This window comes from Copadichromis virginalis, linkage group LG3 (genome assembly GCF_057382275.1).
Source record: "Copadichromis virginalis isolate Kocher_CV1m ecotype Utaka linkage group LG3, C_Virginalis_male_GT1.1, whole genome shotgun sequence".
Taxonomy (NCBI): Eukaryota; Metazoa; Chordata; class Actinopteri; order Cichliformes; family Cichlidae; genus Copadichromis; species Copadichromis virginalis.
This window is the reverse complement of record NC_140620.1, coordinates 62,300,294-62,444,472: the sequence shown is the minus strand read 5'-3', so window position 1 is coordinate 62,444,472 and position 144,179 is coordinate 62,300,294. Positions and strand designations below refer to the sequence as shown.

The 144,179-nt window shown below is 42.8% G+C and overlaps 6 protein-coding genes and 1 pseudogene across 7 annotated transcripts; 1 reads left to right on the top strand and 6 right to left on the bottom strand.

The window, feature by feature from the left end:
- Window positions 1–27,190: 27,190 nt before the first annotated feature.
- On the bottom strand, window positions 27,191–29,209 carry LOC146716514 (protein NLRC3-like). The gene is made up of 2 exons (XM_085441505.1): window positions 29,139–29,209; window positions 27,191–29,022 (listed from the first exon to the last, which is right to left on the bottom strand). The coding sequence occupies exon 2, from the start codon at window positions 28,820–28,822 to the stop codon at window positions 27,191–27,193; it is 1,632 nt and encodes a 543-aa protein (XP_085297631.1). The 5' UTR covers window positions 28,823–29,022; window positions 29,139–29,209.
- Window positions 29,210–55,654: 26,445 nt separating this feature from the next.
- Window positions 55,655–67,491, bottom strand: LOC146716513 (ribonuclease inhibitor-like). The gene is made up of 3 exons (XM_085441491.1): window positions 67,436–67,491; window positions 61,088–61,261; window positions 55,655–55,850 (listed from the first exon to the last, which is right to left on the bottom strand). The coding sequence occupies exons 1-3, from the start codon at window positions 67,489–67,491 to the stop codon at window positions 55,655–55,657; spliced, it is 426 nt and encodes a 141-aa protein (XP_085297617.1).
- A 2,014-nt stretch (window positions 67,492–69,505) lies between these two features.
- On the bottom strand, window positions 69,506–84,372 carry LOC146716512 (protein NLRC3-like). Of its 2 annotated transcripts, XM_085452547.1 has the most exons (7): window positions 84,243–84,372; window positions 84,060–84,158; window positions 83,803–83,901; window positions 82,942–83,043; window positions 74,376–74,454; window positions 73,750–73,978; window positions 71,813–73,608 (listed from the first exon to the last, which is right to left on the bottom strand). In XM_085452547.1, the coding sequence occupies exons 1-7, from the start codon at window positions 84,329–84,331 to the stop codon at window positions 71,813–71,815; spliced, it is 2,493 nt and encodes an 830-aa protein (XP_085308673.1). In that variant the 5' UTR covers window positions 84,332–84,372. The 2 variants fall into 2 exon arrangements, with proteins under 2 accessions (XP_085308671.1, XP_085308673.1); XM_085452545.1 differs by lacking the exons at window positions 74,376–74,454; window positions 82,942–83,043; window positions 83,803–83,901; window positions 84,060–84,158; window positions 84,243–84,372 and adding an exon at window positions 69,506–69,701 and having other exon boundaries at window positions 71,817–73,608; window positions 73,750–73,973.
- A 9,708-nt stretch (window positions 84,373–94,080) lies between these two features.
- Window positions 94,081–95,291, bottom strand: LOC146716511 (uncharacterized; annotated as a pseudogene).
- A 2,448-nt stretch (window positions 95,292–97,739) lies between these two features.
- LOC146716510 (neuroligin-4, X-linked-like) lies at window positions 97,740–99,470 on the top strand. The gene is made up of 2 exons (XM_085452501.1): window positions 97,740–98,016; window positions 98,322–99,470. The coding sequence occupies exons 1-2, from the start codon at window positions 97,916–97,918 to the stop codon at window positions 99,148–99,150; spliced, it is 930 nt and encodes a 309-aa protein (XP_085308627.1). The 5' UTR covers window positions 97,740–97,915; the 3' UTR covers window positions 99,151–99,470.
- Window positions 99,471–104,216: 4,746 nt separating this feature from the next.
- Window positions 104,217–106,794, bottom strand: LOC146716509 (uncharacterized). Its single transcript, XM_085452578.1, has 6 exons — window positions 106,624–106,794; window positions 106,436–106,507; window positions 106,217–106,335; window positions 106,053–106,113; window positions 105,842–105,936; window positions 104,217–105,731 (listed from the first exon to the last, which is right to left on the bottom strand). The coding sequence occupies exons 1-6, from the start codon at window positions 106,657–106,659 to the stop codon at window positions 104,276–104,278; spliced, it is 1,839 nt and encodes a 612-aa protein (XP_085308704.1). The 5' UTR covers window positions 106,660–106,794; the 3' UTR covers window positions 104,217–104,275.
- Window positions 106,795–118,692: 11,898 nt separating this feature from the next.
- On the bottom strand, window positions 118,693–120,236 carry LOC146716508 (carboxy-terminal kinesin 2-like; the record flags this gene model as incomplete). The annotated part of the gene is made up of 5 exons (XM_085441481.1): window positions 118,693–119,099; window positions 119,243–119,325; window positions 119,418–119,557; window positions 119,796–119,934; window positions 120,066–120,236. Coding segments are annotated over 5 exons (714 nt in total), but the record flags the coding sequence as incomplete, so codon positions are not given.
- Window positions 120,237–144,179: the final 23,943 nt, after the last annotated feature.

Genomic DNA, 144,179 nt, shown 5'->3' with positions numbered 1-144,179 from the left:
TTGGATTTTTATTGAAGTTGATGAAAATGTTTTTCCCTCCTAGTTTGAGTTTGGACTTTCATTCATTAGAAGAACCTTGGTGTGTCCACTCTGAGCTCTGTAGGAACCCCAACAACAAGCCCAACAATCCAGATGGACGGTTCCAGCTGTTAACTTGAGGAATTCCATCCAAACATCTGCTCTCACTAAATTCTTCCTCACCTACAGACTGTGTTCTTCACTGCTTTAAACTTGGAAACGAATGCAGTCATTGGTCTGCGTGCTGCTTTGTTCAGAGAGCTGATTGGCTGTTGACAGTGTTTGATCAGAGCGTGTCAGCCGTTACTATGGTGACCATAAAGGTCAGAAACAGGAAGTGTTTGTGTCCAATCCTGAAGCCTGTCACCATTCTCCTCTCACAGCTTCACTGAGAAGCTGCAGCTTTACAGGAAACACTGGATCTTTGTTTCATACTGACTGTGTTTAGTACAATACTGCTGACAGCACCACCCACTCACTCCATCACTCTACTGACCTCAGAGTCTCCAGTCTGTAGTCTGGACTCTGCTGAAGATCAGACAGCTGCTTCACATCTGGATGCTTCAGGTGGTTTCCTTGCAGCTCCAGCTCTCTCAGATGGGAGGGGTTGGACTTCAGTGCTGCTGCCAGATAATCACAGCTGATCTTTGACAAACCACAGAAACTCAATCTGTATAAAGAATGAAAGATGTAAGTTTATTAGACAAAGTGTGAACTTGAAATCATTCAGTGTTTCATCATCTGTTCAGAGCTGAAGAAGGTTCAGAATGTAGAAGTTTAGAAAATGGAAACTCCAAACAGCTGAAGCCAACAGGAAGCAGCTTCAAACAGGAAACTGTGCAGAGTTTCAGACTATATGTCCTGATGCAGCCAGTTGGATTTTGGAGATTTGAATCTCTGTTCTGTGACTAAGTCCTTGAATCATTTCTTCCAGTTGGTCCAACAAGACAGACTAAGTGTTGGACATGTGTTGTGGCTCCATTAGGGGAGCTTCTAAATGTGATGTGATGGCCCCTCTGGGTCTGTCAGGTCACAGGACTGAAGAGAGCTCAAACTGGGCACACAGTTGTTCCAGTCTGGACCAAAGACTCTATACTGGGACTGAGGGACTGCTTTGACTGCACCCCCTGGGACTTTTTAAAGGCTCATGTTCTCACTGAGATCATCGATTTCTACTTACATTTCTTTCTGGGAAAAATGGGGATTACTTTGGAAACAGGAAGTATTTTCCCCAATAAGCAGCCCTGGATTAGTAAATCACTCCAACATGTTCTCAGGCAGAAGAAGCTGTCTTGTTATGAGGGAGAGAAGAAAAAGATTGAGGCACAGAAACTTGTTGAAAGAGAGATAAAGCAGCTAAAATCAGGTGTCAAAGTAAAGCAGAGGATGAGCTGAATAAAGGACACTCAAGGCTGGCTTGGAAAGGAATGAAGTCCATGGTGGGGATGCAGAACAAGGAGCAAAGATGAATGTGATGCTGAATCAGCAGAAGACTTGGACTCATTTGATTCCAGCTTTGATATCATTGATTTCAATGAAGAGCTTTGTGATTGTAGCAAAGGGCTGGTAGCTCTGAGAGTCCCACTGATGAGGTGTTTGTGTGGAAATCTCTTAGTGGGACCAAAGAGAGAAAAAGCCCTGGTCCTGATGCTGTGGGAGGGAAATGATTGAAGTGTGCTGTGAGGAACTGACTGGGAGATTTTCACACATTTTCCAGTCCTCCTTGGAACAACAGGAAGTTCCCAGCATATGGAAACAAAGGTTAAGTGTCCTATGGCACTCAGTGATGATGGTGCTGTGGCCCCACCACCTCCACCTCTTTGTAAAGGAACTAACTGTAATCTGAAGCTTCAAATGGAACTAAGACTTCCTCCACTAGGTGGCAGTGTCTGATGAGAAAGTGTTAGTGGAGCTGGCCTGGAGTCAGAAACAGGAAGATGCAGGATTTGGGCTGAAATGGGGAAAAGTGGTTCGCACTAGTGCCTTAAAGCAAGAAGGTTGTAGGTTGAAGCTTGTTGGCCTTTCTGTGGAGGTTGGATGTTCTCCCACAGTCCAATGAAATGCTGCTTAGGTTCATTGGTGCTTCTAAATTGGCAATAGTGTGGATGTGAGAGAGTGCTTCTCTGTCTCTCTCTGTTGGCCCTGTGATGGACTGCTCACCTGTGCAGGTGGACCACGCCTCTTGCCCTATGACAGCTAGGGCACAGGCTGCAGCCCTGTGAGCCTAAGCTGAATAAACAGTTAGCAAAAATGATCCATAGATGGCCTGAAATCCCCCAGTTAGCAGTTTGGTAGATAGCTATGACATGCTAATCCCATCCAGCAGCTGTATTCTACCTGTAAGCTGATCCCTGCTGAGCCAAAGCACTTTTTCATATACAAATTACAACCTTTAATAGAAACCTATTGGTCAGCATCTTATTAGCCTGCTGTTAGCTTCATTCCACAGAAAACTGAGAGAAACTAACAGAGTTGATAAAGAATAAAGAGAAATGTGCTGATTTAAAGCCTTTGAAGTGCTTCAGATGATCTCTGTCCACTTCTGTCCACTCATTCATTCATGTAAGCTTTCTAATGCAGCTTTGATCTTCACAGTCTGCTTCATGAAACTCATTCTAACCCTGAATGTCAGAGTGTTCCTCCTTCTCTTTCCCATCATTCATGCTGGCAGTGGAGGAGATTTGGATGTTGGACTGTGTTTTGGATGATGTGTGTATGTTTGTGTTGGACTGCTGTCTGTAAAGCAAACGCACATTTTGCTTTGGATTTCAGTGTCAGACAGACTTTAAGGTGGAATGAAGAGTTGGAGAGTTTCACAGTGAATTATCCAGTGGAGGATTTTTCTTCTTCTTTGAAGGTTTGAAATGTGAACATTGTTCTGCTGCAGTCAATGGACTAAACCAGAGAAGAAGAAAACAGACTTTACCATGAAGATCCTCAGTGTGGATCAGTATAATATCAGCCTGATGTCTGCAGTTTAGTGTCAGCACAACTTTCACATCATATTCATCTCAGCACAACTAAAACATGCTGACTGACCCCAGAGTTTCAAGTCCACATCCTGGACTCTCCAGGAAACCACACAGATGCTTCACTCCTGAATCCTGCAGCTTTTTGTTCCAGCTCAGGTCCAGCTGTCTCAGATGGGAGGGGTTGGACTTCAGTGCTGCTGCCAGATAATCACAGCTGATCTCTGACAAACCACAGTTGATCAATCTGTATAAAGAATGAAAGATGTAAGTTTATTAGACAAAGTGTGAGCTTGAAATCATTCAGTGTTTCATCATCTGTTCAGAGCTGAAGAAGGTTCAGAATGTAGAAGTTTAGAAAATGGAAACTCCAAACAGCTGACAGAGTTCATACGCCTTTGTCAGGGTCAAATTCAAGCAAGACCATGTGAAAATTAAAACACATCATCCTAGGTGAACTTAAACACCTTTGTTCCCCTTTTGTTAAGACATAGAAAAGTACACCACACAAAAATACTGCAAAAGGAAACGGTCGCCTTATATACATAGTGTATAAACTCAAAATGCACATTTCACTTCAAATTAAGATTAAGGCTTTGAACAGATCACATAGTTCAGTTCAACATATAAGACTTTAAGAATGCACAAGCATCTACTTAAAATCTATTTAATTTATCATCCATGATATTATTTTGTACAATTCCAATGTATTTTGTTCATCTCCCTTAAATAAACAGGCAGTCTTAAAGTATGAAATATTCATATACAAACACATATAAATGTGTGTACTGTCTCAGTGGCTGATAGTACCCCACAGGCCTCAGTGTGAGCTTGAAGACATTTATAATGTTTAAGTAGTTTAATGTGCAGGTGCTGACGATAAACACATTTTGAATGAAAGCCGGGGAACTTTGGTAGCACAGAAACAAGTGGCTATTCTTTGTGACTATATGGATCACTCACAATACCATTATTTCACACAAAGGCACCAAATTAATACTCAAAAAAGCTGCAGCAATACACACAAATATAAACAGTACTTGGTGACAACTTTGCTTTTAGCCTTTAACCCTTCTTGACTACTTTTGATGTGGCCTCTATATTTTACCTTTAAAAACAGTTTATCTTGCCAATCTGTTATTTTCTCATTTTGACCAACTGTATCAGCACAATTTATCTAAATTCAGACAAAATTTAAAATACAAGTAGAAAGTGATATTTTGACTGTAAAAACCACACACATGTTTAACGAATCATCTTCATAACTTGAAATGCAAATAGAGATTGTACACTTTTAAAAATACGCACACGTTTTGCAAACAACAAAGTTATATGGTACTATTTACCAAAAAATGCAGCCAAGGCTCAGACGTTTTTCATATAATCATTTCAAACTATTTACAGAACAATCAGGTGTCAAACAATAGTTTGTGTCACTCTAACACATATGAGAACAGCACAGGGATAAACCTGCAGGTCTGACAGCAGGTGTGTCACTCAGCGTTTACACTGCAATCTGCCTTTGTTGGCTTTAAGGCAGCAACTGTGACGATCACTAGTAGAACTGACACACAAAACAAAACAACAGCTACACACTAAATACACAAGACAACAAACTAACTTGAGACCAAACACGGTAAACGTCACAAATCTCTCACGTATCAAAACTCTCTCTCTCTTTCGCTCACTCGCTCTCTCTTGCCGGTCACTCCTAAAACTTCCCCCTTTTGCTAAACAACCAAATGTCATGTTTCCATATCATTTTTGATTGGTCGACATGGTACATTTTCCCACCTATAGGGCTTTGGAGCGTGATGTCACGGGAGATGGGCCATGCCCCCTTCCGCCATGACAGTAGGCCAGCCAAAGGATACCATTTCAGCTATGGATCGTACGTGTTGTGTTGTCGGTTGCAACGTTAGATCACACGATCGTGAAGGCAAGAAGCTGGATAACGGGCTCTCTTTTCATCGTTTTCCATCCTGGAGGCAACGTGAGGGATCCCATGTATCCGATATTACTAAACAAAGACGTCAGGCTTGGATTGCAGCGGTGAGACGAGCGGATATCGAGTTCTCTGCAATCCCCAGCTTTTTGTTGGTTTGCTCACGGCATTTTCTTTCCGGTGAGTTCTAAATTAATTCATATCACTCTTGAAAGGCTTTTAGTGTTATTTTCAACGTGCTGAGGTCATAGATAATGAGATAAAACATGCTAATGTGTGATGCTGCAGAACCACATCATGTCGACTGAGTAGCTTATGATTTGGCATTATTGCAGGCAAACCAGCATATGAAATGGATGTAACAAATCCAGACTGGGCACCAACACTGCACATGGGGCATGACGACATACCTGTATCAGACTCGGACCGGCACTCAAGGCGTACGCAACGGAAGCGAAAAAGAGCACCCATCGGAGGTAAACAACCCCCCCCCCTCTAAAAACATACTAAATTGCTATCACTGTACACTAATCCGCACATAACTTCCAGATGAATCACACACCTGTCATTGGAATATTGGTGTACATTTACCTTATGTCTAATTTTATCTTACAGGCTTTCGTTATGCAGCTGCAGAGTCTGAAGGTGTGCCCCGTGCAGAAGTGATTGATGAAGATCTGACAGAAGACCAACAGCAAAATCACAATGTCATGGAGGCAGTGGACAGCAGTTGTGTTGGACAAGTGGAGGTTGAGGTACCAGCTGCAAATGTGGATATACTGAAGAAATGTAAACCTTTTAAAATGATGACAGATTACAAACTCTCAGCTGTGTCTGTAATCAAACCTCTGTAACTTTGCTTCACTTCAGCAGCATCAGCTCATGTTCACATGTTGATTCATGGTTTGCTTCAGTTTTTGATGGACTGCAGAATATTTTGAAGGTTATCTGCTATAAAAAGCCAGAACAGGAAAATCTGCTTCATGTGTTTCTGTTTGATCCTCAGTGACTTTGACACAAAGGCCTCTGCTGTGATGATCACACCTCTGATCAAGTCTCACAGTGTCAGCTTTGTTTTTATACATATGGATATGTGCTGATAAATGATCAGAGTTATAATATTTCCCACTGTCTGCTGTGTGCCGTGACCTTTGACCTGCTAAAGACAGTCAGCTGTGGATTATTCATTGTTGTGTCTGATACTTAGAACTGTGAGGAAGAACACTACACAGTTAATCAGGGTCCCCTCTCTCTGAATCAGGAAAGGTGGGCAGGCCGCGTGTGGGCCGCGGGCCATACGTTGAGTCTCACTGTTTGAAATGTGAACATTGTTCTGCTGCAGTCAATGGACTAAACCAGAGAAGAAGAAAACAGACTTTACCATGAAGATCCTCAGTGTGGATCAGTATAATATCAGCCTGATGTCTGCAGTTTAGTGTCAGCACAACTTTCACATCATATTCATCTCAGCACAACTAAAACATGCTGACTGACCCCAGAGTTTCAAGTCCACATCCTGGACTCTCCAGGAAACCACACAGATGCTTCACTCCTGAATCCTTCAGGTTGTTTCCCCACAGGTTCAGCTCTCTCAGATGGGAGGGGTTGGACTTCAGTGCTGCTGCCAGATAATCACAGCTGATCTTTGACAAACCACAGCCCCACAATCTGTATAAAGAATGAAAGATGTAAGTTTATTAGACAAAGTGTGAGCTTGAAATCATTCAGTGTTTCATCATCTGTTCAGAGCTGAAGAAGGTTCAGAATGTAGAAGTTTAGAAAATGGAAACTCCAAACAGCTGAAGCCAACAGGAAGCAGCTTCAAACAAACACAACAAGAGAAAAAACTCTGAATGTTTCACATTAAAGTCGTACATTTCTCACAAAGCTCAATTATGTGACAGACATTTCATCCCATGTCAGTTTGGCCTCATCCTGGGCCGGATTATCCAGCACACACTCTGACCACAGGCCCAGGGGCCACGCACAGCTGGGCTCCATCCAAGAGACAGCAAACAAACCAACACAATAATAAAAAGCACCATGTGATCTTCTTACATCTTCAAGACAAACATAGTAAAAACATGAGCATATTTGTTTCCTGATAAAATGATGTGACAGGTAGAACAGAGTAAAGTGGTGGTGTTACAGCCTTTCTCCCCTCTGCTGCCGAGGCTGTTAGTCTCTCCCAAACTCAGCTACAGGACTTCCAAATGAATGAAAGCAGCAGAAGTGGCTTTACAAATGAAAGAGGAAGAGGAGAAGAAGAGGAGAGGGAGGCCACCCTGACCATCACTCCAGCTGAAAACATCACACTTCCATTAAAGTTGGTGAGGAAATGTTGAGCAGGATGAGCTGCTGGCTAATCTGGAGGCTGTAGCAGCAGCTCACAGTCACAGTGGATTTCCACTCATGAAAAAGCTCTGGCTGCTTCATTTCTCATCTCATATCAGAGACTTTAAAGCTTCACTGAAGCTGTACTGTGATGCTTCCATATTCCAGTGAGGCCTCCATAATGATTTCAGCTGTTCTGTACACACACTGTGTGCCCTGTATGGCTCAAAGTCTCTGCAGCCTGTTTTTATCTGCTATCATCAGATCTTCATCATCCTCATTCACATCCCTCACACACTCTACAGCCTCATCAGCACTGACTTCATCTTCACTGACTGATGGAGCACAACATGAAGCTGTGGAGGCTGAAACACTGTCCTGTCAAACATCTCCCCGTCACCACTCCACTTCTGTCAGCCTTTAAATGAACCCTGCTCAAGTCTGTCACTTCTGTTTGGAGCCAAAAGAGGTTAAAGATTACGCCACTACATTCTTGTCTAGAAAATATTAAAGTGTATTTGGTGACACACAAAAAAGGGTAAAAGTATAGTTTGGGTCCACACATGTCCAAACCCTGGTGTGTAGGCCTACTTAGTATTGAGAAAAGCCCACTAAAAGAACGCCCACCAGACCAAAGCAATGGTGTTGACTTGATCAGCATTAACCCCGCCCCCTGACTTTGATGGGTGAAGCTGACAAATAAAATGTATTTATGAACAGCGATGCAGGGCCAGGAGTAGCAACGTGAATTAAATAAATACATCATTAAATAATTCATTAAATGTGTCAGTAAAATAATTAAAATAGAAAACAAACCAACAAAATATGTAATTAACTAATTTGAATTGTACATAAATACTTAATGAATTATTTTAAATGAAATTAACCGATAATTCATTGTGATTTTGTTTTGTGTTTTGATGAGCTAATAATCAGCTCTCTTTTTCTCATTGTTGTTCTAAGCCGCTTATCCAAAGGTAAGGCACTACCTGTTGAATTATTTCCAAAGTGTGCCAAATTGGACATTACAAATTAAAGTCTACTCACTGAAATTACTGGGGAATGTCTGCTTTGATTTTGATGAGAATCTCATGACAGTACTGAGGATTTAATGCAGTTGGACTGCTAAAAATGATTGAATGCGGTTGGACCGCTAAAGGATTTAATACGGTTGGACCGTGGAAAGCAGTTGGACTGCTGAGTGATTTTAGTATATTAGGGAATTTGGTTATTGTTTGGGGTGGAGCCCGTATTGGTTATAAGGTTGGACCTGCTTCAGTCTTACACTTTTTTGGCTGTTTTACTGTTGTTCCAAAGTATTATAAATTATTCAAGAACGTCAGTTGGACTGATAGGAAGCGCAGTGCTCAGAGGTAACGCTTGCCAATGCCAAGGACGCTTAGGCATTGTCCTCGAAGAGGGATAGTCAGTTGGTCACTGTGGAGCTTGGGGCACTCCAGAATAACTAGGAGTTAGAGTCTCCTTACCGTTTGGAACGGTAGTCTGCGCTTTTTTGGCCAGCAGAAGTTGGACTTCGGGCGTGTAACTTTAACTTAAAACTTCGGGGTAAGTCTTGGCTGTGAAATGCCAAAAATAGAGCTTCAGGCAAAGTTTGGGTTGGTTGACGCTTTTAAATTGAGTTAGGGATTTTAGAGATGAGGCCAGAAACTGTTGGACAGATACTGGTTAATTGATCACAAAAAAGTTGGACTTTATCGGTTGGACCGTTAACTTAAATTTGTCGAAATTGTTTAGGCGCTAAAGCTGACAGATGTGACAGTGGTTGTAAATATAAGACGTCTTTGTAATATAAAATAAGAGATCTCTGTGTGAAAGGAGTCTGAGGCAGTGCTGGAGCTATTTTTAGACTGTGTGTGTGTGAGTGTGAAAATGCAAATTAGTCAGCAGTGAACTGTTTAAACCACAGTTGGTTTTACAAATACTGCTGCAAACATTGTTGAGTGTGTGTTTAAGACGCCATTTATGTTCATTAGAGGGCTATAAATAAAGTTTTGAGTTGCCGTAGTGGATGTATAGTAATTGACTGAGTTTTGATATATAAATATAGTGAGTGCACTGTATATATTTAAGACTAACATATTACTTTTAGGAGTAACCTCTCATCAGCAATAAATGCTGGTGTGTTTTATTTTTTCTATTCTATGTGTGTGCTGTGAGAATTAATAGAGGTTTCAATTGTTTTCTTTGACTTGCTCTTTCTGATTATGAAAGGCATGTCTGAAATACTCTTAGGAAAGCGTGTTGTGAGTATATTCCTCAACTCTTGTCACAGTTTAAGTGTGTGAATGCTGTGAGTAGCAGGTTTTGAGTGATTGGGTGTGATTTGTACAAAATAATAAATAATAATAACACTATGAAAGTTGATAGTAGAGTGAGTGCAGAAGTGGAAGTGTGAGAGAAAAGGCGGTGTGTGTGTGAGACGATCTGACAAACGCAAAGAATTTAGTATATTTAGAAGTGTGTGCGTGAAATAAGGGTGAATTGTTTTAGATCAAGACTTAGTAAAACAAGAGTTTTATTAGCCTGTAAAAAAAACAAAACAGGAGAGATAGAAACAGAAAATATGGTTCTGAGCAGCTGCAAGGTTGACAGGAAATGGTGTGTGTGACAGGAACTTTGCATGCCCATAAAAGGAACTGACTGTGACAAGTGAGCACACAGAGAGAGAAACATACGAGTTAAACTCCAGGCAGATGAAGCAAATGGAGGTTTTAAGAAAAGAAATGAAAAGGATATTAATTGTATGCTTTAGTGTGTCAATACAGGTGGACTTCTTTCAACCTAGAATCTTGAGTACAAAACCATTGATTAACAGAATTGGGAGGAAAACAGGCCAGATTTTGGCTTAAAATTTTACAGCTTGACCTCCCACTTGTCCCGATCCTGAGAAGAAGCTCATAGGACAGTTAATCTCCTGATGAAGACCGACAGAACATCGTGGACTTCAAGAATTAACAGCAGGCAAAAGACAGTGCAACTGAAACTACACTGACGATACCAGCAGCAGCATGGAAGAAAAGCACGTGATGGAAAATGCACGGTGAACTGCAGGCTGGTAAGAACAGTGTGACATAACTGTTTAAAGACACTGAATAGGATATTTTGCCAGGCTGGGATTTAATCTAAAAGGAAAATACTGAAAAGAGCAACGGAGAAGAAACAGAGAAGAAACAGACTGTGTTTGCTGGGGATCACAAGACAACAAAGGACACTAAGAGAAGGGCACAGGGGCCAGTGGGAAGGTGAAGCCCAGACGAGTTCGACTGCGAGAATAGAGGGTACAATTGGGTTGAAATTGAAGCCGGAACTCAGGATGGTTTAGGGATGTCCACGTCACAAACAAAGAGGTAAACAAAAAGAAGGTAAAATAAAGAGAGAAAATAACTGACAATTACATTAATGAATAGAAGACACACATACAGATATTACATAGATTTATTTTTAGGATAAAGGGGAGAGCTTATACGTAGAAATGACTTTTTATACATATTGCATTTTGTGCCTTTAAGGGAGTTGTGGCTCAATTCGTCTCTTGTGGGTCACGAGCCTTTGGCTAGCGCTATGATTAGCCAATCTACTGTGAGGATGATATGAGTTATTGAAGGATTGCACACGCTTACAGACATATAGAGTCCATAAACACACATGACAGTATTGAGTCCAGGCAAAAGGCCTCAAATTAATTTAGCGTTTAACTGAACTTGAGCTGGCCCTGTAACAAGTGACAGAAAAGAGGAACTGAATAGGAGTTTCTTGCTTTAGAGAAGGACCAAAGGAAGGAAAGCATATATTTTGGTTAAGTCTGATAAACTAGAATGAGAAGGTATTGTTACATCAAAGGAACAAGATGAAATAAAAAGGCTGTACCAAAAACAGGCTATAACATAGGAAATGTGAGTTTTAAAATGAAGTTAGTGTTAACACACAGGAGTTGTTTCAAGGCAGCGTTTAGCTGTGATAAAATGTATGCAGGAGTAATTGCTTATATGTTTAAACTTAATTGATTAAAGTGGTTGTTTTTTTTTTGGATCTTTTAGTAGAATAGGCGCTTATAATGATTTTCTTGTGAAAGGAGATTCTAGGTCAGAGTGGAGGCCTTGCAGCAGCGAGAGTTCTGTGTACAGGATGTTGATGATTAGATAAGGCAAGCGACAGGAAACGCATGCAGGGACGTGAAAGCAGCGTTTTAAGAGTTTTAAAATGATGAGTAATGTTGAAGAATATATATAAATACAAGTCAATAAGTCAAGAAGATAATTAGGATCAGGCTTTTGATTAAAGAGTCCCAAAGATGATAAGTTAGGGAGGTGCAGGAAAAGGTGTTTGGTTTGCTTTACACAAGATCTCGGCGACCACAGGGGGGTGAGGATCCTGGAGGCCCGAGGCATGATGGACCACAAGAGAGGGACTCAGAAAAAACCTAATCTTACGCATGGAGTGTTCTCGAGGGGGAGCTGGTGTTTATTACTGGACCACTTAGATGACATGAGGTTGTCTGATTTGCTGAGCCAGAGGACAGCTAGAGAGGGTCAGAGCGGGAGTGGTGACCCCGATGTCCATGATGCCATGGATGGACATGGAAGCAGCTGAGTGGGCCGAGGAGTGACCCAACACAATGTATTGTGACCTCTGGTGTTCCAGAGGTCGAGAGAGGGAGTATTGAGATTGGAGAGATATTTTGCTGCTATTGTTAAAGGCTCATGTTCTCACTTAGATCATCGATTTCTACTTACATTTCTTTCTGGGAAAAATGGGGATTACTTTGGAAACAGGAAGTATTTTCCCCAATAAGCAGCCCTGGATTAGTAAATCACTCCAACATGTTCTCAGGCAGAAGAAGCTGTCTTGTTATGAGGGAGAGAAGAAAAAGATTGAGGCACAGAAACTTGTTGAAAGAGAGATAAAGCAGCTAAAATCAGGTGTCAAAGTAAAGCAGAGGATGAGCTGAATAAAGGACACTCAAGGCTGGCTTGGAAAGGAATGAAGTCCATGGTGGGGATGCAGGACAAGGAGCAAAGATGAATGTGATGCTGAATCAGCAGAAGACTTGGACTCATTTGATTCCAGCTTTGATATCATTGATTTCAATGAAGAGCTTTGTGATTGTAGCAAAGGGCTGGTAGCTCTGAGAGTCCCACTGATGAGGTGTTTGTGTGGAAATCTCTTAGTGGGACCAAAGAGAGAAAAAGCCCTGGTCCTGATGCTGTGGGAGGGAAATGATTGAAGTGTGCTGTGAGGAACTGACTGGGAGATTTTCACACATTTTCCAGTCCTCCTTGGAACAACAGGAAGTTCCCAGCATATGGAAACAAAGGTTAAGTGTCCTATGGCACTCAGTGATGATGGTGCTGTGGCCCCACCACCTCCACCTCTTTGTAAAGGAACTAACTGTAATCTGAAGCTTCAAATGGAACTAAGACTTCCTCCACTAGGTGGCAGTGTCTGATGAGAAAGTTTTAGTGGAGCTGGCCTGGAGTCAGAAACAGGAAGATGCAGGATTTGGGCTGAAATGGGGAAAAGTGGTTCGCACTAGTGCCTTAAAGCAAGAAGGTTGTAGGTTGAAGCTTGTTGGCCTTTCTGTGGAGGTTGGATGTTCTCCCACAGTCCAATGAAATGCTGCTTAGGTTCATTGGTGCTTCTAAATTGGCTGTAGGTGTGGATGTGAGAGAGTGCTTCTCTGTCTCTCTCTGTTGGCCCTGTGATGGACTGCTCACCTGTGCAGGTGGACCACGCCTCTTGCCCTATGACAGCTAGGGCACAGGCTGCAGCCCTGTGAGCCTAAGCTGAATAAACAGTTAGCAAAAATGATCCATAGATGGCCTGAAACCCCCCAGTTAGCAGTTTGGTAGATAGCTATGACATGCTAATCCCATCCAGCAGCTGTATTCTACCTGTAAGCTGATCCCTGCTGAGCCAAAGCACTTTTTCATATACAAATTACAACCTTTAATAGAAACCTATTGGTCAGCATCTTATTAGCCTGCTGTTAGCTTCATTCCACAGAAAACTGAGAGAAACTAACAGAGTTGATAAAGAATAAAGAGAAATGTGCTGATTTAAAGCCTTTGAAGTGCTTCAGATGATCTCTGTCCACTTCTGTCCACTCATTCATTCATGTAAGCTTTCTAATGCAGCTTTGATCTTCACAGTCTGCTTCATGAAACTCATTCTAACCCTGAATGTCAGAGTGTTCCTCCTTCTCTTTCCCATCATTCATGCTGGCAGTGGAGGAGATTTGGATGTTGGACTGTGTTTTGGATGATGTGTGTATGTTTGTGTTGGACTGCTGTCTGTAAAGCAAACGCACATTTTGCTTTGGATTTCAGTGTCAGACAGACTTTAAGGTGGAATGAAGAGTTGGAGAGTTTCACAGTGAATTATCCAGTGGAGGATTTTTCTTCTTCTTTGAAGGTTTGAAATGTGAACATTGTTCTGCTGCAGTCAATGGACTAAACCAGAGAAGAAGAAAACAGACTTTACCATGAAGATCCTCAGTGTGGATCAGTATAATATCAGCCTGATGTCTGCAGTTTAGTGTCAGCACAACTTTCACATCATATTCATCTCAGCACAACTAAAACATGCTGACTGACCTCAGAGTTTCAAGTCCACATCCTGGACTCTCCAGGAAACCACACAGATGCTTCACTCCTGGATCCTGCAGCTTGTTGTTCCTGCTCAGCTCCAGCTCTCTCAGATGGGAGGGGTTGGACTTCAGTGCTGCTGCCAGATAATCACAGCTGATCTCTGACAAACCACAGTCCCTCAATCTGTATAAAGAATGAAAGATGTAAGTTTATTAGACAAAGTGTGAGCTTGAAATCATTCAGTGTTTCATCATCTGTTCAGAGCTGAAGAAGGTTCAGAATGTAGAAGTTTAGAAAATGGAAACTCCAAACAGCTGACAGAGTTCATACACCTTTGTCAGGGTCAAATTCAAGCAAGACCATGTGAAAATTAAAACACATCATCCTAGGTGAACTTAAACACCTTTGTTCCCCTTTTGTTAAGACATAGAAAAGTACACCACACAAAAATACTGCAAAAGGAAACGGTCGCCTTATATACATAGTGTATAAACTCAAAATGCACATTTCACTTCAAATTAAGATTAAGGCTTTGAACAGATCACATAGTTCAGTTCAACATATAAGACTTTAAGAATGCACAAGCATCTACTTAAAATCTATTTAATTTATCATCCATGATATTATTTTGTACAATTCCAATGTATTTTGTTCATCTCCCTTAAATAAACAGGCAGTCTTAAAGTATGAAATATTCATATACAAACACATATAAATGTGTGTACTGTCTCAGTGGCTGATAGTACCCCACAGGCCTCAGTGTGAGCTTGAAGACATTTATAATGTTTAAGTAGTTTAATGTGCAGGTGCTGACGATAAACACATTTTGAATGAAAGCCGGGGAACTTTGGTAGCACAGAAACAAGTGGCTATTCTTTGTGACTATATGGATCACTCACAATACCATTATTTCACACAAAGGCACCAAATTAATACTCAAAAAAGCTGCAGCAATACACACAAATATAAACAGTACTTGGTGACAACTTTGCTTTTAGCCTTTAACCCTTCTTGACTACTTTTGATGTGGCCTCTATATTTTACCTTTAAAAACTGTTTATCTGTTATTTTCTCATTTTGACCAACTGTATCAGCACAATTTATCTAAATTCAGACAAAATTTAAAATACAAGTAGAAAGTGATATTTTGACTGTAAAAACCACACACATGTTTAACGAATCATCTTCATAACTTGAAATGCAAATAGAGATTGTACACTTTTAAAAATACGCACACGTTTTGCAAACAACAAAGTTATATGGTACTATTTACCAAAAAATGCAGCCAAGGCTCAGACGTTTTTCATATAATCATTTCAAACTATTTACAGAACAATCAGGTGTCAAACAATAGTTTGTGTCACTCTAACACATATGAGAACAGCACAGGGATAAACCTGCAGGTCTGACAGCAGGTGTGTCACTCAGCGTTTACACTGCAATCTGCCTTTGTTGGCTTTAAGGCAGCAACTGTGACGATCACTAGTAGAACTGACACACAAAACAAAACAACAGCTACACACTAAATACACAAGACAACAAACTAACTTGAGACCAAACACGGTAAACGTCACAAATCTCTCACGTATCAAAACTCTCTCTCTCTTTCGCTCACTCGCTCTCTCTTGCCGGTCACTCCTAAAACTTCCCCCTTTTGCTAAACAACCAAATGTCATGTTTCCATATCATTTTTGATTGGTCGACATGGTACATTTTCCCACCTATAGGGCTTTGGAGCGTGATGTCACGGGAGATGGGCCATGCCCCCTTCCGCCATGACAGTAGGCCAGCCAAAGGATACCATTTCAGCTATGGATCGTACGTGTTGTGTTGTCGGTTGCAACGTTAGATCACACGATCGTGAAGGCAAGAAGCTGGATAACGGGCTCTCTTTTCATCGTTTTCCATCCTGGAGGCAACGTGAGGGATCCCATGTATCCGATATTACTAAACAAAGACGTCAGGCTTGGATTGCAGTGGTGAGACGAGGGGATATCGAGTTCTCTGCAATCCCCAGCTTTTTGTTGGTTTGCTCACGGCATTTTCTTTCCGGTGAGTTCTAAATTAATTCATATCACTCTTGAAAGGCTTTTAGTGTTATTTTCAACGTGCTGAGGTCATAGATAATGAGATAAAACATGCTAATGTGTGATGCTGCAGAACCACATCATGGCGACTGAGTAGCTTATGATTTGGCATTATTGCAGGCAAACCAGCATATGAAATGGATGTAACAAATCCAGACTGGGCACCAACACTGCACATGGGGCATGACGACATACCTGTATCAGACTCGGACCAGCACGCAAGGCGTACGCAACGGAAGCGAAAAAGAGCACCCATCGGAGGTAAACAACCCCCCCCCCCTCTAAAAACATACTAAATTGCTATCACTGTACACTAATCCGCACATAACTTCCAGATGAATCACACACCTGTCATTGGAATATTGGTGTACATTTACCTTATGTCTAATTTTATCTTACAGGCTTTCGTTATGCAGCTGCAGAGTCTGAAGGTGTGCCCCGTGCAGAAGTGATTGATGAAGATCTGACAGAAGACCAACAGCAAAATCACAATGTCATGGAGGCAGTGGACAGCAGTTGTGTTGGACAAGTGGAGGTTGAGGTACCAGCTGCAAATGTGGATATACTGAAGAAATGTAAACCTTTTAAAATGATGACAGATTACAAACTCTCAGCTGTGTCTGTAATCAAACCTCTGTAACTTTGCTTCAAACACAACAAGAGAAAAAACTCTGAATGTTTCACATTAAAGTCGTACATTTCTCACAAAGCTCAATTATGTGACAGACATTTCATCCCATGTCAGTTTGGCCTCATCCTGGGCCGGATTATCCAGCACACACTCTGACCACAGGCCCAGGGGCCACGCACAGCTGGCTCCATCCAAGAGACAGGAAACAAACCAACACAATAATAAAAAGCACCATGTGATCTTCTTACATCTTCAAGACAAACATAGTAAAAACATGAGCATATTTGTTTCCTGATAAAATGATGTGACAGGTAGAACAGAGTAAAGTGGTGGTGTTACTGTTAAGTCTAATTGTTGAATGTTGCCATTGTGTTTCTTAAATTTGTACAGTCTTAGTTTAAGCAGTAGGATCAAAGCCATTCCTTTGATCCTGACCACCTCTCCAACCACTCTGTGCTGGGGGAGGTTTTATTGTAGATACATCCTATCTGAAAGATCTGTTTCTTTTGATGTAAGCTTCCTGGGTTTATGACCCTTTGGTCAGCAGGAGGTAACACACACACACACACACACACACACACACATAACACACACACACTTACATACAGTGCCTTGTCTATGTAACCAAAGGGGGGTTGCAAGGGGAGGTGCTTTGTAAACTATTGTTTGAAGATTGTCAATAAAAGGCAGCGAGAGGAGGCCACCATTGGGGTCATTGTCGTGCTGGACACAGACGAGGCCTCCCTTGCGCAAGTAATGGATCGATCGACTGTCTTGTTTTCTTCATGATGAATAAGTCTCTAGAATTAGCGGGGTTTGTGGAAACACAGACCCAACATTTATTTGGTCCTTCGGAGCCGGAGCCTAACACATTGCATCCACCGAGGAGAGGGAGAGGACGCCACCGCAACGTCTGGGATGATTGACGTAAAGCCCTGGTGTTTTTGGCTTGCCACCAGGCCGGGAAGTTTGCTCCTGACCTCCCCTCGGGATGGATGACGATTGACGGGATCCAGAGGCTCTTCCCATGAACGTAAACAAACAGTGAGTACAGAAGGCCTTAGAGAGCGGCTACGGGCTGTGCGTTAAACGTGAGTCCGGGAGCGCGCTAGCCGCATGAGAGAGACGCAGGCTTCTCCGCCATTTGGGGCGTAGAGAGTTCTCCGCCATTTGGGGCGTGGAGATAACCTAGGTTCGGCGTCTCCGCCGTGAAGGAGTCCGGAATCTCCGCCATTTGGGGCGTTAGAGAGTGTCCGAAGGTTGAATTCTCCGCCATATGGGGCGTTTGAGAGTTTTCAACAGAGAGCGCTAGCTGTGCGTGCAGACGCAAGTGATAGGCCTATGTTGTGTGTGTGTGCGGGCCAGACGTGGTCTGCGTGAGTGTGGCTGATTGTTAATGGAGAATAAAATGTGTAAGTCTGCCTTAGAAGGAGATTTAAAATTTATGGAGAAATTTTTACCAGGCAGTACGCAGTATGTAGGTTGTTGGCGTAAGAAATGTGGATTTGAAGGGACATTAGTGGAAGTTCAGTGTAAAATGCTGGTAGAAAGAATAGCTGTAAGTGTAGCTGGTAAAACAGGTAAAGCGAAGCAGAGGAAGGAATTGCAGTTAGCAATTGCTAAGTTGTGGCTGGAGCAGGTTCAGAAGAGGAGAGAAGCAAGAATGTTAGCAGAAAGTAGAGCCAGAGAAGAGCGTGAGAGAGCAGAGGCTGAGTATGGAGAGACATTGGGAGAAGCATTGAGTCCAAGACAGACTGGGCAGGGTAGGAAACAGAAAGTAAAGTTAGTGAACACAAACGTTACAACTACATATCCATCCCTGACACAAAACAAACAAACAAACAAAAAAAACATATGGTGTTTCTGTAACAGAGTGTGAAGATGAAGAAAGTTTTTCTCCTGATCCAGTCCGTGAGTGTGTCTGACGTCATGGTGTGTGTGAAAGGTATCCAGCTGGGGCAGACGTGATTCTGCAGGTCACCTGCCCAGTGGACAAAAAGAAATAAAATAGTTGTGTGGATGAATGATAGCACGAAGAGTGTTTGGTGTTTCTAAGTCTGAAACGGCTGTAATGCTATTTTCTGTTTTGGAGAAAAGTACAGTTAAAGAAAAAAAAAACAGAGAGAGATGTGTGTTGTTTTAAGCAGTGATGAGAATAATGAAAGTGTGATGAGAGAAGAACACAAAAACATACTGAAAATGCATTAACTATACTAACCCTACATGCATTTACACATAAATGATACTCATGAAGACCAGACAGCATCTTAAGCATGAGATTCTGTTTGTCATCTTGTCCAAGTCACTAGTAAGATGAAAGTGATACATAGACTAGTGGACTGAATATTATAGGAGGACAGATGGTTGCATCATAGATGAGAGGTCTTAAATGAGTGAGCTGAGTGAGCTGATTGTGAGTTTCTGGTGTGTGAAGAAGTTTTACCATGGCACACATTTAGTTACATGAGAACTAAAACTTATTATGTGCTAAGACAACAGGGTTATGCTGTATGTTGTGTGTATGGCTGATTGGATGAATGTTTGAGATTAAACTGGCTGTTTGATTTGTCTTTTGTTATTTAAGTTGAGCCTGCCAATTGGGTTGTGACGATTTATCCCCCTGGCATGAAGAACACGTGTCATGACTTAAACAAGGCCTTTCTTTCCTTTGATTTCCTTTATTTTCTTTCTTTTATTTTGTTACTTTCATGGTGCACTGAAAGTTTTGTTTGATGATCTCTGTTTGAGCACGATCAGAATCGAAGCGTCGTCGAGAAAACTGTTGCAAAGTGAGCTTCTCCAAAATTAAAATGGGCTCAGGAGAAATCCACTTATTTGAGACAAGTTCCTGTCCAAAAGGATTCAGCGAGAAAATCCAGTCTAAATTATTTTTCTTTTTGAAATGACGTTGTTTTGCTGAGCGTGGAAACGGATGCGACGGTAATTTCCACAATTAGCAAAAGAAGGAATCACTGAGTGAATGAGTAAGAGTTTTAAAATAAATGGGAAACTGACTGACTGACAAAAGCTGACAAGACTGACTGACTTAACACCATTGTGTGAAGTCAACCCCCACCTGACAAAGGTGTGGATGTGTCTCTGTGTGTGTCTCTGTTGCAGGAGCAGAAGGAGACCACAGGAGGAAACTTGGGTCACATGACTATGTGAACTCTGAAAATTTAACCTTTTTAGTTTAAATTCTATGTCTGTGAATTTACCATGTGTGTGTCATTCACTACCTTGTGTTGCTCACAGAGATTACTGTGAGAAAGTGTGTACACACCTGCGCAGCGCTAACATTTACATTTCTCTTTACAGCAGATGGTTAATCATGTGATTTGATCATGTGGTTTACAGCAGGACACAACTTAATGATGTTTCTCTACCACAGGATTACTGAGATTTTGTATGAAGAGAACTGTAGTTACAGGCTATATGTTGATGATGAAATTACACTGTGTTTTTGAGAGAATGTTACAGGGAAGAAATGAATGCAGTGTGAGACATACTGTGATGAGACCATTGTTACTTTTTCCACAGCGAGTGTTAACTTTATGACTTTTCACAGCTCCTCTGGAATCTGGATGGCCGACACCTGACAACCGGGATGAACCTTGTGTTTGGCTAATGTTGTTTTTCTTTAAGAGTGCTTGTAAAGAATTCAGCACAGACAGACGAGTGACAATTGAACAGATGTGCAGTGGTTACAGAATAGTTACATCGGGGCCCATTATCTGACCACACTGTTGGGCTCATGGTGAGTAACAAACTTAAGGGACGTCACTGATTACAATGTGGAATGACGGTGAGATGTTAAATAATTTGGAACAAATTATGGGGAAAAGTAGGAGTTTAATGAGTTTAGAATAAACCTGCAATGATACTTGTCTCTGTGATGCTGAATACTTTATTACTCTTATGATCTATAGTTGGTTGCAAATGTGAAGTTGTTTTAATTTTAAGACTTTGTCTTCTAGGATACAGGAGCTGGGAGCTAAACAAGCTGAACATTTCAATGCTGACTAATGTTTTTACACAGGGTTACAGCTTGGAGTGAAGCTGCTCCAAGGGACAAACCTTGGAGATTGTTTTAGGGAGACTGTGCAACACTCTTGTACATGTCTCATTGGGGAGTTGACACATGGCGAAAGCCGTGTGGCGAGAGGAGTGTCATTTTTTAATTTGTAGATATCGTGAGGTGCCATGACGAGAAGGAGTGACTGAGAGGATCGTCCACAAGATGGAAGCTGAGGCCAGGAGAGAGTTTTCAGGAGGATCAGAGATCACCTTCAGCACAGAGAGCTGTGTTACTGGTCTTCCAAAGGATCGTCACGAGGAGACTTTGCACAGCAAATCTTAAATAAGATGAAAGAGTTTCGACGTTGACGTTAAGGAAGACAACTAAGCTGTTTGCGTGTCGAGGAGCCTGTGCCATCACCAGGGAAGTCTCAAATGTCCCAGGAATGGGTGGACCAAAGACCAGCTTTCCAGAGTCATTATTTTGTTTTAGGAGTTTTATTTTTCATTTTGTTAGACATGGCACAGTTGAAAGTAAAAGAAGACCACTCTAATTTGTCATGTGTTGTCATATTTTGATATATTTGATTACTTTTCATTGGTTATATTATATCGGGTAAAAATCACCCGGCATTAGTGATCGTGTTACTATTTATAGCGATAGTGTTCTAGGGTTAAATCTTCAGCAGCGTTGGAAAATGGAACCTGAGGGAGCGTGCCAAGCTCCAGAAAGTGACAGCGCAGAGGAGGTCCAGCGATGGACTTGTGGTTCTGTGAACAGCACAAATGCCAGGTGACTGTAAAATAACTAACAGCACTTTTTCCACAAGTGAAGCCAGTAACTTACTATCCTAAAAGATAAGCTCTAGTTGCTCGTGCTTTACCTCCATGCGTGAGATCAGTATGTGCAGCAGTTTAAGCTGTACAATGTTTCAATAGTTTATTTCACCTTTTGACATTGTTAGTTCCACACGAGGTAGATGTCTACTACTGCAGACTAAACTTACATTTCTGTCACCTACAAGACACTTGTCTTTAATGTTACTCTCACAACCACACATATTACCATAAAGTGGTGCACAATTCTGAATCTGTCCAACCCTTTTTGCCAACGGAGGAGGGCACTTCTCATGAGTGTAGAGAGCGCGAGGAGAAGAAGTGTAAGCTGAGGGATGACTTAATAGATGTGCCACTCGTTGAGGGAAAGGTTTGGTTTGCTGATGGTTTGAGTTTTACAACAGCAGAGGGACAGACTAGAACACGTTTTACTGTAGCAGACAGTGAGAGAGAGTTATCTATGTAGGACAACTAGCATGTTTCATATTTGCTTGAGCAGCAGAGATGCTAGCTTTAACGGAAGTGTGTAAAGCTGTAGAGAGACAATATACACTGATAGGCAGTATACATTTGCTACTGTACATTTCTTTGTAGTGCAGTGAGTGAGACGAGGTGTGACAACCTCTACAGGGAAACCTGCAGAACACACCAAACTCTTGCAAAATCTGCTGGAGGCAGTGTTATTAACCAGTAGAATTGCCGTTTGTAAATGTGCAGCACACATGTGAGGGAAAGATCCAGTTGCATTAGGGAAAGTTTTTGCAGATAAGATCACAAAAGAAGCAGCTGTAGTTAAACATGGTGTTAACCTTTTATCAGTACAGCATCAGCAGACATGCAGGCCCACTCACCTACAGCAGGAAAACAGTTGTGACTTACAGAGGGAGCAAGCTTGCAGGATGATTTTTTATCTGTGTGATAAACCAGTACTGCCTGATAATTTGTATAAGACTGCTGCTATTTTGAGCCATTGGCTTTGCCATGTCTCAAACAGGAGGGAAATGAGCAGTCGTTATACTCATTCTAGGATTATTAAATACTTTTTAAAAAAAAAAACTTTTGCAGGCAGAGAGAACTAATGGAATAGTAAAGTTAAGATTTAGGAAGACAGGCAGGACATGGTTAGACTGTATAGAATAAGTACATGAGGATTACTCCAACAGAGAATGGTCTGACTCTTTGAGATTACACATGTTAGAGCATTTAGAGTTCCAGTCTTCTGTAGTGATGATAGAAAAGCAGAAGAGAGAGCGTATTAGCAGATTAGATGCTTGAAAATGTTTAAAAGTAAAGTAGTCATGAGAACAAATGATCTGCCAGATGATTCTGTTTCTCCGCAGGAGCAGAGTCTGAAGTCTGGAGATTGGATGTTGATAAGGCCATGGAGAGGAAGTGCTGGTCCAGTCCATGGTGGGAAGGTCCATATCGGATGCTGCTGACGACGACCACAGCAGTGAAGATTGCTGGAAGGAACACTTGGATATATCAAGCGCACTGCAAGAAGGTGACACACATCCAGGCCAGCTCGGAGTAAGTGGCAGGAAGACCGGGAACAAAGGGGGGGGAAAGCCTCCAGGGCCCCTCGTCTCAATCCGGTGAAGAAACCAACTGAGCCACAGGTACTCATCAGAATGGCTGGGAATGTGCTGTGCATCTTCTTGTGCCTGTGGACCCTGAGTGGGATGACAGGGAGCGCACTGGAACAGAGCAAACCACACCCAGTACCAGCATGGGTTTTCAACAACTACTGGTGGCAGTTTAAGAACACAACCGCTCACATAAAGAATGAGACCAATGGTTATGCTTGTGATGCCACTGGCTACACATTCTTCTGGACTGTGGCCCTATAGCATCACTGAGAGCGAGGCAGTTTGTCTGGTTGCTTTAGCAACACATCCGGGAACACTGCCAACTTTTCAACTGCTCTGAACCTGAATGGAAGGTTGATTCACCAGTAGCTGGGAAGGTGAACTGCTCTGGTGAGACAGACCTGCTCGTCTGACTCAAAGAATATGACTTGCTGCAGGACATTGAACAGCTAAACGAACTGGAAACAGGCCAATTGCCTATGTGTATGAAGGACAATGGATTATCCCAAGTTGGAGATCAACCATGGAACATGGCAACATCACCTATTCTTTTTGTTTTCTGCAAGAAGGATGTAAACAGAGAAGCCTTTTGTCTACATTACATCATGAACACTTGAGGTTTCGAGCCAAGAAGTTCAAAACAGCTTGATCCAATTTCCTTTACAAAGCTTTTTCTGTGGTGACAACAGGACAGGAGAAGAGTTGTAAATGCAGATAATTCACCAGTTGACTCTAACCCCCACAGGATGCCTACAGTGAAAAGATTTGGGGGGTTGATAGGAGTCATAAAGAAGGGTGTTGACCAGGCTGCAGCTTTGAAGTTAGCTGAGAGCCATATGGACAAACAATAAAGTCAACTGATGCGTTTAAATACCTATGTCTGTATACAGTTGGATTGTAGTGACATATGATTTTTGAGAATGATGATTCTTCTTGTTTGACCTTTGACATTCAGTTGTTTACTTGAAGAAATACATAATGAATTGCACGACAGGAGTAGATCCGCCACAAGGCTGGATAGCTTGGTTACCGTCTGGTCCTTGGTGGCATCTTCTTTTGAAAAAATTAATTCCTGTTTTTGGACTGTTGATACTGATTTGCTTATGTATAGGATGTAGTTTACTGTGTATGAATGAAATCTATACTGACACTGTCTAATTGTTGAATGTTGCCATTGTGTTTCTTAAATTTGTACAGTCTTAGTTTAAGCAGTAGGATCAAAGCCATCCCTTTGATCCTGACCACCTTTCCAGCCACTCTGTGCTGGGGGAGGTTTTATTGTAGATACATCCTATCTGAAAGATCTGTTTCTTTTGATGTAAACTTACTGGGTTTATGACCCTTTGGTCAGCAGGAGGTAACACACACACACACACACACACACACACACACACACACACACACACACACACTTACATACAGTGCCTTGTCTATGTAACCAAAGGGGGGTTGCAAGGGGAGGTGCTTTGTAAACTATTGTTTGAAGATTGTCAATAAAAGGCAGCGAGAGGAGGCCACCATTGGGGTCATTGTCGTGCTGGACACAGACGAGGCCTCCCTTGCGCAAGTAATGGATCGATCGACTGTCTTGTTTTCTTCATGATGAATAAGTCTCTGGAATTAGCGGGGCTTGTGGAAACACAGACCCAACAGTTACAGCCTTTCTCCCCTCTGCTGCCGAGGCTGTTAGTCTCTCCCAAACTCAGCTACAGGACTTCCAAATGAATGAAAGCAGCAGAAGTGGCTTTACAAAGGAAAGAGGAAGAGGAGAAGAAGAGGAGAGGGAGGCCACCCTGACCATCACTCCAGCTGAAAACATCACACTTCCATTAAAGTTGGTGAGGAAATGTTGAGCAGGATGAGCTGCTGGCTAATCTGGAGGCTGTAGCAGCAGCTCACAGTCACAGTGGATTTCCACTCATGAAAAAGCTCTGGCTGCTTCATTTCTCATCTCATATCAGAGACTTTAATGCTTCACTGAAGCTGTACTGTGATGCTTCCATATCCCAGTGAGGCCTCCATAATGATTTCAGCTGTTCTGTACACACACTGTGTGCCCTGTATGGCTCAAAGTCTCTGCAGCCTGTTTTTATCTGCTATCATCAGATCTTCATCATCCTCATTCACATCCCTCACACACTCTACAGCCTCATCAGCACTGACTTCATCTTCACTGACTGATGGAGCACAACATGAACCTGTGGAGGCTGAAACACTGTCCTGTCAAACATCTCCCCGTCACCACTCCACTTCTGTCAGCCTTTAAATGAACCCTGCTCAAGTCTGTCACTTCTGTTTGGAGCCAAAAGGAAAAACTGTTGTTCAGTCGTTTGGAAAGACAACATTTCTGAAAGCACTCAAACTTCTTCACATTTGTCTTCAGACACATCCTGAACATTTAGGAACTAAAGAAAGTTTCAAACATCAAAGACATGAAATATAGAAAAACAACAACAGCCGCAGTCAGTGAACTCACCTCAGAGTCTCCAGTCGACAGTTTGGACTCTCCAGTCCAGCACACAGAAGCTTCACACCTGAATCCTGGAGGCCATCATTTCTGCTCATGTCCAGCTCTGTCAGATGGGAGGGGCTGGACTTCAGAGCTGAGGCCACAACTTCACAGTGAGACTCTGAGAGTCGACACTGAGTCAGTCTGTGATGATAGAAAATATAAAATGTGTTATTATAAAAGCAGAAAATCTGCATTATAAACACAGACTGAATGTATATGAAGACAAAACAGAGTGAGGTCATAATCTGATGAATCTGCTCTTCACATCTGTGCTTCAGCTCCTCTTACTGTGTTTGACATGACACAACGATTGAGTCTCTCTCAGACCTGCAGACTTTTAATGAGAATCTTTGTTTGGCTTTAATCTGCAGATGAAGGAGGAAGATGGTGTCACATTTAGGCTTCCATAATGTCCACAGTCTGTCACTGAGATCTGATCCAGAGTCAGAGTGAAGACACACATTTGGACTGTTTCCTGTTTTGACTCCAGAACATTTTGAATGAGTTCAGCTCAGTGAAGAGTTCCAGCTGGAAAGATGATCTCTGTTTGCTACCTGCTGTCAGGTACGACTGTTCACGTCCACACGCAGGAAAAACCTGCTGACTGTTACCAAACGGAGCAGAAATCTCATCACTGGACAATAATGATGAATGAACTCAGAGCTGCTGATATCAGATCTGATTTCAGGGGAACTAAACACAGAAATGATTGGCTCATTTTAGCTTTCTGAGCCATTATCTGCTGGTGTGTCGCTAGTTGGCAGAAAATGATTTGTATTCCTGTTCAGGGCTTCAGTGTTTATGAGTCCAGATCCAGGTGACAGCAAGTCAAAATGATGTTACCTGTCTGTGTCCAGCAGCAGCCTGTATTCACTTTGAATATTGTTATAACCTGACATGGATCAGTTTGTCTTTGATTGGTTTGTAAATGTCACTGTTTCCATTGGACCTGAGTGACGTACAAAGACAGAGAGGGAGAGAAAGGAGAGAGAGGATGGAGACAGCAAAGAGAGAGCAAACACAAACAGGTGAGAGTGGACAGGTGACCAAGGTCAGCAACCAATCAGAGAGCTTCTGTTTGACCCACAGTCACTGATGATGACTGCACATAACCAAGCAGTGTGTTACTCTGATATCAAATATGGATCCTGCTCTTATAATAATGATCATCAGATGATATTATTGTGTTATTTTGTAGCTGAATACAATGTTTGTGTGATTATCAGTGAAAGAAGCAGTGAGGAGGATGGCGAGAGAGGACAGAGGGTGAAGTTAGAAACACTAAAAGGATTTTTCATGGATTTCATGGATGATTTGAGTGATTTCCAGCAGGACACTTAAACATGTCAGTGGACGTCCTAAAGAACATATTCACTGATATGAAACGTGTCATTGAACAGGATTAATATCAGTGGAAACATGGTGGAAACAGCTGTGACTGCATGGATGTGACACACTTCAAATCTGTTCTCCACTCTTGGATTTGGGATCCATGGAGCTGCTGCTGAGTCTGTACAATAAAGGAATGGTGTGGAAGGTTGCAGCGTACGGACACAAACACTTTGTGGTTACAATCTGATTTTATTTTCAACATTAAACTACTAACCTACACTGATCAATGATGTTAATGATCACATCTGGACTCACCCAGCCTTTCTGCAGTTCCTCACAGCTGGAATCAGTCTCTGTTGTCCCTGCTCTGATGTGTTGTACTTCTGCAGGTCCAACTCATCCAGAACCTCCTCTGACATCTGCAGCATGAAGGCCAGAGCTGAGCACTGGATCTCAGAGAGTTCCTTCTCTGATCTGTTCTCTGACTTCAGGAACTCTTGGATCTCCGGAAATAATGAGAGGTCGTTCATCTCCATCAGACAGTGGAAGATGTTGATGGTTCTGTCAGGAGAGATTTCATCACTGTTCATCTTCTTCAGGTTGTTGATGACTCTCTGGATGGTTCCTGGACTGATCTCTGTCTGACCCAGCAGACCTACTAAGAGTCTCTGGTTGGACTCCAGACAGAGGCCATGAAGGAAGCGAACAAATAGGTCCAGGTGGCCATTTTTACTCTGGAGGGATTTATACATGGCTCTGCTCAGAAATACATCAAGTGATTGGAGATGTTTGTTATCAAAAAGACTGAAAATCATCTTGGTGAAAGATTCTGATTTTAGAAACATCTTCAGCACCTCCGTCTTCCTGTTGGTGTGACAGTGGAACATGTAGACAGCAGCCAGAAACTCCTGAATGCTCAGATGAACAAAGCAGTAGACTGGTTTCTGGAAGATCACACACTCTCTTTTGAAGATCTCTGTACAAACTCCTGAGTACACCGAGGCCTCTGTCACATCCAGACCACACTGCTCCAGGTCTTCTTGGTAGAACATGATGTTTCCTTTCTCCAGATGTTCAAACGCCAGCCTCCCCAGCTTCAGAAGAACTTTCCTATCAGCCTTCGTCAGCTCCTGTGGACTCGTCTCACGTCCCTCACGGTACTTGTTCTTCTTCCTCTTTGTCTGAACCAGCAGGAAGTGTGAGTACATGTCAGTCAGGGTCTTGGGCAGCTCTCCTCTCTGCTCTGTAGTCAACATGTGCTCCAGAACTGTAGCAGTGATCCAGCAGAAGACTGGGATACTACACATGATGTGGAGGCTCCTGGATGTCTTCATGTGGGAGATGATTCTGCTGGACAGCTCTTCATCACTGAATCTCCTCCTGAAGTACTCCTCCTTCTGGGCGTCAGTGAAGCCTCGTACTTCTGTTAGCCTGTCAACACATGTAGGAGGGATCTGATTGGCTGCTGCGGGTCGGGAAGTTATCCAGACGAGAGCCAAGGGAAGCAGATTCCCCTGGATGAGGTTTGTCAGCAGCTGGCTGACTGATGACTTCTGTGTGACATCAGACAGCAGCTTCCTGTTGGTGAAATCCAATGAAAGTCTGCTTTCATCCAGGCCGTCAAAGATGAACAAAAGCTGAGAGACAGCCAGCTTCTCTGCTGTGACCTTCTGTAATGTTGGATGGAAAACATGGAGCAGCTCCAGAAGACTGTACTGCTCATCTCTGATCAGGTTCAGCTCCCTGAATGAAAGCAGAACCACCACACTGACATGTTGGTTCTCCAAGCCCTCTGCCCAGTCCAGAGTGAACTTCTGCACTGAGAAGGTTTTTCCAACACCAGCCACGCCGTTGGTCAGAACCACTCTGATGGGTCTCTGTTGGTCAGGTAAGGCTTTAAAGATGTCCTGGCACCTGATTGGAGCGTCATGGAGGGCGTCCATCTTGGAAGCTGTCTCCAGCTGCCTCACCTCATGTTGGGTATGAACCTCTTCACTCTGTCCCTCTGTGATGTAGAGCTCAGTGTAGATCCTGTTCAGGAGGGTTCTACTTCCTGTTTCATCACTTCCTTCAGTCACACGTTCACATCTCCTCCTCAGACTGATCTTATGTTCATCTAAAACCTCCTGCAGACCAACATCTGCTGAAAGAAAGAAAAACAATGAGACTAAAGAGAAAGAAAACTCTTCAATGTCTGAACAACACAAGAAGTCCAGTTTTCAGAAATGAGTCCATCAGCAGACAGATGTTCAGTCTTACTTTGTACACAGCTGCTCTGACTGGCTGTCTGCAGTCCAGCTGTGGTCCTGGATCTTTCTCCACACTGTGCAGAAGCTCTGATGGTGACACAGAAAAGTCACAGTGGAGATACTTCTGTCCACCTTTGATTAGACTCATTATAAAAAGGAAAACAAAGTTTGAACACAGTCATGTTTCCAGTTCACTGACTTACATTTATTCCATGGACACTCACTCTAACCTGAAGCACAGCTACAACCCAACATTGTTGAGGCCTCATCTCCTCCTTTCCTGACTGTAGAGGTTAAATATGCAACAACCAACAAATAAAAGAATTTGGTTCATTTCAAAGAAATTCACACGGTGACCAAGTAAAGTAACCGTAGTAAAGGAGACAACATCCCGTTGATGGTGGGATTATTTGAAAGATTTGCTTTAGTCACGTCACCAAATGCAGTTGAACCACCCGTGGATCCATGTTTGACCATTCTACCACTCTGAGCTCTGCTTTTGAATCATTTTATTATTATCATCATTCATTTATTCATTCTTTGGAGGGGGGCTATTTCCTAATGCCGCCCTAATAAGCTGATGTTCAAGGGGAAATATAACAGAAACTCTTTCAGTGTCATTCATTAATAAATTAACAGATAAACTGTGAAGAAGAAAAAAACTGAGATTTAAAGGAGAGAGTGAGAAACTTGATCATCCATCCTCATAATACATGTTTATCAGTATCTGCTGTGACCATACTGCAGTAATAACTACAAGTCTACATTTCTGTGACTGTTGATCAATCACAGCAGGAATCTGAGCTCATCTCTGCACACAGAGCAGCTTCAGCTCTGGGATAAACTGCTCGCTTCACGTCCTTCTCAGCTCACAGACACTCATCCTGATATTTTCCTTTAACATTTGATGGTATAATTCATCTGAGTTTACACTTTATCTGCATGAATACAGAAAAACAGACCCAAACACCAGAAACCATCAGTTTCACCATGTAGAATATATTGTTGTTTCCTTGCTTTTAATTCAGAGAAAAACTCTGATTTGGATTTTCTCTGTTCTCTTTGCCACAGCCCATCCCAGCAGCAGCTGAAGCAGCTGACTGTCACAACACTGAATAACACTTTAGGAGGAATTTCAGAGGTCAGTAAAGCTCCAGTTTCAACATCAGTTAATTAATCATAGTTCATCATAAATGTGAACCTGGCTGGCACACATGTTAATGTTAGCCATTTAAATATTAGCAGTTAGCTGAGGCCACAAGAAGAAGAGGCCCTAGAAGAACAATGGATGATAAGATTAGATTTTCAAGACTAGGCAGAGACGTGTTTTCCTTCACTGTCTCTTACAGAGGAGGGAGCAGATACCAGACGAGGTCACGGAGGTACGGGGAGGATTCGCAGCAGACAGCAAGACTGCCACGTCCATGCGAGAGAGCGATGGCTACGATAATCTCTGTTTTTGTCTCCCTATATAATGTTGTACAGCCCATGTGAGGGTTATCCTCTCTGTGAACCAGATGCTTGATTTCACACAGAGGTCCACCAACTGACTTTGATCAGTTATGGAACGATTTACCTCGACAGGCTCCTTCACTCGCTGCTTTTAAACCTCCTTTAAAACACACTTTTACTCCCTGACCTTTGACCCAGTGTGACATGTTGACTCACTACCTCAGACAGCTTAAAATAGTCTTTTTGTTTTTTGGTGCTGCCGAAAAGAACCGTAAAATATCTGTCCTATATACAGTTATGTTCATATATTTTTGTGCTACATCAGGAAACTCAAAAACATAGTTTGTAATATTTTAATCCTTATTTTTAAAACTGTTTTTGTCATTTTTCTTCTCCCATTGCATCAAAATCATTATTTACACTGAATAAATGAGTCAGCAGCTCTCTTACATTGTTGCTGCAGGTTCATTACTGAACCTTAGAGGTATGTCTTTGGACCGGTCACTCCTCACAGACACACAGCTGGAGGCTGCAGATCCTGCTCCATCCTCTTCCTCCATCTTCTTGATGTCAGGGTGGAGTTAGTCTGAGAGGCAAACACACACACTCAGAGGTGCTGTTGTACTGGAAGCATCACACTGACGGGTTTCTAAAGTTCTCATTGATCATTTCATGGAGTTTCTGTGGTAAACACTGTCCTGTGACGTATGTGTTATGGTGAGGGTCATGAGGGCTAACCAGCCCCACTCCTTCCTCCTCATATTTCAGCCTGAAGCACAATAACAGCCTAAACCTAACCAGGAGGCTGTAACCTCAAAGGGACTTCATGGTTAGAAATAAAGGTTTAATGAAATGAAGCAGATCATAAAGACATGAGTTCCAACTTTAAAAGAAGCATCCACACGATGACGGCACAGCAGAGGAGCACTTTCTCTAACACACTGATTCAGTTCCACTGACACAAGGACACACACAGGAAGGCACACACACACAAGCCTTTATAAGAAACAACACAATCATCTGCGCTTGACTTGTCAATCCAAGTCCTTAGCCCATGAGCCCGCGGTATCAGACCACAGATATTCCCTTACTTTGAAAAAATAAAGACAGTTTTCAGAACAGACCTGATGTTTATGCTACAGCCTGTTTACCAATATAATCAATATCAGATATCAGAGCAACAGAAACCTCGGTGATCAGGACGCTGGGACTGAGAACAGGAAGTGGCTCAAACGTCACAGTTTCATAACGTCACCCTGAACTCCACTCACGGAGTTTCTGTCGCCATTGTAGTTTTTAAAGTCCCGTGATAAAGGCGGGTCTTTCTGTGAATCCGCACGCTCATTGGCTAATAACTTGAGATTGACACATCGTTATCCAATGAGCGTGCGGGAACTTCCGACATAAAGTTGTTTCCTTTGAAAAACCAAAGTCTGATTATTTTTGCCTCCACTGACGGAGCCTGTTGTTCCCGCCACAGAGACACAGTAATGTCAGAGCGGTGTTAACACTCACCCTGCCTCAGCACAGCTCTCACTCTCCTCCTGCTCTCTCACACTAAACGGAGGCTCAGCTAAACTCACTTCCTCTCTACTTACAGGAAACCAGCGCTCAGAGGAGCCGACCAGCCTCACATTTCACCCACAGACACGAACAGCGTGGAATTATTTTATGTCATAAGAAGAAACACATTCATGTTAACACTCACCTGCCTCAGCTCCACCTTCCTCCTCCTGCTGCTCTGAACGGAGGCTCAATACTTTCACTTTCACTGCTGCTCCCTAAACACAGAGGATGCTGGGACTTGTAGTTGTTTCCTTGCTGTGCCGTCTTCCTCTTTGTTTGTTTGTGTTTGTGTTCAAGATATTTCGATCATGTAAACATAGGGTTGCCAACTCCATGAGAAATAAATAAGGGACACCTCGTGGCCAGGGCCGGGCGACCCAGTTGTCTTCACCCTTCCCAGTGTGGTGAATTTTTTAGCTCTTTTTTTGTGTGTGAAATTATTTTTTAACCATTTGACTTGAATTTGATTTAAGCAGATGCATATTCTTTGTGATATGAACACATGAAAATCATTTAGCCATTTATTTTTAGCTCAAAATGACAACATTAACACAGTAAAACAGGTCTCTTTCTTAAACAGAAGCCTGTCATGCTTAACTTTTGAGAATAAAAGTAAATCTTTCTTTAAAAGAACTCTGTCGTGCTTAATTTAAAATTATATAAATTAATAGAAAACAATAGAAAGAAAAATATTCTTGTAACAGTGCACATTTAGTGCATTTACTGCAATTGGCTTCAGTTGAGGTATTATTTCAGCTTTTCTAAAGCTAATCAGCTGCTCCTGTTTGTAAACCCGCTTGTTCCCATGATTACGCATCATAACTCATCATCATTATTCATCTATGTATTACTTTTATGTATTAGTCATCTATTTGTTGTAATCATCTATCCTTGCAGTTGTTTATTACACAAAATAAATTATATTATCACACTTCTGGCCACATAGCGCTGATATTCACTGCACATGCCCATATTAACCTTAACCAGAGGGTTTAAAAAAACAAACCAGTGTCTACATACCATATCTGCTTCTGCCGTGGCCTGGTGGACAAAAACTTGGTTATGGGTTCCCTGAGCTTTCACGCCCCTCATGTTCTTCATGTGCCCACCACTAGAAGCATGCCTATGGAAAAAGTGCGCCGGCACACAGTGCAGTGCGCTTTAAAGGTGTTATCGTGCACTTTTCCAGCCAGGCGTTTTCCTTTTCCCATTCCTCCCTGTACTTTTTTTATTTCTCTGAGGGGAACAAACATTGCTCGCTCGTGAGCGTGTCACCACAGCCGCTCACACTGCTCATGCACAAATACGTAAACGTTGGTGAAAAAGACGGAGCAGACCTTCCTAAAGGCCGTTATAACCTTGCACTGCCAGTGGTGAGCTGCACCAGCTGTGGCCTAATGTGGTCCCCCTCAGTTAAGGACTTCCAGGGTGGTGGATATTGGCCTGGCACCTTAAATTTCTGCACCCTGTTTTCAATGGATGTCTTTCAGTCTTTCTATGACATTAAGAAGCTGCAGCAGGGATGTCACTTAAGGCCTTTGTCAAAGTGCTGGATGAACGAACAGCCCATTTTGGAAGGGTGAGTTTCTAAATTTGTCAAGTTTAAGGAAATTGTGCAAATCAATGTTTATGATGACTGTCCGTGAATATTCTGTTGTTTGTCCTCTACTTAAAAGACTGGCCGAATATCAGCTGATGCCTTCAGTAAAAGTTTCTTGGAGTGGAGTGCTGTAAAGTGTGAGGTGGACAGGATGTGCAAGGAGCCATGCTTTAGCTGCCCTGCCTGCACTCCAGACATGCTCGCCGTCTCAGTTGATGGAAACTGCAAGCTTTATCGCTTTCAATCAAATGCAAGGTACGTTATGCATTGTGTACATAAATCAAATATGGATTTGTACAAAAATTGTATTTTGATGTTTCTTTTCAAACAACTGTCACTGTGTTCGTTCAGCACTTCAGAGCAGGGGAACTTTGAAGGTGTCTTCATTAAAGAAGATGAGGAAGTTGCTGAGTTTGTGAAATACATCCAGAGACACACAAATGATGTAAGATACACATATATATCAGCGCTGTCAGCGTTAATCTTGTTAAAATGACGTTAACGCCATAACCATATACACATACGTGTGTGTGTGTGGATACATATTTGGATGGGTGGATATTTACTTTGTTTTTCTCTTGGTGTTGTCGTATTTACTTGACTTTATCTTAATGCACACTTCATTTTGTCACCATGTGTATTTAAAAAAATAAAAACATGGTTTTTATGAGGTGTTGTGTGAACGTGACTTAAGGCTAATTCAGCTAATTCTTTTGCATTTGTGTTAAAAAAGTTTGTCCCTGATAGGGCGTAATCACGTCGTGTCTTTGAGTGTGTAGGTCCCAGGGAAAGGGTTGTGTGGATCTTCATCTTGGACTGCAGCAAAGGAGTCGACCAAAAAGTCCACTGGGAAGTTGGATGAAGAGGGCATGGAAATAGCTGTTTGTTTGCTGTTAGTCCTCCTAGCTGCATTGAACATGTTTCGAGGGGAGATCTTTGCTTACCCCCTTTTTCTCCAGAGGAAGTTGGCAGCTAGCGTCCCAGGACATATTATGTTCCTTTGCTCCGATGTGGCCTGTAAATATTTCCCATATTTAACCAACGTGGCTCAGCAGCGCCCTGAGCTGAGGAACCTCTTGTCAATGCGTCCTTTTGGCTACGTTCACACTGCAGGCGAAAGCGCACCAAATCCGACTTTTTTGACCCTATGCGACCCATATCCGATCATGGTGTGACAGTGTGAACGGCACAAATCCGATATTTTCAAACCCAATTTGGGTCACTTTCGTATGTGGTACTGAATCCGATACATATCCGATGTTTCAGAAAGCGACTGCTGTGTGAACGGTCATGTCGCATTAAATCCGTCTTTTACGTCACTGACACAAGACAGACACCAATTATCAGCGCCGGAGAAGCGCCCGTTAAGACATCGCAAACGCTTCCTGGCCATCCGGTGAAACTGCTGGGAAGACAGCGTTGGAGAAACGTGAACATTTTATTTGTACTGTATAATCTGCAGATTCTGACAGAAATCTGCAGCTATCCTTTGAAGCACCGCTCCTCTCTAAAACAGCAATAAGGATAATTATTAGGTTATTTACATTATTATGTAAATAACAAAATAACTTAAAGCAAAAATTGGGAAACGTAAAGTCCGAAGTCTTCATATTAAGGGCCATCAGTCAAACAATATTGTTGCTCTGGGTCTAAACAGAGCGCGTTGTGTGTGACATCTTCTTTTGTGCATGCGGGCCGCTTTGAGCGTTCACACTAGAGCGCGTTTGCTGTCGCATTTTATTTGTAGTGTGAACGAGCAGATAAAAAAATCGGATTTGATCAAAAAATCGGAATTGAGCATTAAGACCTGCAGTGTGAACGTAGCCTTTCTCTCCGTCATGCATGCAAAAGCTCACACTTGGATGTGCGAGGTATACTGCAGCTTGTAGTCTTGGATACGTTTAAGACATTTTGTTATAAGGTTGAATGAATTCAGCAGTCATGTATTGTGACCTCCTTTCTATAGATCAAATGGGGAGGTGCGTTTCAGGATGGGGCCGGTTCTACAGTTGGAGAAGAGGTGGAACAAGTAAACAGTTTCCTGTCTAGGGCGGCCATCACAACGAAGTACATGTCTAAAGCAGGTGTGTGTCTGTGTGTGAGATTCCACTCAGTCTCCTGCTCATTCATTCTTATTTGTATACTAACTGAAATGCAGGGCGAACAGACATGCTGAGCCTCCTGGCTTTGGGCTGGAACAAAAGGAAAGTGGAACAACTGGGCCGCACTTTGAGCCAGAGATATCTAAAGGTCATTTTTTCAACACCCATTTTAATGTGTGTGGTAATGGGGGGGAAACACCAGTACTCTAAAAATGTCCATATGAATGACATTTATTAATGTATTCTTAGATCATAAGGATCCTTAGAGAACAAGTGGAGAGCCTGAATGCGAGCAGAAATGAGCTGGGTGTGGATGACGACACACTGCAGCAGTGGGCTGAAGGTGAGTCTCAATATAATGCACTCGTGTATAACAACAGGACCCACCATGGCCTCATTAAAGAACTTAGAGTTAAGATCTTTCTGACAGTGTCAACAAACAATGAAAAATAAGCTTGTAAAAGCAGAATTGATGGCAGAGTTGTTGCGTTTGATCAAATTGGATTGGACCTGGGTTGAAGTGATGTCGTACTAGTTGGTTTATAAAGCTGAACACCAACATACTTGTTATCTCATGATAATGCAGCACATGAAGGCTCCAGATGTCTTATAATGAATATCATCAAGTCAGTGATTACAGAGTCCACTGTAGTTTGGTGACTGTTACTCATCCTGTGTTCTGATTAATATTCCTCTCACTTAGAAACGGATCAAACTGATGGCAGCCTTGGAGCGTTGCAGGCACGAGTAGAGGAGCTTGTCGTCATCATCAGAGTGCGAACACAAAGTCTTTACAGACAAAATGGTGTCACAGTTTCTTTGAAACGGACCGTTTGATGCTCAGTTTGTACAGCTTGTACAGCTACTTTGTAAACAGAATAAAATCAGATCCAGGTTTGTTTAAGCTGGATGTGATTTGTTCTAGCAAACGAATTGATGAGTGTAGATTAAAATGTAAATATATGCATTATGTGAAGGTGTTCCTTTTTATGATTATTTACAGATAGCAACAAGAGGCGACACAGAATTCACAAGGTCATCTTAGATGAGAAGAAACGCTTGGCGGCTGCTGTTGACGACTACAACAAGGAAACAAGCAACAAAGCAAATCGTATCCAGTGATGCCCTCATGCAGAGCGACGTTTGGCCCTGGCAGAGCACAAGTGAACGTAAGCTCTTGATTTCTAAATATCCTTTTTAAACAAACTCCCAGTATCTGAGCAGCAGTTGAATGTTTTGTTCTTGAATCATAATATGCTGCTATGTTTTCCCATCTGATGTTGTTAAACTGCAGCTGCTGCTGACCTCCGGACAAAGAGAAAGGTCTTTGAGAAGGTGATGGCTGTGAGGCGCCTGAGAGAGGAGGAGATGATCCTTTGCAGGGAGATGCAGCATCACTGGACAGTGTTGCAAATGCGATCTGTGGTGTTGGGGACAATCTCCTCAGACTGTAAGCACATCTTTTATTTATTTATACATTTGGTGATGAATTGATTGAAAATAATAGCAGATGCTAAAGTCTTACTGGATCTTTTACCTATATTTGGGTTGCTAGCTAACACTGGCTTCTCCCTTAAAAAAAAGTTTAATTACATGATCCTAACTCCTTGTGTTTATGAGGTGAGGTTTGTTTGTTTGTTTGTTTTACTTATATTTAATAGTTTTGTTGTTTTTACAGCCTCCCTTGTTGGCATGTCGGAGGATGCACAGAAAGGACTCCATAGCCTGGTTTAAAAACAAAGTGAACTGAAAGCTGAAACGCTCAAAGTAAAGGACGTGTACAAGAGAATCCTCAGCCACCAACCACTCCTGGAAATGGACTCGGAGGAGGAGGAGGACGTTCCAGACGATGAGAGTGATTTGAGCACTTCTGATGAAGACTGATTGTGTCATCATTGATGTTATGTTTGCTAGAATAAAAAGTTAATCACATCTGTTTAATGTGATTTTTATAATGTCTGTTTTAGAAATTGCTTATCAACAGACATTTTACATGTTGAGAAGAAAAATGTAATTCCCTTGGTGCAGTTGTTTACCCTGAATCATTCTTTCCCATCTAATTTAATGACTCGTGTACATGTTCAGATACAATAACATCATTGAATTCATGGGATGCTTTCTGGGCTGCTCAAATTACCACAAAATGTAAAAGCACCAGGCAGCACACTCACAAGGACATGTTTTGTTCAGTGTTTTGTTGAAGAAATCAACAAGTACAACTGAGATGTTTGCTGTAGTGGTGTGTTTGTTAAGAAGCATGCCAGCACACTGGTGAACTGACAGTCCCAGAATGCACCTGAGCCAGTGACTCGCCCCAGAACAAATGACATTAATTATCTAGAAAGACAACCGTGATCAAAGACTAAGTAAAAGAGTAGGAAACAAAAGATAAGGAAAGGTACTGTGGGGTAGGAAAGAAAGGCCAGAGCTGTGCAAAATGACCTCCAGCAGGCCACAAATATGCACGTCTGCTCAAACGGTCAGATACTGACTCCATGAGGGTGGTATGAGGGCTCGACGTCCACAGGTGGGGGTTGTGCTTACAGCCCAACACCGTGCAGGATGTTTGGCATTTGCCAGAGAACACCAAGCTTGGCAACTTTGCCACTGGCGGCCTGTGCTCTTCACAGATGAAAGCAGGTTCACACTGAGCACGTGTGACAGAGTCTGGAGACGCCGTGGAGAACCTTCTGCTGCCTGAGTTGGCAGATGCTCTAGTCCTGGAGTCTGGGAGGAGATCCATCAGGAGACCATCTGCCACTTCATCAGGAGCATGCCCAGGTGTTGTAGTGAGGTCATACAGGCATGTGGAGGCCACACAGACTACAGAGCCTCATTTTGACGTGTTTTAAGGACATTACATCAAACCAGATGAATGATTCTGTATTGCACTGATCAAGGAACCAACCCAATAGGAGCTAAAGGCATCCTCTTCACATTACTTAACATAGTGAGTTTATACTATGTTTAATGTGCATTTTCTTCATCAGTCTAGAACATAACATGTTAGCGCTCCCTGGTTCTTTTTGGAGACAGATCCTGAGACAGCAGGCAGCTTTGGAGAACTCATGCCAGCTGTGGTCATTAAGGAAAACTTTGATTTAATATTGATTTCATGACAACTATCCTCAGGCACATATTCCTGGATATATACAATGACACGAGTAGACACTAACCCCCAGCAGTCTGGTGCTATGACAGCATAACTAAGGGCTGACCTGAACCAGCCCCAACTATAAGCTCTATAAAGAAGTGAAGTCTTATGCCAACTCTTAAAAGTCTTGACCATGTCCACCTCCAAAACTCATAATGAACTTTGGAGGTGGACAGCTATCAAGCTCCTCACAGAGGAGCAGCTTGACAGCTAACAGCTCCCAATTTAGTTTAGTCCAAATACATGAATTCAAATTGAGGTGATAACTATTTATCAACAGTATGAATGTCTGTTCCCGTCCAACAAAGTTGTTACTACATACCATGTTGAGCAGGGCTTCCACTTGACTTTAACTTCTTTTTCCTGAAAAACATGATATAAACAAACAATTAATTCAGAAAGACATGCAGGTTGCATACAAAAAGGAGCCTACAAACATTTGTGTACTGTTGAATGGCTCAATATATTATACAGTTAGTTTACAAAAACATAAGAACCACTACAATGCTTGTACTGCCAGCATCGAGTGCATGTCAGCAAAGCAACACTGCTTACATTGTGGCTCACAAGCTCCACTCCTTTTCATCAAAACCAAAATTTTATCTACATTCTGTTTTTTACACTTTAAATCCCAGTTAGGTTAAATATTACCAGTAGCTTTTCAGATAAAACAGTAATAAAGTCCTAATGGTTTCATAAATCTTCATATTTTTTTCATATAAGCATCGGGGACAAGGCTGTCTTGCAACTGTTGAGGTCACTAGTGTGCGCCCTATTTCTTCCAGGATCACTCTTCATTTGTAGGTTTTAGTGGACTCCTACTACTGTGAAGTGGTTTTCATGGGACAGGGGCTTGTATTCCAAGATCTGGGAGATTGTAGAAATGAGCAGTGATGCCCTTCTTGCCATCTTTCCAGAAATATCAGTGATCTGGAAGCTGTTAGGCTGACTTACAGCAGCAGCACTTTCTGCACCTGCAGAAACTCCAGGACACATTTACTAACAGTGTTTGTTGCTGTGTGTGCTGCAGCTGCAGCTTTGAATTTTTTTTGAGAGCTAATATTTTGGCTATGGTGTCTTGTTATGAAATGTACAAGAGTAAGAGTGTTAGCATGTGTGTCAAAGCTACGTTTGACTGGGAAACTCAAAGCTCAATAACCTGTATCAACAACAATTCACTGCAGCCTGTGTAATATTTGATGCATCATAATTTATTCCAGTCTATCTTGCAAATACATGTTTGCGTTGCAATGTCATGCACAACACACACAACTATTAGAGCCTTAAGATCAAACCTGCGTCATTCTTTTGGTCCACTGCAGTGTAGCAGTCAAACAAGGAGAAGTGAAGTGGCCCCAAATGGCCAGGATAGAGATCAGAGGGTTAATGCGTAAAATGCATAAAAATATTATTGATTACAGGATAATACATTAATGTTAATATCAACAATAAGCTTTTTACTCTGAAGTTACAAGTATAAACAATGCTGTTGCATTTACACTTAAATTTTTTTACTATAAGTATGGAAACAAGTGAACAGCATTTTATAATAAGTTTAACTGGAATTCTGTACACTGAAAAACAAACAACAGATAAAAAAATACAAACAAACAGCCAGTGCCTTCATCTGTCCATTAAATGTCAAACATCGCTTTGACCTGTAGTCTCTGCTCGTCAGCACATGCTTTTAAAAAGAGCTCCATGTCCTCTGCAAACTGAAAAACAAAGAGGAAGAAGTCCCTCTACACAAAAACACTGTGGATGACAGGCCAGGCAAACATCTATTGACCTGTTTGAATGCCTCCTCATCATGTGAGCCTTGAAGTTTTTTTGTAAGAAGACTAAGACCACAGTGAGGACGTTTCATTTTCATGGACTTTCCACAAGCCCCAGTTTCATTTAGCACAGAGGGTGGAGCACATGAATGTTCTACCCAAGATTCAGGAAATGGTTTAGATGCTGGAGACGAGACATGGAGAGGGAGACGAGGCTCCACGGAGAGTTCAGTGGGGAGCAGTCCTGAATGCTGACATGACAATAATTGCCTTGCCATATCCCCACGCTGTATGACTGTCATGTTACAGAAGGGCAGTGAAAGTGCACCGGCACATCATTTTGTCTGTAAGAGAGAAAAAAAGAAAAAACATGTAATTTAAATGTAGTTGTATAGAATGCAGTCAGTTTATCTAACAATCAGATTGTACATATTAACAAAAATATCCAAGCCGTCCTCAATAATGAAAGCAAAATGGTGTGGATCACAAGAGCTGTCAGGAAATGTGGTGAACAGGAAAAATATTTAATGAAAACACTTTTTTCTCTCGCTGATGAATGAACTGAACTGTACAATGTGAAAAATAACTTTTAAGTCAACAAAGACCTGCAGAGGTGCTGAAAAGAAGTGCATATTTATGACTTTAACTATGAGGTATATTTAATACCAACATACCTTTGAAAGGCAAAGCACTTTGAATGTGTCCATTTATATGCTGCTCAATCTTTGCCCTGACAGCAGGGCTGAGAGTGGGGCACAGAGGGCAGTGAAACAGCCAACACGTGGTGCATTCCTGCAATTCTGGCCTGGAGGCAGAACTCCAATTTGATATTTGCATCTAAAACAGAGAGAAAAACAGATAAACACCATATACACATTTAAGTTCAGGTTTTAGCAGAAATAACACGTTACAGTTAGCATGTAAGAGATTTGGGAGAAAATTCTTTACAAAAACATAATTTACAAGAAACTTTTATTTGTGACATACGTATCTATTGACATATAAAAGACAACTGAACAAAGGCTAACTAACATCTGGGCAATAAAACAGAATAAATAGAGAATATTAGTATTTATACATATATAAAACTCTCTGTGACGACCTTTACAATGTTTTTGCAGGTGGAATGAGAGATATGAATAAAGTGCAATATGCAGTAAATGGAACAATGTGCATTGATGTTACAGATCGTGAAAAGTAGTGAAGTGAATTTGTTCATAACAAGCAAAAATCAAATACGTTTGAAACTGACCACTAAATGCTAACCAGAGGTGTCAAAAGTGCACATTCTTACTAAAGTTTAGATGCCTCGGGGGTCTGACCGTTGTTGTAGCACTAACAAAGTGCCAACGTAATCAGTGTAAGCAAACTAGATGATTCCTACAATTATATAATTATTAACGGCAAATTTAGACATGAAAGACTGTAACAACCTTTACGATCCACTTGCAAGGTTTCCACAGTCGATGGCTGTATCCCAATTCAGGGTCTGCAGCCTTAAAGTTCGCAGCCTCAACGGTCCATGAACTCTGAACATCTGAACTCTGAAGCATGAACTCTGTGTCAAAGATTCAAGCTGCAGTTATTTATATTTCCTATCACCTTAAATCTTCACTCAAAGACACTCAAGTATCTGTGACAGTGTGTATATAGATGTATCATATATAAGAGAGAAATATTGTTATTTTAATATGTTGGCATTACTAAATGTGGCTCAATGCTTACGTATATGTGTAAAAAGCAAATGTACGAGCTGTGATAACTGTGTCTGATAGAATGAAGAGTAGACTGATAAATGAAATATTCCTTTATTGGGTGAGAAAATCAGACCATGTCATAACTGCTTTAAGTCATACAGAATAGACATCAGAGCCTTAAACAGGCTGACGTCTGCTAAATGGGTCAAACTGGGCAGAAAGTCTACAAACACATAACATCCTTATAGAATATGATGTAACACTATAGATCAACTTAGCTCAGAATATATAAAGCAAATAAACAATCACAGCAATATGATGCAACAAACACAGCAGTGCTACTGATCCAAAATACTCAAAGCTTCATAGAACTGAAACAAACATTTATTTTTAGCTCCATTCTGCTGCTGATACAGACTTTAGGTTTCTGAACATTAAACTTGTTGCTGCCTTTCATAGTGTGTAACTTGAAGGCCCTGAGTACTTTCTCCCACACTGAAAACACTGGAATGACAACATTATTTGAACATTACCTAATAAGACTGATTCAGCACAGACAGTTATGTTAAACTTTCCTAGCAGTCCTTCACAAACAGGGAACAGTCTGTCTATTCTCTCCATCTGTCAGCTGCTGCTGGCTCTTCCTCCTCCTCTTCCTCACACACTGCTGAGTTTGTCCTGGTGGATCATCAGGGCTGCAAAGCCTCACAGATGATGTGCAGCAGTGGGTCCCTCAGTCTGTCCTCACTCTGGACACTTGCAGTCGTCACACATGGAAATCAAATGTGTGATAAGCTGCAGGATTCAAACACAAGTGTAACTTATAAACACATGTTCATACTTTTATTCCACAATCAGAGAGAAAGAAACAGAGAGAGAGTGCAGGACCATAGCTGGACTCGCCATCGGGCATACCGGGCATTTGCCCGGTGGGCCGCTGGCGATTTTTTGCTTTTATGGGCCGATCGATTTTTTTTTCTTTTGGAAGGGTATAAATAATGAAAGGTGTTGGATTGGCCAATTGGTCATGATCGACTCTGGGCTGGACCAATTACAGCCGAGGAGGTCGGATGCACCCTCCCCCTTGTTTAGCAATCTTATAAATGAACTAAAGAAAATGGAGAACAAAAAAAGGAAAGAAGGTGCAGAAAAAATTAGGGCCAAAAAGAAACAAGCCCTTCAGGCAGACGCTGCCAAATGTGTAAAAATAACTGAATTGTTTGGCGGTAGCTGTGGCATAGCTTCCACAGATTTAGCAACATCAGCAAGTGGTGGAGGCCAGCAGGTGGATAAGGGAAAGGGGAGGCAAGAGGAGGAGAGACCCGAGGCGGCCGCCGGTCATAGTGGCAGAGGAACTGAACTTCAGGTAAGAAGTTATGACCTGCTGTCTATCTGTGTCAGATATAAACCAAGTTTAGTTGTAGTTTGTTTTCGTTGTGCTGACTTTTTACAGTCGCTTAGAATAACTGGTACTAGCTAGCATGACGGAGTTTATATACTGCTGGGCGGGTGCTATGAAGTTACTGATAGTAAATTTTATTTTATGCTTAAGGTTAGTTTCTCAAACTCCTCAAAATCTTAACAAATTGTGCCAATCCTTACAAGTTGCACCAGGCTGATTTATCATCAAAAGTGGAGAAGTCTGTGACAGAGGAGACAGAAGAGCAGCAGAGAGAGATGGAGCAAGAGAGAGAAATAAAAGAGCAGGAGATGGAGATGGAGAGATGACTTTATGTCATCCATGAGGGATGCATTTGACATATGTTTCACATATTATAGCCCAACAAGTTACTTATAGCAATTTAAATACGAGCAATCACTTTTTGGCAGACAATCACTTTTTGGCACAACACCGGCTATTTTTTGTGTTTCTTTTTATCGCTCTGTAGCTGAGTTCAATTGAAAGCCTGCATGCGCTAGTACCTCTTGCCACAAGTTCCCAGAATCCTTTGCCGGTTTTACCCCTGAATGACGTCACATTTTTGGTGGGCTGGTCTCTAGTCAAAATGCCCAGGCCGATTTTTTGTCCCAGTTCAGCCCTGTGCAGGACAGACAGACAGGTGACAGTCTCAGGTGTACACACTGCTACACAACAGCACCAGAGAAGGAGGATTTAGTGTTTGTGTTATTACGAGTGCTAAACAAGAAGAGTTCCAGATGGTGCAGTGGACACATGTGTGACTGCTGTGATTAAAGCATCTTTCTTTCAGCTTAACGAGTGAACCGTCAGCTCGTTCAAACACACGTTAAAGTCCGTTTGGCTCGACACCACCGAACAGAGGCAGCAATATAACATAGCTAACATTAACAGTGCAGTGAATCCTGCTTGTGCCGTGATATTCAGGACTGCAAACCGAGCAGCATCACTGACTTTCAGCTTGTTGTGTTTGTGGATATATGACTGACTTTAATTATCCACAAAATCATCACATTCTCTGTAGGATTAAGGTCGACTATTGAACAGCGTATATTTTAAAGTAAAGGCTTTAAAACCAAGTAAACGCTGAAAGTACAAACATCACTAATGTCACATAACTTTGCCAACATGTGGCCAACAGGAATGTTTTAATGTTCTTCATTATTAAACATTTGCACATAAATAAGTGACATAATATTCAGTACTTACTTCTGAAAGTTTACTCTTCAGCCGCCCCTCTTCCGCCGTTTTCTTTCGGCAAAATTATCCACACCCACCGCCGCGCCGTTCTCTCAGAACTGAAGAAACTTCTTGGATAAAACGTCTTCAAGAAATTTAAAGCAGTTCAGACGCTTTTCTTTCCCAGCTCCTCAGACTGTCCACCCTGTTAGCTTCGTTAAGCAGCCATGAAGAGTAGAAGGCCAAGTATGAGTTTCAAACAATAAACACATTTATTTTTAAACCCTGCAAATAAACAACATTAACATCAAAAGTTTTACATTTCCTAAATGTATCCCACAATCTGAATATAACACCCACTTCCCCACGTTTGATCCGCTGTGTTAAATATGATTAAGAACAGAATTCAATCATTTGCAAATCCTATAAACAGGGTGCGAGGTCCACTTCAAAGGTGTTCTATGTTAGATGTTGGTCAGGTTAATCAAAATGGAAACTGTTGAGTTTACACATTAACCAACATGGTCCAGCACTAAACATCGTAACGCCTTTAGTTTATGGAGAGAGGATGCTGCCATCAAATTCAAAATGGGCTAATATTTTTCTTTAAATGTTTCATTTTCTCACTTTGTTTAAAATACTGGTTTATAGGATTTGCAAATGATTGCATTCTGTTCTTAATCATATTTAACACAGCGGATCAAACGTGGGGAAGTGGGTGTTATATTCAGATTGTGGGATACATTTAGGAAATGTAAAACTTTTGATGTCAATGTTGTTTATTTGCAGGCAGTGGCGGTCCTAGCCTGTTTGGCACCCTGGGCGAACAATCCCTCTGGCGCCCCCCCCCCCACACACACACACACACAGACACAAATCCTTACACACATTAACATAAAGCTGCTGCACACACACACACACACACAGAGAGAGAGAGAGTATGCATTGTATGCAGACGGCTACCAAACAGCCATCATAATTCGTCATACAATGAGAACAGGACAAATCAACAATTGACAAGGACTAATTAATATTTAAATCTGTAACATAATGTATTGTTTGGAGTTTAGTCTGTTACTGTTTGTTTTTTTACCATTTCTTCTTGGAGCAACTGTAACGCACATAATTTCTGACTCACTCTGATTCTGATAGTTTCAGGATGACCTGCCATTATCCAATCACACATCTGCTTACCTGCATCTTTTGCTCGTTTCTCCTCCTCTTCTTTTCTATTTTTTCTAAGTTGAGCACCATGATGGCTTTGAACTTTTCTTGTCCATCTTCCATTGGTTTTAATTTTGCACTCCAGTATGAACACAAATCCCCCAACACAAGGATCACCACAACATGATCTAATAGACCTACACCTTAGTTCACAGATTCACTTCATCTAGGGTGCATTTCTGAGATTTCACACAACCCAGGATTCAAATCATGAATACATAATGGACTTGGATTTACAACATTATAAATGAAATGTGCTCTTTTTGGAAGCAGCAGGGGCCCCCTCCCCTCAAACTGTAAATTTAAATTGTTATTGATCCTTTACCCCTGGTCCTAAAGTGTATATTTATTTTCTTACTCTTCTTATTGTTTGTTTACTTGCACTGCTGTAACTGGAGCCTCGTCATCTCATATCTCTGTATACTGGACTGTCTGTAGCGGAGATGACAATAAAGTTTACTTTGACTTTGGCAGCGAGCAGGCGCACCGAGGGCTCTCGCGCTCACTTTCGTGTATAGAATTTCGAAAAAACATTGGTGCAAATTATAAGTCTGTATCATGATGCCTGGTGTTTTTGTGTTTGTTGGTTTGTTTTTATTTTTCTTTATTTTGTGAGTTGGTTATTAGATGCTGCTCCAGCCGGTCAGACTCATCTGGCTAACCTAACAGCAGTCCTGGCCAGGCTAGAAAAATATGGATTGAGAGCAAACAAAAACAAATGTGAGTTCTTCAAGGATGCCATTGAGTATTGTGGACACAAGATCGACAGACATGGGCTCCACAAAACCGAGGACAAAGTTGAAGCAGTCCTGAAGGCACCAGACACTAAAAATGTGAGTCAGCTACGTTCATTCTTGGGCTTAATTAATTATTACCACAAGTTTCTACCAAACCTTTCAACAGTCCTGCACCCGCTGAACTCTCTGCTGCAACAAAATGTCAAATGGAAATGGACAAACTATGAAGAGGCATTTAATTTAGTTAAGTTAAGCAGCTCATTACATCAGAGGAGGTTCTGACACACTTTGACCCCAAGCTACCACTTCGCCTCGCCTGTGATGCCTCACCATATGGCATTGGTGCCGTGCTATCTCACAAAATGCCTGATCGATCCGAACGACTGCTTGCCTTTGCCTCAAGGTCCCTAAATGCAGCCGAGCACAACTATACGCAGATAGACAGAGAAACACTCAGTCTAGTGTGGGGAGTGAAGAAGTTTAATCAGTATTTATATGGATGACACTTCACCCTGATCACAGACCACCGACCGCTGGTGTCCATCTTTAACCCTCAGAAAGGCATTCCAACCATGGCTTGCGTACGCTTGCTTGGGCTTTGTTCCTGGGTGCACACACCTACACCATTGAGTTCAAAGGGACAAAGCTACATGGAAATGCAGATGGACTTTCACGTCTTCCACACATGCAACCCACCGAAGAAATGACTGCTCCAGCTACTGTGTTTCATGTTACACAAATGGAACCCCTACCTGTCACAAGTGCTCAGGTGAAAAGAGAAACGAGCCAAAACACAATCTTGTCAAATGATCTTACTGTGAATGGTTGGCCGTCCTGTAGTGACACTCAGTTCTCTGCGTACTCCACCCACAAAGACCAACTATCCGTTTGCCAAGGATGTGTCATGTGGGGAACTCGTGTCATCTGCCACCCAAACTACATACAAAGGTACTGGACTCACTGCACGATGGACATTTGGGTGTTAAGATGAAAGGTCTTGCTAGAAGCTATGTTTGGTGGCCAGGGACTGATTGTGAAATGGAGAATATGGCTAAATCCTGCATTGTTTGCCAGCAGACGCTGCGCCAGCCTCAAACAGCACCTGTACACGCGTGGGAGTGGCCATCCGCTCCATGGCAACGCATTCATATAGACTATGCTGGCCCATTTATGGACTAAATGTTCCAGGTTGTGGTTGATGCCCACTCAAAGTGGCCAGAAATCTTCCCCGTAAAGCAAGCAACAGCTGCCAGCACGATCAATAGTCTTTGGTCACCGTTTGCACGCACAGGTCTGCCACAACAGCTCGTAAGTGACAATGGTCATCAGTTTACTGGAGAGGAGTTCCAGTGTTTCCTTGGGAGTAACGGCATACGACATATCACTTCAGCTCCCCATCATCCTGCAACAAAGCTGAACCAGCCAGTCGCACAGAGGGGAAACCGCTACAACAGAAAATTGACAATTTTTTTACTGTCTTACCACTCATGCAACAACTGGACACACACCTGCAATGCTCTTCATGGGATGAGATCTGAGATCACGTCTAGATTTGCTGAAACCAGACATTCGCAAGGATGTCCAAGATAAACAGTCTTCCATGGTGGAAGCAACAAGAAACAAAACCAGGTTCTTCAATGTTGGACAAAGAGTTCTCGCCAGAGACTACAGAGACCCAAGTCAGAAATGGCATTCTGGCACGATTCGTTCACGGACCGGACCGCTGATATACACCATAAATGTTGGAGCCAACTTAGTCTGGCGTAGACATGTTGATCAGATTCTAGATGCAGAATGTCACGTGGTTCCAGAGCAACCCGAGAGGACACATCTACACCTCAAGATTCAGAAGAGTTTGCCCTCGCTTCACCACCTGAGGTTCAGGGTTTACGTGAAACCACCAATGTTCAAACACCTGAACTTTCCACACAGAGCACTATGGACTCTGACCAAACAGGCAGACGTTACCCTGAGAGAAATCCCAGAGCACCTCAGAGACTGAACTTATAGGTTTCCAGTTCATTTTGTAAGGAAAGCAGTTAAAATGTTTAAGAGGAAACAACCTACCTCTATGTTGTAAATCACTGAGTAGGTGTCATATTTCAGTTTAAGTACAATCTTATGCTTATGCATAAGCTTATGCTAGACGAGTCCAGAAGTACAGAAACCTTGTGTACAGCGTTGGAGATGAAGTTCTTCTCTTGAACATGAAACGTGGAAGGAAGGGAGGAAGACTTGATCCAGATTTTTCAGGACCCTACACCATTCAAGACATCGCTGGCAAATGTGTGAGATTAAAAAAACACGGAAGGAGCAACTTTAAGAAATCACTACAGCATTGACCATATCAAGCCATACAGAAGAAGCCACCATGTAAATATCAGTGACAATTAAAAATACCCAACTCGCAGTCAGACGGTGAACAGCAGCACAGACCTGAAGATGCCTCCCTGCCATCCTACTGCTAACCCTCAGTGCCAGCAAAGTCCAGAGGATTCATTATGCACCCAAAACGGCTGACACAAGGAGTTTAATTGTGTTCCAGGACCAGAAACGCGTGAACAAGAACTTCCCTCCCGGAAACAAAGCTTAGAAAATGAAGGTGACATAGTGAACAACTCTTTTTGACCAGTTGGTCATTTGTTGCCAGTTTGGCGTTGCAACTTAATTGACTGTTGCATGACTTTGTTTGCATTTTGAAGTCTTCAACTCATATTGGATATAAAGAAACATGCAACGTGCACTGAGCTTGTGGAAGTCTGGAAATGGATCTGCCTGTCAGTAATTTTCTCTTTTGCCCACCCGCTGTACCTTTCCTATTTCTCTGCGTGTAAATGCATGCCTATTGTATTGACTTTTTCCTGCTGTGGCCCGTCGGCCTTTACCAAGCGTATCCACTAGAAATCTCATGCATGCCTGAGCTAACTTATCATATTTTTCTTTTAGTAAAGAGGCTATGGCGTGCAAAGGATACTGGGCGCTTGGAGGCAGCTGTTGGACCATACAAGTTATTTTTCGAACACTGCAGGGGTCACGGTGGCTTTCTGATGAGGTAAGAGAACTTATCATTATTGATTCTGATTTCGAGGTTCTGCTCCTTCTGAAGCATTTGCAGTGCAGAGACCATTAATAGTTTAAAATGTGCGAGTAGGTCGGGGGGTTTATATAGCAAAACTCTGATAAGGTTTCACCCATTCACTTCAACAGGAAAAAATGTTATCAACCACAACACAGATGTTGTGACATCATAATACCCAGTTCCAGTATATGCAGAAAGAACCTTTATCAGCAATTCTATTCCTTTAGATGTTTTTGTGTACAGCACTCAAGCAGTTACTTCAAAAATTGTTGCTGTTGTTGTATAAACTCAGATTTTTCAAAACAGGTCATTGATGCATATCTGCACCGTGTTATTGACAGACGAAAGGTAAGTAAGAAATGTCATTTACCTACTAATTTTGAAATAAAAAAAAAAACCCTATTTACTGTTCTATAACATTTTTGTATACTTGTGCAGAATGCTGCACACCTGCTCTGTTCAGTAGTTGCAAGCTCGTTGTTTTCTGGGCAGTTCAGATGCCTCAACTGGTATGTTGAAAGCTCAGAAGTGGTCCAAACAGTTGACTCCTTTCTGTTGCTGAGGAAAGAGTTCGGTTCCTTTAAAGAAGACTATATTTGAAAACACCCTGAGACGCATGGTACCTAAGTCAATCCAAATTACTCTGCACTTCCAATCCCACAGATGAAGTTCCCAGTTGAAGACGTGGCTGTGCCCTGTGAACTTTGGTACACACTGGATTCTTGTGGTATGTGTTCATTTTGTTATTAATTTGCATAATTTGTTGTGAAGCAGTTTCTTGCACAAAGTGTTATTTTTAAATAAGTTTTCAGTGGCACAAACAATTGTAATTTTTAATTTAACTTTTTCTTTAGATTGTCAACATTTCTGCACAGAAAATACTGCTCATAGACCCCATGGGAATGAAGGTGTTTATGACAGGAAAATTCTGCGCAACTGGAGGTATGTATGATACTGAGGTGTTATTCTTAGATTAAAAAAAAAAAAATCTTGTTTCATTACAAACACTTTTGTTCAACTAGGAATTTTCTGAGGATGAGAGGGCATGAAGACACCATGGAGTGGCAGTTACAGACTATGCAACACAACAAGCGACAGGATTCCAGCAGTTGTGGAGTTTTACTGTTAAAGGTAACCCGTATTCAAATGATTCAGTTTCTTGTTAGCTAGAATTAAGACTTTAAGTGAATTTAAGTGAAGTGAAAGTTATTTCGGTCAACAACAACAAAGATGATCATTTTACATAGAAGTACTTAATCATACAGTAACTGAAAAAGGAATAGGCTGAAGCCTTGTGGCTTATAATTATCCTATCCTTTACCTAATTAAGACTTTACATTCTAATTATGATCAATCTCACAGTTTGCAGAACACTACCTTGATTTTGGAGAGGTCAGTGAGGTGTCAACCACTACAGAGGCAGTTGTGCTGGAGCGAATGCAGATAGCTTGCACCCTACTTGAAAATCGAGGTAAGTCCAGTAAAGTCCTTATCACGTTAGTGCGTACTTCCAATTTAAATAGTGCTTTTCAAACAGCACAGTACAAATAGTGCTCTTCAAACACTTTCAGATAAGACCCTTCTCAAAGTCTAATTTAGACTAATTTTCCAGGAAGTATATTTGGAAAAAATGTACTATTATTTTTTAATTATTCAATAAATAATGTTTGATTAAAACCTAACTATGATTGTGTTTCAGGGAACGCTGAGGACTACTGCATTGTTTGCTCCATGTTAGATGCTAACGCTGACCGCAGCATGATTGAAATGGTAAAACAAAACAAAAGAAACACATAAGTCTTAGTATCATTACTTGCCAATCATAATTAAAATGTTGAGTAATAGTATTCACCAAACAGAATATGAGCCATTTATTTTTCCTTTCCAGGTGCAGTATGAATCTTGCCAAAGATGGGCACATTTTGAATGTGAAAAATATAAAGAGAGCAACCAAGAATATAAATGCCAAAAATGTAGCCAGAGTCAGACAGAGACTGTGCAGAGACTGTAGAAGGACAGAGCAGCAGCAGAGCAGTCCAGATACACTGATGATCCTCTGTCAGATCCAGAGGGACACACAGGGATGATGCTGGACTCTACATTGTGTCTGACAGTGGAGCTGTTCTCAGAGCAGTTCACTCTGCAGCACTGACAGTCATCTGCACTTCTTCTCATTCCTCTGTCAGTCACTGCTGGATGAAGCTCTCCTCTCCACCTCCCAGTAACATGGCCCAGTCAGAGCGTCTCTACACACAAGCTGCTGCTGCTTCAACCTCTCTGGATCATCAGGACACAGCTCCTCCTCTCTCAGCACACACACCGTCCTGTTTACCATCATCAGCTCCACCTGCAGAGAGAAGAAGGAAGAGCAGAGGAGATAAACGAGTGTTTCCAGAGACTCTTCATCAGCTGTCAGTCAGTGATGCAGCACATCCAGTATAAAGAGCAGCAGGGACTTCAGTGCTGGGACTGTACTAGGACTCATTGTTGCTTCACTTTTTCTAATCTTTGGATTTTTATTGAAGTTGATGAAAATGTTTTCCCTCCTAGTTTGAGTTTGGACTTTCATTCATTAGAAGAACCTTGGTGTGTCCACTCTGAGCTCTGTAGGAACCCCAACAACAAGCCCAACAATCCAGATGGACGGTTCCAGCTGTTAACTGGAGGAATTCCATCCAAACATCTGCTCTCACTAAATTCTTCCTCACCTACAGACTGTGTTCTTCACTGCTTTAAACTTGGAAATGAATGCAGTCATTGGTCTGCGTGCTGCTTTGTTCAGAGAGCTGATTGGCTGTTGACAGTGTTTGATCAGAGCATGTCAGCCGTTACCATGGTGACCATAAAGGTCAGAAACAGGAAGTGTTTGTGTCCAATCCTGAAGCCTGTCACCATTCTCCTCTCACAGCTTCACTGAGAAGCTGCAGCTTTACAGGAAACACTGGATCTTTGTTTCATACTGACTGTGTTTAGTACAATACTGCTGACAGCACCACCCACTCACTCCATCACTCTACTTACACCAGAGTCTGCAGTCTGTAGTCTGGACTCTGCTGAAGATCAGACAGCTGCTTCACATCTGGATCCTTCAGGTTGTTTCCCCACAGCTCCAGCTCTCTCAGATGGGAGGGGTTGGACTTCAGTGCTGCTGCCAGATAATCACAGCTGATCTTTGACAAACCACAGTCCATCAATCTGTATAAAGAATGAAAGATGTAAGTTTATTAGACAAAGTGTGAGCTTGAAATCATTCAGTGTTTCATCATCTGTTCAGAGCTGAAGAAGGTTCAGAATGTAGAAGTTTAGAAAATGGAAACTCCAAACAGCTGAAGCCAACAGGAAGCAGCTTCAAACAGGAAACTGCAGAGTTTCAGACTATATGTCCTGATGCAGCCAGTTGGATTTTGGAGATTTGAATCTCTGTTCTGTGACTAAGTCCTTGAATCATTTCTTCCAGTTGGTCCAACAAGACAGAGTAAGTGTTGGACATGTGTTGTGGCTCCATTAGGGGAGCTTCTAAATGTGATGTGATGGCCCCTCTGGGTCTGTCAGGTCACAGGACTGAAGAGAGCTCAAACTGGGCACACAGTTGTTCCAGTCTGGACCAAAGACTCTATACTGGGACTGAGGGACTGCTTTGACTGCTCCCACTGGGACTTTTTAAAGGCTCATGTTCTCACTTAGATCATCGATTTCTACTTACATTTCTTTCTGGGAAAAATGGGGATTACTTTGGAAACAGGAAGTATTTTCCCCAATAAGCAGCCCTGGATTAGTAAATCACTCCAACATGTTCTCAGGCAGAAGAAGCTGTCTTGTTATGAGGGAGAGAAGAAAAAGATTGAGGCACAGAAACTTGTTGAAAGAGAGATAAAGCAGCTAAAATCAGGTGTAAAAGTAAAGCAGAGGATGAGCTGAATAAAGGACACTCAAGGCTGGCTTGGAAAGGAATGAAGTCCATGGTGGGGATGCAGAACAAGGAGCAAAGATGAATGTGATGCTGAATCAGCAGAAGACTTGGACTCATTTGATTCCAGCTTTGATATCATTGATTTCAATGAAGAGCTTTGTGATTGTAGCAAAGGGCTGGTAGCTCTGAGAGTCCCACTGATGAGGTGTTTGTGTGGAAATCTCTTAGTGGGAGCAAAGAGAGAAAAAGCCCTGGTCCTGATGCTGTGGGAGGGAAATGATTGAAGTGTGCTGTGAGGAACTGACTGGGAGATTTTCACACATTTTCCAGTCCTCCTTGGAACAACAGGAAGTTCCCAGCATATGGAAACAAAGGTTAAGTGTCCTATGGCACTCAGTGATGATGGTGCTGTGGCCCCACCACCTCCACCTCTTTGTAAAGGAACTAACTGTAATCTGAAGCTTCAAATGGGACTAAGACTTCCTCCACTAGGTGGCAGTGTCTGATGAGAAAGTGTTAGTGGAGCTGGCCTGGAGTCAGAAACAGGAAGATGCAGGATTTGGGCTGAAATGGGGAAAAGTGGTTCGCACTAGTGCCTTAAAGCAAGAAGGTTGTAGGTTGAAGCTTGTTGGCCTTTCTGTGGAGGTTGGATGTTCTCCCACAGTCCAATGAAATGCTGCTTAGGTTCATTGGTGCTTCTAAATTGGCTGTAGGTGTGGATGTGAGAGAGTGCTTCTCTGTCTCTCTCTGTTGGCCCTGTGATGGACTGCTCACCTGTGCAGGTGGACCACGCCTCTTGCCCTATGACAGCTAGGGCACAGGCTGCAGCCCTGTGAGCCTAAGCTGAATAAACAGTTAGCAAAAATGATCCATAGATGGCCTGAAATCCCCCAGTTAGCAGTTTGGTAGATAGCTATGACATGCTAATCCCATCCAGCAGCTGTATTCTACCTGTAAGCTGATCCCTGCTGAGCCAAAGCACTTTTTCATATACAAATTACAACCTTTAATAGAAACCTATTGGTCAGCATCTTATTAGCCTGCTGTTAGCTTCATTCCACAGAAAACTGAGAGAAACTAACAGAGTTGATAAAGAATAAAGAGAAATGTGCTGATTTAAAGCCTTTGAAGTGCTTCAGATGATCTCTGTCCACTTCTGTCCACTCATTCATTCATGTAAGCTTTCTAATGCAGCTTTGATCTTCACAGTCTGCTTCATGAAACTCATTCTAACCCTGAATGTCAGAGTGTTCCTCCTTCTCTTTCCCATCATTCATGCTGGCAGTGGAGGAGATTTGGATGTTGGACTGTGTTTTGGATGATGTGTGTATGTTTGTGTTGGACTGCTGTCTGTAAAGCAAACGCACATTTTGCTTTGGATTTCAGTGTCAGACAGACTTTAAGGTGGAATGAAGAGTTGGAGAGTTTCACAGTGAATTATCCAGTGGAGGATTTTTCTTCTTCTTTGAAGGTTTGAAATGTGAACATTGTTCTGCTGCAGTCAATGGACTAAACCAGAGAAGAAGAAAACAGACTTTACCATGAAGATCCTCAGTGTGGATCAGTATAATATCAGCCTGATGTCTGCAGTTTAGTGTCAGCACAACTTTCACATCATATTCATCTCAGCACAACTAAAACATGCTGACTGACCTCAGAGTTTCAAGTCCACATCCTGGACTCTCCAGGAAACCACACAGATGCTTCACTCCTGAATCCTGCAACTTGTTGTTGATGCTCAGGTGCAGCTCTCTCAGATGGGAGGGGTTGGACTTCAGTGCTGCTGCCAGATAATCACAGCTGATCTCTGACAAACCACAGTCCCCCAATCTGTATAAAGAATGAAAGATGTAAGTTTATTAGACAAAGTGTGAGCTTGAAATCATTCAGTGTTTCATCATCTGTTCAGAGCTGAAGAAGGTTCAGAATGTAGAAGTTTAGAAAATGGAAACTCCAAACAGCTGACAGAGTTCATACGCCTTTGTCAGGGTCAAATTCAAGCAAGACCATGTGAAAATTAAAACACATCATCCTAGATGAACTTAAACACCTTTGTTCCCCTTTTGTTAAGACATAGAAAAGTACACCACACAAAAATACTGCAAAAGGAAACGGTCGCCTTATATACATAGTGTATAAACTCAAAATGCACATTTCACTTCAAATTAAGATTAAGGCGGCGCTGCTGCACTGGGCCCGGTCTGGATGGGCCTGGGCCCCCTTTCCCTGGCGGGTCGCGGAGTATGGGGGTGCCTACTGGGGTCAGCGGGGGAGCTGGCCCCAGGGAGGGGTCACTTGCCCCTCCCTTCCTTCCCTCCCCATCTCCAGCTGCCTCCCTCTTCCCGCTCCACCACAACCACCCACACATGCAGGGCCTTGGAGTAGGGGTATGTCACCAGGGTGCAGAGGAGGCTACCCCCCCCTCTGTCCCCTTCTGGCTGCCTCTGCCTCAATTTTATCCCACAACTTAGACATTCACATTACTCACACTCTCATTGCACATACATATAGGATCTTGGGGGTGGGCACGATACACGGAGTCCAAAGTACCATCAGGGTGTACACCCCACCCCTGGCATCGTTGCCCACCTCTCAATTTTAAATACACGTAGACATTGAGGGCTAGCAGGAGGGACCATGCGCTTACCTGCTGCTCTCTGGCAGGTAGCTCCATGCCCTCCTGGGTTTTAAATGCACCTTAGAACACACATGCATCAACATTACAATGAGCGGGTGGAGGGAGGTTTGGAGTCTTCTCTCACCCCCGTTCTCTGCGACCTGCTGGAGCTGGAGGAGGAGTTGGCCGTCCGACTGCGGTCTGGAGTGTGGAGCCTTCCTGCTGCTGCGGAGTCGGGGCAGTCTGCCTCCCCCCACCGCAGGGAAAAGGGAAACACCACCTGGGTCTGGGTGCAGTTCCCCCCTCCAGGGGCGAGGGCACCTAGACCCGGTTTGTAGAGTACGCTTGGGGAGTGTGATCGTGTGTACAACGTCTCTTTATGTCTGTCTCCACGTTGGTTGAGTGTGGAGTAAGTGCATATGAGAGCATGAGGGTGGGAATGGATGTTTGTGTTTGTGTGTGCCTGTATGTCTGTGTCTATATGTCAGGTTGGGTGTCAGGCGCCACCTCTCTGGGGACATCTCAGGCCCTCCAAGGTTTGGAGGCCTATCTCCCCCTACCACCACTTCCCCTGCCAGTGGCGGACCCCCTCAGACATCGGTGCGTTGGTGGTTCTTTGTGTCCGGGGATGGGCGTCCAGGTACACACCGGCTCACTCCTTGGCGGCCGCTTATCGGGGCCTGGAGCCTGGGGCTCGCTCGGGCCACTTCGGAGGTGGGGTGCCCCCGGCCTCTCGGCCTGGGGCTCGGTCACTCAGGCGCAGCTGGCTGCCGGCGGAGCTCACGGGCGCGTCACTGCAACTCCCCTTGGCTTCTGCTCCGTGGCTGCTGAGTGAGCCCTCATCTGGGACTCTCCTCAGCTCTTTCCGGGACAGTGGCGCAGCTGCCCCTCTGTTGGTCTTCCTTGGTCTCTTGTGTTCTGGGGGCCTCTGGATGTCTGGAGTTTTGATCTCCTCCACACCTGCTTCACGCCCTGGAGGACGGGGCTGTGGCCCCCCCACACCCTCTAGCAGATTATTACATGAAGGAACCTTTTAAAAAAACAAAAAACAAGCGCGTCCATGCTCACAGGTGTACACACGGGTGATCACACCCACAAACTACACCCTTTTTGGCTCCTACCTCAAAGCACACTGTGTTCTGTTGATCTTATGTGCTGCACAATAATGTTTAACATTTAGTATTTACTGTCATATTCCCATATATCATTGTGATGTTGTTTATTCTATTACTCTTGTTCTCTTCTGCTTGCTTTCTTTTTTCTTTCTCAGCAGGTGATCCAGGTGATTGATATATGCATTTTTTTTCTCTGCCCGTTCTGTTGGTTTTTGTCTTTTGCCCTTCTCCCCCGTCCCTCTTCTCAGCTGTTTCTCTTTCCCTCTTTCTTTCTCCCCTTCTTTCCCCCAGTCAAGTCTGTCCCGTATTCAGTAAGTGAAAATAAAATAAACAATAAAAGGTGAATCAAATGGACCATTACGGCAAGGCTGGGATGGTCAGTTTGGTAAAGTAAATCCGTTGGGCATCTTTCTTTGCCTTTAGACAACAATTCTGATGGCAAAAGAGCCAAACGGGACAGGCCAAAAAAAAAAAAAAAAAAAAGATTAAGGCTTTGAACAGATCACATAGTTCAGTTCAACATATAAGACTTTAAGAATGCACAAGCATCTACTTAAAATCTATTTAATTTATCATCCATGATATTATTTTGTACAATTCCAATGTATTTTGTTCATCTCCCTTAAATAAACAGGCAGCCTTAAAGTATGAAATATTCATATACAAACACATATAAATGTGTGTACTGTCTCAGTGGCTGATAGTACCCCACAGGCCTCAGTGTGAGCTTGAAGACATTTATAATGTTTAAGTAGTTTAATGTGCAGGTGCTGACGATAAACACATTTTGAATGAAAGCCGGGGAACTTTGGTAGCACAGAAACAAGTGGCTATTCTTTGTGACTATATGGATCACTCACAATACCATTATTTCACACAAAGGCACCAAATTAATACTCAAAAAAGCTGCAGCAATACACACAAATATAAACAGTACTTGGTGACAACTTTGCTTTTAGCCTTTAACCCTTCTTGACTACTTTTGATGTGGCCTCTATATTTTACCTTTAAAAACAGTTTATCTTGCCAATCTGTTATTTTCTCATTTTGACCAACTGTATCAGCACAATTTATCTAAATTCAGACAAAATTTAAAATACAAGTAGAAAGTGATATTTTGACTGTAAAAACCACACACATGTTTAACGAATCATCTTCATAACTTGAAATGCAAATAGAGATTGTACATTTTTAAAAATACGCACACGTTTTGCAAACAACAAAGTTATATGGTACTATTTACCAAAAAATGCAGCCAAGGCTCAGACGTTTTTCATATAATCATTTCAAACTATTTACAGAACAATCAGGTGTCAAACAATAGTTTGTGTCACTCTAACACATATGAGAACAGCACAGGGATAAACCTGCAGGTCTGACAGCAGGTGTGTCACTCAGCGTTTACACTGCAATCTGCCTTTGTTGGCTTTAAGGCAGCAACTGTGACGATCACTAGTAGAACTGACACACAAAACAAAACAACAGCTACACACTAAATACACAAGACAACAAACTAACTTGAGACCAAACACGGTAAACGTCACAAATCTCTCACGTATCAAAACTCTCTCTCTCTTTCGCTCACTCGCTCTCTCTTGCCGGTCACTCCTAAAACTTCCCCCTTTTGCTAAACAACCAAATGTCATGTTTCCATATCATTTTTGATTGGTCGACATGGTACATTTTCCCACCTATAGGGCTTTGGAGCGTGATGTCACGGGAGATGGGCCATGCCCCCTTCCGCCATGACAGTAGGCCAGCCAAAGGATACCATTTCAGCTATGGATCGTACGTGTTGTGTTGTCGGTTGCAACGTTAGATCACACGATCGTGAAGGCAAGAAGCTGGATAACGGGCTCTCTTTTCATCGTTTTCCATCCTGGAGGCAACGTGAGGGATCCCATGTATCCGATATTACTAAACAAAGACGTCAGGCTTGGATTGCAGCGGTGAGACGAGCGGATATCGAGTTCTCTGCAATCCCCAGCTTTTTGTTGGTTTGCTCACGGCATTTTCTTTCCGGTGAGTTCTAAATTAATTCATATCACTCTTGAAAGGCTTTTAGTGTTATTTTCAACGTGCTGAGGTCATAGATAATGAGATAAAACATGCTAATGTGTGATGCTGCAGAACCACGTCATGTCGACTGAGTAGCTTATGATTTGGCATTATTGCAGGCAAACCAGCATATGAAATGGATGTAACAAATCCAGACTGGGCACCAACACTGCACATGGGGCATGACGACATACCTGTATCAGACTCGGACCGGCACTCAAGGCGTACGCAACGGAAGCGAAAAAGAGCACCCATCGGAGGTAAACAACCCCCCCCCTCTAAAAACATACTAAATTGCTATCACTGTACACTAATCCGCACATAACTTCCAGATGAATCACACACCTGTCATTGGAATATTGGTGTACATTTACCTTATGTCTAATTTTATCTTACAGGCTTTCGTTATGCAGCTGCAGAGTCTGAAGGTGTGCCCCGTGCAGAAGTGATTGATGAAGATCTGACAGAAGACCAACAGCAAAATCACAATGTCATGGAGGCAGTGGACAGCAGTTGTGTTGGACAAGTGGAGGTTGAGGTACCAGCTGCAAATGTGGATATACTGAAGAAATGTAAACCTTTTAAAATGATGACAGATTACAAACTCTCAGCTGTGTCTGTAATCAAACCTCTGTAACTTTGCTTCACTTCAGCAGCATCAGCTCATGTTCACATGTTGATTCATGGTTTGCTTCAGTTTTTGATGGACTGCAGAATATTTTGAAGGTTATCTGCTATAAAAAGCCAGAACAGGAAAATCTGCTTCATGTGTTTCTGTTTGATCCTCAGTGACTTTGACACAAAGGCCTCTGCTGTGATGATCACACCTCTGATCAAGTCTCACAGTGTCAGCTTTGTTTTTATACATATGGATATGTGCTGATAAATGATCAGAATTATAATATTTCCCACTGTCTGCTGTGTGCCGTGACCTTTGACCTGCTAAAGACAGTCAGCTGTGGATTATTCATTGTTGTGTCTGATACTTAGAACTGTGAGGAAGAACACTACACAGTTAATCAGGGTCCCCTCTCTCTGAATCAGGAAAGGTGGGCAGGCCGCGTGTGGGCCGCGGGCCATACGTTGAGTCTCACTGTTTGAAATGTGAACATTGTTCTGCTGCAGTCAATGGACTAAACCAGAGAAGAAGAAAACAGACTTTACCATGAAGATCCTCAGTGTGGATCAGTATAATATCAGCCTGATGTCTGCAGTTTAGTGTCAGCACAACTTTCACATCATATTCATCTCAGCACAACTAAAACATGCTGACTGACCCCAGAGTTTCAAGTCCACATCCTGGACTCTCCAGGAAACCACACAGATGCTTCACTCCTGAATCCTTCAGGTTGTTTCCCCACAGGTTCAGCTCTCTCAGATGGGAGGGGTTGGACTTCAGCGCTGCTGCCAGATAATCACAGCTGATCTCTGACAAACCACAGCCCCACAATCTGTATAAAGAATGAAAGATGTAAGTTTATTAGACAAAGTGTGAGCTTGAAATCATTCAGTGTTTCATCATCTGTTCAGAGCTGAAGAAGGTTCAGAATGTAGAAGTTTAGAAAATGGAAACTCCAAACAGCTGAAGCCAACAGGAAGCAGCTTCAAACAAACACAACAAGAGAAAAAAAACTCTGAATGTTTCACATTAAAGTCGTACATTTATCATAAAAACAGGACAAAGACTTGAAAAAGTCGTGTTTTTCCTTCCAGGAACCACAAGGCTTCACTTTTAAAGGTGAAGTGTGAAAGAAATGGACATATTTGAAGTCCAACACCTTTTTCCAGTCACATTATTAAAGCAGACAAACTACAAGCTCATTTTCATTCCAACAAGTCATCTTCTGACCTGGACTAACAACACTGGTCTCTATGTGCAGCTGGCTGTGAGACCAGTGCTCAGGGAGCGTCTACAAAGTGCAACACTGAAAGAACATCACACACTAGCTTTGTCCCAAAACGTCGGCTGCATCCTTCGGAGGACCCGGTATCTACGTGGGCCGGGTCCTTCAAAGACCGAAAAGGCTGGAAGTGCGAGGCTGTGAAATGGGACGGTCTAGCCTTCAGATTTGCGTCACCGCTGTGTCGGTGGAGTTTAATAAACTCGGCCGTCTGCTCCTTGCTATCTAAAATATAACAGGACACTGGCGTAAATTCTCGACCGTCTCACACTTCTGTTTAATCAGTTTCCTGTTTAACGTTTATTCAGCTGTGTGAAAATCCCGGAGGAACTTTGATCTCAGCCAAACCGATTTACTCCGGAACAAATAAAACACAGAAAAAAGGCAAACAATTACATTTTTAAGTTATCCGAGTGACTTATATATCGTGTTTCACCTGAGTAGCGAAAGAGCGGGGTCTGAAAACGATGAAGCCGGGCGTCCGCTGCTCTCGCCGGCTGGAGTGACCATTGAACCCCCCGGCTTGCTAGCGAGCGGGTGGGTAACAGACGTCTCCGAAAACGTCGGCACACTTTTGCAAATATGCGATGTCTTGATAAACCAAGCAGATATTTGAAGTTTACACAGCTACTTTCTCGCCTGAAAATATGTTAAAAGTTTATTTTGTGACCCAGAAAGATTAATAAGAGTAATTTGAAAACTTAGTAGCAGCCGCCATTGTTGGCAGCTGAAATTTGGCTGGGCCGCGCTATGAATTCTGGGATATGGTGGGCCACGAAGGACACACCCGACGAATCCTTCAAATTCGGGGAAATGAAGGACACATTTGTCGGGCACATTTGAAGGAGTCGACAAATACGGACAGCCTTCATCGCCTGGCTGTGACGTAATCGGCCTTCAAATGCAGCCTCTGGAGGATGCAGCCGACGTTTTGGGACACAGCTACTAATTTGCTTCCATCATCCAACCTGAAGAGGAAACAGAGACGGCTCCCCTTCAAAGTAAAAGCTGCTCCTTTTGGACACAGTATCAAAGAAAGTCTACAGTATAACATAGAAAAGACAGAACAAAGTTTTGGTTGTTTTTAAATTGTGCAGAAATGAAACTACACTAAGCTCAATTATGTGACAGACATTTCATCCCATGTCAGTTTGGCCTCATCCTGGGCCGGATTATCCAGCACACACTCTGACCACAGGTCCATGTTGAGCAGGATGAGCTTCTGGCTAATCTGGAGGCTGTAGCAGCAGCTCACAGTCACAGTGGGTTTCCACTCATGAAAAAGCTCTGGCTGCTTCATTTCTCATCTCATATCAGAGACTTTAAAGCTTCACTGAAGCTGTACTGTGATGCTTCCATATCCCAGTGAGGCCTCCATAATGATTTCAGCTGTTCTGTACACACACTGTGTGCCCTGTATGGCTCAAAGTCTCTGCAGCTTGTTTTTATCTGCTATCATCAGATCTTCATCATCCTCATTCACATCCCTCACACACTCTACAGCCTCATCAGCACTGACTTCATCTTCACTGACTGATGGAGCACAACATGAACCTGTGGAGGCTGAAACACTGTCCTGTCAAACATCTCCCCATCACCACTCCACTTCTGTCAGCCTTTAAATGAACCCTGCTCAAGTCTGTCACTTCTGTTTGGAGCCAAAAGAGGTTAAAGATTACGCCACTACATTCTTGTCTAGAAAATATTAAAGTGTATTTGGTGACACACAAAAAAGGGTAAAAGTATAGTTTGGGTCCACACATGTCCAAACCCTGGTGTGTAGGCCTACTTAGTATTGAGAAAAGCCCACTAAAAGAACGCCCACCAGACCAAAGCAATGGTGTTGACTTGATCAGCATTAACCCCGCCTCCTGACTTTGATGGGTGAAGCTGACAAATAAAATGTATTTATGAACAGCGATGCAGGGCCAGGAGTAGCAACGTGAATTAAATAAATACATCATTAAATAATTCATTAAATGTGTCAGTAAAATAATTAAAATAGAAAACAAACCAACAAAATATGTAATTAACTAATTTGAATTGTACATAAATACTTAATGAATTATTTTAAATGAAATTAACCGATAATTCATTGTGATTTTGTTTTGTGTTTTGATGAGCTAATAATCAGCTCTCTTTTTCTCATTGTTGTTCTAAGCCGCTTATCCAAAGGTAAGGCACTACCTGTTGAATTATTTCCAAAGTGTGCCAAATTGGACATTACAAATTAAAGTCTACTCACTGAAATTACTGGGGAATGTCTGCTTTGATTTTGATGAGAATCTCATGACAGTACTGAGGATTTAATGCAGTTGGACTGCTAAAAATGATTGAATGCGGTTGGACCGCTAAAGGATTTAATACGGTTGGACCGTGGAAAGCAGTTGGACTGCTGAGTGATTTTAGTATATTAGGGAATTTGGTTATTGTTTGGGGTGGAGCCCGTATTGGTTATAAGGTTGGACCTGCTTCAGTCTTACACTTTTTTGGCTGTTTTACTGTTGTTCCAAAGTATTATAAATTATTCAAGAACGTCAGTTGGACTGATAGGAAGCGCAGTGCTCAGAGGTAACGCTTGCCAATGCCAAGGACGCTTAGGCATTGTCCTCGAAGAGGGATAGTCAGTTGGTCACTGTGGAGCTTGGGGCACTCCAGAATAACTAGGAGTTAGAGTCTCCTTACCGTTTGGAACGGTAGTCTGCGCTTTTTTGGCCAGCAGAAGTTGGACTTCGGGCGTGTAACTTTAACTTAAAACTTCGGGGTAAGCCTTGGCTGTGAAATGCCAAAAATAGAGCTTCAGGCAAAGTTTGGGTTGGTTGACGCTTTTAAATTGAGTTAGGGATTTTAGAGATGAGGCCAGAAACTGTTGGACAGATACTGGTTAATTGATCACAAAAAAGTTGGACTTTATCGGTTGGACCGTTAACTTAAATTTGTCGAAATTGTTTAGGCGCTAAAGCTGCCAGATGTGACAGTGGTTGTAAATATAAGACGTCTTTGTAATATAAAATAAGAGATCTCTGTGTGAAAGGAGTCTGAGGCAGTGCTGGAGCTATTTTTAGACTGTGTGTGTGTGAGTGTGAAAATGCAAATTAGTCAGCAGTGAACTGTTTAAACCACAGTTGGTTTTACAAATACTGCTGCAAACATTGTTGAGTGTGTGTTTAAGACGCCATTTATGTTCATTAGAGGGCTATAAATAAAGTTTTGAGTTGCCGTAGTGGATGTATAGTAATTGACTGAGTTTTGATATATAAATATAGTGAGTGCACTGTATATATTTAAGACTAACATATTACTTTTAGGAGTAACCTCTCATCAGCAATAAATGCTGGTGTGTTTTATTTTTTCTATTCTATGTGTGTGCTGTGAGAATTAATAGAGGTTTCAATTGTTTTCTTTGACTTGCTCTTTCTGATTATGAAAGGCATGTCTGAAATACTCTTAGGAAAGCATGTTGTGAGTATATTCCTCAACTCTTGTCACAGTTTAAGTGTGTGAATGCTGTGAGTAGCAGGTTTTGAGTGATTGGGTGTGATTTGTACAAAATAATAAATAATAATAACACTATGAAAGTTGATAGTAGAGTGAGTGCAGAAGTGGAAGTGTGAGAGAAAAGGCGGTGTGTGTGTGAGACGATCTGACAAACGCAAAGAATTTAGTATATTTAGAAGTGTGTGCGTGAAATAAGGGTGAATTGTTTTAGATCAAGACTTAGTAAAACAAGAGTTTTATTAGCCTGTAAAAAAAACAAAACAGGAGAGATAGAAACAGAAAATATGGTTCTGAGCAGCTGCAAGGTTGACAGGAAATGGTGTGTGTGACAGGAACTTTGCATGCCCATAAAAGGAACTGACTGTGACAAGTGAGCACACAGAGAGAGAAACATACGAGGTAAACTCCAGGCAGATGAAGCAAATGGAGGTTTTAAGAAAAGAAATGAAAAGGATATTAATTGTATGCTTTAGTGTGTCAATACAGGTGGACTTCTTTCAACCTAGAATCTTGAGTACAAAACCATTGATTAACAGAATTGGGAGGAAAACAGGCCAGATTTTGGCTTAAAATTTTACAGCTTGACCTCCCACTTGTCCCGATCCTGAGAAGAAGCTCATAGGACAGTTAATCTCCTGATGAAGACCGACAGAACATCGTGGACTTCAAGAATTAACAGCAGGCAAAAGACAGTGCAACTGAAACTACACTGACGATACCAGCAGCAGCATGGAAGAAAAGCACGTGATGGAAAATGCACGGTGAACTGCAGGCTGGTAAGAACAGTGCGACATAACTGTTTAAAGACACTGAATGGGATATTTTGCCAGGCTGGGATTTAATCTAAAAGGAAAATACTGAAAAGAGCAACGGAGAAGAAACAGAGAAGAAACAGACTGTGTTTGCTGGGGATCACAAGACAACAAAGGACACTAAGAGAAGGGCACAGGGGCCAGTGGGAAGGTGAAGCCCAGACGAGTTCGACTGCGAGAATAGAGGGTACAATTGGGTTGAAATTGAAGCCGGAACTCAGGATGGTTTAGGGATATCCACGTCACAAACAAAGAGGTAAACAAAAAGAAGGTAAAATAAAGAGAGAAAATAACTGACAATTACATTAATGAATAGAAGACACACATACAGATATTACATAGATTTATTTTTAGGATAAAGGGGAGAGCTTATACATAGAAATGACTTTTTATACATATTGCATTTTGTGCCTTTAAGGGAGTTGTGGCTCAATTCGTCTCTTGTGGGTCACGAGCCTTTGGCTAGTGCTATGATTAGCCAATCTACTGTGAGGATGATATGAGTTATTGAAGGATTGCACACGCTTACAGACATATAGAGTCCATAAACACACATGACAGTATTGATTCCAGGCAAAAGGCCTCAAATTAATTTAGCGTTTAACTGAACTTGAGCTGGCCCTGTAACAAGTGACAGAAAAGAGGAACTGAATAGGAGTTTCTTGCTTTAGAGAAGGACCAAAGGAAGGAAAGCATATATTTTGGTTAAGTCTGATAAACTAGAATGAGAAGGTATTGTTACATCAAAGGAGCAAGATGAAATAAAAAGGCTGTACCAAAAACAGGCTATAACATAGGAAATGTGAGTTTTAAAATGAAGTTAGTGTTAACACACAGGAGTTGTTTCAAGGCAGCGTTTAGCTGTGATAAAATGTATGCAGGAGTAATTGCTTATATGTTTAAACTTAATTGATTAAAGTGGTTGTTTTTTTTTTGGATCTTTTAGTAGAATAGGCGCTTATAATGATTTTCTTGTGAAAGGAGATTCTAGGTCAGAGTGGAGGCCTTGCAGCAGCGAGAGTTCTGTGTACAGGATGTTGATGATTAGATAAGGCAAGCGACAGGAAACGCATGCAGGGACGTGAAAGCAGCGTTTTAAGAGTTTTAAAATGATGAGTAACGTTGAAGAATATATATAAATACAAGTCAATAAGTCAAGAAGATAATTAGGATCAGGCTTTTGATTAAAGAGTCCCAAAGATGATAAGTTAGGGAGGTGCAGGAAAAGGTGTTTGGTTTGCTTTACACAAGATCTCGGCGACCACAGGGGGGGTGAGGATCCTGGAGGCCCGAGGCATGATGGACCACAAGAGAGGGACGCAGAAAAAACCTAATCTTACGCATGGAGTGTTCTCGAGGGGGAGCTGGTGTTTATTACTGGACCACTTAGATGACATGAGGTTGTCTGATTTGCTGAGCCAGAGGACGGCTAGAGAGGGTCAGAGCGGGAGTGGTGACCCCGATGTCCATGATGCCATGGATGGACATGGAAGCAGCTGAGTGGGCCGAGGAGTGACCCAACACAATGTATTGTGACCTCTGGTGTTCCAGAGGTCGAGAGAGGGAGTATTGAGATTGGAGAGATATTTTGCTGCTATTGTTAAAGGCTCATGTTCTCACTTAGATCATCGATTTCTACTTACATTTCTTTCTGGGAAAAATGGGGATTACTTTGGAAACAGGAAGCATTTTCCCCAATAAGCAGCCCTGGATTTGTAAATCACTCCAACATGTTCTCAGGCAGAAGAAGCTGTCTTGTTATGAGGGAGAGAAGAAAAAGATTGAGGCACAGAAACTTGTTGAAAGAGAGATAAAGCAGCTAAAATCAGGTGTAAAAGTAAAGCAGAGGATGAGCTGAATAAAGGACACTCAAGGCTGGCTTGGAAAGGAATGAAGTCCATGGTGGGGATGCAGAACAAGGAGCAAAGATGAATGTGATGCTGAATCAGCAGAAGACTTGGACTCATTTGATTCCAGCTTTGATATCATTGATTTCAATGAAGAGCTTTGTGATTGTAGCAAAGGGCTGGTAGCTCTGAGAGTCCCACTGATGAGGTGTTTGTGTGGAAATCTCTTAGTGGGACCAAAGAGTGAAAAAGCCCTGGTCCTGATGCTGTGGGAGGGAAATGATTGAAGTGTGCTGTGAGGAACTGACTGGGAGATTTTCACACATTTTCCAGTCCTCCTTGGAACAACAGGAAGTTCCCAGCATATGGAAACAAAGGTTAAGTGTCCTATGGCACTCAGTGATGATGGTGCTGTGGCCCCACCACCTCCACCTCTTTGTAAAGGAACTAACTGTAATCTGAAGCTTCAAATGGAACTAAGACTTCCTCCACTAGGTGGCAGTGTCTGATGAGAAAGTGTTAGTGGAGCTGGCCTGGAGTCAGAAACAGGAAGATGCAGGATTTGGGCTGAAATGGGGAAAAGTGGTTCGCACTAGTGCCTTAAAGCAAGAAGGTTGTAGGTTGAAGCTTGTTGGCCTTTCTGTGGAGGTTGGATGTTCTCCCACAGTCCAATGAAATGCTGCTTAGGTTCATTGGTGCTTCTAAATTGGCTGTAGGTGTGGATGTGAGAGAGTGCTTCTCTGTCTCTCTCTGTTGGCCCTGTGATGGACTGCTCACCTGTGCAGGTGGACCACGCCTCTTGCCCTATGACAGCTAGGGCACAGGCTGCAGCCCTGTGAGCCTAAGCTGAATAAACAGTTAGCAAAAATGATCCATAGATGGCCTGAAATCCCCCAGTTAGCAGTTTGGTAGATAGCTATGACATGCTAATCCCATCCAGCAGCTGTATTCTACCTGTAAGCTGATCCCTGCTGAGCCAAAGCACTTTTTCATATACAAATTACAACCTTTAATAGAAACCTATTGGTCAGCATCTTATTAGCCTGCTGTTAGCTTCATTCCACAGAAAACTGAGAGAAACTAACAGAGTTGATAAAGAATAAAGAGAAATGTGCTGATTTAAAGCCTTTGAAGTGCTTCAGATGATCTCTGTCCACTTCTGTCCACTCATTCATTCATGTAAGCTTTCTAATGCAGCTTTGATCTTCACAGTCTGCTTCATGAAACTCATTCTAACCCTGAATGTCAGAGTGTTCCTCCTTCTCTTTCCCATCATTCATGCTGGCAGTGGAGGAGATTTGGATGTTGGACTGTGTTTTGGATGATGTGTGTATGTTTGTGTTGGACTGCTGTCTGTAAAGCAAACGCACATTTTGCTTTGGATTTCAGTGTCAGACAGACTTTAAGGTGGAATGAAGAGTTTGAGAGTTTCACAGTGAATTATCCAGTGGAGGATTTTTCTTCTTCTTTGAAGGTTTGAAATGTGAACATTGTTCTGCTGCAGTCAATGGACTAAACCAGAGAAGAAGAAAACAGACTTTACCATGAAGATCCTCAGTGTGGATCAGTATAATATCAGCCTGATGTCTGCAGTTTAGTGTCAGCACAACTTTCACATCATATTCATCTCAGCACAACTAAAACATGCTGACTGACCTCAGAGTTTCAAGTCCACATCCTGGACTCTCCAGGAAACCACACAGATGCTTCACTCCTGAATCCTGCAGCTTGTTGTTCCTACTCAGCTCCAGCTCTCTCAGATGGGAGGGGTTGGACTTCAGTGCTGCTGCCAGATAATCACAGCTGAACTCTGACAAACCACAGTCCATCAATCTGTATAAAGAATGAAAGATGTAAGTTTATTAGACAAAGTGTGAGCTTGAAATCATTCAGTGTTTCATCATCTGTTCAGAGCTGAAGAAGGTTCAGAATGTAGAAGTTTAGAAAATGGAAACTCCAAACAGCTGAAGCCAACAGGAAGCAGCTTCAAACAAACACAGCAAGAGAAAAAACTCTGAATGTTTCACATTAAAGTCGTACATTTATCATAAAAACAGGACAAAGACTTGAAAAAGTCGTGTTTTTCCTTCCAGGAACCACAAGGCTTCACTTTTAAAGGTGAAGTGTGAAAGAAATGGACATATTTGAAGTCCAACACCTTTTTCCAGTCACATTATTAAAGCAGACAAACTACAAGCTCATTTTCATTCCAACAAGTCATCTTCTGACCTGGACTAACAACACTGGTCTCTATGTGCAGCTGGCTGTGAGACCAGTGCTCAGGGACCGTCTACAAAGTGCAACACTGAAAGAACATCGCACACTAGCTTTGTCCCAAAACGTCGGCTGCATCCTTCGGAGGACCCGGTATTCGCGGTCTACGTGGGCCGGGTCCTTCAAAGACCGAAAAGGCTGGAAGTGCGAGGCTGTGAAATGGGACGGTCTAGCCTTCAGATTTGCGTCACCGCTGTGTCGGTGGAGTTTAATAAACTTGGCCGTCTGCTCCTTGCTATCTAAAATATAACAGGACACTGGCGTAAATTCTCGACCGTCTCACACTTCTGTTTAATCAGTTTCCTGTTTAACGTTTATTCAGCAGTGTGAAAATCCCGGAGGAACTTTGATCTCAGCCAAACCGATTTACTCCGGAACAAATAAAACACAGAAAAAAGGCAAACAATTACATTTTTAAGTTATCCGAGTGACTTATATATCATGTTTAACCTGAGTAGCGAAAGAGCAGGGGTCTGAAAACGATGAAGCCGGGCGTCCGCTGCTCTCGCCGGCTGGAGTGACCATTGAACCCCCCGGCTTGCTAGCGAGCGGGTGGGGAACAGACGTCTCCGAAAACGTCGGCACACTTTTGCAAATATGCGATGTCTTGATAAACCAAGCAGATATTTGAAGTTTACACAGCTACTTTCTCGCCTGAAAATATGTTAAAAGTTTATTTTGTGACCCAGAAAGATTAATAAGAGTAATTTGAAAACTTAGTAGCTGCCGCCATTGTTGGCAGCTGAAATTTGGCTGGGCCGCGCTATGAATTCTGGGATATGGTGGGCCACGAAGGACACACCCGACGAATCCTTCAAATTCGGGGAAATGAAGGACGCATTTGTGCATTTGCATGCGCAAAAGAAGACTTCACACACAACGCGCTCTGTTTAGACCCAGAGCAAAGAATATTGTTTGACAGATGACCCTTAATATGAAGACTTCGGACTTTACGTTTCCCAATTTTTGCTTTAAGTTATTTTGTTATTTACATAATAATGTAGATAACCTAATAATGATCCTTATTGCTGTTTTAGAGGAGCGGTGCTTCAAAGGATAGCTGCAGATTTCTCTCAGAATCTGTAGATTATACAGTACAAATAAAATGTTCACGTTTCTCCAACGTTGTCTTCCCAACAGTTTCACTGACATCTACACGGGATGGCCAGGAAGCGTTCGCGATGTCTTATCGGGCGCTGATAATTGGCGTCTGTCTTGTGTTGGTGACGTAAAAGACGGATTTAATGCGACATGACCGTTCAAACAGCAGTCGCTTTCTAAAACATCGGATATGTATCGGATTCAGTACCACATACGAAAGTGACCCAGGTCGGATTTGAAAATATCGGATTCGCGACGTTCACACTGTCATAGCATGATCGGATATGGGTCGCATAGGGTCAAAAAAGTCAGATTTATAAAGGTCAGAAAAATCTGATTTGATGCGCTTTCGCCTGCAGTGTGAACGTAGCCTTACTCTCAAATCCTCCCTAATAACAATAACATAATTACACTTTAGCCACAAGAGGGCAGCAGCATTAATACAAGTCACATGTATATAAAGGTACAGTGATTATATTACAGTGATTTTGACAAAAACAAAACAGAGGTTCATGGCAGTGTGTTTTCCATAACATACCAACCAAATTAAATAATAAAAACTTTATAACTTACAGAGCTTTTTTAGAGGCTTTGACCACTGGCAGCAGCCTCAGAAGAGCCTCCTCTGAAGCAGAGTATTTATTCAGGTCAAACACATCCAGATCTTTTTCTGATGACAGTAAGATGAAGACCAGAGCTGACCACTGAGCAGGAGACAGTTCATCTGTGGAGAGACGTCCTGAACTCAGGGACTGTTGGATCTCCTCCACTAGAGAACGATCATTCAGTTCATTCAGACAGTGAAACAGATTGATGCTTTTCTCTGCAGACAGATTCTCACTGAGCTTCTTCTTGATGTACTGAACTGCTTCTTGATTGGTCTTTGAGCTACTTCCTGTTTGTGTCATCAGGCCTTGCAAACGAGTTTGATTAGTCTTCAGACCCAAGAGAAAACGAAGGAACAAGTCCAGGTGTCCATTGGGTCTCTGTAAGGCCTTGTCCACAGCACACTGGTAGAAGTATTTCTTTGAAGATTTTCTTGTTTGAAACACCTTCCAAGTTGTTTCTTGCTCTTCCAGCAGATTGAGTCCAGAGTTGATGAAGGTCAGGTGGACATGAAGAGCAGCCAGAAACTCCTGAACACTGAGATGAACAAAGCAGAACACCTTGTTCTGGTACAGTTGTTTCTCCTCTTTAAAGATCTGTGTGAACACTCCTGAGTACACTGAGGCTGCTCTGATATCGATGCCACACTCTGTCAGGTCTGGTTCATAGAAGATCAGGTTTCCTTTCTGCAGCTGATCAAAAGCCAGTTTTCCCAGTGACTCAATCATCTTCCTGCTCTCTGGACTCCAGTGTGGATCTGTCTCAGCTCCTCCATCATATTTGATCCTCTTGACTTTGGCCTGAACCACCAGGAAGTGGATGTACATCTCAGTCAGGGTGTTGGGCAGCTCTCCTCCCTCTCTGGTTTCCAGCACATCCTCCAGAACTGTAGCAGTGATCCAGCAGAAGACTGGGATGTGACACATGATGTGGAGGCTTCGAGCTTTCTTGATGTGGGAGATGATCCTGCTGGCCTGCTCCTCATCTCTGAATCTCTTCCTGAAGTACTCCTCCTTCTGTGGGTCAGTGAACCCTCTGACCTCTGTCACCATGTCGACACACTGAGGAGGGATCTGATTGGCTGCTGCAGGTCGTGTTGTTATCCAAAGGCGAGCAGAAGGGAGCAGGTTCCCTCTGATGAGGTTTGTCAGCAGCTCATCCAATGAGGTGGACTTTCTGGTTTCAGTCAGGATTTTAGTTTTGTGGAAGTCCAAATTAAGTCGACACTCATCCAGACCATCAAGTATGAACACAACCTGGAAGTCTTCAAGCCTGCAGATTCCTGATTCGTTAGTTTGATTAAAGAAGTGATGAACAAGTTCCACCAAGCTGAACTTTTCCTCTTTCAGCACATTCAGCTCTCTGAAAGTGAATGGAAATATGAACTGGATGTCCTGGTTGGCTTTGTCTTCAGCCCAGTCCAGGCTGTATTTCTGTGTTAAGACTGTTTTCCCAATGCCAGCCACTCCCTTTGTCAGCACTGTTCTGATTGGTTCGTCTCTTCCTGGTGAGGCTTTAAAGATGTCTTCTTGTCTGATTGTTGTTTCTGGTCTGTCTGGTTTCCTGGATGCTGTTTCAATCTGTCTGACCTCATGTTCATCATTGACCTCTGCAGTCCCTCCCTCTGTGATGTAGAGCTCTGTGTAGATCTGATTCAGGAGGGTTGGGCTTCCTGCTTTAGCGATGCCCTCAAACACACACTGGAACTTCTTCTTCAGTTGGGCTTTAAGTTCTCGTTTACAGAGTGGAGCAAATATTTCTGAAGGTAAGAAATTCAGAAAAAAATATTATATAATAAATATCATAGCCTTTCAGTACCCTGAAAGGATGAATGTCTATTGGTCCATTTCTTGAGCTATTAGGAAAGATCAATATTCAGTCTTTAGAGAAATTCTCTTACTGCTCTGCAGATGGTCAGCCATCTCATGCTGCTTAAGTCTCCTCAAGAAGTGGAGTGTGATCTTCAGAAATGCTTCTCTGCAGCTCTTTCTTTCATCTTCATCCTCTCCTTCAAACATCTCCTCATCCTCCATCTGGCTCTTTAAAGTTTCTGGGTGATCTGGACTCAGAAGCTTCTGGATCTTCTTCAGCTCGTTCTTCACAAACATGGTGATGTTGTCCTCCAGCCGCTGGAAAAGAAAACTATATGAATTACCCAGTGGTAAATGAACTGGTTCTTATATAGCTCTCTTTGATACTCTGTGCACACAAAGCTTTTTATACAACATGCCTCATTCAACCAAGCACATTGTTCTATGCTTAAATACTTTCTTTCACACTCTGATGGATGCATCAGAGGGCAGCTTGGGTTTAGTACGTTACCCAGTACATTTGCCAGCCAGGGTTTGATTCACAAACCTAACTAGTAGCTGACCTGCTCCCCTCCTGAGCTACAGTCACCCCAATCTGACTGAAATCATGGAGCCCAAACTCTGACTTATGTTGGACACACTGACAATCCTCTGGTCCACAAAGTGCAGCATAGAGGTGACTGAAAAGAACAAATGTAAACGTAGTACTACAAACCATAACCACAGAGTCCAGGTGTGTTTGATGTTGCTGTGCAGACTGACCAGTGGAAACCTCTGCTCTCTGCTGGTCCACTCTGTGGAGGAGTAATGTATAATTAGCTCATGTTATGTCTGTCCACACACAGACACAAGCTAAAGGTCCATGAAGTGATGTTTGGATGGGTTCAGTCAATCAGATGACTGTCATGGTGGAGCTTTGCTAGTCCTGCTGATCCCACTGAGAATTAACAACTCAGTTTCCAGATGTCTGTAGTTTTCTGCTCAGTTTCTTTAGTCCCAACAGCTCTTACCATCTCCTGCATAAAGCTTTCCCTCCATGCTCAGATGCCCTGGAACAAGGTGCTCTCTTTATATCAGTGACTGGTTTAAAGGGACAACTTGCAGTGCTCGCCAAACTTTGTGTCAGCAAAAGTAGTTCTAATGTTTCTTACATTTATTACATTTTTACATTTTTACACACACAAATCAATGAACGCAAAAACATGAACTTTCCAGATATTTTGTTTCACAATGTTACAAAACTCAGTTCAAAACTACACAGTCTGATTTACAAGTACAAAATATTTATGACCACAGTTTGAGCCGATGTATGTCCCGAGTCTGTGGACTCAGTGGTTTTGTTTTGATTGTTATTGTCTTTTGTTACAATTTCATTCTGATTAAGATTTTCTAGTTCTGAGGTTTTGGTTTCTGTGTTCCCTCTGTACTGTGTTAGTATTGTGTCTCTGTGTTCACTTCCTGTTTTATTTTGACAGTGCCATGTCCTATGTTAGTGTGTCTACTTTTGCTTCCCCTTGTCTGGTTATGTCCAATGAATCCTGCTGTGTCTCCCTTTTCTCATTCCCTGATGGCTCTTTTGTGTATATGAGCCCTTTGTTTTCTCCTGCTTGTTGCTGGTTCGTCTGTGTTGTCTCCCCGTGTCTCCGTTTAAGGTTTCAGGTTAGTTTTGTAGTTTTTTCAGTAGAGGTTATCTTAGCTTCTGCACAGGCCATCTCCACTGCACTTCACCGTTTCAATAAAGCTCACTCACTTCACAGCAGTGTCGGCATCTTGGGTCCTTTATTAAATTCAACATGGCTCGCCCCGCTAGCTGTGACATAAGATGTTGTTACGACTGTGACCGTAATTGTGTGTGGATTTGAGTGTCTAGGTGCTCCTCCGGGATTGACGATTTGGCGTTGGTAATGTGTTGTTTTTGCGTGACTGTTATGTGTTTCCTACTTTACTTTGAAAGTCTGTGTTATCTTAGTGTGTTCAGTTTACATTTTCCTTGTCTCGTCAGGTCTAATTTGCCCCAGCTGTGTTTCCCTCCTGTGGTCCATTCCCTGATTGCTCCTTCTATGTATTTAAGCCTTGTGTTTCAGTATGTCATGTTCGCGATCTTCTTCCCCCCCGTTGTAAATAGTTTGGCGCCTTGTGTTGTGATGTAAATAAATATCATATTTTGCTTTAAAGAAAATAGTGGTCGATACTTTCGTTTTGGGATGATTTTTGTGGAAACCCGTATTAGTTTTTTCTCGTGTGTTTTTACCTTATTTTTATTTTCCTTATTTTTATTTTCCTGCGTTGCACCCCGGTTGCCTAGGCCGGGGTGTAACATATGGGGGCTCGTCCAATCACTGTGGGGTCCGAGGGCCGCTTCAGCCGTTCGCCGTTGCTGGAGGGTCCGAGGGAGGGACCGCTTCAGCCTCCGTCTGTCTTCGCTGGAGGGCCCGGGGTCCGCTCCAGCCTTCATCCGCCGTCGCTGGAGCGTCCGAGGGACCGCCTCAGCCTTCGTCGTCTGCTGGAGGGTCAGGGGGACCGCTCCAGCCTCCATCAGTTTCATCTGCCTCCGCTGGAGGGTCCGTGGGACCGCTTCAGTCTTCATTTGCCTTCGCTGGAGGATCCGAGGGACCGCCCCAGCCTTCGTCGTCTGCTGGAGGGTCCGTGGGACCGCTCCAGCCTTCATCCACCTTCGCTGGAGTGTCCGAGGGACCGCTCCAGCCTTCATCAGCTTCGTTTGTCTTCGCTGGAGGATCCGAGGGACCGCTCCAGCCTTCTGCAGCTGGTGGGCTGCGTGTCCGTGTGTGCAGCTGGTGGGCTGCGTGTCTGTTTTTGCAGCTAGTGAGCTGCTCGTCTGTCTTCGCTGGAGGGTCCGAGGGCCCGCTCCGGTTTTCCGTTTCCACTGGAGGACCCGTCCAGTCATCAGCGTCGCCTGCGGGACGGTGGCCGGTGCCGTATGGGCTGGACATGGAACAAACATTTTTCGTTGGGGTTGTATGTTTTAAATGTTTGTTTTTTTGGGTGGGGGGTATGTTGGGTCTGTGCTGGGTCGGGTGTGCTGCCTGTGCGGGTGTTTGCCGATCGCAACCCACTGGTGTTCCTTTCCCAAATGTGCAACTCCAATCAAAGACTTATGCGCTGGTCCTTGTTGTTGCAAGATTTTAACTTGGAGATCAGTTACTAGAAAGGGAAGGATAACGTATTGGCTGACACCCTGTCTAGAGCACTGTCTCCTTGAATTAAACATTTTGGGGTTAATGTTAATTCTTGGGTAAGGGGGTGTTACGACTGTGACCGTAATTGTGTGTGGATTTGAGTGTCTAGGTGCTCCTCCGGGATTGACGATTTGGCGTTGGTAATGTGTTGTTTTTGCGTGACTGTTATGTGTTTCCTACTTTACTTTGAAAGTCTGTGTTATCTTAGTGTGTTCAGTTTACATTTTCCTTGTCTCGTCAGGTCTAATTTGCCCCAGCTGTGTTTCCCTCCTGTGGTCCATTCCCTGATTGCTCCTTCTATGTATTTAAGCCTTGTGTTTCAGTATGTCATGTTCGCGATCTTCTTCCCCCCCGTTGTAAATAGTTTGGCGCCTTGTGTTGCGATGTAAATAAATATCATATTTTGCTTTAAAGAAAATAGTGGTCGATACTTTCGTTTTGGGATGATTTTTGTGGAAACCCGTATTAGTTTTTTCTCGTGTGTTTTTACCTTATTTTTATTTTCCTTATTTTTATTTTCCTGCGTTGCACCCCGGTTGCCTAGGCCGGGGTGTAACAATGTGAAAACAATATCCAAAAAACACGAGAGACAAACAGGGAATAGTTTTAAGGTGCAGGGCCAACAAACTGAGTCTAGCCATGAACTCAGAGTTGATTGAATTAGCATTTTGAATTGGCTGATCTGAGCAATCAAGTCTATGTTCACTTTGAGTTAAGATTATACGTGATTGATGGAAAAGAAAAAAGCCGTCATCAGCAACTGATTCTGATTTAGCAGGTTTTCAAATCTAAACGGTACCCATCCCTAGCTGGCTGTAGTTAAACCTTTACTTAAAAAGCATCCCTAGACCCAGCTGTCTTAGCTAATTATAGGCCGATCTCCAACCTGACAATCCTTGAAAGAGTAGTTGGGGGGCGACAATCAGAGGGGCAGTGTGATGATCTTAGGTTACGAACTACCGCAGTCAAGTCATTAAGGGAGACAGGATCAAACTGCTCTAAGACAGCTGAGCACACAGGAGAAAGACTCTGATCTGAGGCAGCAGTCGGCGAGACAAGAGCCCTAATAGATAGAAGCTTGTTGTTAAAAAATGCTAAAAAGAGTGACGCTGAAAAACTAGTTCATGCATTTATTACTTCCAAGGCTGGACGACTGTAATTCATTATTATCAGGATGTCCTAAAAACTCCCTGAAAAGCCTTCAGCTAATCCAAAATGCTGCAGCAAGAGTCCTGACAGGGACTAGAAAGAGAGCAGATTTCTCCTGTTTTGGCTTCCCTTCATTGGCTGCTCCTCACATACAAGGTCTTAAATAATCAGGCCCCATCTTATCTTAATGCTGCACCACAACACCTGATCTCTGGTTTCCTCACCTCTTCAATCCCACTTTAATACTTGACTAAACTCATTTTCCTGTTTAGGTGTTGAGGCAAAGCCGCCCATCTACAATGCAGGCAACAGCAAACGGAGCTATTTTTGATTCCCTTTGGGTTTTTTCTACTTTTGTGCTACAAAATGTTCAAGCTGATTAAATTCATTAGAATAAAAGTTCAGATAATTTTCTCATATTAATGTTGGAGGTAGAAATTCAGGTAACTTTGCACAAAAACTGGCAGAAATTTCCTTCAAAGATGGAGTTTTTACTTTAATACTGTGAGTACATTTCAGAGCCTGGACTCTTTTACCTTTACTTGAGTAAAGAAGCTGAATCAGTATTTCAGCTTTAAGAGGGTATTTTAACACAAACATCAGTCCTTCTACTTAAGTATGTTTGACACTTTGTTTACGTCTAAATTAACTTTACTGTTAACGAGTTTTCATGTTTCTGTAATCCACCAGTGTGCTCATGCTTTTTTAATTGAAAACATATTTTTAATGATCAAATATAATTATGTTTGTTATTTGTGGATTTTAAATGTCCTTGACAGAGACAGATGATGATCATTATCCTGCACTGTGGTCTCAGGTTTGGTCGAGCTAGCACAAAGAATGGCTATGTTGAACTTCCTCCTGGGATCTACACTAAGAAGTGAGTCCAACATTAGCAGGGTCTCTTTCCTTTATCTGGATTCACTTTAGCATTCACAGTCACGTGAAGCTTGTTATTAACTCGATAAGTCAACCCAGGGTTTCAGCTGAGCGCTCACATGAAACACATGGTGTTGGCAGCATCTGATCAATCATATTCATGGAGACGTGTATCAGCAACAGAGCAGCTGAGTTTGCAGAAGGAAGTCAAACTAAACCACAGGAACAATATGAGGAGATTACACACATAATAAAATACTAGCAGTAACACAGCTGCTGCAGACAAATCAGTCGTGTGATCGTGTGTGAGAGGAGAAGGACTGTAAAGGAGTTTGGTGTTAAAAGCTCTGTATGAATGTGGGAGACTTTGAAGGGCTTTAAAAAGGCCAATATAAAATAAAAGGCAGCAAAATTGCTGAGTGTGAAAGTCACCAGACTTATCAGACCTCTGTGATTAAGACCTGTAAGAACACCTGTTTGTACTTGTTGCCATTATATCAAACACACACGTATATTAAGCCTTTGTTTGAACTCTGGTTGAATTTGTTACTTTCAGACTGTGAAACATCACAGAGGCTGCAGCTGCAGATCTTTTATTCACCTGGAAATTTACTTTAAATGTTAGATGGAAAATGTATTGCTCAGTTTCACCAAAGTAAGAACAAGAATCCATAAACCTTCATAAAGACAAACATCTCCCAGAACATTGAGCTGCTGAAGTGTCACTGAAGGGAAAAACTATTTGTCCTCCTCCATCCAGCAACACCTGAAACACCTGAGTGGAAGCTCCTCCCTACACTGTGTTTGAAGCAAAGCACAAAGGAGACACCTGCTGGAGCAGCTGGAGTCCTACAGACACTCAGCCTCTTCACTACACAAACACCTCCTACAACATCCACTCTTTCCACTCTGACTGCTGTGTTTGTGGAAACACTCCAACACACACCGCTTCACATACCAACATAGAAATGTGTGAAAAAGAGCTGAGCTGATATTAAACATGAGGATTTATTCAGAAATACAGAGTCAGGAACAACATCTAGACACAGATTACCTCTCAGCAGCAGAAGAACAGCCTTTAAAGTATACACCAAAACCCTTCGACTCGTTGCTCTTTAAGGAAACACAGCTGGGTTCAGGTCCAGGAGATTCTGGCCTCTTATTGATCCTAAAAGAAAAACAATAAATGTAACAGCTTCATGAGACAGGAAGGAAAAACTGGAAATATTAAATTAAAGACATGATGAACAATCTCATAAAAATAATGTACTTACTCTTTGTCACATAACAGTCTTTTGTTAAAGTTTACAATAACACCCTTGCTTAGTCTTTGCTCTGTACTGCAGTACTTGCACTGGTTTCACTGGACAAGTCTGCATGTGAATCTACAACTGATCTGACATTGTGGCACAAACACAGTAAACAAACACTACGAGCACCTTGTTTCATGTGCAGTGGCTTTCTTCTCATTCTGTTACTGAACACTGTATGAAAAGCCTCTCACTGCCAGCATCCTTCCAGCCCCACGACAACAAGACCAACTCACATCTTCACAACACCAAGAATTTTTCCCCTTTTCTTTGGAGAAACTGAGAAGCCAATAGGATTGTAGCTCAAACTTGCCCACAGTCCTGCTTCATCACTGCTCACTCCTACCTGTGTTGGTGCTGAGTGGACAGTCATAGCCTGCTGCTAGCATGAATGCTAAACGTACTGCTGTGGATGATCAGCAGAAAAACATGTGGTCAGTTTGACTGTTTGCTGTATTTAAAGTGTTTTTCTCAGTTCGTCTGTATTCAAAGTGCATTCGGGGCTTTAGCTGACAGCTCTTTGTGCTAACAAACTAAACTCTCTTAGTTTAAGCCAACAGACCAAACACAAAGCCTGCTGCTGCCTCCATGGGTTAGCTTGTGTGACTGGTGTTTACACCAATGAAATCTAAATCACACTACAGGGAGAGCAGAATTATTAGGCAAATGAGTATTTTGTCCACATCATCCTCTTCATGCATGTTGTCTTACTCCAAGCTGTATAGGCTCGAAAGCCTACTACCAATCAAGCATATTAGGTGATGTGCATCTCTGTAATGAGAAGGGGTGTGGTCTAATGACATCAACACCCTATATCAGGTGTGCATAATTATTAGGTAACGTCCTTTCCTTTGGCAAAATGGGTCAAAAGAAGGACTTGACAGGCTCAGAAAAGTCAAAAATAGTGAGATATCTTGCAGAGGGATGCAGCAGTCTCAAAATTGCAAAGCTTCTGAAGCGTGATCATCGAACAATCAAGCGTTTCATTCAAAATAGTCAACAGGGTCGCAAGAAGCGTGTGGAAAAACCAAGGCGCAAAATAACTGCCCATGAACTGAGAAAAGTCAAGCGTGCAGCTGCCAAGATGCCACTTGCCACCAGTTTGGCCATATTTCAGAGCTGCAACATCACTGGAGTGCCCAAAAGCACAAGGTGTGCAATACTCGGAGACATGGCCAAGGTAAGAAAGGCTGAAAGACGACCACCACTGAACAAGACACACAAGCTGAAACGTCAAGACTGGGCCAAGAAATATCTCAAGACTGGTTTTTCTAAGGTTTTATGGACTGATGAAATGAGAGTGAGTCTTGATGGGCCAGATGGATGGGCCCGTGGCTGGATTGGTAAAGGGCAGAGAGCTCCAGTCCGACTCAGACGCCAGCAAGGTGGAGGTGGAGTACTGGTTTGGGCTGGTATCATCAAAGATGAGCTTGTGGGGCCTTTTCGGGTTGAGGATGGAGTCAAGCTCAACTCCCAGTCCTACTGCCAGTTTCTCAAAGACACCTTCTTCAAGCAGTGGTACAGGAAGAAGTCTGCATCCTTCAAGAAAAACATGATTTTCATGCAGGACAATGCTCCATCACACGCGTCCAAGTACTCCACAGCGTGGCTGGCAAGAAAGGGTATAAAAGAAGAAAAACTAATGACATGGCCACCTTGTTCACCTGATCTGAACCCCATTGAGAACCTGTGGTCCATCATCAAATGTGAGATTTACAAGGAGGGAAAACAGTACACCTCTCTGAACAGTGTCTGGGAGGCTGTGGTTGCTGCTGCACGCAATGTTGATGGTGAACAGATCAAAACACTGACAGAACCCATGGATGGCAGGCTTTTGAGTGTCCTTGCAAAGAAAGGTGGCTATATTGGTCGCTGATTTGTTTTTGTTTTGTTTTTGAATGTCAGAAATGTATATTTGTGAATGTGGAGATGTTATATTGGTTTCACTGGTAAAAATAAATAATTGAAATGGGTATATATTTGTTTTTTGTTAAGTTGCCTAATAATTATGCACAGTAATAGTCACCTGCACACACAGATATCCCCCTAAAATAGCTCAAACTAAAAACAAACTAAAAACTACTTCCAAAAACATTCAGCTTTGACATTAATGAGTTTTTTGGGTTCATTGAGAACATGGTTGTTGTTCAATAATAACATTATTCCTCAAAAATACAACTTGCCTAATAATTCTGCACTCCCTGTAATGTGTCCTCCAAGGTGTTTGGTGGGAGCACCGAGTGAAACATAAGAGCTCTGGTAAAATAACAAACAGGGCTGTGAGAGCAACTGAAGTGATAAAAATACTGTTTAAAGATAAAAAACACTTTGATGTTCTCTCGTCACCTAACAAAGTCCAAACCCTGTGAACTATTTGAGCTTTAATAACTGTGGATTCAGGTATCCTGAACCCATCTTTGGACATTTGTAATTAAATATTTTAAAACTCCATCAAAGACTCCTGATGTGGCTGTTTGGAGAAGGAAAAGAGGGACAAAGTGGAGCGTCGAGCTGAGGCTTCATTCACTGCAAACCTACAGTTATGTTTTCTTATTTCTGCTGTTTGCATGTTCACAGCTGAAATAAAGCTGCCTCTTTGACTTCATCCTGTTGTGTTTGGGTCCAATCCTGCCTGCCACACAGCGCTACAGGACAAAGTCTAATATTTTTATCTTTTTAATGAATCTTTGGTCATATTTATCCAGGAAAACACAAACATGTAAAGGAGTCATCACAGTTCTCTGACCTCGTTGGTCCAGGTTCAGCACTGAAGTCTGGAGGGTGAACTTTGGACCAGTCACTCCTCACAGACGGACAGCTGGATCCTGCAGACTGTGACCTCTGACCTCTGCAGACACAAACATGTTTTATTCAATGATCAATTCTCTGATAAAGTGATTGAAGCAGCTGTGATCACACAGACTGCAGATAATGCAGCTGTTTCCTGTCAGTAACAGTCCTCTTAGATTAGAGTTCAGCTTTTTACAGGAAAACAAATGTCCCTGAATGCAACAGTGAGACACAGTCTGTGTGGCTGTGATAGCTGCCGTTAGGAGCGCTCATGTGTTTGCAGTTAGACGAGGAGATGTTACCATCATGGACACGTTAACAAATCCTGTAGCATCACGTGGCACAAACACTTTGTGTTCCTGTCATCTGCAAGCAACAGGAAGTTCATTAATAAAGGCGGGATGGAGACGCGACTGTGATGGTTCTCCTTCATCCAGCTGTTACACACATCTGGGCTCACACGACGAGCCTTTGTCTAATACAGCAGCTGCTCTCTGAACACTTTTCTGAAGAGGAGCTGCACAAACCTTTGTTTGCTTTCTAGAGCAGCGTATCAAAGTCAAACTACCCACTGCTAGCAGCTGTTTCTATCATAGTTTAGGATCCAGATGTGTGAGGTCTAGATTTACACCTCTGATTAAAATACATAGTTAAAAACAGCCAATTGAGTCCAAATGTGTCTTAAACCAGATAAACTGACAGTTACAGCTGAGCCTGTGTGTCCTTGGAGACACTGCTCTGCTACAGAGATGCATTTTAGAAACCAGGAAACATCAAAATCATTTAAATCAGAGAGTTCTTGTTACTAACAGCTCACCTCTCTGCAGCAGACACAGGCTGGGATTTAAAATCAATGCCTCGACGATTGGACCGGTCACTCTTTAAGGACACAGAGCTGGATGGTTTCTGATTGATGCTAAAAGTAAGTGAACATGAAACATGTGTCACATCCAATGTGTCCAATACATTACATAAAAAGTATAAACAAACTATGTAAATAGTTTATTATTTAAATCGTTAAATAGTAAAAAGCTGATTAAAATTTCAAACATTTTAACACTGACATGAACTTACTTTTTGTCAGATGACTTTTTTTGCCCTAAATTATGAAAGAAATGCTTCACCCGTTTGCTCTTAGAGGACACACTTCTGGGTGGAGGTCCAGGCTGGTTCCTGTGAATAATGATGGAGCAGTGATGTGAGTGCTGAGCTGTGACATGGAGAAGAGTCATGGACAGTTAGAGATGGTCATCTCACCTCTGAGCTTTGGTCTGGCTCTCATGTTCCCCACACAGAGTGCTTTTAGAGGGAGGGACTCCCTCCTCTCTGTCCTCACACTGATCCATGCTGCTCAATTCACATCAGCTCACACACACTTTCTACCTTCACCTGCAGAGGAAACACAAATCATTCATGTGCACATCAACTGAGAGCTGCAGAGGTCGTGTCTGATGTGTTGGACTAACATCCATCTGAGACGCAGCTTTCATCAGTTCACTACGAAAAGTGTCACAGAGCCCAGTTCAGCCTCCAAATCCTCCATTACTGTAGTCCTACAAAGCAGCAGGTCAAACATGGCTGCAGAGAGCAGCTTTATGTCAGTAACCATGTCCAGGACCGAGCTGACTGCTTACAGAGTTCATACTCTAACTGCTAGCTGCTCTGCTAGCTAAGCTAACTCAGTAACAGTGACTCTGACAGCAGTTACTGTGGAACAGCGGCCGAGCTCAGGACACATTCAGTGTGTTTAGTCTGAGTCCTGGACTCTGATTCAATGGATTCAATCCAGCTCAGAGTTTCATGTGTTCATCAGAATAAAATACATGTACTAATATAACAGAAGTAATGCTCTGAATGCAGGACTGTAATGGAGGATAAATAAGGTTTTTACAGCCTGAAAGAAACATTCAGTTCATATATTTGTAGACAGTGAAGCAGTTTTTAATACTGCAGCTGTTTCCTTCACCTGTGTGTGTGTGAGCCACACCTTCATGTGCTGCTTTAGAAATATGTGGTCTGACTGCTCAGACTGAGTCTAGGAGGAAAGTTCACACGCTGGAGAAAGTTTTGTTCCTAACTTTGTCAGAGTTCGGCTCCAAAGACAAAGAAGACGGAGCTCACAGTCTGTAGATGGTCCTCAGTGTGTGTGTGAAGCACACAGGAGTGTGTTTATGTCAGCAAATCAGTGTGTGTGAAGAGTCTGAGGGAGTGTGTGAATGAGACTCAACACTGAAACCAACAGTCCAAGAAAAGCGTCTGGATTTCTTTAAGTTTAACTTAAAGAAGTCCAGACGCTTTTCTTTTTGTCTCCATAATGCTGCAATGTTATCTGCCCCAGAAACACTGTGCAGAAGCTCTGATGGTGACACAGAAAAGTCACAGTGGAGATACTTCTGTCCACCTTTGATTAGACTCATTATAAAAAGGAAACAAAGTTTGAACACAGTCATGTTTCCAGTTCACTGACTTACATTTATTCCATGGACACTCACTCTAACCTGAAGCACAGCTACAACCCAACATTGTTGAGGCCTCATCTCCTCCTTTCCTGACTGTAGAGGTTAAATATGCAACAACCGACAAATAAAAGAATTTGGTTCATTTCAAAGAAATTCACACGGCGACCAAGTAAAGTAACCGTAGTAAAGGAGACAACATCCCGTTGATTGTGGGATTATTTGAAAGATTTGCTTTAGTCACGTCACCAAATGCAGTTGAACCACCCGTGGATCCATGTTTGACCATTCTACCACTCTGAGCTCTGCTTTTGAATCATTTTATTATTATCATCATTCATTTATTCATTCTTTGGAGGGGGGCTATTTCCTAATGCCGCCCTAATAAGCTGATGTTCAAGGGGAAATATAACAGAAACTCTTTCAGTGTTATTCATTAATAAATTAACAGATAAACTGTGAAGAAGAAAAAACTGAGATTTAAAGGAGAGAGTGAGAAACTTGATCATCATCCTCATAATACATGTTTATCAGTATCTGCTGTGACCATACTGCAGTAATAACTACAAGTCTACATTTCTGTGACTGTTGATCAATCACAGCAGGAATCTGAGCTCATCTCTGCACACAGAGCAGCTTCAGCTCTGGGATAAACTGCTCGCTTCACGTCCTTCTCAGCTCACAGACACTCATCCTGATATTTTCCTTTAACATTTGATGGTATAATTCATCTGAGTTTACACTTTATCTGCATAAATACAGAAAAACAGACCCAAACACCAGAAACCATCAGTTTCACGATCAACGGGAAGTGGCTCAAACGTCACAGTTTCATAACGTCACCCTGAACTCCACTCACGGAGTTTCTGTCGCCATTGTAGTTTTTAAAGTCCCGTGATAAAGGCGGGTCTTTCTGTGAATCCGCACGCTCATTGGCTAATAGCTCGAGATTGACACATCGTTATCCAATGAGCGTGCGGGAACTTCCGACATAAAGTTGTTTCCTTTGAAAAACCAAAGTCTGATTATTTTTGCCTCCACTGACGGAGCCTGTTGTTCCCGCCACAGAGACACAGTAATGTCAGAGCGGTGTTAACACTCACCCTGCCTCAGCACAGCTCTCACTCTCCTCCTGCTCTCTCACACTAAACGGAGGCTCAGCTAAACTCACTTCCTCTCTACTTACAGGAAACCAGCGCTCAGAGGAGCCGACCGGCCTCACATTTCACCCACAGACACGAACAGCGTGGAATTATTTTATGTCATAAGAAGAAACATATTCATGTTAACACTCACCTGCCTCAGCTCCACCTTCCTCCTCCTGCTTTCACTTTCACTGCTGCTCCCTAAACACAGAGGATGCTGGGACTTGTAGTTGTTTCCTTCCGGTGCGGTCTTCCTCTTTGTTTGTTTGTGTTTGTGTTCAAGTTATTTCGATCATGTAAACATCAACAGAACACGTGAAGCCACACAGAGTTTGTATGTCGAGGTGGGTAGGAGGGTTTGAGGGTTTGGGGAGGGGTCAGAGGGAAGAGGTCTCTCAGTCTTGACAATCCACATTGATGGCATTGCATCTTTCAACGTGTTTGTGGGTCGATTTGGATGCTCCAGGTGTGAGAGCAGCCACTCAGCCTCTGCTGCAGATGTGTGTCACAAGTTCATCTAGTAGTGAGACGGTGGCGCAAGATGGCGAGTTGAGCAGTCGCACGAATTAGGAGCTCGTTGAACTTGTCCCAGAATTTACTTTGTGTTCGTTATTGTTTCCACTCGAAAGTAGTAAAATGACTGCCCCAAGTATAGTTAAACCTGCTAAATTCAAACTCGACCTCAAAAAACAAGAAACAACATCGCCATGTGATGGAAAGGAAGACAGCAGAGAAGGAACGGATCATGACTACGTAGAAAAAACCTTGAAAAAAGAGTGGACGAGCAGCTAGCTGACCTGAGTGTGCAATGCAAGCAAGCTAGTACGATGCTAGCCAGCCTAGCCAAAGCGGTTCAGTTCAACTCGGAGGAGGTGAAAGAATGTAAACAAAAGGTTAAAGAGTTGGAGAGACGAAACGAGCAGTTGACCAAAGATAACTACGATCTCAAGGAGAGAGTGTGAGAGCAAGAAAGGTACAAAATGAGGTGGTGCCTCCGGATTAAAGGATTAGAAGAGAAAAGAGATGAAGGTGTCAGATCGCTGGTTATTGGAATTCTTGGCAAGATCGCACCTGATATGATATCAAAGCTTGAAGAATCTGTGGATGTGGTGCATAGAGTTGGGAAGAAGATTGAGAACAAGGTCCGACATATCATCATTCTGTTTGCTCTGAGACACGTGAAAGAGGAGATTTGGCGTCGCACCAAAGATTCGGCTGTCTGTAAGAACGGCGGTTTCCACTTCGCTGAGGTACTGCCGCGGGAGGACTGGGAAGAGAGGAGGCGGCTGTGGCCGCAAATTGAACAAGCCAGACGGGCTGGGAAACGGGCCTTTTTCCGGGGTCCTCATGGATACATCGAAGGACGGAGGATCATCGACGTTGAATGAAAGACTTGATGTAAGACTGTATACAGTGGAATATTATTAATGGGACAAAAGAGTTCTACTTAAAGTTAAAGGTTATTAGTCACTGAGTTGGTGACAAGTGTTACAATCTAAACTCATGTTTATATATTTTTCTTTTCTTTTTTAAAAAAAAAGTTATTTTCTTAGCATACTCTTATTATGGTTCACTCAAAAATTTCTTTTGGTTCATTAAACGTTCGGGGTTTGAAGGAAATTGTTAAGAGAAAGGCACTTTTTTTATTTTGCAAGGGGCAAAAATGTCACTGTCTGTTTTTACAAGAGACTCACTCTGTGGATGCCGATGTTACCTTTTGGGCTAATCAGTGGGGAGACAAGATTCTTTTCAGTCGTGGATCTAACAGATCTGGAGGTGTGGCGATTTGTTTTAATAAGTTCCCAGGGGAGATTATAACATATAAAGCTGATAGTGAGGGTCATTGGTCAACTGCAGCTTGACGAGCGAAGGTATATTTCTAATTGTTACAAATCTTTATGGACATAATAACGAAGGTCAAAATAAACGTCTATTGGAAAATCTAACAAATGTTATTTCAGAGTTTAAAGTTATGTACCCCACAGATTACATCCTAATAGGAGGAGACTGGAACATGACCTCAGATGAATGGATGGACAGATGGCCTCCTCGCTTAGGAAGGAGGCAACAGAATAACATTATTGAGAACTTTTCTAGTGATAATAATTTTACAGACATTTGGAGAAGTTTGAATCCTGGAGTTAAGAATTATTCATGGTTTAAACCTAATGGAGAAAGCAGGTCAAGAATTGATTATTGGTTAGTGAGCGATGACATTTTGAGGTGTACTTCACAATCTAAAATCTCCAAAGCACCCCTATCTGATCACTGTTTCATTGATCTTGTCTTAGAACCAACAAGGATGAAACGTAGTAGCAGGGGATATTGGAAATTTAATGCCAGCCTTTTAAATAAGGACAAGTATTGTGATAAAATTAGACATAAAATTACAGATATAAAAAATGATGACTCAGTAGTGGGTAATATACAGAAATGGGAACTTATTAAATTCAAAATCAGAGAATTCACTATAAAATTCTGCAAAGAACTGAACAGGGAAAAACGGGAATATGAAAGTAATTTACTTCGTGAAATAACTCAGTGCTGTAGTAAAGAAAAACTAAACGTGCAAGAAAAGAATAAATTGATGGAGTTACAAACTAAATTAGACGATCTTTACCTAGAGAAAGCCCAGGGTGCCTTTATAAGATCGAGAGCCAAGTGGATTGAGGCAGGTGAAAAGAACTCCTCATATTTTAGTAAGCTGGAAAAGTGCAGACAGCAGAGAAATCTAATCTCAAGCTTGTTGATAAATGGGACTGAATGTAAAGATTTCAGAAAGATTGGAAAAGAAGTCTTCACTTTTTATTCCAAATTGTACTCCTCAGAATATTCAGCAGCTGATTCTGATAGTTTCTTTGATAAGATCCATAATCTCATCCCATGTATTGACAAGCCGTTCAAAGATCTGTGTGATTCAGAGCTTAAAATTGAGGAACTGGATTTGGTGGTCATGAAAATGGCATTAAACAAGTCCCCAGGGACAGATGGACTCACTACTAATTTTTATCAATTCTTCTGGAAGGACCTAAGAACTTTATTGTTTGATGCATTAAAGGAATCGATAGAGAAAAAAGAAGTGATGCCGAGCATGAAACAAGGGCTGATAACCCTGATCCCTAAATCGGGTAAGGATAAAAGAATTTTAGACAATTTAAGACCCATCACCTTACTAAACACTGACTATAAGATCCTGTCTGGAGCTGTAGCTGAGAGGCTAAAGAAAGGCATCTCAAACATTATCAGTGAAACACAATCAGGTTTTTTGAAAGGAAGACTAATTCATAACAATATTAGGCTGGTTTTGGATCTCCTTGAATACAGTGAATTAATCCAAGAGAGAGGGTACATCCTGTTCTTGGATTTTTACAAAGCATTTGACTCAGTTGAACATACGTTCATATTAAAAACTCTGCAGTCTTTTGGTTTTGGAGAGGAATTTATCAATGTTATAGAGATGCTATATAATGACATTAACAGCTCTGTTTTGCTAGAACATGGTACATGTTCAAGGTTTGAGGTTAATAGAGGGATAAGGCAGGGATGTAGCAGCTCACCACTTCTGTTCATCATGGTTGCTGAGCTGTTGTCTATTTTGATTAAAAACAGTCACATTGAGGGGTTAACTGTGATGGGTGAACAGATAATAATCAGTCAGCTGGCAGATGATACCACCCTGTTTCTAAAAAATGAGGACCAGATTCCTTTAGCCTTGCAGGCGATCAACCATTTCTCCAAAGCTTCTGGCCTACAGCTGAATATTAATAAATGCAAAATTCTAGCTCTGCATGAGTGTCCCCTGCAAGCAATAAATAATATGCAGATCAAAAAAGAGGTGAAGTATCTGGGCATTGTAATTTGCAAGGATAAGACATCAACAGAAAATAAGAATATCTGTACCAATATAGAAAAGTGTAAGTCAATTTTAAACATGTGGCTGCAAAGGGACATAACTCTGTTTGGGAGAATCTTGCTAACCAACATGGACAGTCTGTCCAGACTCATCTATCCAGCCTTTTCTCTGCCCATACCTCCAAAACTAATTAAATCTATAAATACTCTTAATTTTAGGTTCATATGGAGGAACAAATGTCATTATATAAAGAAAAATGATGTGATTAAGAATTATGAAGAGGGTGGGGCTAATGCCACTGACTTTGATGTTATGAATGGTGTACTAAAATTGAAATGGTTAAGATCTTTCATTAGGAACAAAAATTCCTTTTGGAACATTATTCCCAATGTGATTTTTGGCAAAATGGGTGGAATAGACTTTTTGTTACGTTGTGACTTTGATTGCAGTTCGTTACCTGTTAAACTCTCAGCTTTCCATCAGCAGGTCCGTCTCTACTGGAAATTAATCTATAAACATAGCTTTACTCCTCGCAACACCCCTATATGGAACAACAGGTATATCCGTTTGTGTAGGAAATCTGTGTACGTGGATGAATGGAGATCTAAAGGGATTTGGGCTGTAGCTCATTTTATGGATGATAATGGGGTCTTACTAAAACATGAGACGTTTTGTGAGAAATTTGATGTAAGATGTACTGCTAAGAGATATAAATCCCCAGTGAAAGCCATCCCAGTCCCTTTGAGATCAATGATAAAAGAAGATATTGTGCACTCTAAAATTTCTCCTGGACTGAGGCAGCTCTGCATAGCTGGAGTTGAATTTGGTGACAGCAGGTTTACAAACAAAGTGATCAGGAATATTTTGATAAATGAAATTTGCCCTAATCCGGTTAAAAGAAATTATATCCTTAAAGAATTTGAGACCATGGAGGTTAAGGCGATAAGACAAAAGTCTACAGGGAGAGCAGAATTATTAGGCAAATGAGTATTTTGTCCACATCATCTTCTTCATGCATGTTGTCTTACTCCAAGCTGTATAGGCTCGAAAGCCTACTACCAATTAAGCATATTAGGTGATGTGCATCTCTGTAATGAGAAGGGGTGTGGTCTAATGACATCAACACCCTATATCAGGTGTGCATAATTATTAGGCAACGTCCTTTCCTTTGGCAAAATGGGTCAAAAGAAGGACTTGACAGGCTCAGAAAAGTCAAAAATAGTGAGATATCTTGCAGAGGGATGCAGCAGTCTCAAAATTGCAAAGCTTCTGAAGCGTGATCATCGAACAATCAAGCGTTTCATTCAAAATAGTCAACAGGGTCGCAAGAAGCGTGTGGAAAAACCAAGGCGCAAAATAACTGCCCATGAACTGAGAAAAGTCAAGCGTGCAGCTGCCAGGATGCCAGCATAGGAAAATTGGGTTGAACAGTGAGACTGCATTTGTGGGGTTTAGAAACATCCAGAGCATCGCAACAGAAAGGTAAATAAAAAAAGTAAGAGAGAGAGAGAGATAAAGAAATAAATGAACTAATAATACATAAATGAATAGAAAAATAGAAAACACACATGTAGAAATTGTCACATGTGAAATTGTTTTTGGAGAGAATCAGAAGTGAGACAGTTTGAATCCACAGTTCAGCGCAAAGATGCAGGAATTAAATCTGATTATAAAAACACATCGAGGCAACGAAGACCAGCTTACACTCAATATTAATATGAACACACAACATACACGCAATGAAGACATGCTTACACTCATGAATGTGAATACATGACATAAATGCTGAATGGTGTAGATTTAACACACTTAAAGGCTGAAGCTGAGGAATAACTCAGGAAGCTGCAGGACAATAGAGCGACTTTTGTGACAAGGAAAAAGAGACTGGGAGGACCAACCAGGGATTAGAAGCTTAAAGCAGATTTAAAATAGTGAATTAGAAGTGGTTTCCAGCTGATTGAGCAAAAGAAGTGACGACTGTAGAAATAAAAATAAAAGAATAATAATTGAATTATGCAGCAATGTTTTGAATATGCATTTCTGTTGTCAGGGCAACTTCTCGAGATGTGACTCAATATGCAAATTAGTTGAATGAGTGGGGACAGAAAAAAAAGAAAAACTCAAGTTTCCTGTCTGAGACATGAGTGAAGTTTGCATTGAGAGAAATATATCTGTGACTGTGTGAGAAGAACTGTTTGGTAAAATATATGATAGCAGCCGCAGGACAATTAAATAAAGTCTGTGACTAAGTGCAGTCGTGCAGATTTGGAGAAGAAGTTTATAATTTAGTGATGACACATTGTTATAAAGTGTTTAGAAAGGGCTTAATGGGAATATTACTGTTGGGCAAACTGTGCGGCTTTAACAAGATTTTCTGTGTATTTAGCAGGTGAAACTCTGTCAGCTGACTTCAGACTGTCAGGAAGCTGAAGAACCTGAGGCCAACCACTGAAACATGATGTGGGCAAAATGAACAGAGGGAGGGATTTTAAAGGTGAACATTTAGGACTTACTGCAAATGTTACTATGTCAAAGTTACTGTGACTCAAACAGAGGAAATTCTGATTTTTTTATTTCCACACCCAGCATGTTTTGGGTGTTATATGCTATTAAATACTTTTAAATAAATTAAAAAGTATTTTCACATTTAACTCCAGAAAATCATCAATCAAAACATGGATATTACCTGACCACAGATTCGTGGTGACGTCACTGCTCTTTTAACTGTTCGGTGTCTTTGTTTGTTTGCTGGTTGTAGAAATGGTTTATATGAGCTTTGAGCTGAGAGTCAGAGGTTTCTGTGGACACTGCTCATGTCGGCACTTATATTTCTGACCTTTTCTTATAACCGATTAAACATGATCTCCTCCCTTTTGCCCCCATTTTTGGTGGTGTAGGTACAAATGATCAGGCATGACATTCTCATAATAAATAAGATATTGCAAATAATTATTTCTGCATTTGTGCGATTGAAGTGAATTGAAAATGTGTATGAAATGACACTGTTTTAAAGATTTGGCCTAAATAATTTTGGAGTGAATGAGTCTAAACATGATGACCTAACTAGTGATACCCTGTCACACACACACACACACACACACACACACACACACACACACACACACACACACACACACAGCATGTTATGCCAGTTTCAGCTGAAACTATGTTTCAAACCATATTCCGGGTTTTTAGTTCACCATTTATGAGGCTTCAAGAAGAAAATAAAAGACAGATCTGAATGTTTGAAAATGTTTTGGAAAGATTCTGTAAAGATGAGATGAAAAATACTCAAAAGATAAATTTAATTGGTTTATTATTTAGATAAGTTTAAAAAAGTTAAACAAGCAAGTAAATGAAGAAACAAGGCAGAGGAGAGAAAAGCCCAACAATCCCCTCTGAGCAAGCAGTTGGCGACAGTGGGGAGGAAAAACTGCCTTTAAACGGGCAGGAACCTCCGGCAGAACCAGGCTCAGGAGGGGGCAGTCAACGGCCGGGACTGGTTGGGGGGGTTAACAGAGGTGGAGCAAGACGAGGCTACATCAGGTGAGGAAGCAGTAGCGTCTCTCCTCCGGAACAAGTGGAACCATTTTTTCTTTTTTTTCATGCACTTTTCCACGAGCGCTTTTTTCTCCAGGATGAGATTTCTCAGCTCATCGATGGTTTCTGCGTTTTGTTCTTCAAGTTTCTCACATCTTTGTTCCACCTCTTCCAATGTTGCTTGTTGTTCTTCAAGCTTGTCTTTGAGTTGTTTGGATGTTGCCTCCTGTATCAGCTTGTCCTTGTGCATGTCTGCATTTCTCTGTTGGACCTCTTTGTGCTTGTCTTCTAACTGCTCGTTTCTTTTCTGGATTTCTTGGAGCGTGAGCTGCAGGTCTTCATGTATTTTGTCTTCTTGTTGTTTTTGCGCCTGCATTTGAGTGTTTTCACGCTTCAAGTTATTGAATTCCACCAAAATCCCCTTAACGAGCTCGGAGTTGTTTCTCGCTATCTGATCGATCCTTCTCTGCATCTGTGAGCAGCGTTTCTCCAGTTTGTCCTTTTCTTCTTCCACTTTAGTTGCTTTGTCCTCCAGCTGATTACAAAACTCTTGCAGTTTTAGATTTTTAGACTCAAAGTCCTGGACGACACGTTTTCCTTCTTTCAGTCTTTCCTGCTGTTGCTCTTTCTGTTGAAGAAGGTCTTTATTTTGGCGCAGTGTTTCATCCAGGCTTTCTTTCAGCATGCGGTATTTTTCCTGCATGTTCTTCAGTTCGTGCTGCATGTCTCGTTGCTTTTTGTCCTGCTCTTCCTTCTGTTGGAGGAATTCTTTCTTTTCTTCCACAGCTTCATGGAGCTGTCTTTGGAGGAGCCGATTTTTTCGGTCCATGTATTGGAGATCCCGTTGTATCTTATCAGTCATCGTTTTCTTGTCTTGGAGCTGGTTGGTCATTTCTTTGAGTTCTGCACTCTTTTGCCTGTTTTCTTTAATGAGGTGCACAATCTGCTCTCGGGTCTGAGCAAACTTGATTCCCCAGCCCTCATTAATAATTTTTATGTCCGGCTGGCGCTGTTGTCTTTCTTCCAGCTCTTTATTTTGGGCTTCCATTCGTCTACATTTGTCCTCCAGTTGAAGTTTCTCTTCTTCAATTTGTTGCATTTTTTTCTGGAGAAGGTAGTTTTCCTTCCTACTCTCCTCTAACGCCCTTTGGAAGGATGAGGAGCCATTTGGGGAAATTGGCCGGCCACGCCAGGAAGTAGAGGCGGCGTAATCTTTTTGAATTGGTTGTTTTTTTCTTGGAAACATGTTGGAGTTTCTATACGATGACTTTGAAGAGCTTGTGGTGAACGTTTTGTAGGCTGCAAACACAGATGCTGCTGAAACGAACTAAAACTTGCTGTTTCTCACCCCTACTTAAAGAAAAACATCAAAGGACTTAAGATTCTTAAGATCTATGACATCATCACTCCCTAAGCCAATGAGATTGTCACAAGACATTTTGGAATGGGGTATTTTTTTTTAAACTGTTTTCAAACTTAACTTAAAATTTCAGTGTTTCCTGGTTGTGGACTATTGGTTAGTCCAGCCGATTAAGAAATTAATTGTCACAAACATCACTAATATTATATAACAGACGACAGAAAACAAGAGTTTTTTTTCTACGCAATAGCGGTATAATAAAAGTTTTTTTTAATTATCCTACTTTTTATAAAAGAGAACATTTATTAAAGATTATGTATGTAATTAAAAAACTCTGTTCATCTAAAGCAGGGGTCAGTAACCTTTAAGACCCAAAGAGCCAAAGAGCCATAATTGGCCTATCTGGGGTTGAAAGGCTCGATAAATGCACGGCGTTTCGCCGGGTACACCGGCTTCCGCGAGTGTGACGCTTATTTTGAGCGATGAAAAAATAAGAAAATATAATTTTATTTGTATATTGCAAAATCACAATAATCTTCCAATTTAGAACTACAAGTTTAAAAAAAGAACTAACATAAATAAAATACACTTCAGCTAATTTATTTTCACAAACCACGCGGAGCCGCACTATAAGGACTAAAGAGCCGCAGGTTGCCGACCCCTGATCTAAAGGGTTTAACAAAAAGGGGGAGCTTCCTGCTGGAAATTGAAATGTCCCCATGTCCCCACTGGGCGATCGTGGCTCAAGAGTTAGGAGTTCGCCTTGTAATCGAGCCCCGGCTTGGACAGTCTCGGTCGTTGTGTCCTTGGGCAAGACACTTCACCCGGCAAGACACTTCACCCGTTGCCTACTGGTGGTGGTCAGAGGGCCTGGTGGCGCCCCAGGGTGGCTGTAGCTACATCACCAGTGTGTGAATGTGTGCGTGAATGGGTGGATGACTGAGCGTGGGTGCTTAACTAGTTAAAAAAACAAACAAACATCTGTCTCTTATTTTTTATGTCACACAGGAAAGAAGCTTCAATGTCTGATGAGAAGACATTAATTTGTTGGTGTTTGTGGTGTTTGGTGCAGTTTTCTTGTTTTCTGGCTTGTTGTTTATTTACAGTGGAGATGAAGATCTCTAACAAGTTGATTTGTTCACATTTGCACATTTTTAAGAGGAATGTGTTTTTTTTGAGTTTGTACACTATATGCATGTAAGGCAACCGTTTCCTTTTTCTGTATTTTTGTGTGCTGCTCTTTTAACAAAAGGGGAACAAAAGACATTTAAATCGACCTCAGATGATTTGTTTAAATTTTTACAAGGTCTTACTGAGGTGATGCAAAGTGAAACATGCTTCTTTTTTGGTAATGTGCTGGAAAAGCTTGAAAATTGACCTTGAATGTGCTTAAAAAGTGCTTGAATTTGACCCTAAAAATGTGTATGAACCCTGCATATATTGCAGTATTTACAGTTTATAGTAGGAATTTCATGGCAACAGCTAATCTTTATTTTGTTTACTGGGAAATGAAATGCTGCCAATTCACAAAGCTGTGCTTCAGCTGCACTTCCTGTTGTAGACTTGTGATGCACACAGGCTCTGTCCCAGCACTCAGCATGTTCTTCCTTATTTGCTCCACCAGGGGGAGCTCCTAAACTATGACATCTTGATAGGAGTGAACCAGGGAGAGGGGCTGAAGTTTGTGGACGACAGTGAGGACAACGACGGCATCTCAGCTGCGGCGTTCGACTACACCATCTCCAACTTTGTTGACAACCTCTACGGCTACCCAGAGGGTGAGGACGCCACCTCTGTACACTGCCACTTTTTCAGTTATTCCATTTTACAGCCTCCTCTCACTTAACTGCATTTTGCAGCATCATCAGGTTTTGTCTCATTAGGAGCCGCGTTTGTTGATTTGTTCGTTTTTTTCTGTTTGCTGTATTCATTAAAATAAACGGATAATCGTCAAAATGACAAATGTGGACAATTATCAAAGCTTACATTACAATTCTGACAGCTTGAGTTCACATGAATTTTCAAAAGAATATAAAAAGCTGTGAAAGTGCTTTAAGCGTTTAAAACATGCGAGTAAAGAATGGAATCAGTAACATGTGAGCCCAGTGAAGTGCATCAAACAAGACAAGCGTGCTAAAGAGAGCCACTCATCCACATCACGGCGTGTCTGCGCCTTAACCTTTGAGGCTCTGTGGGCAGTAATGCTATCATCCCCCAGGTAGTCGGCTCCCAATCTCAGTGTCGGTGTTTCTGACAGATCGGCCTGCGAACCCCTCACAGCCGGACCACAGTCACAGTACAGACATGTTTGGATAATGCAGTCATGCTTCCTCTCTGCTGCCTGTCACTCCTTCTGTTATCAGAAAGAGTTTTTTTTCCTCTCTAGATTTCTCACTCGCTTCCTGTTTACGGACCACCAGTGGGTGGCACCAGCTGTGGCCACTGCCAAACTCCATGCTGAGTTTCAGTCCCCAGTTTACTTTTACACGTTCTACCACCACTGCCAAACCGAGACGCGGCCCGAGTGGGCCGACGCCGCGCACGGAGACGAGATACCTTACGTGTTCGGCGTACCGATGATCGGTGCCACGGACCTGCTCCCGTGCAACTTCTCCAAGAACGATGTGATGCTGAGCGCTGTGGTCATGACTTACTGGACTAACTTCGCAAAGACTGGGTAGGCCTCATGTCACAGTAGTGTAAACTGTACACGTTACTGTATGTTCACTGACAGCCTTCTAGTCATGTTGAATACTTGAATCTAGGTTGCTAGTTTAATTTCCGTGTGGCTTTGAAGAATTGAACATACTGGTTCACCAAAAGCATCCAGATCCCAGAGCAGCCGGTTGGTCTTAGATAGTTTAAAGGTTGCACAGAGAATGGGCCTCCTGTCTGTATTCAGTGTATTGATTCCACATGTTACTTATAATGGAGACTGAATATAACTTTGAACTGAAACGTTTAACCTTTATGCTCCACCAGGGACCCCAACCTGCCCGTCCCTCAGGACACCGAGTTCATTCATACCAAGCCCAACCGCTTCGAGGAGGTCATCTGGACCAAGTTCAACTGGAAGGACAAGCAGTACCTTCACATCGGTTTGAAACCTCGTGTCAGAGACAACTACAGAGCTAACAAAGTGGCCTTTTGGCTGGAATTAGTCCCTCATCTTCACAGCCTGCACGACGTGCTCTTTCCCACCACTACGTGCTCCCCCGCAGGCCGTGACCCCGGCACCATGAGGCCCAGAAACAACGTTCCTCGAACCACTCGTCATCCTTACCCTACCTTCCCATCAGATCCTGAGCCCGAGGGTTCAGAGCGCCCACCCCAGGACCTCTTTCCCGGAGACACCCGCGACTACTCCACCGAACTGAGCGTGACAGTTGCAGTTGGAGCGTCGCTCTTCTTCCTCAACATCCTGGCCTTCGCCGCCCTTTACTACAAGCGTGACAAGCGGCACGAGATGCGCCGGCACCGGCTGTCCCCTCAGCGGGGCGGCCCCGCCAACGACCTGGCTCACAGCCAGGAGGAGGAGATCATGTCCCTGCAGATGAAGGACTGGGAGCACGACGCTCACCACGACATGGAGCCCCTGCGACCCCACGACATCCTGCGGCCCGCCTGCCCTCCCGACTACACCCTGGCGCTGCGCCGCGCCCCCGACAACGTGCCGCTGATGACGCCAAACACCATCACCGTGATCCCCAGCACCATCACCAGCATGCAGCCTCTTCACGCCTTCAACACATTCCCCTCCACCGGCCACAACAACACCCTGCCCCACCCCCACTCCACCACCAGGGTATAGTAGGGACAGGCCCGACACAGCGCCACCTAGGGACCAGGAACACTGGCTCTGCTTCCGCTCTGGAAGGGAGGCCTCTAGACGTGGGCCTTCGTTCTGTCCTCTTATTCTCTTCTTTCTCCAAAAGCAACTACACCTGCTGCGTCATGTGCTGTGAAACTTGGCAGCTCCCTCCACTGGTGGCATGTGGAGGTGCAACTGAAGTGTCCAGCAGCAGATGAGCAGTTTGGGGTGGGTGACTCAGATCTTTCAAAGATACTGTTTTCAAAGACGGTCTGCTGTTTCCAGGCTCAAGACCTCCAACATTTGTCAAAGGGACGAATGCTCTCTCTCTCCTCGCTGTTTTCTCTTTTTTACGTTGGCGTCATCTCTTTTTCCATCTCCTGTGTGTTGTGTGCACATTATGCTTCTCTTTTCTACATCCGTGTTTTATTACTGCTCTCTTCCTCTCATTTGACACGCCTCCCTCCTGCTCTTCTCTAAAAATTCCCGATCTGCTGAGCAGTTTGGAGGGGGGAGGCGTACACTAAACATATAACTATGAAAACACTGATATCTTTCATTCTACCAGCATTTTTAGGTGCCAAGTAAGTACTGCTGTGTTTCATTTCTCATCGAGGGAGAAGAAAAACCAAAGAAAAATAGAGTATCGCTATTTACCGTCAACTAACAGAGTTCTGTCATGTTCTCATGACAAAGTGCCAAACTGGCCTCAGTCGTGATTTTCTTTCTTCCATCTTCTCTCTTTTTGTTGTTTTGTTTGAAGCATTTGTTAAATTGTTGTTTTTTATTGTGTGGAAAGAATTTTTCTGAAAATATAGATATAGAGAAATGATATTATATATAGTTCTATATAAAATGTGTACAAAGGAGAAAGTATATAAAAGGGTTTTCTCAGTGGGGGATCTATGCATGAATTATTTTTAAAGACGCGGGGAAAAGGACACTGTACCTGTCGATGCACGTTTCCCAAAATCTAAACGAGTCATATCGCTCCATGTTTGCTACTTTTGGTTTTTGGTTTTCTCCCGCAGAGTAAGAGCATCGCAGGAGCATCGCAGGAGCATTGCAGGAGCTCCTGAAGTCAAACGACGCCTCCCAGCACTCATTTATTAAAACGGAGTCGATGCCAAAAGTCTTAAACGTTAGAATCAAAGCAACAGCTGTGAACTCAGTCATGGTGTCATGTGCAGCCTCCGTCTTACTGTCACTACTTTTTCATTTTAGGGTACGTGAGGTAAAGCGTCCGTCGATGTAGCTTGATTGTACAAAATTATTTTTCTACGTTATTAACAAAACAGAGCAGAGACTGATGCTGCTCCTGTCTGACCCCCTTATGTCTGCCACATGTGTATTCTGACTTCATATCATCACTGCTCCCTCCCTCCTCCTCTCTCCATCCTACACCGCCTTTGTTATTTAACACCGACCCCCCCCAAACTGATAATCAGACAAATTCCCAAACAGCTGACTTCACTGTGTCGACACCGTTCCTGACTATTTCTGACCTCAGTTCAGCTCTGCTATTATCCTCACATTAAGGGTTCGTTCACCTGCCTGCAGATGATCTGTGAGCTCGTCGGTTGTAAATTAAACTCTAAGCACACTGAGGGTAACCGGGAGGCGTTCAGGGCCTGCAGTGCAGAGCTGCAACATGAAAAAAAGGGATGGGGGCTCAGATCTCCTGAACAGGGTAGAAACAACACGGTGGGTTTGTGCTGTTTGTGATTCCTGCTCCGTCACTCTGGTGGAGACCACTGCAGCTCAGCAGCGCTCCCTGCTGATCCTCTGATGAAGATGTCAACAGTATGTAAACTGAGCTGATGTGCTGCTGTTTGAGCCCACGTGGTAGCGTACGTCCAGTATGGGAGAACTTAGTCACCGGTGCTGTCTTTGCTTGTGCTCTAGCTTTAGCCTGTTTGATTGGTTGTTTTCTATTTTATTACTGCCTAAAAGGGGAGGTGGGGGAAACACATGCCTGACTTCTCCTGTCAGAGGTTTTGTAAGCTCAGTGGAAGGGAAACGTGCACAATGTAAATCATAAAACAACTGAGTGGGGCTGTGCTGCAGGTGGATCAGTGCTGTGGACAGTAGCTGTGGAAAAGAGACTGGACAAAGACTCTCAGCCTTAAATACAGGACAGAGGATGATCCGATCATCTTTCAGCTAACAGTGTCGAGCAGAAGGACGGCCGGCTGATGCGTCCGTACGAACCCTTTTGTACTCACTCCTGTGTATAAGGAGGTGGCGAGGGGTTGTGTAGTTAACCTCAGCACCACACAGCTACAGCAGAGGAGAGAACACAAACGAGTCCTTTCATTCGGCTCTGTTCTTTCTCCTTGTCTGTTTTATAAGCTAACACTAGAGGGCGCCATTGTGGCACATTCAGCGCTCACTCTGAGGTCACTGGACAGAGAAGAAAATACCAAACTGGGAGACGGATGGAGTCGAAACATCTGGAAGAAGATCAGAGCTGTACATTTTTAAGTGTAAGAAAAAAAACAGACAAAATATTTGTAAATATTAAGTTTCTTGTTTATTTTGTTTTGTTTTGTTTTGTTTTTGGAGTGAATGAATGATATGCTTATTTTGTGATGACAAAAGACAACAGGTGCAGTTTGTAATGAGAAGAAAAAATGGCCGTTAGCTTGAGGTTTCAAATGAGTTCATCCTTACCACCGATCAGTTTTGTCTTTGTTTTTTCGACATTTATTTGATTTTTGTCATAACGTTGATCGTTATCATGTGACCATCCGGTAGCAGGAAGGTCGCTGTAGCAGAAGTCATCTCCACTGAAGCCCCCTCACAGCAGAGGGCCAGTTTATTAGGATTTGCTAGTTTTCAGTGAGAAAAAACATTTTCATCAAGTTTTAAATCGTTTCGTTGCTCTTTTCTCTGCGATTGTCATAAAGTCGTCGTCCTCTTTTCAAGCCTTAGCTCGCTTTTATTTTGAAACATGAGTCTTGTGATCAGAGATGAATCTGTGCTGCATGATGTGCGTAACATCAGAGCGATAAAAGCCAGCTTTTCCTTTCAGTGATTCGCAGTAAGGACATAAATGACCTAAACTGAGACTGAAAAAAAGTGCAGTCAGTTAAATGTTAGCTCACCTAACATGTAGCAGTGTTTACATGTAGCCATGTTTGACAGACTCCAGGGCTTTGATACCATAAGATGCCTCATATCCTCACAGACTCATGAGATCACACAGGTGGTCTGACCTGCTCGTGTCACACTGTGCTGTCTGTCTGTCCGTTGTTTTTCTCCTGCAGTGATGTTATGTAGCAGAAAAACAGTTGGATGCTCGAAAAGTGCAGAGCGATGGGTGACGTGTGGAGAACATCACAGTCTGTGTGCGTTCAACAGCTGTTAGAGCCACACTTTGTCCTTTCTGTTGTATAATAGGATCCAGTCCGTCGCAGTACGCCAGCATTTACTGCTGTATCGCACCAGAAGCTCAGGAGGGATTAATCCAACAAAACATCGGCTTAGCTTTATACGGGCTAGCGCCGCCCTGCAATCAATGTGCAGGTGGGTTCCCAATTAACCCAATCACCTGATACAAGGAGCGAGTGCAGCGGAAAGAGAGCGAGGGTGGTAGAGCGAGCGAGAGAGAATGAGAGAAGAAAAAACGGAAGGCGAGTAGCCCATCTGGCTACATCGGCATGTTGGGTTCTTGTTCCGTCTCCTTTTCAGATTCTTCTGAGGAGGTATCAGTGGCCTGCTGGACAAATGAAACCTCTCCTCCATCAGAATCTGCTTCGTCCATTTTCTGAAGCAAAGCCAAAGCCTGTTGCGCGGAGAGGTTCTTCCTGCGTGGCAGTGATACGGAGGCCATCCTGATGTGCGTTCTCAGAAATGCGAACAAGAAATGATTCTCCCGTCTGGGTCGGTCTGCTTTTATGCACAGCACTGTGCTGTAGTCAAGCAATGCCACTCCCTCACATACACAGTGACAATGGAACAATGGAAGATCTGTGCTGAGAGTCAAGGAAGGTGTGAATGTGTGTCTTTTATATTTGCAGGTCAGTCAATGTGTGGGATATTTTGTATAGATACGGCAGGCATTTCTGAAAGTCGTAACACAGAGGTTTGGCCTGACTTGGATCTGAGCAACTCTGAGTGAGCAAATGCAAATGTGCCAGGCCTCAAGGATAATGGGTGGTTTGCACAACAAAAGCTGGAGGAGAAATGAGCTGACGACCTGTGAAAATCTCAGCAGGGGTGATTAACACCTCGGGACTTGCACCAGAAAATAAAAAAGCCAGTAATTCTAGGGGGTGTTGGGTTTAGGGAAGTTACGCAAATTTGTGCAGGTTTAGTAAATCTAGTGATAAATACGTGGTAGAAATCCCAAAAGGGTGATTCTGTTCACCTGGACGTAGCATTTTCAACGGGAGAAACGCCTCCTGAACTGAATTGTCTCAGTTGATGGCCATGCGGTTGGCCTCCTGAACTGTTTCTTTGGACTGTTTTTCCTCCTCTTCTGAGTTTTCCTTCCTGGAGCTCCAGCACCCACCCAGGTTTGGTGGAAATGTTCTAATTTTAAGAGTTTGATTGCAAAAGAATAAACTGCTGATGTCCGCAGAAGTTTTTAACTTTGGTTGAAAGGACAAACTATGAAAAATAATAGACCTTTGAGGATTTGAGCATATGGCAAACATTATGCAAAGTTCCTCTTAATTGTAAAACACAAATCTGAGGATGTTGGAAGACATGTGTGGTTCTCATCAGCTTTGTGGCATGTAGATGCTCCTTTTATTAATATTCCTAAGTCTGGAAGAATACTCATAAACACTGAGGTCCTGCTATGTGCCAATGTGTATCTGGGCCATTACTAAACAAAGATGTGAAGCAATGTTAATAATTGTTGGTAACTTTTTTTTCATTTCCAGGTTTCAGTTACTGCTGTTGATATGTTAAGAGTAAGAATAAGTTCAGATTCTCTTAAAGATAACAACACTAATATGTTAACAATTGTTGGACTTGTGGAGGTATTTTGAGAACCCTTATAAACATCTGAAGGAAAAATATTCTTTAATCATAGATGCAGACTCATGGAAAAAATATTGATTAATCATTTTATTTGATTTTGTAGAGTTGGAACAAACAGATTGGATTCTCAAAATCAGTCAGTTTCTTGGGGTCTGAAGCAACAACAGAACAGGGCTCTGAATTTTTGGCAGAAGCCCTTTTTTTTCTTCTTTTTCTCCTTTTTCTCCTTGATTTTAATGTTGTCAGACTTCTCTGAATTATTAGTAAAAGAGACAACTGGCTCAGACATGGATAGACATACAGAAGGGAGTTCCTCACTAGGAAGATCATCAGACGTTGCCAGACTTTCAGAAGCAGGCTCTTTAGTAGGAAGAACATCAGCCTTTGATGAACTTTCAATGAGAGGTTCTTTAGTAGGATGAACATCTGACTTTGGCAGACTTCCACGAGCGGGTTCTCCAGTGGGAAGAATATCAGCCATTGTTGAACTTTCAAAAAGAGGTTCGGAAGTAGGAAGAACATCTGACTTCAGAACACTTTCCCAAGCAGGTTCTTGAGGTTCTTTAGGAGGAACAACATCTGGCTTCAGCAGATTTTTACAAGCAGGCTCTTTAGTCGGAAGAACATCAGCCTTTGTTGAACTTTCAAAAGGAGGTTCGGAAGTAAGAAGAACATCTGACTTTAGAACACGTTCAGGAGCAGGTTCGTGTGGTTCTTTAGTAGGAAGAACACCTGACTTCAGAACACTTTCACAAGCAGGTTCTTGTGGTTCTTTAGTAGGAACAACATCTGACTTCAGCAGATTTTCATGAGCAGGGTCTTTAGCTGGAAGAATATCAGCCTTTGTTGAACTTTCAAAAAGAGGTTCGGAAGTAGGAAGAACATCTGACTTCAGAACACGTTCACGATCAGGTCCTTTTGGTTCTTTAGTAGGAACAACATCTGACTTCAGCAGATTTTCATGAGCAGATTCTTTAGCTGGAAGAACATCAGCCTTTGTTGAACTTTTGGAAGGAGGTTCGTGAGTGGAAAAAATATCAGCAATTCGTGAACTTTCAACTGGAGGTTGGGAAGTGGGAAGAACATCTGACTTCAGCAGACCTTCAGGATGAGGTTCTTTAGTTGGAAGAACATCAGACACTACTGGACTTTCACAAGGGGGCTGGAAGATCTGGCATATGCTCGTCTTTGCTACATCAGAAATTGCCCTGAGTAGTCCTGGTGCAAAGTTTGCAATGTGGCTCAGCAGAATCTTTTCTGAATATTTCTCTCTGACTTCAGACAGGATACTTTGCACCATGTCATCTCTGATGGACCTTGAGAAGATGGCCTGGTTTTCCGTTGTTAGGAGAGATTTGGACACTCGATCCAAAGTGGCCTTTGTCACACTGGTGGAGAGGATGCTCAATTTTTGGGAGGACATGTTCAGTAGGGGGTAAGAAGGAAGCTTCCAGAAGCCATGCAGGACACGGGGAACCACCTCTATCACCACGTCTGTTGCAGTGAACAGTTTGGAGGTTTGTGCGTCCTGCTGCCTCTCTTTAAGGAGGTCAATGTACTTCCTGACATTGCTGAGGAGCTTAGGTGTTCTGCAGAATAAAGTTATAAGAATGATCTTTTACACCTATTTAAAAAAATAACAGAAATTTTGAAATACTGTAGCTGGACTGTTAATGATTTTATGTCAGAGGTGACTCACTGAAATTTAGGAGGTATGGCCTCTGGAAATTCCAGCAGCATCCGGGCTTGAAACTCGATGTCCCTCATTTTATTTATTGTGTTCACTGCCCACACCTGAAACAGAAAGCATGTTTACATTGCAGTTTTGTTGAGAGGTTATGTGATTGTAGTAAAAAAAAAAAAAAAATATCTCCAAATGACTAAAACTCTTGTGAGTTTTCTAGTCTTACCAGTTTCAGAAGAGGTTTGGCTTCTGTTTCTTCCAAACCCTCCAATTCAAACTCCCAAAGTCTTCAAAAGAAAACAAAAGAGAGGTTTTCTCTCAGCATTTACACTTCAGCACAAACAGTTTCAGGTGTGAGGTGGATGGTCTGTAGGTGTCACAGTAACTCACTGCTCTCTGACTGTCTCTTTGCTCCTCTCCACCAAAAGATCTCCCATATCTTCTGCAGTGAGGCTTGATGGTATTTGGTTTTCCTTCTGAAGTCTGAGGAATTCCATCATGATTGCAATCTAAAAATAAAAGGAGACATTTAATCAGCATCAGTCCCAGGTCTTCAGAAATCACCTGACATTTTATCTCAGTTTTGGTTTGGATGGATCTGGGTCTTACCTGAGCCCTGTAACCTGGTAGATACCAGCAGATCTCCACAGCTGTGTTATATATGGGTGTGTTGAACAGCACCTGTCAAAGAAATAAGAAATTACTCATTGTAACTTAAATTGATTCTCAGTTTGTCAGCTTTTTAAAACTACATCAAATTCTTCAAAAATGCAGTAAAAACAAAAAGTGTCACATACCCTGATGGGTTTGTAGATCCCTTTACTGGCTTCCATTAAAACGCTGCTGTTCTATCACAGTTGGGGAAGAGAAACTTTCCAAAACTCTTCAAAACTTGTGTAAGATCAAATGTAGATATGAAAATACTCCTGACTTGATGGTTTTTCTTGCACAGATGAGCTCTTTTTCAAGTCTGATGCAGATTTAAAAATACACAATTCTAAAACAGTCACCATGGAAACATTTGATCCCTGCTTTATGTCATTAAATTAAAAGAAAACACTCTATTTTACACTACATTACACTATATGTTGTTCATTATATAAGTAAATAAGGGTAGGCTACAGCCGTCCTTAGGTCACTCCTGTGAAAAGATGCATACAAACTGGTGAATCAGAAAAGAAAGAAAGCCAACCTGCAGCATTATGTCCTTTTATGTTATTTCAATTCACTTCAGTTTTATTGATACAGCACCAAATCACAACAACAGTCGGCTCAAGGTGCTTTACTTTGTAAGGTAGACTCTAAAATAATATACACAAGGAGAAAAACCCAACAATCATATGACCCCCTATGAGCAAGCACATTGGCGACAGTGGAAAAAAACTCCCTTTTAACAGGGAGGAAGCGCCGGCAGTAACAGGCTCAGTGAGGGGCGGCCATCTGCCAGGAGTGGTTGGGGTGAGAGAACGAAGATGGGACAAGAGGCATGCTGTGGAAGAGAGACAGAGATTAATAACAAGTGTGATTCAATGCAGAGAGGTCTATTAACACATAGTGAGGGAGAAAGTCTCTGTCTGCTTTTCCTAATGCTGAGGTGAGGAGGACTATTAGCCAATATAAAGGCGACACTGGCGACCCGAGTGTGGAAACAAATGGTTTGCACAAGAAGCGGTCACTGAGCGATCAAAGCTTATTTACCACACATAAAAAATCAAGGCAGAGTAGAAGCGGGTGGATCGATTTTTAATGAATTTTAAAATTATGTTTGTTTTTCTTATTCTTGAAAAAAAGATCATTTAACCTCGCATTTGTTTCCCTTTTTATACACTACTACTTATGTGTTTTTTTCTTATTTATGTCTATATTGTTTAGTTAAACAGATGACAGTTTTCCCCTTTTTACTACTTTTTGAACTCTATGCTGATGTTTAAAGATTTTATTATTACTAAATAATGTTTTTAGCAATTAGGTGAAAATAAATACCAGATGAAACGATATTCTCTTCTGTTATCTTTTATTATTTGTTACTTGAATCAGTATCCGCGCTGCACACAATCAAAGTTATTTTCAAAACATGCAGAAACAGGTCTTATTTTGTTAACAAAATGACAAACCATTGCATCGTTACAAACAAGGTTATCACTGTACATATTAATTAGTCTTGAATAAGACGCTCCTTTTTGGACATGATATAGAAAAAGCACACAGTGTTGTCCGCAGGTTACCGAAAAGTCCTTCTGAACCTGTCTCCCAGAATACAATATCCGAGCGGTGTTTTTAAAAGAAAAACTTTTATCTCGGGTGAAAACTTATCAGGTGAGTTACCGAAGCTGTCAAAAAAGTACCCTTGCTTGTCTTTTGTGATATTGAACGCCAACCAGTGCTTCCCAGGTAAGTCTGATGGATCTGTATTCACAATGCCCATGCATGGATATCTGATGGGCTTTGTTGGCAGCTGGTCACATGCTAAGACGCCTAGAAGATGAGCCCTGTTACTAATCCTTTTAACAATGCTGGTTAGTTCTATTGTATTCATTTTGAATGTTTAGTAGTCGTCCAGCAGCACTTGTCTCATATTAGATATTTGGATGACTGAATCAAATACAGAGTAACACACCAGGTTCATTGTTCGGGGTAGCGGATTTCTGAAACGGGTTTCCAGCCTCACGCTCCCTGTTTGAACTAATGATACGTTCCCTGAATGTCCTTCATCAGCTTCCAGATTGAAACAGAATAATGTGTAGCCAAAGTCCTCACGTGTTATGGCCAATGGTCTATCCTTTAAATGTCTTCCAGTGGTTTGTATCAGCTGATAAAATTCTCTGGTGTAGTGTTTTCTCTGAAAATTTGGCTGGAATTGTTTGGCCAGATACGACTGTCCATCAGCGTATAAACACATGAATTCTATATCACAGTTTTAAAATTAAATGGATTACGTGTAAAAGAACCAGGATAAGCTTCGTTATCCACGAAGGCGATGATGACAAATTTAGGCAACCTGCCCATAAATAAATTAGTTGATATTCTTGCCCCAGCAGGTGTGGAGAAGGTCTTTAAAGAAACTCTGCCTACAGCATATTTTGCATTTGCATGATGCAGCGCCTTGCCGTGTGCCAGCCTGACACTTGGTGAGACACTGATTCTTTTCACAAATAAGCTGGCAGAGACGATTTTAACTTTATACGCGGTGTTAGCTCCAGTCATGAGAGCAAATTCGTCTTTAGAGCGCACAAATTTCAGCGACAGATCGATTCCATTAAGTAATAATTTTTCTTGAAAAAACAGGTCTGCGTGTACTGGAGCAATCAATTCAACAATACTGCTATTCGCTGTATAAGTACCTCTGGTCACCAGACCCTGGCTCTCCCCTTCTATACATGTATCATTCATGTGCGAGGCTGTGTCTGTACAGAATAAAGCGCTGCTGAACTGTGTGTCTAAAGTCTGCTTATTATAATTGATAAGACATTCTATTATGCCTCTGTATGGATACGTGTTGGATGATTGGCTAATCAAGCGATCCCCCAAATTTACATCTACCTGACTAAATAAGGTGCAACCTGGATAATTAACAAGTCCCACGTTTGTGTCACGGGGTGGAGAGGGACAAGTTACCTAAGATATTTTTATTGTGCATGTTTGGTTTTGTTTTTACTTTCTTTAATATTTTAATATTGTATAGTGTTCTATTCTTGGTTTTATTGCATGTTTTATGGTATTCATCGGTGACTTGTCCTGGAAAGTCTCCGCCCCTCCTTGATTATGAACCCGACACACCTGTGAGGTCCCGGGGGCCAATAAGAGTGATGGGAGACGAGAGAGAGGAGATTGATGGTGGAGTGAGGACTGAGAGAGTGAACGGTATCAGGCGGTGGCGGTGCCACAAGCCCAGACGGGCTGGTGCCGGTTGGTGTGCCACAGGAAAGCGGTGGCAACCGGAACAGAAACATCGATAGGGCGGCGAGACGCCGCCGGGTTTTCCCTTCTTCTAAGGCGGCTAGAGTTGGCTAATGCAGGCACCAGCACGCAGAGGCACCAGCGCGCAGAGGCACCAGCGCGCAGAGGCACCAGCGCGCAGAGAGCACCAGCGGAAGCCACGAGACGGCTGTGCCGATTTCCAGTTTTAAAGAAGCGGCGGGCGGAGTTGAGAGCTCTGCCCACCCGGGCATATCGGGGCGTGAGTGCGAGAGGGAGGCGAGGACTCCGCTGGTTCCTTTGGTTATACCACCTGCTGGATTTCTTAGCTCCCTGGGACTTTTAGGTCGTGGCGCAGGCCACAGGACTTTTAATGTTATGCTTTATTGATTTTTACTGTTACCCCTTGGCCAAGGTTGTTTTAATTCATTTTACATTTTTAACTATTTAAATATAATAAATTATATTTTTAATCTTACAGTTTAAATTGTGTGCTTTCCCTTGGCGGCTCCACTGCTCTGCCCGTTTTGAGGAAGGTTTCCTTCCTTTAAAAAAAAAAAACAACAACGCAAAACACTGTGGAAATAAAATCAGCCTTTACACTCCGTTACATAATCATCCCTGCCTAAGTTTGTGCCGTCAGCATCTGTGATTCTTACTCGTGTGTAGATATAGGAATCGTTTAGATCCAGGTAATCCTCTCCGGACGATGAGATTTAAACTCGATTGGACCTCCGTCTGTGATTGCAGAAACTGGTGGAATTTCAATAAAGGTCGTTTTCTCTATGGACGTTTGTGTGTATGGGACAGTAAAAAGATCGAGCTCTGTTTTTAGACATTCTCTGATTGGTTGTGTAACAGAGCCATTTAGAAGATGTCACATGCTGTAGTTTTTGAACGACTGGTTCTGGGTCTTTTCACTCCGCGTGGTTGTCTCCGTTTGGTGGCTTTCCTGGCAGGTTTTGTCGTTTTACGCTTTTTAGGCGGCGGCGTATCACGCATGCGTGCAGTGGGAGGGGTCTTAGAAGGTTTGGGTGTATACACATACAAGCTGTTGCCATCCTGCTCAGTAGATGTTGGCTTGGTTATGTTGGATATCACATCAGACACTATGCCTGATGCTGCTGTTTTTAGGTGGGGTTTGACTATGCTGACTCCTTTTTTAAACAACGGTACAGCAATTCTAAACAGGCTGCTGAACAAACCTCCCAGACCTGCGCCACATTGCGTGCTGGTCCCAATATAACCATTCAATTCTCCACCAGCCTGATTTAAATAATATCTTACAGATTTTGCTTCATCTGTGTTGTAGACAGACATCCTTATTTTTTAAAAATGGTGTCTTATGGGTCGGAAGTGGAGCTTGACAAACACCTTCCCGTATAAAAAGGGTATGTGTTGATTTTGGTCGTCTTTCAAATCAATTTCTATGTCATCGATTAAGGATTTCGAGACTGGTGTGTAGTGTGGGCTGTCAAATTGAAGAATGGCTCCCCGACGGTCATCGTCTGTTATATTTATTGCTCTTAATAGCTGCGCATGGGCGTCACCCACAAGCTGGTAATCAACGATATCTGCATAAATAAAAATGTTCTATCTTCCGCCGTATACGTCTGCAGGATGTGATGCGTATGTGTTTTTATAATGAAGTACAAACGGGTCTTCTGATTTGAATCCTAAGATTCCTGCCAGTCTCCCTCTAAATGTGAGAACTGTGCCCCTATAGGGCCCATAACACTAACATAGTTACTAACTTCACTGTATTGTGTTTTAATGTCGGTGTTATGTTTTAATGTTTTATTATCTGCGCCACAGATGCATAATGCCCCACAGACAGCTCAATCACGGTTATGGACAATGCTCCATTTGTGACTGGATCATAAATTTCCACTCGCGAATCTGATTGTGGAAAAGACAAGCATAGTCTTGGGTATTGAAATTCTATAACACCGACCTCATACGGTTCATTTAAAACAACAGGTTTTGCTAGCTTTGTTCTAAAATTAGATTTCTTATTGCCTGGATAAACATGTGCTGAAGCATTCGAGAAGAGGCTCACATAAAAGCCTGCGTTGTTGTTGTTCGTTTTATCCATTCCTTCCTTCCTTCCTCAGTCTTTGTCTAGTGCAGAATGAAAGTATGCAGAGCTGCGGCGTCTCTGTTAATCACACTTCAACGATGTCTTTTTCAGGGATCCATGATTTTCAAATGAGAAGGCCAACCGAGCCATTTGACCAGCGCTAACTTTTTTCGGTCCTCTTTTTTCTGCCAAGTATTTTCTCTATTTGAAACCTTTTGTTTTTGTCAATAGTCACCTGCTGTATCTCAGGTTCATAAAATACACCTTTCACTGCAGCTCCTGTGAGATCCTCTAGTTTGTATACGGGAGGGTCTCTTCCTAAACGCTCCTTTATGGTAAAGTACTCGTCTGTGTAGGTCTGATGGTAACCCTTTCAGAATATGCCTCGTAGTTTAGATATTCTCTCTGTATCGCCCACATTAAATTTAAAAGTCACCGGTTTTTGGGGTTTCATTTTGTACAGGGTGTTAAAGACTGCTTTCTCATTATCTTTGCACACCTCGGTGGGGTCATTTTGATAGAGCTGTGATAAGACAGGTTATAGGACTGTACAAGATCTTGGATCACATTAACATATCTTGGCGAGTTAACTGATGTTAAGTATTTCCACATTTTCCCCTTTAAGGTGCGGTTAAAACGCTCTACCACACATGATTTCATTTCACTAAAGGTTGAAAAATGTGTGATGTTATGCTGCTCCATTAGTTTTTTAAATGTTTATTATAAAATTCCTTCCCTAAATCTGTTTGGAGTTTTTCAGGCACACGGCCCTCTCTCAGAATATCACCAAAAGCCTCAGCAACAGCCTGTCCTGTCTTGGTTTCAAGGCACCTAACCCATGCATACTTAGAAAACACATCTATGCATGTCAATAAGTACCTAACATTATCATCATCCGCAGAATATTCACGCATGTCAACCAAATCAGCTTGAAACTGTTTGTCAATCCCGTTAACCAAAACTCTTTTTCTGTATCCTTGCATTTCTGTATCCTTGCATTTCTGTGTCCTCTATCCTTGCAGGTTTATGAAGAGTATATGTGTCATCTCCTTTTAAAAACGCTCCACGTCAGGTAATGACGGCTTTAAGCCTGTTGCCTCACTGACAGCGATACGGAGCTTCTTTACACTTCCTAAACCCCCTGGGTGTGCAGGGTTGTGATATATTTTTCTCAGCGTGTTTTCCATAATCACTCTGACCAAACACAAACACAAATGACCAGAAAAAAGTGTTAGCATACGTTGTTATTTCATTTTCTGTGTAGTGCCCAGTAAGGTTTTTATAACAGATGTGCATTAAATCTTGTGTCTCCCAGACCAGTAGTTTCCAATCATGTGGAGCAGCGCTGATTTAACTCCGCGGGTGTGATGATTGGTATTTAGCAGGTATCCGACATTCTCATCAGTGGTGCAAACAATGTGCGGCACTGATCTCAGTTCACACAGAAGACGCTCTGCAGTGCTGATGATTTGTGCTTTAGCCTCACTGACACTGTATGAGCAAACAAACAGACGGATGGCCGGGATGAATCGGGGCGTCCGGAGCTTTTCCATCACCTCATCATAGTAGGTCTTGAAGAAAAACACAGGCAGCTCAAACAGGCAACTGTGTTGTAACTGGCTGGGGTGACCGGATTGGCATCCATAACATATCTCCTGCACGTACTCATTCAGTGCCATCGACAGCAGGTGGAAGGTTGCGAGTTTAATGTTGAGTTCTGTTTCCTCAGACGGGTGTGATCCTGCAGAGTCCTGTGAGCATCCTGGAGAGGGGGGCGGAGTCGGTGGGGTCTGGTGTTAGAGTGAATTGTTAAATGTTTGTCATTTTTATGTTTACCATTTGTACATTGTTTTAACTCTGATGAAAGAAATTCCACTGTCCTTCCCCCCAGATTCTCGAGGATCAAGGTGGGGGGCTGTAGTCTTTTATCACAGACACATCCTTGTGCTTCTTTTGATGTAACCTTCCTGCGTTTATGACCCTTTGGTCAGCAGGAGGTCTGACACACACACACACACACAATGCCTTGTCTGGGCGTGGCTTTGTTCTGACGTGTTTTGTGTGAACGGTCTCTCAATAAAAGCAGCAGGAGGAGGAGGATCTAGAGGTCATTTTCATGGTGGCCTCCCTTGCGCAAATAATCGATCGATCGACTGTCTTGTTTTCTTCATGATGAATAAGTCTCTAGAATTCGCGGGGCTTGTGGAAACACAGATCCAACATCTGGATTAGCAGTGCTGGAGGGGGAGACTCTGAGCGGTCCACAACATGGCAGATGTTGTCTGTAAAAGAAATCCACACATTGCATTTTTAAAAAAATATCGGGTATAATGCCAACGTCTCTCACACAGAGACAACCTACCATTTGATTTGTTTTTTTTTGTTTTTTTCTGTCCTCAGGGTTTTTGGCCTCAACATGGCAGAAGGTAAACCAATCTTCGGGCCATGTGCGAGCCGATCATATATACAAGACGCGTCCTAATATTCTCATAAGAAGAGTTGTTTGTATGTGCTAAAAAAACAAGCCTCAGAATGAAAACAAAATGAGGCTAATTAGTTCTTTGCCTTATATAGTGTACAAAGGTTGCAGCCTTGTTCTATCATGGAAATGTTAGTAGACTCCTATGACTCACAGAACATTTGAGCCGACCTGGTTTTCCATTTTAGGATGAAACCTCTTCTCACCCACACTCTGCTATTCATCTCTGTTTTTATGTTGCGGCTTTTGAGCCGGGTCGTAACACTGAAGATTACAAAGATCAACATTAAGACCAGTCTGTGCATTCAAAGCAGTGACAGAAAAGAGTGTGGGGCATTAACCCCCACTCACTGAAATGGCATCCAAGATGCCTTCATAACTTTAAGAAAAGGAAAGAAAAAAGGCAATAAAATGTAACTCTAGGAATCACTCATTTCATCCACCTTTGCCACCATTTTCCACATTAATTAGAAGATGAAATGAATCGATTAGCTCAAAGAAATTCCACTGCAGACGAGTGTTTTGGTGGTTAACCCTTGGTAAGTCCTAAAAAAAAAAAAAAAAAGTACCCCTTATGAAGACCTAGAGCCAAAAATCGACCACGCCATAAAAAGTGCTATAAAAAGATTATACATTAATATTTTTCCACTTTAAATTAGCCAATATTTTAGACCTACTTCTCCTTGAAATATTCATATAAAGTTTTAATTATATTTCGCGATTTTAACTTTTTATATCCCGGTTTTGTCACATGAGCACACTGCCTTTTTTGGCAAAAAAAATGAAAAAATTAAATATTTTCCATAAAATACATTTGAAAGTTATATTTTATTGTACTTTTAATTAGGCCTTTGGATGGTCTAAAAATTACTACTGACCTTCATTTTGATCGGCCGTTAGTTTTTTTTGCAGGAGAACGTTTTTCACTCTTGCCCCAATAAATGCATATTACCTTGTTGCCATCTAAAATCAAATAAAAAGCATTATGTAAATAAAAATACAAGATCAGTTTGAACCAAATAAACATTTATTTTTCAACAATGAACAAGAACATGTATATGGTAAATGTAATTATGTATATTGTTGTTGGGAATGGGGAAATGTATGAGAGAGAAAGAGAGTGTGAGAAAGTGAGAAAGCAGTGAGAGGGTGGGGGGCGTGTGTGTGGCTGGGGGGTAAATGTCTTGCTCAGGTAGAGCAGTGGCTGCAGACAAATTTGCTGTGGGCTCGGCAGCTGAATTTCCACATTTGCTGCATGTGTTTCCCACTCGCCTCCTTTTCCCAACACAGAGCTCACAGAGCTTCCTGCCCTTGGGATTTGTCACTCCAGAGGGGCCTGCAGCAGCACCATCCTGCGCATCTCTTACTAACTCAGCAGCGGCTGATGAGCGGGGAAGACGCTGTCTTTGTGACAAATGGGGCGTGATCAGGCCTTCTCCCACCTCTTCAATGAACATCCTCCTCCTGTGTGGCTTCTGCTGATGCCAGGCCTGAACCACGGAGGTCCACAGCATGAAGGCGTTGTAGAGGGAGACGTCTATGATGTGATGAAAAAGGGCCATCGATTGGTCCGTCTCCTGCAGGAGTAGGTGCCGACAACCTAACAAAAAATAAACATAACAAAAAAACAACAACATAAAACCTCTATATATTTTACACAAGAATATATGAAGAAAAATGAATAAAGGTGTGCGTAACTGATGCGTAATGACACCCACCTTATCAAGGTTGTCGACACCTCCTTTGCATCGATTGTAGTCTGTGATGATCGCTGGCTTTTTTCTCTCGTCATCGCTGACCTCCGGCCTGCGATGTTTCGTGCTCAATAAAAGCACATTCCTGCCCCGTCGGGGAATGTACGACACTAGGGTCTGTTTCGCTGAAAAGGCAAAGATCGAGGAGTAGACGGCTCTCCCTCTCATCTGGCGCAAAACGGGTGGGATTCCTTTTTTGTTCTGGCGGATTGTGCCGACCAGAGCCATTTTATTTTTGAGGAGTTCCTCTGCCAGTTCAGATGAGGTGAAAAAAAATTGTCGACTGTGACGACATGCCCATGGAGCCCGTCAGTCATCTGCTGGACGACCCTCATCCCCTGGTTTACCTCGGCCGGTTCGCCCGCTGCTCTCCGGGTGTAAACCTGCAGCCGCCAGGCGTATGATGTCTTGACATCGCATGCTGCCCAGACCTTTATGCCGCATTTCGCAGGCTTTTTGGGGATATACTGGCGGAAACTGCACCTTCCCTTGAACGGTACCAGCTGCTCATCCACCGTAAGGTCCCGGTCTGGACTAAACAACATCCCCAGGCGGTGTGCCCACATGTCCCATATCTGCCGAATGGGAGCCAATTTGTCCGCACGTCGTGCAGGTCGGGTGAGTTTGTCATCAAATCGGAGCGCTCTGGTTATGTGACAAAATCTTTTCTCAGCCACTGAGGCACGGAAAATCTTCCTTCCCGTTTTCTCACTCCAAAGGCTGGCGATGGCCTCGTGCTTTGACCGGTATACACCGGACAAAATTAGCAGCCCCACATAAACGAGCATTTCGTTGCTATCTAAATCTCTCCAGAATGAGATGTAGCGTCTGCCCTGAAGGTTTGTCATTGCAACTATATGCTGTATAATCCCATCAGTTATGTACAACCTGAAGCTGGAGAGTGGGTCCGTAATTCGGGCTACGGCGTAGTGGGTCGGTCCCGGAATAAGCCCCGTGGGTGCTGCGACGTAGCGCAGCGTCTCGGCGTTTGTTGCGGACCATTTCTTCCCATCTTTGGAGGTCCACGCCGCTGCTTCCTCCGGCGTCCTCCCCTCGTTCTCATCTTCAGAAGAAAAATCAGAGGACGACTCCTGGTGATCAGTGTCGAGAGACGAATCATCCGTGTCACCCCCGGAATCAGAGTCACTCTCGGCAGATGAAGAGGAGAGATCCTCGCTGTCAGAGCGCATCAGGATGTCCACTACTTCCTCGGTGCCGTACCATCGTGAAAATGCCTACTCCCGTGCTACGGCTTATTCTTATAACCTCTCCTGCCTGCACCTGCATAAACAAGCTGAGGTTGGCGACAAAATAAAGTCTAATTTGTTTTTTATTCTTGTTTTCATGTTAGATTTGTTTGCATTGCAGGGTGTACTTCAAAGAGGGAAGGCTTTTATCTAAACTTAGAATGAGACAGACACAAATTTTTTTTCTTTTAGGCAGAGAGACCTTTATTTTATTTATTTTTAAATATAAAGGTCAAAATGCACCCTCTAACAGCCCTAAGGGCAGAAAATGGTCCCGAACGAGCAGCGGGCCAAGCTGCTGCTGCACTCGGGGAATGAGTCTGCCTTTCCCGGGTGTATGTCTCGAGCAGCCCGCTGGAAAAGGTCTATGTTCCAGCAGGCGTCACATGCGGAACAAGGGCGCCACCCGGTGGCCAAATAAAAAAAAATTACAATTCTAAGGCCCCTTGTCCAACACGGAACCGAAACAGAAGCCATCACCCATACGTTAATGGTAATAATTCTGCAGTGAAAAATAGCGTTTATAATGGGTTTCAATGGGGCGATTTATGGCTCTAGGACCTCATGTGGATGGCGGTTTGTAGCTTAGCCACTTTAAGCTAATCTAATAAACGGAGACTGCAATTCTAAAGAAAAAAGAAAAAAAAAGGGTCGGAAGGTTTGGCTATATTCTATTCAACACAGTGAAAATGGCCTAATATTAAAAAACGCTGGGGATGAAAAATGGCTGTAGGTCCTACTGAGGGTTAAACTGCAAAGCAAGCCACGCACATGGTGCAGGCCACTTCTGTGGGCTCTATCAGGGATTTATGTGACTAGTCGACTAATTGTCACTAGTCTGTATCAGACTTACCAGTCGTTCAATCTAATTGTTAACATTTCAATTGATGCCCAATGCTGGTACATTGTGTTCTAAATGTTAGGCAGCGATCTACCACCAGATGGTGCACTGTTGTTGAGAAACGCCATAAATCTATTAATCTACCCTGATCTTCTTGTTAACACTGAGATCGCAGATACACGCAGAGGAAATTAGTTTCCTGAGAGGTGGAAAACCTCTCCTTTAGGAGAGCAGTTAAGTCAATGGGGGAGGGGCTCAGAGTAGAGTCACTACTCCTTCACATCAAAAGGTGACAGCCACCTTGGCCAGGAGGCTGTTCCAGCTGGGCACGTCCTACCAGTAGGAGGCCCCAGCATCCTTGGTCATGCTAGCCAGTTTACATCTATCAGCTGTGGTCAGGAGTGGTCCTTCCTGCTGCCCCCACAACCTGACTAGAAAACGGCTGTATAATGTATTACCTGAATCATTCTCGCCACACTTAGACATACTTTTAGATTCTCAAATGATTGTCATATTTTAATAGAACATCTTTTGTAGTAATGCATTTTCATTTGTATTTAACAGAATGTGATAAATGGTTTAAGATACCTCTGCGTCTAGTTTGACAGTTTCTATTAATCAGTTCTGAAAATCAACTCAATATCTGAATGTTCCTTAGTTTTACATTAGTTGGTTAGTCTAATTATTTCCCCCTCGATTAGTCGACTAGTAAATAAGACGCCAGGAACATCCCTACTCTTCAGACAAAATGTGAGTATGAATTACACACCAAGGTATTAAAATGGATATGGAGTATGGCTTTGGTTTACCATAAACAGCTGATGTAAGGACATCATTAATGTACTCTGTCCAATGAACACTGGAAACAAGACTGCACTGACCTTGCTGGCAAACCTCAATGAGTTCAGAGTTTCCCCAAAGCTGTCGGGCTCCGGAGCAATGTTAACAAACATCAAGCTGCAAATAAAGACATCCAAAATTAGTGCCAAAGCATAAACAGTCACAATCTGAAGTGATGAGATCAAACGCTGTTAAATATTTTTTGGGGATAAATTCCTTCAGTTTTATGTGTCGTCATTATAAAGATTTGTGATGTCAACAAACTCACGTTTTGCCGTTTCCCCCCCAAACATCCCTGCAGGAGGTACGTGAGCTTCGAGTTCCTGTAAGCTACGTAAGTCTCCTGGAACACAAAGGCCAAAAAAAATCATTAATACTGTAAATGTAAAGAAAGCAGGTGTGACATCTAAGACTACAGAAACTGCAGCTGCAGACCTTTTTGGCCAGAGCGGCGATAACGACGCCCAGGTTGGACAGTGAGCTGTTGATGGCGGTCATCTCTTTGAAACGGTCACCCTGAGACTGGCTCTTCACCATTCGCTCACTGCCAGCCAAGTCCACCAGGCACAGAGTGGCTACACACACAGAGAAAACCAACTCTTATAGGAAGCAGTGATCCGTTTTTCCTTCCATTAAAGGTAGTTTTAATACTTTACAAAACACTTCTTTTAGCGCTCAGGGGCTCAAACATTAACGTTGAGTCATCAGAGCAGATTTTGCACTGGTTACAGTAACAATAACTAACCAGACTAAATATTATAGATCCAAAAAGAAGAAACCACATTCCTGATGCTGGTACTTCCAGTGTGATACATTTGCACTTGACATCCCTGCCGGCATTAACTCCCTCAATATCCAGCTGGAAGACTGAGTGCGAGCGAGACGAGCGGTCATTCTGGGCTGTCTGGGCAGTGGAGCGATTCTGATTGGCCAAAGCAATCAGACGGAGAACCTGAGAGGACGAGGGAACATTTTAAAACATAGAGCATCGATAAAGTTTGATGTATTTTCAAAGTTTGGTAACAATTTGTCAGCAGATTTGAAATTAATTTGTTCTGAGCTACAGATGTCTGTCTGCTGTACCTGATCCTCATTGGAGGCCCGCTCATAGGTGAGATTAGTGATTGTCAATTCGTTGCTGGCTGTCTTGCGGATCTCATGCTCAGGTCTCTTGCTGGACTTGCCGGTGAACACAAGGTCCCTCAGGGTCTCATTGTAAATTTCGACGAAGCTCGCTGTGAACGTGAACTGTGAAGTGAGTGGGGGTTAATGCCCCACACTCTTTTCTGTCACTGCTTTGAATGCACAGACTGGTCTTAATGTTGATCTTTGTAATCTTCAGTGTTACGACCCGGCTCAAAAGCCGCAACATAAAAACAGAGATGAATAGCAGAGTGTGGGTGAGAAGAGGTTTCATCCTAAAATGGAAAACCAGGTTGGCTAAAATGGCTGGTGCCACCAAGGCAAAGACTAGTGCACTGCCGGGAAGCTTGCCTCAGGTATGCTTTTATCCACACCTGACTAGGTGTGGCCAATTAGCACCAGCTGAAAACACTGAGACGATTAGAAGCTGCAGAGGGACGTAACATTCAGTATTGATATTTGTAAATGTAAACTATGAGGATTTATTTATTTTTAATTCGTTTCTTGTTTTTTTCTTTTTTTCCCTCTTTTTTTCTTTTTCCAAATAAATGTCCCGATTGAGTAATGAAACTAACCCAAAGGAGAATTCTAACAATATTAGACAGGCCATTCAATATGCTTTATCGTGGACAACTCGTGGCTAAAAACCCACACAGACGTACACACACACACACACACAAACCTCTAATCAAACATGAAAACGGATAATCCAGCTGAAGCTTCAGACAGCCGTCAGACAGTGAAACACTGCCATCTGCTGGACTCGAATAACAAAGACGCTGCTTTGACGGGTGAGGGAGTTTCAACAAGTCTGCAACGACTCAAGCATCAAACTACAGAACTATTCTAGCGGACATGGTGCTCTAATGACTGCTTCATTAACGCAGGTCAGAAAGGATCCAACATATCAATAAATTATAAAACACAAAACGTCTCTTATTGCCCAGGGCTCAGGAAGTGAGTGTGTTCCTTATAGCCTATTAAACCTTAGCAGGTTATTTTGATGTGTTACAGATGAAACAGCTATCCAGTAACATTCAGCTACAAAAACGCTTTTTTATAATTACTTTTTTACAGCTTCGCACTTTTACACAAGTTTTATCATCAGTGTCACAATGGCTGCTGCTAAAATTGAGTACAAGATATTTGTTGGCCTGATTAAAAGGTCTTGATGCGTGCTCAATCATCAGGGAAGTAAATCTCCAAAAGTTGATTCTGTTCTTCTGGACGTAGCGTTTTCAGTCAGAGAAACCAGCCGACTGAAGGAACAATGGGCTGGGAGGTCAGTTCCTTAATCATGATTATGCAAATTCTCATGACCATTGATCAACAACCACTGATTAATGGTCCTGAGTACCATTCACAGAGAGTTGGAGAACGGCTGCAATCACAGCATTGTAAGATGGTGACAGATGTACCCTTAGGCCCCCTCCTTGATTCAGAGAGGGTCTTTCCCTTTTCACGTAAATGGCCTCCTTGACTCCGCCCTCAAACCAGCGTTCATTGCAGTTATTGTTGACAATCACATTGTGTCGTGTAACCATCCAGCTCACATATTCAATGTAAATGATTTGTTGAACTGAAGACATGATGAATGTTCCTGCATTAAAACACATCCAGCCTAGTGTTCTCACTCTCCCTAAATGGATCTGTTACATTAGTGATATATGGGAGTTGTGTTTCAGTCTTTTCCACATGAGGACATTTACATTTAGTTTTTGCTTTACTGATGAGTGGCTGGTTAACCTGCAGTGGTTGAAGCATGTGTCGGTCGTCTGGAAGAGTAGGTGTAGAAGACGTCTTTAATGAATGTAATGCTCTGAAGGTGTCAGTGATTACTGTGAATTCATTATAAAAGTGGATTTCAGTGAATAAAGTGAATAAAGACAGGCCCTCATGGTGACGCTCAGGTGTCCATAAAGTGTAACAGGAGAGCTTTGTCATACTTTCAGAGATTTTACATGAGCCAGTCTTTCAAAAATTACATAAATAAATCATTCATTCATTCATCCACAGGAAACACAATGCTCATATCTGAAAGTAAACTCTGATATATATCCCCGACTAGAGTTACTACTAAATAAAGGATCGCCCCAAAACGACTAAATATATAAAGACACTCTCCAGAAGAAGTTAAAGGGATTTTATTTATTGTACAAGCAATATCTTCATAAGAATTACAAATTCTGCAGACATATTACCTTCTTACTGAACCTGAACAACTCACACACAGACGTGTCTGCTGCTTATCTTTGTTCAAACATGATGTTTTATCTTCTCTTCAAAACACATTACTCATCTTTCTGGCATCGTGTTACATGAAAACACCTGCATTCTACCTGTGTCATTGTACCACAAAGACAATGATTGCAACACTGTGCTTGCAAAATAGAAGAAATAAGACGACCAGCAAATACATAAAAGATGGTAAAAGTGATTCCATCTTTGTGTCTCCTCCCATTGTTTCCCCAGTCTGTCTAGTTCCCATATTCCCAGGACACCGCTGGACAACAAGTGGGTATTCCAAGACTGAGAGACAGCCAGAGTTGGCAAAAGATCAGACATTCTCCACTTAAGTAGAAGTAAAAATACTATTGTTCCAGTGAAAGTTAAAGTACTGATTCAACTTCATTACTCAGCTAAAGCAAAAAAGTACAGGCTCGAAGCGCTTACAGAGAAAAGCAGACAACAGAATACAACAGAATGCTGATGGCGGCAGTAACACACACTTGGAGGAGAGGCTCCAGCCGTCCATTCCAGCCCTATCCCTAACATTAACTCTAACCATAACTTTAACCTTAACCCTATCAGGTCTTGTTTTACAAAGCGATTCATGATTAGAACAAAAAACACATTTACACATACCGATGATTTGTCACATAGCATCGTTACCTGTTGGGATGAGAACGTGTTGTTTCCAGAGCACCACAAATTGGGGTGTCTGTAGCTCAGGTAGAGCAGGAAACCTACTAATCAGAAAGTTGCTGGTTCAATCCCCGCCTGCTCCAGCCTGCATGCCAAATATCCTTGGGCAAGACGCTAACCCCAAGTTGCTCTCCGATGCATCCATCGGGAGGATGAATGCGTATTAATGTTAGATAGAAAGCACTTACAGAGAAAAAGCATAGAAAAAAGTGAGTGCATGAATGAGGCAAGTTGTAGAGAGTAGAAAGGTTTTATACAAGAACCAGTTCATTTACCGTTATATTTTAGTTTCATTTTCAGTTCTGTACTTTTTACATGTAATATTGATTCATTAGATTGACTACATGCATTAGACCTAACTTGCTGACAGCAAATTTAAACAACCGTAATAATTTATTTTCAGCGTCTGAAATATTTATTTAGTTTGTTTTTTGTTTTCTTTTTGGCTCCTGATATTAGTCAACTACTATTTGTCAATGTTGAACTAATAATGAATCTAAGAAAAGCTATTTGTCACGGTTGGCCAGCGTCAACCGTGGGGATGTGAGGAAGGAGGAGCCAGGCACGGAGCTCTGAATGCAAGCAGTGCGTTTATTTACAGTGAATGGAAAATAACAATAAATCCGCAGTGCGTTCCCGACTCCCGTGAAATGTCCTCTTCCCAGTGCTAGTGTTCCTTGTCTCCGCTCCTCAGTGTCTGAGCACCCCGTGCTCGCTGCCCTCTCATCTCCACGCTTCTCCTGGGGAGATAACAAACAGGCAGCCGTAAGACACATACAATGCGGCAGACTATCCGTACTGACTGGCCGAGAGACTAACGTGAAGTCACGCAATGATCCAGCGTCAGAGAGAGCGCCACCGCATTCTTAAGTAGCTCCTCCGACAAGGCTTGATCAGCTGTGTGATGGTCTTCAAGTGTGGCCAACCACCTGGCAGGGCCACACCCACCAGGCCTGAAGGTGCACCTTCAGGCCTGTAAACGGGTGCTCTCAGAAACTCCGGCATCCACACACACACACAGATATACCTGCAAGCAGGGAGAACGAGGGACAGCACACCAAAAACACACATGTCCATAACTGCTGGGTCGTTTAGACTCCTGAGCTGTGCACGAGGGGTCGAACACCCACTGGAAGGCCGGGCACTCGTTTTCAACCGTAATATACCTGATGTGCTCAGGTAACCTGTAGCGCCATGAAACCTCTGTCACACCAGGGCGCATAAGAAATGATGCTTTAAGAGACTGATGGGATCGGGCAGCAGGGAAAACATCCACAAAATGCTACTTTCAGTTTGACTCCCTAAGACTACCTAAACTAAGTAGAGTCATTACATGCTTGTTAAAAGCAAACTCTCATATAGTTTTTAATGTGCTTCTTTCATTACAATGACTAGATAAAGAATGTGGCCCTGTCTCTATTTAACACTGGCTACCCCAAAATGTTTCCAAACCTACAACCGTAACTTTCACTGAGAGATTTTTAGATACGGTTATTGAAGCTGTGGGGTTCATTTTTTAAGTAACATGAGAGAGAGGCAGCAGCATACTGTTAGATTATAATATTATTTTATGCCATGTTATACCCCTAACTAAAGATTGTGAATTATTATGTAGTTTTAGTTTGCATTATTCTCCTGAATTAGAAGAAGCTGATAACTATTGCATTAGTTAAACTGATTTGCATTACATTAGACTGCTGATTTATTGTGGATGAATGATATTGTTTTATGATGCATAATACTGCTGCAGAAAGTCATCGCCTTATTTGTCTGATTAGAAGAGAACAGAGCATGCTGGAGTTTTCTGCCCCAACTCAGCAGGAGCAGATAAACGGGGAGCCAAGGTCGTAGCTTAGGCGCCGTGTGAGAGAAAAGCATGTGAATGTTTAGGCTTTTATGATAAGGTGGAGGCACCAGAGGCTATAAGAGTTTGAGCAATGCTCCACCATTTTGAGATCTGAGGCTGTCTGCATCAGTGTCCATCTCCCACGCGTGTGATCATCATTGTTTGACTCAACCCGACCGGACCAGTGTTGTTATTGTGATTTTTCTCTTGTCTCCATCCCCAGTATTTTGAACCTTAACAGTACCGATTTAAAATCCTACATGTCTTTGTTCTCAGGTTTTCACGTTCACAAACTTTGGTGTCCACGCTATTTGCCTGCCAGGCTGACAATGATTTAGATCACAGAAATCCAACAACATTTTTAAGCTGTTATTCCTGGTTTCACAGTGGAAAACTCCGGGTAACGTCCATTATCTTTGCTCCTGTATAAGACTTTCCTGAATGCTGAGGTTTGGTCTTCCACATGAAATTCAGTACTTTTGTTTCAGTTTCATTAATGATGCATTGATTTTGGACATCGATGTAATACATATGTGATACACGACAGTCTTTGAGTCCGTCCTTCTCATATATAATCCCACTGTTTTTGCACTTCAGATGATTCCAGTAATGACTGATTTAAAAAAGAAAAGTGAAATGTTTCTAATGAACTCACCACGATTCTTATTTCAAACTTCATTAAGAGCTGCTGGATCAACAGGGGTGTCCTGGATTTGTTAGTAATATAATATAGTAATATATTATTATTAGTTTTAATTATTTAGTCAAAAATCAATTCCAGACTGCTCTGAGCAACATGCTGCAGCGAGAGTCCTGACAGGGACTAGAAACAGAACATTTATTGGCTCCCTGTTTTATCCAGAATAAAAGATTCTTTTTTCTTTTGTGTCCCGTTTGGATCTTTAGCCATCAGAATTGTTGTCTTAAGGCCAAGAAAGATGCCAAGAGGATTTATTTTACCAAGTGGATCATCATGGCCTTGCCATATTGGTCCATTTGATTGACCTTTATTATAATTATGAATTTATTTTATTTTCAGTTGCAAACGGGACAGACATGACTGTGGGATAGGACAGGGAGAAAGAATGAAAGAAAGAGAGGGAGAGAAAGAAAACCAAAGGGGAGAAGAGACGGTGAGAAGGGGGGGAAGAGAGAAAAAAAAACCAAAACTCCTGGGTCACCTGTATGGAGAAAAAAAAAAACAGAAGAGAAAGCAAACAACAAAGAGCAACATAATAAGAAAAAAAAAGCACCATCACAATAAACTAGCTAGCAGTAAATATCAATAGTTACTAAATAATAAACGATATTGTGCAGCACGCAAGATAGACAGCGCACAATGTGCTTTGAGGCAGCAGCCAAGAAAGCTGTAGTCCGTGTCTGTGAATACCCGTGTGTACACCTGTGTGCATACCTGCGTGGATCAGCATGCTTGTATTCCAAAGGTTTCTCCATGTAACGATCTGCTAGGGAGTGTGTGTGTGTGTGTGTGTGGGGGGGGGGGGGGGGGGGGGGCACAGCCCCGTCCTCCAGGGCATGAAGCAGGTATGAAGGAGATCAAAACTCGAGACATCCAGAGGCCCCCAGAACACAAGACACCAAGGAAGACCCACAGAGGGGCAGCCGCGCCACTGTCCCAGTAAGAGCTGAGGAGAGTCCCAGATGAGGGCTCATTCAGCAGCCGCAGAGCAGAAGCCAAGGGGAGTTGCAGTGACGCGCCCGTGAGCTCCGCCAGCAGCCAGCTGTGCCTGAGTGACCGAGAGGCCGGGGGCACCCCACCTCCGAAGTGCCCCAGGCTCCAGGCCCCGACAAGCGGCCGCCAAGGAGTGAGCCGGTGTGTACCCGGACGCCCACCCCCAGACACAAAGAACCACCAACGCACCGACATCTGAGGGAGTCCGCCACCGGCAGGGGAAGTGGTGGTGGGGGGAGATAGGCCTCCAAACCTTGGAGGGCCTGAGATGTCCCCAGAGAGGTGGCGTCTGATACCCAACCTGACATATAGACACAGACATACAGGCACACACAGACACAAACATCCATTCCCACCCTCATGCTCTCATATGCACTTACTCCACACTCAACCGACGTGGAGACAGACATAAAGAGACGCTGTATACACGATCACACTCCCCAAGCGTACTCTACGAACCGGGTCTAGGTACCCTTGCCCCTGGAGGGGGGAACTGCACCCAGACCCAGGTAGTGTTACCCTTTTCCCTGCGGTGGGGAGAGGCAGACCGCCCCGACTCCGTAGCAGCAGGGAGGCCCCACACCCCAGACCGCAGGCGGACGGCCAACTCCTCCTAGCCCCCCCGCTCCAGCAGGCCGCAGAGGATGGGGGTGAGAGAAGACTCCAAACCTCCCTCCACCCGCTCATTGTAGTGTTGATGCATGTGTGTTCTAAGGTGTAATTAAAACCCAGGAGGGCATGGAGCTACCTGCCAGAGAGCAGCAGGTAAGCGCATAGTCCCTCCTGCTAGCCCTCAATGTCTACGTGTATTTAAAATTGAGAGGTGGGCAACGATGCCAGGGGTGAGGTGTACACCCTGATGGTAACTTGGACTCCGTGTATCGTGCCCACCCCCAAGATCCTATATGTATGTGCAATGAGGGTGTGAGTAATGTGAATGTCTAAGTTGTGGGATAAAATTGTCCATCTCCCACGCGTGTGATCATTAAAATCATCGTTTGACTTAACCTGGCCGGACCAGTGTTGTTATTGTGGTTTTTTCTCTTGTCTCTTGTCTCCATCCCCATATTTTGAACCATAACAATACACACAGAGCATCAGTGATAGAAAGCTAGGCTAACATAGGGTAGCTACCTGTTCAAGGAGAAACATGTATAGGCCCATCTCAAGTGCCAGTGAACATCTAAATGATTCAGGGAAGACTTTGGAGAAAGTGCTGTGGGGAGATGAAACCAAATTCCAATTATGTGGCTTTAACTGACCTTTTGAAATAGGAGTGTGATGCAAAAAATAGCATCCCCGCAGTCAAGCAGAGAGATGGAAACATTATGATGTGGGCTACAGGACGACTTAGTCGGGGTTCCAAGCAGTCAGGAAATGTGACATCGTCAGACTGCAGGCCACGGATTGGCTCGTCAGTCGCGGCACTCAATGAGTCATGAGACGGTGTCTTTCACTAAAATCAAAACTGCAGTTTTTTAAAAACCCTGCAACAAGGCAAATAGCTGCACAACACCGTGGTTTCCAAGTGTGACAAAAAGCCACAGATACATCATTCACACATTCACACACTGGTGATGGCAGCTACATTGTAGCCACAGCTGCCCTGGGGCGCACTGACAGAACATTGCAGAACCTTCAGCACCTCGTATGAAAAATATTTGACTGTGTGCATGCTTTTAGCACTGTTTGGATTTGAGAAAATCTAAAATAAATCGAAATTTGCTTTTAGAAGTTGTTTTATAAAGTTCAGTGGTATATTATGCATACAATAGGACATCTATTTAGATTTACATCTTCCACAGAAAAAACTGCACATTACTGAAACTTAGTATACTGGACTTTGTTGTTGTCCCACACAGGTTCAGTTTCGAGTGGTAGATGGCTCAGTGCTCAGTCAACCAAGATTTTATGATAGTGGGCACAATGAGATAGATAAGCTGCTTGTAAACAGTACTTTTATGCTCTCTTTTTCCATTTGGATAAGAAAGAAAGAACCAGGAAACAAAGGCAAACAAATAATCTGTGCCTTTATCCCAGATTCACATTATAGGAACAGCTGCTCAATGACCACTGTAGTCTTTGCTTACAGCACTTTTATCTAGATCTATGCAAAGTGATCCACTACACCTACTTTTACAGTTAAATCATTTTATGAGCACTGATGCCATTTTAATCTGAGTTTCTACTCAAATACAATCAGTAAAGAAAAACACAGTCTGTGACGTTTGTTTTGAAGGAAAAGGTATTCCCTGCAAATGTTTATCTGTGTGAGACTATTCAGAAAACAGTCATTTTGTTTTATAGGTGAGACACTTGGCCTCTTTTTTCCTTGTTCTACGTTTGTCTTTTGTCCGATTACTCTGGAACACAAGATGGAAAACTGATATTCTCATGTTAAAAATATAGAAAAAGGATTTTATCACCCATAAATGTTAACTTCTCATGCCTCTAAGCACAAGCAGGAGCAGAAGTGCCCTCTGCAGTTTGTGTGTGGAAGTGCAAAAGATTACAGCACCTGGTTTTCCCAGGCGGTCTCCCATCCAAGTACTGACCAGGCCCGACCCTGCTTAGGTCACGATATCGGGCAAGCAGAGCTGAAGAGGAGGATGCAGGAGGCCTGTGTGTGTTCAGCAGCCTGCTGCATTGGAGTTTGCCTGGTAACAGATGACTCAAACAGCACACACCCGCTGGACGTGACCGCAAACATGCCCCCCTACACCTTTTACATAGCCCGGCTGCTCGAGTTCTTTTGCTGGTTTTTCCCGCGACCCCCCACCTTCTTCAAATCCAACAAAAGTGGTATCAAACGTTTATGCTACGTTTGTGCTGTAAAAATTTTTGTTTGTGCTGCTATCATTTTAAAGATATTCAAGAAAATTTCTAGAGGTCCCCAGAGGTCAACCAGCCCCCCCACATTAATTAAATCAAACAAAACTGGTGTCAATCAACTGTGCTACGCTTGTGCTGGTTTGTGCTGCTAAAATTCTCGTTTCTGCTGCTTCTGTTTTAAAGATATTAACGAAAATGTAAAGGTCAAAAGGTCTCTTCAGTATCCTTCCTGATGGCAGCAAACTGAAGACGCTGTTGAAGAGATGAGTGGAGTCACCTGTAATGAAGAGGACCTTTCGAATGAGGCAGGCACAGTAGATCTCCTGGGGAGGGAGGCAAGAGAGGACCCTGCAATCCTCTCCACTGCTCTCACTACCCGTTGTCATATTTTTCCTGCAGGACCCAGTGCAGGAGTCATACCACACAGTGATGCAGTTGGTGAGGATACTTTCAATGGTGCTCTTTAGAAGGTGCTCATAGTGGGGGTTGAATCTCTTGTCAGCAGAGTGAAGAGAATTGTTATGTGCATTATTATTCAGCCCCCTTTGGTCTGAGTGCAGTCAGTTGCCCATAGACATTGCCTGATGAGTGCTAATGACTAAATAGAGTGCACCTGTGTGTAATGTAATGTCAGTACAAATACAGCTGCTCTGTGACGGCCTCAGAGGTTGTCTCAGAGAATACTGGGAGCAGCAACACCATGAAGTCCAAAGAAACACTCTGATGGACGTGTGGACAGCAATGCTGCCTTGAACAGTACCGATGTTTCAGGGCTGGGTGACGTTGTTGGGTGGGACATCTACATCCTGACATATCAAGGTTACTTTACTTTTAGGTCAATTTGCTTTACAGAAAAATAATAGCATTTGTCATCAAGATATTTATATGACTGCACTTGATCAGGTTTGTCCGGATTTCAAACTGTTCTAAAAGTCTTTTGATTCAAATCTGGGGCTGTGTTATTGAAAGAAGCAGAGAAATCGATGAACTGAAGTCCTTTACTCTCTACATGTTTGACAATCAGGTGAAGTAGAATCAAAAGCACGTCCTCCACTCCTCTATTGGGCTTATGTGCAATCTGCATTGAATCAAGCTGAAGTTCAGTGTCTTCCATAATCACATTTCTGATGATTTTTTCAAAGACTGAGGTGAGGGCAGCAGGCCTGAAGTCGTTTAGAACTTTTGGACGACTAGATTTAGGACCAGGAACCACAACAGCTTCTTTCCAAAGAGAGGGCATGAACGATTTATTCAGAATAACCTAAAATATGGGACTGAGTTGTCTGTGACGGTTCTCAGTCATCCAGGTCATTGTAGACTAAGGAGCTTGCAAAGAAAAGCGTCTGGACTTCTTTGAGTTGCTTGAAGACGTTTCACCTCTCATCTGAGAAGCTTCTTCAGTTCTAAGGGTCAGTTGGTGGGGAGTCCCAGATTTAAACCCAGTGGGAGTTTCCCCCCAAAGAGGGACAAAGGACCCCCTGATGATCCTCTACGTAATCACATGAGCCAAGGTGTGAAAGCGGGTGGGGGTCCTAATCAGCCAGGGTTTCGGGTGAGCTCATTGTGAAACCTGGCCCCACCCTATCATGTGATTTCCTGAGGTCAGATGGCCCAGGATGTGAGTGGGCGTTAAGGCGTCTGGGGAGGGAACTCAAAACTGGATTATAGATTATTTATATTATATATTGATATTATTTATCTGAATATTTATTTATCATAACTCTGTTTCTACACTCACTTTATATGAGTGCTTGTTGTTTCTTGTATATTTGCTGCTATGACAACTCAGTTTCCCTCCTGGATTAATAAAGTTTCTCTGATTCTGAAATACAGTGAGCCATTATATTTGTAGTTTCTAACTAACAATATAAAGGCTCAGCAACTGATAGTGCCACAGCACGTCCCACTGGCAGCTGAAGGAGCTTTTATACAAAGGACTTTGTAATTGAAGCTTTATTTATACAGGTCGGCTCATTGAGACTCAATGTCTCATTTACAAGAGAGACCTGTTCCAGACACACATATTAAAATTACAACAATAAGAGAAAAGTTTGTGTAATGTACTCAGTCACATTAAAAACGAGAACAAGTTCCCAGAGATGGTTTCACAAAAACATGTGTACGTCTTTTGAAGTCTGCAAGTGAAATCAACGGAGAGCCTTAAATCCTTCGGTTATGTTTTCCATGAAGACGGAGCAGAAAAGGAGAACGCCTTCTTCCCAAGCTCTGCATGAACTGATGGAACAGTGGATGTAATGATGTCCTGAGACTGCAGGCTGTGACTAAACTGTTTGCCTAACATGTACTCTGATGAATAGGAGGCAGTAACCCAGAAACAGATTGATAGATAAAATGATACTAATGGACCATCCTGTGTAAGACCAATGAGGACCAGTTAACCAGAGAACACAGAGTATAGTGGTGTTCTTCTGTTGTAGAGAAAGATTAAAAATATAAGACACTGGCTCAGCTATGATATTTGCAGCCAAGTGCAAGAAGGAAGGAGAACGATTGTGAGGACGAGTTTCTGGTGTTGGGGCTATTCAAAGCCTTACAAACCTCTTCTACTGTGACAGGTGTGAAGGAAAAGGTATCAGTAAGCAGGAACTACGAGCAGAGTTGTGTGCAAGAGGTTTACCATCAGATACTGTGCTGAACAAAGAGCAAGAAGCAACAAAGTGTTTGTTAAAGCAACATTTCAGTTTTGTGTGACACAGGAGTGGAGTCGATATTTAAGTGAGGAGGAAGCTCTGAGGAGTCACAGCTGGCAGAGACACTTTATAGTTTGCCAAAACCTCCTACGGTCGTTTGGACTGTCAGTCGTTAAAGTAAAAAATAGTTACATCTTGATGATGGAGGCAGTAATCCGATTACACAGCTAATGAAAACGTAGCCAATCAGCATCAGAGCCAGACTTCCTGCCCAGGCCTGGTTTCTCTCATGTAGGAGATCGGCCGGTACTGAACCAAACCTGGCCTGTCCCGACCTTTCACCCTGACCTGGCAAAAAGGGGCGTGTCTGTCCACAAAGTAGACACAACTCTCCTGTAAATGTTCCCAAACTGACATTGTCAGCCTGTTTAATACGACCCCAGTTCAAACTGATGCGGGCTCGGAGCGTGAGAGTGTTTCTCAACAGAACATTTGGTTTGATTTCACAAGATAAGAATGACGACTGAGTTGGAAGATTGTTTTATGTTTAGTCAAATCTTTCATACATAAAGTCAGATTACAAAATCATCCCCTAAGTTTGTTGTTTTATTCAAGGAATTGAAATTATAGAGAAAATCTGTGAAATGACTTAAAGAAAACAAACCACAAAAACTCTATGATTCTCTAAACCCCCTGGTTTAGGTCGGACACCTTTCTGATGATGAGTGCATCTAACATTTCCTCAGAAGTCAATGTGCCATATGATTACATTAGCAATAAATTACACACTATATAGAACCACTTCATAGGATTATATTTGTGCGCAGATGTTTGCAGCTATCAGCGAATATTTATCAGCTATTTTGAAACAAAGAAAGACTTTTTATCCATAACAGCAAATGAACTGTACAACAGAAAATACAAATGCTATTTATGGTCTCCTCACAACAATGATAAGAAAAATAAACTGGGCCAATATGTCATGTTTCTTAATACAGAGACACACATGTTAATGTGATCTCTGGTCTCCTCTGAGTGGGAGTTATTATAACTGACTGTAAAAAGTCAGCACAAGGAAAATAAACTCCACCTAAACTTGGTTTATATCTGACCCAGACAGACTGCAGGTCATAACTTCTTACCTGAAGTTCAGTTCACCTGACACTCGGACCGGCGGCCGCCTCGGGTCTCTGCTCCTCCTGCCTCCCCTTTCCCTCATCCACCTGCTGCCTCTGTGGAAGCTCCGCCATAGCCACCACCAAACAACTGACTTATTTTTACACATCGACCAGCATCCGGCCAATCCGCCATCTTTCATTGTTTATACCGTTACAAAAAAATAAAAAAACATCATCGGCCCATTAAAAACGAAAAATCACCATCAGTATGCCCGGTGGCCAGTCCAGCTATGGTCGTGCCATCAGTTAACCCTTCACGTGGCAGCTGTGACACGCGTGCCCAGGGTTGCCGACCCCTGCTCTAAAGCATCTGATTTGGATTCCTGAGATCAAATATATTTTCCTTTGTGTTTGTTTTCTTCCCATTTGTGGCTTTAATGTAGTGTTACATCCTGTTTGTTTGCTTCCCTCTGTATACATGTCCAGATTCACTGTTATGTTTCTATTCTTACATTGCTGTGTGATCACTGTTCCCTCTGCTGACTGATGTGACCTTTTGTATCTCACACTGATACTTGTCATATTTGTATCTGCGCCTAAAAGATAAAAAGTTTTCCATGCTAAAACACAGCTCCACCTCCTGCAGTTCTCCCTCTGAACCACTAGATGTCTCTGTTATCTAAATGAAGACGTGCAGCACAGCAACCACAGCAGCGCTCAGATCACACGTGTCCTGTTATTATGTATAAAAGCATGAAACAGGTGAGACAGGTGGGATCAATATTAATGTTGTGGAAATATATGAAAAAGCAACAGAAGAGTGAAAACATTTCGTGTTTCTAGAAAGATCTTTCAGCTCACAGCTGCTCACAGACTGTATTTACAAGTGACAAACTGCAACTCTACAGTACATCTACAGTATATATCAAATATATTCTGTATTCAAATCTATTGAGTGATGTTTGAAAGTCTTTCCAGGTGAGTTTGATCCAGGAGGGTCTGAAGCCAGAGTCAGACAGAGACTGTGCAGAGACTGTAGAAGGACAGAGCAGCAGCAGAGCAGTCCAGATACACTGATGATCCTCTGTCAGATCCAGAGGGACACACAGGGATGATGCTGGACTCTACATTGTGTCTGACAGTGGAGCTGTTCTCAGAGCAGTTCACTCTGCAGCACTGACAGTCATCTGCACTTCTTCTCATTCCTCTGTCAGTCACTGCTGGATGAAGCTCTCCTCTCCACCTCCCAGTAACATGGCCCAGTCAGAGCGTCTCTACACACAAGCTGCTGCTGCTTCAACCTCTCTGGATCATCAGGACACAGCTCCTCCTCTCTCAGCACACACACCGTCCTGTTTACCATCACCAGCTCCACCTGCAGAGAGAAGAAGGAAGAGCAGAGGAGATAAACGAGTGTTTCCAGAGACTCTTCATCAGCTGTCAGTCAGTGATGCAGCACATCCAGTATAAAGAGCAGCAGGGACTTCAGTGCTGGGACTGTACTAGGACTCATTGTTGCTTCACTTTTTCTAATCTTTGGATTTTTATTGAAGTTGATGAAAATGTTTTTCCCTCCTAGTTTGAGTTTGGACTTTCATTCATTAGAAGAACCTTGGTGTGTCCACTCTGAGCTCTGTAGGAACCCCAACAACAAGCCCAACAATCCAGATGGACGGTTCCAGCTGTTAACTGGAGGAATTCCATCCAAACATCTGCTCTCACTAAATTCTTCCTCACCTACAGACTGTGTTCTTCACTGCTTTAAACTTGGAAATGAATGCAGTCATTGGTCTGCGTGCTGCTTTGTTCAGAGAGCTGATTGGCTGTTGACAGCGTTTGATCAGAGCGTGTCAGCCGTTACCATGGTGACCATAAAGGTCAGAAACAGGAAGTGTTTGTGTCCAATCCTGAAGCCTGTCACCATTCTCCTCTCACAGCTTCACTGAGAAGCTGCAGCTTTACAGGAAACACTGGATCTTTGTTTCATACTGACTGTGTTTAGTACAATACTGCTGACAGCACCACCCACTCACTCCATCACTCTACTTACTCCAGAGTCTCCAGTCTGTAGTCTGGACTCTGCTGAAGATCAGACAGCTGCTTCACATCTGGATCCTTCAGGTTGTTTCCCCACAGGTCCAGCTCTCTCAGATGGGAGGGGTTGGACTTCAGTGCTGCTGCCAGATAATCACAGCTGATCTTTGACAAACCACAGCTCATCAATCTGTATAAAGAATGAAAGATGTAAGTTTATTAGACAAAGTGTGAGCTTGAAATCATTCAGTGTTTCATCATCTGTTCAGAGCTGAAGAAGGTTCAGAATGTAGAAGTTTAGAAAATGGAAACTCCAAACAGCTGAAGCCAACACGAAGCAGCTTCAAACAGGAAACTGTGCAGAGTTTCAGACTATATGTCCTGATGCAGCCAGTTGGATTTTGGAGATTTGAATCTCTGTTCTGTGACTAAGTCCTTGAATCATTTCTTCCAGTTGGTCCAACAAGACAGACTAAGTGTTGGACATGTGTTGTGGCTCCATTAGGGGAGCTTCTAAATGTGATGTGATGGCCCCTCTGGGTCTGTCAGGTCACAGGACTGAAGAGAGCTCAAACTGGGCACACAGTTGTTCCAGTCTGGACCAAAGACTCTATACTGGGACTGAGGGACTGCTTTGACTGCACCCACTGGGACTTTTTAAAGGCTCATGTTCTCACGTAGATCATCGATTTCTACTTACATTTCTTTCTGGGAAAAATGGGGATTACTTTGGAAACAGGAAGTATTTTCCCCAATAAGCAGCCCTGGATTAGTAAATCACTCCAACATGTTCTCAGGCAGAAGAAGCTGTCTTGTTATGAGGGAGAGAAGAAAAAGATTGAGGCACAGAAACTTGTTGAAAGAGAGATAAAGCAGCTAAAATCAGGTGTAAAAGTAAAGCAGAGGATGAGCTGAATAAAGGACACTCAAGGCTGGCTTGGAAAGGAATGAAGTCCATGGTGGGGATGCAGAACAAGGAGCAAAGATGAATGTGATGCTGAATCAGCAGAAGACTTGGACTCATTTGATTCCAGCTTTGATATCATTGATTTCAATGAAGAGCTTTGTGATTGTAGCAAAGGGCTGGTAGCTCTGAGAGTCCCACTGATCAGGTGTTTGTGTGGAAATCTCTTAGTGGGACCAAAGAGAGAAAAAGCCCTGGTCCTGATGCTGTGGGAGGGAAATGATTGAAGTGTGCTGTGAGGAACTGACTGGGAGATCTTCACACATTTTCCAGTCCTCCTTGGAACAACAGGAAGTTCCCAGCATATGGAAACAAAGGTTAAGTGTCCTATGGCACTCAGTGATGATGGTGCTGTGGCCCCACCACCTCCACCTCTTTGTAAAGGAACTAACTGTAATCTGAAGCTTCAAATGGAACTAAGACTTCCTCCACTAGGTGGCAGTGTCTGATGAGAAAGTGTTAGTGGAGCTGGCCTGGAGTCAGCAACAGGAAGATGCAGGATTTGGGCTGAAATGGGGAAAAGTGGTTCGCACTAGTGCCTTAAAGCAAGAAGGTTGTAGGTTGAAGCTTGTTGGCCTTTCTGTGGAGGTTGGATGTTCTCCCACAGTCCAATGAAATGCTGCTTAGGTTCATTGGTGCTTCTAAATTGGCTGTAGGTGTGGATGTGAGAGAGTGCTTCTCTGTCTCTCTCTGTTGGCCCTGTGATGGACTGCTCACCTGTGCAGGTGGACCACGCCTCTTGCCCTATGACAGCTAGGGCACAGGCTGCAGCCCTGTGAGCCTAAGCTGAATAAACAGTTAGCAAAAATGATCCATAGATGGCCTGAAATCCCCCAGTTAGCAGTTTGGTAGATAGCTATGACATGCTAATCCCATCCAGCAGCTGTATTCTACCTGTAAGCTGATCCCTGCTGAGCCAAAGCACTTTTTCATATACAAATTACAACCTTTAATAGAAACCTATTGGTCAGCATCTTATTAGCCTGCTGTTAGCTTCATTCCACAGAAAACTGAGAGAAACTAACAGAGTTGATAAAGAATAAAGAGAAATGTGCTGATTTACAGCCTTTGAAGTGCTTCAGATGATCTCTGTCCACTTCTGTCCACTCATTCATTCATGTAAGCTTTCTAATGCAGCTTTGATCTTCACAGTCTGCTTCATGAAACTCATTCTAACCCTGAATGTCAGAGTGTTCCTCCTTCTCTTTCCCATCATTCATGCTGGCAGTGGAGGAGATTTGGATGTTGGACTGTGTTTTGGATGATGTGTGTATGTTTGTGTTGGACTGCTGTCTGTAAAGCAAACGCACATTTTGCTTTGGATTTCAGTGTCAGACAGACTTTAAGGTGGAATGAAGAGTTGGAGAGTTTCACAGTGAATTATCCAGTGGAGGATTTTTCTTCTTCTTTGAAGGTTTGAAATGTGAACATTGTTCTGCTGCAGTCAATGGACTAAACCAGAGAAGAAGAAAACAGACTTTACCATGAAGATCCTCAGTGTGGATCAGTATAATATCAGCCTGATGTCTGCAGTTTAGTGTCAGCACAACTTTCACATCATATTCATCTCAGCACAACTAAAACATGCTGACTGACCTCAGAGTTTCAAGTCCACATCCTGGACTCTCCAGGAAACCACACAGATGCTTCACTCCTGAATCCTGCAGCTTGTTGTTCAGGCTCAGCTCCAGCTGTCTCAGATGGGAGGGGTTGGACTTCAGTGCTGCTGCCAGATAATCACAGCTGATCTCTGACAAACCACAGTCCATCAATCTGTATAAAGAATGAAAGATGTAAGTTTATTAGACAAAGTGTGAGCTTGAAATCATTCAGTGTTTCATCATCTGTTCAGAGCTGAAGAAGGTTCAGAATGTAGAAGTTTAGAAAATGGAAACTCCAAACAGCTGACAGAGTTCATACGCCTTTGTCAGGGTCAAATTCAAGCAAGACCATGTGAAAATTAAAACACATCATCCTAGGTGAACTTAAACACCTTTGTTCCCCTTTTGTTAAGACATAGAAAAGTACACCACACAAAAATACTGCAAAAGGAAACGGTCGCCTTATATACATAGTGTATAAACTCAAAATGCACATTTCACTTCAAATTAAGATTAAGGCTTTGAACAGATCACATAGTTCAGTTCAACATATAAGACTTTAAGAATGCACAAGCATCTACTTAAAATCTATTTAATTTATCATCCATGATATTATTTTGTACAATTCCAATGTATTTTGTTCATCTCCCTTAAATAAACAGGCAGTCTTAAAGTATGAAATATTCATATACAAACACATATAAATGTGTGTACTGTCTCAGTGGCTGATAGTACCCCACAGGCCTCAGTGTGAGCTTGAAGACATTTATAATGTTTAAGTAGTTTAATGTGCAGGTGCTGACGATAAACACATTTTGAATGAAAGCCGGGGAACTTTGGTAGCACAGAAACAAGTGGCTATTCTTTGTGACTATATGGATCACTCACAATACCATTATTTCACACAAAGGCACCAAATTAATACTCAAAAAAGCTGCAGCAATACACACAAATATAAACAGTACTTGGTGACAACTTTGCTTTTAGCCTTTAACCCTTCTTGACTACTTTTGATGTGGCCTCTATATTTTACCTTTAAAAACAGTTTATCTTGCCAATCTGTTATTTTCTCATTTTGACCAACTGTATCAGCACAATTTATCTAAATTCAGACAAAATTTAAAATACAAGTAGTGTCAAGTGTTCCTCTGACTGTGAGGTGTCCACACTTGAAAAAGACCAGACTTTGAATTTCACTCAACTTTATTTAGACCAACTAGTTTGATAGCTGGTAGGTAGCAGCAGGTAAAAAACCGATAGCCTGTCTTGTTCAAAGTCTTCCTCACAGTGGAAAAGTGCTTTGTTTGCCGTCCTCTCAGTATGTTGCACCCGGGTCAAATGACTGCTGCATGCATTTAAAGGTTTACTCGGCACGCCCACCCTTGATTGCTCTAATGTGGCTCACCTGGCAGGGCGGCGCACACCAGGCCGTGCTTAGTTGTTGATTGCACCCAAGGTCTAATCAGCGGCCATGGGTAAGCAGCAGCACCGAACAGGTAGAGGGCAGGAGGAGGAAAAGAGGAATAACAGCCACACCTACTAGGTCAGCGCGACACCTCCCACTCGATCTTTGCTCAGCACTGTCTGGAAAGATCGCACTCAGGTGGGCTGGTCCCTCGCTTGATCTTCCACCGGTAAAAGGACCACAAGACGCCGGATGTCCCGATGTAAGGTGGTGCCCAGCTCAGGACTTGTGGTAGCGGGTTTTGGACTCTTGATCGCAATGCTGGAACTTGGAGTGACCCTCACATGCACATCTCGAACGATCCCTTTAGAATCAGGATTCACGCTGATGACTTTTGCGAGTCTGAACTGCCCTCTAAGGGCATTTTGGTCACAGAGCCAAACTATGTCTCCAACAGCAATGTTTCTCTCTGAAGTATGCCATTTACTGCGGATGAACAGGTTTGGTCCAGCGAGTTGGCTCCAGGACCTCCAGAAGTTGTTGACTATGGTTTGTATTTCCTTCAGCCTTTTGAAAGGATAATTTGTGAAGTCAACAGTTTTGAAGTCCCCACTTTGTGTGGCTCGACCAAGCAACAGATTATTCGGCGTGATGTAGTCAATGCGATCTTCTCGGCTCTGAAATCTGGCATCAATGGGTCTCTCATTTGCAAGGTTGGCGGCTAGCTGGAGTGCTGTCAGAAACTCACTAAAGGTAAGAGCCTCTGTATTGCCGAGAGTATGGAGGGCTCTCTTGATAACTCTGACAGCAGCTTCGGCGGCCCCATTTCGGTGAGGTGAGTCAGCGGGAAGAATCTTCCATGCCCAGATGGTCTCATTTTTGGCAGAGTATTCTTCAAGCGACTCCTTGTTTTGTCGTCTCAGGTAAGCATACATTTCTTCCAAGACAGGTTTGGCGCCGACAAAGTTTGTACCAGGATCTGACCAGATTTTTCGGGGATGGCCTCGGACAGAAGTGAACCTCTGGTAGGCAAGCAGGAAGCTCTCTGTTGATAGTGTGCTCGCTAGTTCGACATGAATGGCTCGGCTTGCCATACAGCAAAACACAACTCCCCAAACTTTCATGGTCACTCTTCTCTTGACATCATCCCTCACATGATAGGGTCCAAACAGGTCAACAGATGTAAATTCGAATGGTGCAGCAGGATTTGACCTCTCTTCAGGTAAGTCCCCCATTACTTGCTTGCAGGTTCTTGCCTTTGCCTTCTTGCAGATGATGCACTGGTCAACGACCTTTTGGGCAATAATTCTTCCTCTGACAACCCAAGCCTTCATTCTCATCCGCAGTAAGGTTTCTGCCACTCCGCCATGTCCCTCGCTGTGTGCTTCTCTGGCAAGGAGGGTGGATAGCCAGGCTTGGAATGGTAGAAGGGGAACGGCTCTGCGGTCCTTTTTGAAGGTTTGGATTCTGCCCCCACAAACTAGAAGTCCACTTGTTTGGTCTTTGTAAACGACTAGTCTGTCTGTTGTGGTGCTTGGGAAGGTGACGCCCTCTTGTGCTGCTAGGCAAAGGTCTCGAAAAGCATCTCGTCTTTCGCTGACTGTGAGGACACCCGAAGATGGTACTACCCCCCACTTTTCTTGGTCTCTGGTCTTTGATCTCATGAACTTTTTGGCAACCCTCCAGACCCACGCCACGGTCACAATCAGCCTTCTCAGGTTGCTGAATCGCCTTTCATCGATTAGCTGTTGGGATGCTACTCCTCGTGGTCTTCTCGACTCTACGTGTACTGAGTCCTGAGCCGCCTTGATGTGCATTCTGGTAAGGACCGCAACAAAAGTCTTTTTCTGTAGCTTTGTGACCGTTTCTCGAGCTTGGGCAGCGACTTCTCCGGCGGATTTCTTCAGCCACTCATCTTCAGGAAGTTGGAGAAACTTTGGACCCGACTGCCACTCGGAGTCCTCGGTTAGGGCATTCGGACTGGCCCCTCTGGTGAGGATGTCTGCAATGTTTGCTGACCCAGGAATCCACCACCAATCCTGGGCATCAGTGCTACTCTGGATTTCACCAACGCGGTTTGCGAAGAAGGTCTGGAAACCGTAGCTCTCACGCTGGATTGCACCCAAGACGGTCTGGCTGTCAACGAGGTGGTACCATTTTTTGACCTGGATTCTGCAGTGTCTCTGGAAGTAGGTCTTCAGACGGGCAGCAAAGACTGCGCCACACATCTCTGCTTTAACAGGATCGCCTTTGTGATTGAGAGGCGTCAGTTTGGCTTTGGACTCTACTAGTCTCACAATGACACTATGGCTGCAGCTCCAGCGAAGGTACATCACTGCACCATATGCATGTTCACTGCCATCAGAGAACGTGATGGCACTGGGCTCTGCACAAGGATCTGGTGGAGTCAGGGCTCTAGTGAAATGCAGTTTCTTCAGGTCAGCATACTCTTCCAGAAGCTTTATAGCGTCTTCTCGGAGACCTTCAGACAAGGCTGCGTCCCATGTGTCTTCGAGGCAGTGCTTTACTTTTGCTTCTTGGAAAGCTCTCCTTACCAGGATGGCACCCTTTTGTTTGACGGGAGTCACTAGACCGAGTGGGTCGTATAGGCCGGAGACTTGGCTTAGCAGTTCTCGCCTGGTGAGTGGATCAGGTGTTTGCTCTCTGACTTCTTCTCTGAGCAGGTCTTGACCAAGGCGCATTTTCCTCCTTTTCTTTGAGAAGTTCACTGCGACCATGACATGAAGCTTGTCATCATTGATGGTGTAGCCAAGGCCAAGGGCTTTGTTGTCATCTTCCGTCAGCTGGTTTGGCAGGATCATAGTCTTTGGCTCTGATCGAGGCAACTCTGTCTTTGACTCCTCCCTCCCACTTTGACTGGAGTAGACCCAAGGCTTCATGTAGAATCCTCCAGCTCTCAGAATGTGCTCGATGTTGGCTGTTAGGCGTCTCAAATGGTCGAGGTCATTGTGTGATGTCAGGATGTCATCGACATAAGCATCTTCTTCCAGCACACGTTTCTCCTCTGTGAAGTGACTGAATGAAGGTAGGTTTGCAGTTTCTCTCATGGCGACTTGGGCTATGCAACCAGCAGGTTTGTCTCCAATGTTGACTCTTGTTATGGCATAGTCTTCTATGTCTGCATCTTCTGTGTCACGCCACAAGAATCTGTGCAAGTGGACTTCTCGATCTTCCAGCCAGACGGAGTTGTACATCTTGCGGACGTCACCAAGGGCGGCGTAGACACCAGCTCGGAACCTCAGCAGGACAGCTCTTATCGGGTTCAGGACATCAGGACCTTTGATGAGGATGTCATTCAGGCTGAGGCCTCTGTACTTCTGGCTGCTGTTCCACACCAACCTCACTGGGGTAGAGACAGAGTGTGGATTTGGCGCGATGAGGTGGCTTATATACCATACTGGCCCAGTCCAACTCCGCAGGACTTCTTTGGACAGCTTCACTGCAGCTCTGCGGTTTACCATCTCATGAACTTGTGCAGCATAGGCCTTCTTCCATTCAGGTTCTTTAGATAGCTTCATCTCGGTTCTGATGAATGTTGCTTCTACTGCTTTCCTGTTATTTGGCAAGGTTGCTGGATCTTCTACCCATGGGTATTTAGCATGCCAATGCGGTTCACTGTTGTGGTCATCTCCAGTTGAGTAAGTCAGGCCATTCCTCACGATCTCCATCTCCCTCTCTTCTGCAAGCGTCATTTCTTTACCCCCTGGCTGGCAGCTCCCACAACGACACCCTCCACATCTCGGCTGGCAAGCGGCTCCGATGCTTTCCCACCTCCACCACTTCAGAAAGTCTCTGCTGCTGGTAGCTGTGGTGGATAGAGTCTCAGGGTGATCAGGGTGCTGACAGGAAGCTAGGTCTTTAGTGAACTCTTGGTACTTGAGTGCAGCAGCTCTCATTGATCTTGCGAAGTGAGTTTTGGAGGTGTGGGCCATCAAAGTGACTTCCTCAAAGAGGTCTGGATGCGTGCCCCCGATTGTTTTGCCAAGTGGACCGTCCCAGAGAACCAGGTCACCGATGGAACGGATCTTTTGGGGCACCAGCTGGCCTTCTTTATGGCTGATTAGAAGCTGGATCTCTCTGGGTCTGATGAGGTCTTGGGGAGGGATGTCAGGGAAGATCTTCTGTAGCTTTTGAGGTGGAACATGTCTTGTCACTTCAGCAATCTTGTCAAGACCATAGCAAACTAACTGGTGAGGCTTTAAAGTTCCTCTTGAGGTGTTGACACAGATCTTGAGAAGGTAGCGCTTGGTTGCCACAGACACCTTCATACCTCCGATACCCTGGATGACAAGCATGACGTCTTCACTGCGAAGGTTGAGCTTACTTGCGGCTTTATGGGTTATGTAGTTTGTGTCAGATGCTAGATCAATTAGTGTCCCAATTCTCTGCCCATCATTGGCGATGACGTCAAGGAGCATCAGGATCACAGGGTACTCTTTTAGACCAGTCCCCTCCAGTAGACCTCTCTCTGCTGCCATGGAGTTGAAGGCTCGTGATGAGACGTTGCAGAAAGCTTTCCGACACTCCTGCGCTAGCTCTGGTGATAGTTTAGAGATGAACTCTTCTTGAACCTCTGTATACCTCCTCCCCTCAGCTCTCGCCGGACCAGACTTGGGCCTTTGTGATAAGGGTCGTGGCAAGGGACAAAGAAGGTAATGATGCTGGTCTTTGCACTCTGGTTTTCCACACAGGTAAGTAGTCTTTCTGCAGGGTTCATCGTGAATCTCGAGGCATCTCTTGCAGGCTCCAAGTTGCTGCACTGCATCCTCTTTCTCCTGTAACTTTGTGTTGGTTCGAAACCGTCTGCAGATGTAGAGCTTTCTCTTGTGCTTTGGGTCCCCACAGATGATGCAGCCTGCTGGATCAGTACTGGATTTAACTGACTTGGTACGGGCGTACTTTACTGGGAACTTTATTCTCTCCTTGGCAGGGTCGATGTCTCTCAGCTGGTCTAACTGCTCGTA

Excerpts from the sequence above, each read along its gene's own strand:
- LOC146716514 (XM_085441505.1), bottom strand. The coding sequence starts at position 28,822 with ATGGACGCCCTCCATGACGCTCCAATCAGGTGCCAGGACATCTTTAAA.
- LOC146716513 (XM_085441491.1), bottom strand. The coding sequence starts at position 67,491 with ATGGACATCGGGGTCACCACTCCCGCTCTGACCCTCTCTAGCCGTCCT. Across the intron at positions 61,262-67,435 it reads TCTAGCCGTCCTCTGGCTCA|ATTGTGGGGCTGTGGTTTGT; the intron begins GCAAATCAGACA and ends TTCTTTATACAG. Across the intron at positions 55,851-61,087 it reads TGTGGACTTGAAACTCTGGG|ATTGGGGGACTGTGGTTTGT; the intron begins GTCAGTCAGCAT and ends TTCTTTATACAG.
- LOC146716512 (XM_085452547.1), bottom strand. The coding sequence starts at position 84,331 with ATGGATCAGTGTGAGGACAGAGAGGAGGGAGTCCCTCCCTCTAAAAGC. Across the intron at positions 83,044-83,802 it reads CCTGTGTCTGCTGCAGAGAG|AGGTCAGAGGTCACAGTCTG; the intron begins GTGAGCTGTTAG and ends TTGTGTCTGCAG. Across the intron at positions 73,609-73,749 it reads GGCTGACCATCTGCAGAGCA|AAATATTTGCTCCACTCTGT; the intron begins GTAAGAGAATTT and ends TCTTACCTTCAG.
- LOC146716510 (XM_085452501.1), top strand. The coding sequence starts at position 97,916 with ATGATCGGTGCCACGGACCTGCTCCCGTGCAACTTCTCCAAGAACGAT. Across the intron at positions 98,017-98,321 it reads ACTAACTTCGCAAAGACTGG|GGACCCCAACCTGCCCGTCC; the intron begins GTAGGCCTCATG and ends ATGCTCCACCAG.
- LOC146716509 (XM_085452578.1), bottom strand. The coding sequence starts at position 106,659 with ATGGAAGCCAGTAAAGGGATCTACAAACCCATCAGG. Across the intron at positions 106,114-106,216 it reads AAAGAGACAGTCAGAGAGCA|ACTTTGGGAGTTTGAATTGG; the intron begins GTGAGTTACTGT and ends TTTCTTTTGAAG. Across the intron at positions 105,937-106,052 it reads CCAAACCTCTTCTGAAACTG|GTGTGGGCAGTGAACACAAT; the intron begins GTAAGACTAGAA and ends TTTCTGTTTCAG.